The 117192-nt window shown below is 40.6% G+C and overlaps 1 protein-coding gene across 1 annotated transcript; it reads left to right on the forward strand.

The window, feature by feature from the left end:
- The first annotated feature begins 1325 nt into the window (after positions 1-1325).
- On the forward strand, positions 1326-86855 carry dock2 (dedicator of cytokinesis 2). Its single transcript, XM_029511893.1, has 51 exons — positions 1326-1545; positions 3714-3797; positions 4145-4185; positions 4359-4414; positions 4510-4606; positions 4701-4849; positions 4964-5099; positions 5950-6107; positions 7408-7489; positions 7767-7902; positions 8359-8434; positions 8629-8705; positions 10299-10549; positions 10879-10977; positions 12225-12297; positions 12930-13033; positions 14560-14761; positions 16186-16283; positions 16418-16507; positions 16762-16862; positions 19200-19334; positions 23824-23932; positions 24273-24343; positions 26080-26186; positions 39181-39323; positions 43475-43570; positions 71117-71215; positions 71390-71484; positions 72304-72382; positions 72524-72624; positions 72947-73005; positions 73658-73806; positions 74104-74189; positions 74470-74626; positions 77097-77137; positions 78805-78895; positions 79711-79821; positions 80325-80414; positions 81110-81214; positions 81658-81799; positions 82146-82227; positions 82337-82421; positions 82811-82897; positions 83043-83219; positions 83863-83946; positions 84033-84170; positions 84655-84782; positions 84887-85088; positions 85213-85318; positions 85929-86077; positions 86611-86855. Exons 1-51 carry the CDS (start codon positions 1503-1505, stop codon positions 86671-86673), a joined length of 5520 nt encoding a protein of 1839 aa, XP_029367753.1. The 5' UTR covers positions 1326-1502; the 3' UTR covers positions 86674-86855.
- The last annotated feature ends 30337 nt before the right edge of the window (positions 86856-117192 follow it).

Consider the following 117192-nt stretch of genomic DNA (forward strand, 5'->3'; position numbering starts at 1 on the left):
ACCTTTCCGCATCTGTCTGGAAATGTCAAATGCAGTAACAGTCAAACAAAATTTTTGATGAAGCTAATTCTAATCAGTGGTTTAAATAATGTTGTCACCTTTTTTCCCTGAATAATTTCCATGTTGTAAATCCATGCCAAACTAAATTTTTTTTTACACCTTCTTGGAGCAATAAGAAGAAATATTTTCCTGTGTTTGCTCCGGTCATATGTTTTCATAGACTTTTTTGCATTATGGGTAAGCTTGTAAGTGATAAGCTGTCGTTAATTAGCAGCTCATACCAAAGTGTTCTTGTGGTTATGGTCAGGGTCTCTCATCTGATTGGCTGACAATTTCCTGAGGCGTCGAGAGACTGTGACCTACCAGCCATAAAAATAGCAGGATAAAAATAATCCACCCAATCCTTCATAGAGAATGTAAATATTTCTGATTTCATGTAAACATTGAGAAAAGAAACCCTGAAGGGTTGGGCCAGGGTTAAGGAGGGCTGTGGCTGTTATATATAGTTATATATATATAGTTGCATCACAAAGTTATAGAATTCTTAACAGCTAGTTTTAAGGTACAATTTCTACATACAGGCTGGGTATTTCCCAGAAAATTAAACACTTCAATAAGCTTTGCAGTGCATGTACATAAAAATAGATATGAAATATCCCTTTTCACATGGGCTAGTGAAGCAGCCCTAAACTCCAGCAGACTTTTATAGTCTAGTGTTTCGATGCTAAATGCTGCTCTCTAATCAACACCATAAATGAAAATTGCGTTCCTGTTACTCCACTTGACCTATAGAAGGACTTTTCATAATCAAAGCCGCAAAAGTCAGTTGCACTCAAAAAGGCTCTGTTTGTTGAGGAAGATGTTCTCAGAGATGGGAGCCGATGGTTCCCTTGGCAACAACATGTGAAGGTGCAGGGACGAATATAGTTGGTGAAGGAGTATAATCTGAATGTCAAACATCAAGAGCAGCTGTGAAAAGAATTTTAGAAACAAACGAATTCAGTTTGCTGCTTGCAGGATCAGGTTCTCCAACTGACTGATAGGAATATGTAAAATAAAAATTCTGCTGCCGATGTGTGGTGTCATGGCACAGCTCTGATGACAAGACAGAATCAGAGCAAGCTGAATAAGATTTTTCTTGATTGAAGTCATTCACTGTTTCACTTTTTCATCTAATGTATATTTTGTTCTAAGAGGGGTTTACAAATGTCATAATAGAAACTTCACACAGTATGTAGGCCTGTGAGCTCCACCTTGTTGTACTTGCCCACTTCCCCTTAGCTGCCTGTCAGCAGGAAGGGAAGACACTGAAGAGGAAGAGAAGCAAAGGGGGATGGGCTTAGGGCTTTCATTTAATGTAAAAAAAAAAACAAAAAAAAAAAAACAACAAAAAACTAGAAGTGAGAAGTTTTGCAGACAGCTTCAAAATAAGACGGCAAAAAATTAGGCGAGCAGAGAGGCGAGACCCAAAATAGATAAGAGTTGAAGGACTACATGTAATCATGGCTCCTTGGACAAGGACCACAACAGAGCGGTATGGTGTAGGTAAGTCAAAATGCGGTCAGTTGTGTATATGTGTGTGTGTGCACATAAAGTACAGGCCAAAAGTTTGGACACGCTTTCCGATTGATTTGAACGAGAAGGTGTGCCCAAACTTTTGGCCTGTACTGTACATGTTGCTGTACTCTCTCTATTTTTTTGGTGTGATGGTAAACTATTTGTTTGATAAATAAGAATGATTATAAAAAAAAAAAGATGCCCATCGCTTCCTGCTTGGCAGGATGTGAGCAGGTGCTAATGGCCTCTGTAGGATGATTCAACCCTACAAAGAACTGAACTTAAGTAACTAAAATAATATCAACCATTACAATGTATCGCCATAACATATAAAACAGCAGTGAGTTGTGTGAGTGATTAACAAAATTTGTATCCATGGTGAGATGTTGGAGAAAGCAGAGCTTCTCAGTGCCGTCTGTAGATTATCTGGCATGTGGCTCAAAAAGCGCCAAGGTAATTGTGTGTTGCGGTTAGATATGCAATATAAAGAAAAAGTTTGCATCAATAAAACTTTTTGACTTCAAAACCAGATTGCAATGCTGAGGAAGCTTGCTGGTCTGTAGCAGACGGTGCACTGATTCTGCAGTTATTTCCAGAAAGGTAGACAAATAAAGTGAATTGTAGAAGATGGTTTGAGATGGATCTTTTCCAACTGAACAGCTTGGACTTTATTACAATAAATTGATAATTATAATCCATTCCGAATCAACTGATAACATGATTAGTCAGTGAAGTGCCGTTTATATAACGTAACTAAGCTTCCTGGTCTGTGTAAGAATACAACACAGGAAGTGGGGGAAGAAGGAAGTTCATATGCATTTGAACCCATTGCCTCCGGCTGAATAATCTGAAAAGAAAGAAGAAAAACTGCAAAATGCAGCTCTGTACAAATGAAAGGCTTTCATTTTGGAAACTGCACATTTACATTACAGTGCTGATGAACAAATTCAGTGGCAGCCTTTATGCACGAGACAGAGCACTTTGTCATTTCGTAGGTGTGGCATCTTTGTGTTTAGTGCACATTAGAAAGCCTGTCAGCTGCTGCAGACAGACAGCGGCAATTTCACAGCTTTTACTCACAAATTGATATGTATGCACCATTCTGATAAGATACTGTCATTGCAAAGCCATGCTTTATACACCTGCTGCTAATGCTAAAGCTAACACTGACAGCTATACTCCTTTCCGAATTTTAGATTAAATGATTGAATATTTGTTTTATGGGATGTGTGTGTATATGTAAACATGCAAATAAGATTCATTTGGTACAACTAGAAAACATTAGTCTGCTTTTTCTGAAGGCCTAGTGGATGATGGGGTGAGTGCATGGGATTAGTGCACAGTCGCAGCATGGCCACCTCCATTTTGTTTGTTCTAATTAGCCTGCAGATTCAATCAGGGAGCTGGGGACTGAGACCATCACCAGGGTGATATGACAATGCTGTGCTGTCAGGCAGCTGAGTTTTGAGCCAAATTTGCTGCAGCAGTCCAACGCAGTCAGTGATACTATGCTCGAGAGGCTCACCAATGGCAGGATTTGGGTGCAGTGGCGCAGGCTTTATAACCTTGTTTGGTTTGCCAGTTATTTGACAGGTGACAAGACCAGATGTATTCTGACACGGGCTCTTATTAGCCAAGGCCAAAAAAAAACAAAAAAACAACTGAAACAGCTTAGAGCATGGTCATATGTCTTCCTGACTCCTGGATGAGAGTCTTAAAATGATACAAGGTGTGGCAATGAGTGAATCAGTGCTGGTAGTGACTGGGCATGACTTTCAAATTAGTAATGTCCTGCCAGAGCTGGTGAGGGGTTCACTTGTTGTGCTGGGAACTCGGGGCCCAGGAGTTTCCAGCATGGCCGTCGCAACCTATTGCTCGACTTATTCTGCAATTATTTTACTCTTTTGCCCTCCGCTCGATAGCTGTCAACCGTCTGTCTGCCTGTTCATTGCAGCCTCACACCTACTCCAAGTGTTGCCAAGGTTACAAAGAACTGCCGAACTTCGCCAGTAAAGCTGACTTACTGCTATGATATATTACCTCCCATTAATGTGCCATTACAGCTCTGGGCTCTTTCAGATTTTCACTGCACTGACTTTAAAGAATGGTCCATCAAATGCGTCCCTCATTAAACTCTGACATTTTTGCTTTTGCAGTAAAGTGGAATTTTGTTGGCAAAGGAGAGAAGCAGCTTTCACTGGAGGTGGGAGATGCTGTCCACATCCAGGAAGCATGTGAAGGTAAAAAAAATACCTCAGAACCTGAAGATTTCAGCATGAATTATTTATGTAACATTACTTCTGATGAATGGTGCTCCTAAATAAATAAGTAAATACGTTGTTGGCCAGGCTAAAATGCTGTATACCAATATTGGGGAAATTGCTACAAGTTACCACTTGCTGATTGTACTTACATACGGAAAGCAAACAATTTATAGAGAATTGATTGAGATGATCAATAATTTGTGTAAAATATAAATGCAATCCATGTGTTCCCTCTAAGTCTTAGCCTTCTCACATCCAGTGTCGTAATCTTAGCATTGCACAGGAAAACCCCGGTGTGATGATAAGTTGAGTTTGTCTTTCAGGGTGGTACAGAGGCTTCCTGGCTAGGAACAAAGCCCAACATGTAAGAGCCAAGTTTCACTCCAGACCGTTTGTGGACGCATTCATTATAACAGAAGTGTGAAAATGACACAAAATTAGAATTATCATTATTATACATTTTTTGCCTTTTATTACATAACTGAAGTTCTTTTCCCCACTCATTTAACCTTTTCCCCCACATGTATCCCTCTGTAGGGAGTCTTCCCTGCCAGCTTTGTCCATCTTAAGGAGGTCATCATTGAAAAACGAGGGTAAGTGGAGTAAAACCCTAACCCTCACCCAAAAATAAGCTGTTTAAATGAATGTTTAAATGGATGTGTGTGTGTGTGTGTGTGTGTGTCAACAGAAATGAAGAAGTGGTGATCTCTGCAGAAATGCCCTTGGTGAAGGAAGTGACCACCACACTGAGGGAGTGGGGAAGCATATGGAAGCAGCTCTTTGTGGTACCAAAAAAAAAAAAGCCCCAACAACCCTACAACAAGCAGAAACAACTTGTGAACTGTGTACCTTTGTAACATCGTACATCTGCCCGTCCAGGCCAATAAAGATGAACGTGTGAAGCAGGTCCGGAAACTGATGTGGGAACTCATGGAGTGGCGTTCCCAGCTCCTGTCAGGTACTCTGCCCAGCGACGAATTCAAGGAGCTCAAGCAAAAGGTCACCTCCAAGATTGACTATGGGAACAAGTATGTCTGCTCCAGCTCCTGTTTACACTTTAATATGCCAAATGTTCATTGCCCACCGCCTACGCGCTCTTTCCCCTTCTATCTAATCCCTAACTCCTTTCCTCCCTACTCCAGGATCCTTGAGCTGGACCAGGTTGTTCGTGATGAGGATGGGAACATCTTGGAACCAGAGCGGGCTAGTGTCATCAGTTTGTTCCGGGCCCACGAGGACGCCACAACTAAGATCAATGAACGCATCAAAGAGGAGCAGGTACAGATAGAGAGCAGGCAGGATTGAATTAGGAGGGAGAAGGTCGTACAAAGAGTCTCCTGGGACAGAGAGAGGATCGCACAAGTGGATGCAATGACAGATTTTGCAATCACAACTTGTTTGTTATGGAATTTGTGGCATTGCTGTGGTTTGTGGTTTAACTGCAGCAGATTAGGGAATTTCCTGAGAAATTATCTCCCACTGGGCAGCGCGGCGGCATAGTGGTTAGCGCTGTTGCCCCAAAATAAGAAGGTCGCGGGTTCTGTTCCCAGGCCTGTGGCTTTTCTGTGCGGAGTTTGCATGTTCTCCCTGTGTCTGAGTGGGTTTCCTCCCACTGTCCAAAGACACCGTGTTTGGGTTAATTGGTGGCTGTAAGTTGTCCATAGGTATGAGCGGTTGTTGGTCTCTGTCTCGTTGGTACCTCGCAGATTACTTTGCTGCTCTAGAGAAGGCTGCAATGAAAAGTTTGTCAGTTCATATAGCTTTTCTGTTTTATGATGAGCATTTACTATTTACAATTTGTAAGAAGAAATCTCATGAAAATTTCCCGGAGAATACATTTTACTTTCCAAAAAGGTCTGTCAGCTGAGCCTAAACCAGATTTTTCCTTAAATTGGCTTCCATTCACTTCAGCTCTTCAGCATACAGTACGTTTCCTGATGTGATTTTCTTAGTCAGAGACTTTCCTCCCCGTGGTTCATCCCAGATTTAAGTAACCATCTAATATTAAAATTTTATATCAGCTGAGCAGATTTGTCAGGACCTTGTAATCAAGGTTTTCGGCTTGCATTTGATCCTGTGAAACCCTCGTCCCACATTAACCTACTAAACGTAATGTCCTCTCCTGCAGTCTAACATCCAGACAGACCACAGTGGGATCTCAGCACGGATCCAGTCCTCACCCACCCACAGCCTCTATGTCTTTGTCAGGAACTTTGTCTGCCGCATCGGAGAGGACTCCGAGCTCTTCATGTCCCTCTATGACCCCAACAAACAGACCATCATCAGGTATCACTTGCCCTTCTTTCTTAGCACGAGTTCCCCCGCCTCATACAGAGGGCATTAAAAGGCATTTTGGATGACAGAAAAGGACATGCTGGTTTTTAGGAGATATTTTAGGTATTTTTTTTCATGCTTGAGTTGAAACTTTTAATTGCCACGTTAATTTCAAAGTTTAAATGTGTCTCTTTATGTTTGTAGGGAAGCACAGAATTTTTTTAAAGATAATAAACAATGTCTGTGATTACGCTAAGCTCTTGATTAGCGTATAAATGAATGAATAAATATGATGTGATTCTGCTTAATTTTAGTCAGCGATCAGATGATGAATCAGAAAGTAAGTAAACTATGCATGGAAAGAAACAAAGCGAAATTTTGGGGTGGAAATGGATTTTGTTTCTTGCCAAGCTATATATAGTTGCCTCAGTTGTTGAACCACGCTAAATTAGAACAATGCCCTAAAAAAAAAAAAAAGAAAATTACAGTGCAGCAGATACTGACTGGCAGCGCTATGTGGTGCCTGATGTGCTGATGCTAATCCCTGTCACTCACTGTCATACTGGCTATATCTATGTGTCTGCCACTGCAGCTGGTAGCATTAAGATATATACCTGGATCAATCATCGTTTGCCATTTGTCATGATGTCTGATTCTTTTTCCATCACATCCGTGCTGCCGGTTATATCCTTTTAGTTGGTTAAATGCTCAATATTTTTCTTTCTATAACAATCATTTATGGTCCTTTTTATATATATCTCTCCAAATAGAGGTGATGGCAGATACAGTAGGAGGGTTTATGACACTTCTCTGCTGTGATTCATCCCACTGCATCCACAGATGCTTGCTTGTTTAAGTGTGTCTGTCCGTCTTTCTATTCGTCAATCTAAATTATTATTCAGGTGCACTGGGAGGATGACTGAAACATTAAAACTTAAGTCTTCCAGGAATCATGCAATGTCGTGTGCACCAGTTCAACGGCTCTTTTATTCTCTCCCAAAGTGCAGAAAAAGAGATGGGGGAGTCAAACAAAACAGTCCAGCGCTATCTGAACCAGACACTTGCTGACTCCTGGAATAGGCAGAGATAATGTTTTGTACCCATCACTTGTTGTTGGTGGAAATATTTACAAACCCAAACCAGAATTTATTTTGGCAAGTAGAGTGAATATGTAGGGTTCACTAGAAGGAAGTCAACTTTACTGCAGCTGCAATTTCTGATAGTGGCTGTTTGAATGTTGTGTACTATAACTTCACAGAACAGTAACGCCACAGACATGATGCGTTTTAACCCCTCACTGTCCCCCCTGCAGTGAGAATTACTTGGTACGCTGGGGCAGCAAAGGGTTCCCGAAGGAGATTGATATGCTCAACAATCTGAAGGTCGTTTTTACAGTAAGTGACCACAGGAGGGCACTGTCACACTGTTTCTCAGCAGTACACTACCGCACTGTGGAAGAAAGAATGGATTTATTTAATCTTAGAAAAGTATGTTGTATTGTTTTTGTTAGTTTGTTGGTTTGTGTTTTTTCTTTTTTTCTTTTTTTCTTTTTTTTTTTCATCCTCTTCTTCCCACAAACCCCACTTCCCCAACTTCAATTTTCCTTATTCACACTTCCTTTGCCCCTTTGTTTCTTTTATCTCTCCTTTTCTGCATACATTTGTCTACCAGGACTTGGGGAACAAGGACCTGAGCAGAGAGAAGATATATCTCATCTGTCAGATAGTGAGAGTGGGCAGGATGGACCTGAAAGAGATGAACAACAAGAAGTGCACTCAGGGTCTGAGGCGGCCATTTGGGGTGGCAGGTGCTTTAATAGGAACACTTTTTCTTTTTTGGTCAAAAGTGCAGCTGAAGTTCCCATTCTGTTGTTCAAAATTGTAGTTATTAGACCGCATTTCCTACTTTTAAAGCTGCATTACATCTGATTATAGAAAAATGCAAAATTTCCCCATTGACACCAAAAACATTTGTCTATACTTCAGTTGTTATTTCGCAGCTGTCTCTTATATTTGTATATGAGAGGTACCTAGTAAAACTGCAGTTTTCCTTTTTCAGTAACAAAACCAACATATTAATGGCGACCATCCACTATGTTTACTCTGTCTTGTAGACTCGTGTCTCTTCTACTGGCTCCAAAAAGTTACCATTGTCATTGTAAAGCCACAGAGGCTCTTATGACTGACTGATCCACATCTGAAACGACTGGATAACATTTTCTTTGATTTTTGACATAACAGACGCATTTGTTCTCTCTCAACAGTGATGGACATCACTGATATCATCAAAGGGAAGCTTGAATGTGACGAAGAGAAGCAATTTTTCATTCCTTTCTTCCCGTAGGTCTTATTTCTTCATCTACATCTTCATCTTGCCCCACCTCTTCTCCTGATATGAATTATGTTGATAGACCCTCTATGTAATTAAAATAGCAATAATGCAATTTTGCACATATGAAGATTTTAGCATTTACCAGGATTTGCATGATTTGTGTGTGTGTGTGTGTGTGCGCATGCGTTTGCTGTTTTTCCAGGGTGGTTGCTGAGAATGACTTTCTCCACACTTTGCTGAACAAAGTGACAGCGTCACGAGGAGACAGCGGCGGTCAAGGTACCAATCTGCGTTTACAGGCTTTGCTCCCTGTCTCTTAGCGTGTGAGCCATGTGATTGCTTTGCCAGCTTTGGTGCTCCTGCGTGCACTGAAGGTTCCCACTGGACTGCACAAGCTGCAGTCATTTGTGGTCACATTAAAAGGCCATTTCTCATCCTATCCCTGCCTCTTCTCTCTGCTCTGTGGGTGAGAATAAAGGACATTATCCTGATGGATAGCATGCGTCCTTGAGCCGATGTTTTCATATTACTTACCCTTTATTTCTCCGTCACTAACCTCCTGTCTCGCTGCCCACTACCTCAACATTTATAGCTGATGTGACAGCCCCTATGGGTGACACCATCTTGTCCCACATAGAGTAAGCCCAAATGTAGGACTGCGCTGTCACTAAGCTTTTATCTTTCTTCCCGCTCCAAAACGGCCCAGGGCATAACCTAGATATGAAAGGGGCACTGAGACAGACAGATATGGGAGAGGCACCTGAGGCCACCGGATGCCTGTTCTTCACATTACTCACCCTCAATCTCTCCCTTCTCTCCTTTTGAGATGCTTTTACTGCACCCATGCTAACACACAAACACAGTTTTCCCTGTAGGTATATGGTTAGCCTTGAAAATGTGAGTTTGTGACATAGTCTAGATTTCACCATTTCCCTGAAATACCTCAGTACTTTTTTTTTTCTATCTATTGCCTTTTTTTCCCCCTTTGTTAGCCCGCAAATTTCACATAAAAGCGTTGAGAGTGCATATTCTTTAAGAGTAAAGTTCTCTCCATTGTCATAATGAAGTTTTTATTTCTTTGTGGTATTGTCTCCCTTGTCTTTGACAAAACAGAAGACCAATTTTATGGCATTAATTACAGCCATAGTTCACATTGTACCCCGTAGATAAACACAAAGTGGGTCTCAATTTAAGTTGGTCCTACAAATGCCTTAAAATGATTCATATTCAATTTAAAAAAGAACCAGTCCTTGAAATTCCTTATTCACTCATTTGACTTAAATTTTAGTTTACTTACCTCCAAAGAAAAATGTACATTCCATTTGGGATCCATCTTTTAACACAGGCGTGGCATCTATGTTTCCGAGTAAGTGTTCCAAAGTTTATGAAGATTTAGTCCTTTTGACGTTCTGTGAGGGCATAAATTGAACTCTCGCATGTACAAATCTTGTGTTTATTCATTTGAGTTGTTCTGTGTGTCTAACTTTTTTCAGTGAAAGTAAGTATTATGCTTCTTTATTTCAAAGTATGTGCTAAGTTTTCTTAATGAGAAAGATTCAGGAATTATATAGCACAGTGAAATGTAGTTTTCTTCTTTTTTTTTTTTTTTTTTTTTTTTTTTAAACTTTTTTAGGTTACTAAGTAGTTTAAAAGTAGTCAAATGTTTTACCAGCTGAATTACAACCATCATGGTCTAAATGCTGTTTCTGTGTCTTATCAACAATCTTATTCTAAAGCAAATCAATCAGCATTGCTTTGAAATCAACAATCTCTCTGTGTTACTTTTAAAGGAAAGAAAAACAGAACAACACAAAACAAACAAAAAAAAAACAAAACAAAACTTCCCTTTTCTCAAACTCAACCTCCATCCAGGTCTGTGGGTTACCATGAAAGCGCTGGTCGGGGACATAGTTCAGATCCGGAAGGAGTACCCTCACCTAGTGGACCGTAGCACCGTGGTGGCCCGTAAGCTGGGCTTCCCAGAGATCATCATGCCAGGAGATGTTCGCAATGATATCTACCTAACCTTGCAGGGTGGCGACTTCGACAAGTACAACAAGACAACACAGAAAAATGTTGAAGTAATCATGTGGGTCTGTGACGAGGAGGGCAAGGTCATACAGGTAAGCTAGATGAAGCGAAGCGAGCTCAAAGAGAACTAAGCATGTGGGTGTATTTTAGCAGAGGGATTTGGGGTGAGGACAGATTGGTTTGTGGGCTTAGGGTCTGAGGTGGAATGTGCTGGTGTGTGTTTGTGTGTTTACTCTAGGTGTGGTGTTTAAGAGGTTGAGATGGCACAGCTCACTCACCCTCACATAGTCAAGGCCACATAGATGTGGATTTATCAGGGAAAGAAAAGGCATTTTAAGTATGGATTGACGCACACACAGACTGATGTAAAATCCTTCAGCTCAATTAGAAACATATTTTTCCTTGCCTCCCTCTTTCCAAGAACTCCATTTGTCTGGGAGCGGGGGATAAAGCAGTCAGTGAGTACAGATCTGTCATCTACTACCAAATCAAACAGCCACGCTGGATGGAGACGTTTAAGGTGTGCTTTCACTATTTTTTTTTTTTTTTTTTTTTATATCCCTGCATTCAGAGAGTACTCAGACTCCTTCACTATTTTAACATTTTATTTAGTTGCTGCTCTATAATCAAATAAATCATCTATGTTTTTCCCCTTATCCATTTACACCCTTTTTTTTTTTATTTATTCAAAAGGAAAAAACTGAAGCCCATTGACATAAGTATTCAGACCCTTGAAATTTAGCTCAGCTGCTTCTGAGTTCTCCTGATCAACTTTGAGTGTCTGCATCTTGAGTGGAGCCACTCTGCGTTGGAGTCAGTGTGGCTGAGCTGCAAAGATCTTGTGTAGAGGTGGGAGAAACTTTCAGAAGTTCAGCAATCCACTGATCAGGCTCATGAATTTGTGACCAGATGGAAGCCGTTCCTCATGAAAGACAAATGACGGCTGTTTGGAGATTGCAAAAAAAGGCACCAGTGAAGAAATCTGAGACTGAAAAAATATAATTCTCTGGTTCAATGAAACCAAGAGCGAACTGTTTGGACTTGGGCCGGAGTGTCCATCGCCTCCACAGTAGGCCTTTATCCCAATAGTGGAGCATGGTGGTGGCAGATGTACACTCTTTCATTTGCAGTCACAGGGTCAGGGTAGAGTGGAAGAAGAAATATCTGAAACCTGCTTAGGAAGTTCACCTTCTAACAGCACAATGAAACCACAAGTCCAACTCCATGAAAATCCTTGAGTGAACCCAGAACCCAGATATGGCTGTTCATCAATAACCTCCATTCAAACTAACAGACTTGAGACGCTCTGCCAAAGAGAGTGGTGCCCGATTCCAGGCGTGCAGAACTAAAGGTGCTTCAAAAAAATGTTGATCTGAACATTTACGCCAATGTGACCTTTCAGTTTTTTCCTTTTTAATAGATTTAGACACAATTCTAAAATTCAGTTTTCCATTTGTCATTATGGGGTCATAATAAGTGAAGCTGTGAGCTGAGAGGAAATGCATTTAAATCCTTTTAGTATGACGCTACAGCATAACAAAAGAGCACTTAATGTGTTGAATTTGATCTCTTTTTGTACACAACACTTCTTTCAGTTTCCTTGAGGATGTCGTTACAAAACATTTGTATACTTTTTATCTAAAATAGTATTTGCATATCTTCCTCATTTCTATCGTAACTTGAGAAAAAAAAAATGTAATTGTAACCGAATAAAAATTGAAGAGGTTCAGTGGTTTATGTTCTTTAATAACATGAGATGTCCTCCAGGTGGCAGTTCCTCTGGAAGAAATGTACCGAATTCATTTGCGCTTCATGTTCAGACACCGCTCTTCGCAGGAGTGTGAGTATTAGCCTGTCTTTTGCTCTCCGTCCGCACTCTCACCTCCCCCCCTCTGATCCCCTCAGCATTATGTGATACTGAAAGGGCTCAAAGATTAGAGCAATTTGCAAACCATTCAAGGCACCATTATGTACATTTGACGGTACTAGGGGCCTTTCATCCCAAAGTTGTGGCTCCCTGTGGCTTTGAGAAAATAATGTGAATAGATAGAGGCTATTTAATTTAGATGAATGTGATTCAGTTTAGTTTTTTTTTATGTCATAGTTATGATTCTGTAGATTTATGTGGCTTTGTAATTGAAATAATTTTTTTTATTTTTAGATTTTGTCGATCAAAATATGCAAAAAAAAAAAAAAACAACAGACAAAAGTTCCTGAGAAAAACACAATTTTAGTTCATAATTGCTCCAAACTACAGTTCTCATATACATAGCATAGCTGTAATGAAACTATCTCCATTATAACAGGCAAATCGCCCAAACAGCTCTTTTAATGCTTAAGGTTGCCGATCCCTAAACTATCCTTCTTCAAACTGTGTCTGAACTGTCATCTTTGTCTCTTCCCTATTAATTTCACCTATGTGTTTCTCCACCAACCCTTCTGTTGATAAATCCATCTCCATGCATTTTTCAGCCAAAGACAAAAGTGAGAAGAACTTTGCCATGGCCTTTGTGCGTCTGATGAAGGATGATGGGACTGTCCTACAGGATGGACTGCATGACCTTGTTGTCTTCAAGGTCAGAAACAGAATATTTGCTGGGAAGCCCCCCCAAACACACACACACACAAAAAAGAAAAGAAAACAAAACAAAACAAAAACAGACGAACCCTTCATACAGCCTGGTTTAGAGTTGTGTAGGACGAAAAATGAAAATGCATATAAAACAACTAAAGTAAAAACTAAATCAAGATCAAAGTGACTAAAATGTATTTAGTTGAGTGGATCTGAAATTTCTGTACTGTTCCCCAAATCTCATCTTTCTTCAGGCGCCTTAATAGCAGATCAACACAAAAAGTTCCCGGACTTGAATGCAAAAATGAAATGCAAAATCTCAGACAATAATAAAGTATGATAGATGTGAAATGCTTTTTTTAAAAGAAGGAGCAACTCGCCAATTCTGGTTATTAAGACAATCAGTTGTCATGGCTAGACATGAATGGATGTGAAAATTCGTTTTAACTGTACCAAAGCTCAATGCCAAATCCCAGTTATTTCTGCTATTTTCATCTATATGAGAAATGAATAATATAATGATCAATGTGTGGTATTTTGTAAAACAAAAAAATGTCAGATTGACTGGAAAAAGGTCAAACCAGGTAAGGAATTTCAAGAGATCTGTTTAGCTATCATCAAAGCAGACTTAAGCATATAGTGAGTGTGGATTGGAGATTATGGCCACAGAGACAGGTTGAGCAAAGCCAAATAGATTTCCTGCCAAATGAGCCAGAGTTAAGATTGAATCCCCTTATTGATTAAATGCCAAATGCAATGAAGATTAATTACTTCTGATTCACTCAAAGACCAAATGGCTGGTCCCCCTGTGGCCTTTCTCAATTATCTAGCCCTATCCCTGCACTCCTCTCGATCTGTGTGCCACTCATGGCTTCAATCCCTTAGTCCCAGTTTTTCCACCAACACGCTCATTACTGGCATGGCATTAAAGACGGCAGAGTTCTCATGGTTCAGTGCATCTCTCACCCGATGGTGAAAAATGTGCATATAGAAACGTGCCGGTATTAGAATATGATGACGTAAACAGAATCCGAAATATAGATGCTGAAAGGAAAAAATGTGTCAATTCTTTTTCTCAAGTATCTTTTTGTCTGCTTTCATATATTCTGACTGTTCAGCACTGTCTCCTTACAGCACTTCAAAACGGGGAAGAAAAACAGCACATCAACAATTGTTTTTGTTTCTTATTTTTCTAAATTATGGGTCTGCGAACGGAAGTCAAGTTCGGCAGCAGGAGTGGATAAGATCCAGAGGGTCATTGTAGTGGAAATGACACTTCAATTAATGTTTGCCATTTTTTCCTCCAGGCCTGACCTGATAAATTATTCTAGCATATCCCTGTGTATATCTCTTTTGTCTGCTCCCGCATTTGCACCAAGATGTTTATTCTAAACACAGGAAATCAGATTTTTGTCCTTGTGACTCTTTAATATACACCAAACATCTGTGCCATTATTCATGCAGTTGCAGCATCACTGTAATGTCAACATTATAATAACGTGGCATATAACTCTGCCATTGTCCTCTCAGGGTGACAGCAAGCGTATGGAGGATGTGAACTCCTACTTGAAGTTGTCCTCAACCCGCCACCAGCATGGTGACACCCACAAGGGGGCAGCACTGGGCCGCAGCTCCAGTAATGTGTCAGGAAGTGGAGGGGGCTTGTCAGTTAGCTCTCGAGACAGTTTCACTATCTCCACCCTGGTCTGCTCCACCAAGCTCACCCAGAATGGTATGTGTAGATATGATGTCTGATATGATCCCCTTCACCATTTTGTCGACATTAAGCTACCTTACAGACTTGGCAGGACAAACCACGTAAACAATTTCACACGTTCAGTAAAGGTTGAGGCAGAAATTATGAGGAGGAAAGGGTTGGAATTCAAACTTGACAAGTGAAAACACATGAATTAATATCTTTTTTTTTTTTTTTTCAACAAGCTAATAAGGCCAGGTCAAGACAATGAATCATCAGTTAGCTGTGAAATTGGTTGAGGACCAATGCAAGTCATGGGCTAATTGTTTTGGGAATTCACATTTCACCTCACAAAAGCACAAACTGGTTGGTGAAATACACAAAAACATTTTGAATCAGGTTGACAATAGCCTAAGAGGGAGGTAAGTGCAGGTTAGGCTAACATACTTCTGGCTACATTAACCTAATTAACACCGTTGGCTGTGTGTGCGTGTGTGTTATGGTCATAGGATGGTAGGCAAAGGATTTAGGGCTGCTGTGTCTATACATGTGTTTTATGTCGTCATTTTGTCCTACACACTCTGGCAGGCAGCCCCACACAGAAGTACACACACACACACACAGAAGTACACAAACACGCACGTATACCCCCGACAGTAAGGTGAGTCAGACACAGGTGCAGTGCAACAGCTGTTACAGAGGAAGCCAGTCCATCACTATAATGAACATTATCCTGCAGCATTAATCACCTGTACCACACACACACACACACGCACGCACACACACAAAGTCTCTCAGGCATGCACACAAACAGTGTTGTTTCAGGCAACCCACCAGATGTGCAACACGGCTTGGCGAGTCAGAAATGATTGGACATTGAAAGCAGTCAGTTTAAAGCAGGCAGCCCCGCAGGGACTCAGAAATCTGCACCATGTCAAACAGTAGCTGAATTAATGACAGAAACTGGATTTGGATGTATGGCCAATAAACCAGAGGGGCAGGCACCACCTGCATGACAAATAGTCACCTGACAAATTACTATTCACTGTTTCTTCACAGTCATAGGTTAACTTGAAAAGTCTGAAATTGACTGTAAATTTTTGATGAGCACTTTTTTTTTTATATTCATTAAAATTCATAATTCTGTGTTTTAAGCAACCAGCAAGTTATTTGCTATAAAAAAGTGCATGACACCACAATGTATGGTGACACTTTTAAATGGCTTTTTTTGGCTGAAATAATAAATAATTTTGCTACAATCAAATACAGTTTAACTGTGTTCCGCAAAACACAGAAGTTGACAAAATGTGAATAATTTACTACAATTAACTAATTATACTGCCAAGTAAGAATCCATTTTCATTACAATAGCTCTGGCCTACTCCTAAGACAAGCACCTGCACTGTTAGTAAGTTTAAGAAGAAGAGAAAATACTGTGTGTTCGTGTGTTTCCTCTCCAGTGGGGCTGCTAGGACTGTTAAAATGGAGGACTCGACCTGAACTCCTCAGGGAAAATTTGGAGAAACTCAAGATCATTGATGGGGAGGAGGTGGTCAAGGTCAGCATGTGTTTGATTGCAAGTGTGTCTTTGCATAAATGTCTTGCTGGATGTGTGTGCACAGGTGTGCGTGTGTGTGTGTGTGTGTTTGTGTGCTCTTATTGGACCTCTTGTTTGCCTTGTTGTGTGAGCAGTTCCTGCAGGACACTCTGGATGCCTTGTTTAACATCATGATGGAGCACTCTCAGACTGACGATTACGATATCCTCGTGTTTGATGCCTTGGTGAGTGTTTGGTGTGCACCTGTCTGTTTACTCAAGACATACTTGTGTGTCTTATTGTGTGCGATTTGTCAACAGAGGCAGATGATTTTTTTTTTTTTTTTGACAGGCTTGTGTATCCAGTCTGACATTTCTGTGTCTGTCTGTCGCTCTTCTTCCAAATAAATATGTCCATCAGATTGTACATAACTTCTCATCCGTGTCTCCTGCTATGTAAACATGTAATAGCATGTCTGTTTCTCCCCTCTGACTGCCAGATATACATCATTGGTCTGATCGCGGACAGAAAGTTCCAACATTTCAACACAGTGTTGGAGGCCTACATCAAGCAGCATTTCAGTGCCACATTGGCCTACAAGTATGTTTCATTCTGTATTCGAAGCTACCCCTAATCTTATTTAGTAATCTTATATCTTAGGCATCAGACCTTAAATACAGTTGATAATTTCCCTTTCCTCAAGTTTTACTTTTAAGCCTTCACTCAGTGAAAGAAGAGATGACGCAATCATAAAAAGCACTCACAGGTAGCACCACAAAATATGACTCACAGGGAAGACTGAAAATGTTGTTTTGATCATGGATGCCCTAGAAAATAAGATGTTCAGTGGAAAATCACCCTGTTCATGCAGTAATCTTGTTGCTCTCCCAAGATAGTAATGGCAGGTCTTTATTGATTTACCACAGGAGACTTTATTATCAATTAAACTCAATGAGTGTGTCCGGCTATTTATGGTTTAAAAAGTGTTGCTCTGGGCTCCATAAAATGCCAGCTGAGTCATTAATTTTTGTCTGAGTCTAGAAATGTTTGAGGACAGTATTAAATTCGATCTTAACAAACAAATACATCTGGGGATTGTTAGTCTGTCAGAAGACTTGCATTTGTCTTATTTATCTTTCATTTCAGTTCATTAAATATTTTAGTAATTAAATCTTTTAAATCTTAACGGCCAACATCAATAATGCTTTGTCATTAAGATAGGAAACAAATACGTTTGTGGTTGCCTGGAAGACAAAGAATCATTAAGTAGTGTATCAGTAATTTATACATAGCTCTTATTTGGTTTGTCCTAGTTGGAATTAAATTACTTGGAAGTAAAAAATTCGAAGGAGTTTGACCTGCTGTACTAATGTTAGGTGACTAACTGCTGCTTTGTCTCCACTGTGTGTGTGTGTGTGTGTGTGTGTGTGTGTGTGTGTGTGTGTGACGCACATTTGGAGCATTGGACTACAAAGGATTAGAGTGTGTGTCTTTGCTGAAGCTAGCCAAAGCTTTAACCCTGCATCTCTTTGGACTAACAGCTAAAGCACTCAGGCATACACCTCAAACACTTCTGGCTGCTTCCCCTCTCTGTTAATTCACTTCACTTGATTCAGTGGGCACTAGAGACAACATTTGCTTGTGTTGCCAAAGCTTTAGTCAGGAAATTAAACACATGTCTGACTCCTTCTCCTGCCTTCCCTAAATGCTTTTATTATTCCTCTTCGCTTCCATTACCCAATTCTTCCTGCAAATCTTTCTCCCAACCTTCTTCTTCTCTTCCTCCATGTCTTCCTTCCTTCCAACCTCTCTGTCTCTCTGTCATCCCTCCATCCTTTCCCCGCCAGTGTGCTGCTGTTCACCGTCTTGAAGAGGGTCACTGCCGCTTAAAGCCTGTCAGGCCTGAGGCTGTTATGTAAAACTTTCTCTCTCCCTCTTAATGCATTTGAAATTCACAATTTCTTGAGCTTAAAAAAAGGAAAGAAAAAAAAAAATCCTCCTATGGTTGTCTTTAAGCCGTGCATCAAAACAAAGCCAGGGAGCTCTGAGTTGTAATAACATTAGTCATGTTTTTAAAGCCACAGTGATGGCAGCAAGGCCAGATTAGAGTACATTTTAAGTTAAACTTTATTGTTTAAGAGGATTGGGCAGCTTCAAACCGTTAGTGGGTGATCCCTTGTTGATGGAGACAGAGCTGCTGTCTCAAAGCCAGAAGTTTTAACCCTTTGGAGGCCGAGAGTGTTGCTATATTTGTTGTGAATATTATAGCATTAAATGCCATAAAAGGCATAGAGAGAGGAACGCTGGTGGGTCATAAACTCGAAGTGAACTCTGTGCCACTCGTATTCCCGACCTGCTCTGACACAAGAATATTTATGTGTGTCTAAAGAAGCCTGTGGGGTGTTCTTGTGTTGGATAGTGACTGAATCCGAGGGCAAATAAAAATGTATGTGAACCGTCTGAAAGGTACGGGTGTGAAATATTATGTTGCCATTTTTCCAGCAATTTTTCCAGTCTACCTCTCTTTCTGTCTGTCATAGTCACTTGGTTGTACCTAGTTTTTTTTTTGGCTTTAGTCTTTTTGCTTGAAAGAAGTGAAAAATAGACTTGTTGATCTACTTTTCTAACATGTGAAACACCAGAAAAGGAATTACGAATCATAACTGAACTAATTTCTATCATTGTCAGTGGACAATGATAGAAATTAGTTCAGAACATCTCTAATCAGGCAGCATAAAACACATTAGCAGCGATTCAAATGCAATAACAAGTAAAATAAGAAAAGTAGAAAAAAATAAAAAATAAAAATTAGGATAAGAATAGAAAAGTGATTATAAAAGTCCTCACAGTACGACAGGTACCATGTGTAGACAAAGCCAGTGCAGCAATGACTTCCTTTTTTACCCGCTAATATCATCTCCGTCCATTCTCTCCCAGAAAGCTGATGTCGGTGTTGAAGAGGTACTTGGACGTGTCCAGCCGAGGGGAACAATGTGAGCCCATCCTCCGGACCCTCAAAGCCCTCGAGTATATCTTCAAGTTCATCGTCCGCTCGCGTATGCTCTACTCCCAGTGAGTGTTTCTGTATCTTTTTGTGAAGGGATTTTATTTCTCACCAAAAGCACAAACACAGACACACACACGCACGCACGCACGCACGCACGCACGCACACACACACACACACACACACACACACACACACAGTGTACAGTGCACAGTGACGCTGCAACACCAGAGCAATCGTTTTTGACAGCTTTGCCAGAATAGGCTGCTGATTGCAGCAGTAATGCTGCTAATAAGCATTGATGATGAAGTGCCGCGTCCAAATGAAAGCTAATGACAGGCCAGTGCTGCTGAACAGGCAGCCAGCGATACTCCACACAAAAGTTCCTACAAGGGAGACTTATGAGACCCACTGTGCTGCAGCGAGAGCGGCACCATATGATAAGTGTAAACACCATTAATAACTGCAGCCAAAAAGTTGACGCCGACAGATTAGAACCATGATGCACACTTATGTTATGTGCCTCGCTTGTGGGAGGTTCAAGGACTGTTGTGTTTTTGTGCGTTAGTGTGTAAGAAGCAGAAGCACACTCACTGAATCGAGCGTAGGTGCATGTAGGAATATTTGTGGTCGATGTACAGTTTCTTGTAGGTTATTTTATGTTGTATTTGTATAAGAGTTGATTTTGGATTTATATTTGTTTGTGTGTCTGTTTGTCATTCAGAGTCCACTCGTTTGTTAAAAGTGATGTTTGTTTATGAATTCGGAGTAGTGTTTCTTTATTTATTCATGGAGTGTGTGTCTGATTTCCCAAGAGGTTATGTATATTTATCAGCATTTTTTAACATGTTTGTGTACGCATACCCACACGCGTACGCACCCTTGTGTGATTGTGTTTGTGGGGATCACATTATTGTTCTTCTACTTCTGGACCCACTGAACTTCAGTGACCAGCCTCCACTCAGAAACGATAAATCCTTCACTTCCTCTGCAGCTGAAAACGCCTCCCGTGTCACATTCCCTCCCCTTCCCATCCTTCCTCCATAAAAACCCTGTCATGCTAGCTTTCTTTCATTCATTCATTCATTCATCCATCCATCTTCTACTGCTCATCTGTTTCCGGGTTGTGGGGTGTGCTGGAGCCAATCCCAGCTCACATTGGGTGAGGGCAGGTTACACCCTGGACAGGTGGCCAGTCCGTCACAGGGCCAACACACAGAGACAGACAGAGACCAACAACCACTCACACTCACACCTACGGGCAGTTTAGAGTCACCAGTTAACCTAAATATGATGTCTTTGGACAGAGGGAGGAAACCCACGCAAGCACAGGGAGAACATGCAAACTGGGCCCTGACCATCCCATGACCTTCAATAGCCCTAAACACTTTACCGCCGTGCTACCCTGTCATGCGAACACACAACCAGGTGTTCAACACCGTCACTGATGGTTCTATGAAGCTGCATCATCATCATCATCATCGTCATCGTCGTCGTCGAGCAATCATTAATATTTAGGAGGCAGCACTGCAGATTTATCGGCTTGTCAAACTTGTTTCATGTTTTCACAAAGTCTATTAGGAGCCTGAAAAGTTTACTTCTAAAATATGTAAGGCAGACTGAACTCAATCTTGCTCTTTTCTTCTCCTTCTCACTGTCTTTCACACCCTATAAATTTCAATACTTCCCTGTAGTCAGTTGTCAGCTGGATCTATTTCTATTTCTTTCCCTTTAGCTGTGTGTTATATTTGAACTGTGTGCCCTGCTATCTATCTTTCCATCCTTCTTGTCATCTTTAAATCTTGCTTTTCTTACCTTCTCTTCCTCTGTTAGTTTTATTTATTTATTTTTTTTCCCCCACACCTGCTTCCTGAGTCATTTCTCATCAGTGTGATTCATTCAGGATCATTTTAACATGAGATCACTTGTTTTCTATTAAATGTTATTTCATGATTAGATAAAATTTTCTAGTTATCACCATATCGAGGTTTTTTTAATTGATCTTAGTCTTATAAATATATCTCACATTATTGTAAGAAAATTTCTCATCATATGATGACAATATAATAATAACAATCATAGTAGAGACCTACATAATGCTACATTTATCACACACAGAGTTATGACCACACTGACACAGAGAATACTTGATTTACTCTCGCTTCCAGGAGTCGCTAACTCACGAACTTTACAGCCAAATAATGTTTTAATGCATTCCACCTTTTCACAGTCAGACTGACTGAACTAACGCATCATTTGTAGTCGAGATATTCCTCCTCAGTCTGAGGCAGAGAAAAGTTCAGTGTGGCTGTTGGCAACCCGACGAAAAAATAAATCAACTTGCCCCATTTTGAATTTATAACATTGAGGGAGAAAAGGAGCCAGATCAGAGCCTTGTGATCTGCAGGCTTTTAAATAGAATCATCACTTTTTCTCCAGTCTTCACTAATACTTCTGGCCTGAAGGAGAGCTATAAAAACAACGAAGTACTCATTTGTGTTTTCATATAGATGTTTGACTCAAATTATATTTGAATCATAAGATTTTCTGAAAGGTGTACCTCTACACTACCATATTTTTTAGCTGGAGCAATGTTTTTCAATGATTTCTGGTCGCTGCACCACTAACCTGCTTGTCCATGTGTCATGAAAAATATGTACAGTTCACATTTTGACAAATCCTGATAGAGACGTACGTCTTTCTGCCTAATTGCAGCATTGAGCGTTTTCACTGATTGGTCTGGAGGAGGATGGGGGTCAAAAATGCAAAGTGACATTTGTGACAGATTTGCTCAGAGAGGGATCTCATCCTTTATGGGGGACTAATTTCATGTTGGCCTGTTAATCTTTTTCTCTTCTGTTCTGTAGTCATGTCACCTAACACATCCTTGCTCCCCTATTTGCATTTTTGCTCTGACGTTTCATCTCGGTGTCAATCTTTTCTCTCAGTGCTGCTCATAATTTTCCCTCCATCCATTTCCCTTCTCTCCATCTGCCTCCTGTATTAGTTTGTTGAGCTGCTGCGGTGCTATCTGCTGTTGCTGCTTATGTTTAAGCTACAGTCATTTTTGGTTACACAAACATCTTTTGAGTTGGATTAAAGTGGTATACTGCATTAAGAACAACCTGGTATCCTCAGAAATTTGTTCGCACATACACATCTGTATGTATGCATATACAGTATATATATATATAAATGCGGAGAATGGGCTTGTAGATTTATCAGGACAATGCATCTCGAATCATAACTGTACTCTGCAAAGAGCCCACCGATAATACCTTGGTGTGTTACTGCTTAATCCCTCCCCCCACATGCTAAATTTGCTGTGTGCCACATGCTAATCCTTCCCTCTAGCACTCATAAGTTTTATTGTAATTAACAACTGCACAGCTCCACCGGATCATCCAGAGATGTAGTTGATGGGGGAGAGAAAGAGGATGAGGGATGGCTGAAAGAAAAAGTTTAATAGGTTGGAGGAGGTCGCACTAATGGCGTGGTAGAGTGATACATGGACGTTCATATGTGGTGTGAATAACATCAACAGCCATAACCCAGTTTTTATGTAGTAAGTGAGAGAGGGATTGCTGTAATCAGAGCCCTCAGTGTTTATCAGTGCAAATAAGGATTTTTTTGTCATTAAAATGCTTTATTGTTCATACTTTTTGTAGATTCATATATAAAATTGAATACAGATTTGAAGGATTAAGTGGAATCCAACCGAATGCTGAATTAATTTTTAATGACATCAATGAACGGACACTTTCAAAATGCAGCAAATTCAGATAATGTCCCATTTCCTTGAAAACACGTGTTTAGGTGTAATGTTGCTTATTGCTCACATTGTCAGTGCAGAGAAAACCGGCTCTGGCTCCAGGAGGATAACCTCAAAAACATTATCATTACCATAGTGAAATCAATTTAAACTGTGATGACAAACAGATACTGCTGGATAATGTGCACCTCAGTAGAGTTGGCGGTTGTTTGTGGAAATAAACATGTTTATATGCACAGGAATAAGATCTGGCAGCGGGATTAAATTGGCTTTATGGGCAGACACTCGGGTTGTCTTGTATTATCCTAGGAAATCTTCTAACAGTGTATCCAAATAATTAGAGCATAACACCTCTGATTCAGTACGTACGTTCAAACGTATGGCTGTCATTAGCACTTAACAAAATAACAACAATTTAAAACGACACATCGTTTTACGTGTATGATGATCCTTTGGGTTATGAACACATGGCAGCTAAATACAGGAATCATGCAATGACTCTGTCCTGGTGATAGTTATGGAGGCGAGCAAAGGAAGGAAAGAAAGACAAGATACAATGTGAGGGGAAAGTCGTAATGAGCTGTCCATCCGTATACAGGACGTACGTCCATGTAAGACGTGGTTTCTCTCATCTTTCAATGACTTCCTCAATCTGCCCGGCCTTCTTCATCACTTGCTACATCGCCTTTGCTGATCATGTGGCATTATTTTTTCTGGCATTCATCTCATACTTCTCATCTGATTTCTCTGTTGCATTTATACTAATTTTGTTGTGACCTTGTAGGCTCTACGAGGGCAAAGAGCAAGCGGAGTTTGAGGATTCTCTGAAGAGGCTTTTTGAGTCCATCAACAATCTCATGAGAACTGACTACACCACCACCCTGCTGCTCCGGGTATTGACAAACACTCATCTTGCAACCACACCAAAATGCACGTCACTCCACTTTCTCGCCTTTATCATCGCCTTGTTTCTGCTTTCTCCTCGGCTGCAATTCATCTTCCACCTCCTATCCCTCTGATGTGATCTCTCCACCTGAATCTGACTACATCAGTATTCAAATCTGTAACGCCATCCTCTCAGTTTCCTACAAGCAGCACTCTGGAAAATGTTTATTCTAAGTTGTCATGAGAGCGTATTGCATGGCAAAGTCACTTTCTATTTCACCGTGTTTAAAGGCATTCATTTAATAGTGTTTACTCATGGCGTGCTTGTGTGCACATTTGTGTTATCAGGTTGCAGCTCTGAAGTACCTGCCAACGGTCCTGCATGATGTGGAAAAAGTGTTTGATGCTAAGCTCCTCAGGTAAGCTTGGCCTGAAACAAACTCGCACTATTCCCCTTTCTTCGGTCTCATTCAGGGAACCTGACACTGATATATGGGAGCTCAGTGTTTCCTCTTTGGTCTGTGGCATAACCTCTACTCTTCTGTCCCCTCCGCTCTTCATCCTGGTTCAACATTACATACTTTATCAGGTGTTGAAAATCTCATCAGACTGATGAGATTGCATGACGACACACTCCAGGTGCCCCAGAGTGAACTGACAGTGAAACGACCTATTTAACCACTCCTTAACCCCGAATCAAGCTTACATTTTCCTGTTTAGTCCAGGAAGTGACCTCAGTGTACATTCTTCTGCACTTGGTAGCGTTTTTAAGCACGCTATTTGTCTTAGAACCGTCCCATCAGCAAATATAGAGCCATCGTCTTGGACTGACCTTATTATTTCTTAGAAAGAACATGTTAATTAACATTTTATAGACTTGCCAGAGTCAATTTCAAACACCTTCATCTTCATAAATTGTCTTTTGACCTTTCCGTGACCTATGTGTAGCTATGTGTGCCCATCTATGTGAATGATGCACAACTGCTTATTTCGTAATTTGAGTGGCTTTATGTGAGCGCTGTCACAAAGGTGTCACCTGTAACACCTGCCACCCAGACGCCCTCAAATAAAATTACACACGAGCGCCAGCAGAAAGGTACTGAGGGGCATTTTTAGAAATCAGTGCACATATTCTCACTTTCTGTCATTCATTTTCTGTCTCATTCACACACACTCACTCACCCTTACTGTCTCCCTGTAGCGCTTCTCAACACACAGGTATGCGTACACGGACTAGCACAAGCATAGCTGAGTCATCTGGACTTAAAAGAACCGCTTTGGGTGGAGTTTATGAAAGCAAGCTGTGTGAATGGCAATCTGTACACACAGTGCAGGAGTAAGACATCAAAGTCTTGTCTCCTTTCCTGTATGGTCACATTCCTACACTTTGTCAACTCACCTGTAGTGCGATCCGCAGTGTGGTACCAGTCCAAGTATTGCCAGCCATGGATGTGTATTATTTGCTCTCTGTGTCCTTTGTGTGTCCACGGGGTATAGAATGACATTTTGGGTTTTAATTAGATTCGGCTCAGATGATTAACAGGCCTGATAGGCCTGCAGTGAGCCTCTGTCACCCAACCCATCCTGGTGCCAGCTTATGGACATCAAAAGTCAGTTCAAACTTTTCCGTTGTGTTTGGGTTTCTGAGTAGGTGCCATCTTTCATTCGGTTATACCATTATAGAAATTGCTAGTGCAGCATATGTGGCGTAATTTAAGGAGACAAGGACAAAGTGAGAGGAAGACGAAATAAGGGAGGTGGAGAAGTCACCACGTTCAGAGCTTTCAATCTTTCTAAGTGATGTTGGGGTTTGCAAGTCGCCTGTTTAATTATTCTGCAATTTCATTTGGGGCGGGGGGTGTGTCAAACCCGTCTTCATTAAAGCATGTTTTCACTTTGGCTTCTTTATTTTATTGTGGCATTTACTGCTCTGTTAATGTGTGTACACTTTGATGCAAACATTGCTTTATGTGGTTCCATAATAATGTAGTAAACTTTATATTTCAAGCATGACCCACAAAGAGAAACCTTAAATCAGTTACACTGCGTCAGAAATAATGTGGACACACTAAAACATTACTAGAGTATTTATTGAGTACATTTTCAATAAAGTACATATATTTTAGTTCACCTGCCCTTTGCTTTCTCTCCCCAGTCAACTCCTGCATGACTTCTATTCCTGCATCCCACCTGAGAAACTGCAGAAACAGAAGGTGCTCTCCATGACTGAAATTGTCAGCAGCCAGCTCTTCCAGAGACAAGGTGTGCACATTTTTCCAGTTATAGGCCTCAGTGGTGAGAGAACTAATAGTCGACTTAACGGCTGTGTGAAAACCCATTGCAGATGTGCACATCCCTTTCTGTGTGAAATCCTGCACAGCATTAGTTTCTTTTAACTTAAAAGGTCTATGATATAGTGTGTAATTGTAGCCAAGCAACAGGACTCAGGAGACGGCTCCTCCCACTAGTATGGGTGACGTTCGCGTTGACGGTTTTATGTTGACACACCACAGTGGAAAAAGCGCTGCTTATACTGCCAGTGTAATGTACCATTCCCTGTGGGGCAATCAAGTTAAGTATTTGTGTCCGCCAAATTGTTAAAGAGCATAATGATCTTTATGCATTCTGAAATTTACCTGCACATGGAAGTCAAGTCAATGTCATTTGTATGCAATTGACTTGGCCTAACAAGTTGCGTAATGGCAATCTTTCAATTTAAAATATTAACTTGTATTATGTTTATGTTTAAATGCTTATATTTTTATGTTTGGTTCTTATGAGATTAAAAAGGTAAATATGCCCCTTGCCTTAGAAAAGGTCTGCTGCATTGGTTAGCATTCAAATGAAGAGGACATGGATATTTATGTTTTAGTATGCTGCTCTTCCTCAGGGTTTTTTTTTTTTTGTTTTGTTTTGTTTTGTTTAGATAAGAAAATAACATGAATATTTGATGGCGTTGCTGTAATATCCAATTACAAGTGCTATGTTCTTCTCCACTAACATCGCAATCAATGCTATGGACCTGAGTTAGACACTATGTTATTACAATCAGCAAATTAATCATATTGTATTGATGTGCTCCCACATCCACTGATGGAAATGATCACTTCAGCTTCACATAAACTCTCTTGAGGCAAAAATGGCATGGACCTAAACACATTTGTTAGTCATCTGATGGTTTTAATTTGCCCTTGGGTTGTTGACATTCCCCCTTCCCCCTGACTGAACATCTCCATCAACCTTAATACAAACAGAAGATTGTGTGCACTGCTCACACCTCATGAGCTATTGGTGCTGAATGTAGAAAGGATATGTTTAATCCATATTAATGTCACATGTGACACCTGTGAACTTGCGTAGCAAAAGAGAGAATGCATTGTCGCTTAATGTCGGATAAGTCGGGAAGTGTTTTCCAAACGCTGCAGCTTCACTGCCATTAATGTGTCACTTTTCACAGTATGTCTGTTCTGCTTTTAAATTATTTTCACAAGATTTGGCATAATTACTAGAAGCACATGAATTGTATCTGCAGTATGTGGTGTTGTCACAGTGCACTACACATCAATGATCACACACTCCTCACCAATCTGAGTCCATCCCCTGCTTTCAGAACTATTATAGTTGTCTGATTTACTTCTAGTGGGTTTAGAAGTGCTGGTTTCTGATGCAGAGGATCACACAGATGATGAAAATATAGTGCTCATGTTGTGCTGCTGTGTAGGCTGAGGTGGTCTATAAATGGGGGTCTGCAGTGCAGACTTAAGAAATGGAAATAGGCTTTGAAGTTTTACTTGGAGCCAAAAATTGTTCTGTGTTGGACTGAGATTGGATGCATTCTCGGCTCTGCTAGACAGATTCAGTTCACGTCGTCCGCACTGTTCATGTGTGCATGAATGCATTTTCAGACTCAACCTGCAAACACATTTGGATGTATCAGTTTCAAAGTGACTGATGATACTGTATCTGAATGTGAGTGTATTTCACCATTTCAGTGTCTGTGCTGCAGTGCATGCATTAATAGGTATGTGCACTGGCTGGAATATTGTTTTTGCGCAATGTAGCAATGGGTTCTCTCATCAGTCAGTCCCTGCCAGCCAAGTCCGTTGCCGACCCAGGATACGGTGCTTTGGTATTGATCCTGGCTCCAATGATTGATTCCCCAGGGTCTGAAACGACAGGCCCAGTCCTCTGGCTGGCTGTCAACATGCTTAGACTCACCTTCTGTCACCAGGGAGGGAGAGAGCAAGGAAAGCAATGAAGGTAGTGAAGACGAGAGGGAGAGAGAGAGACAGAGAATAATGAAGAAAACAGGTAAAAAAAAGACAAAGATATAGAGAAAAAGAAAGAAGGGGTGTTGGCATCATGCCAAAAGGCAACAAATCACCTAAGGCAGACAAGGATCTGTCATCATGAATGTTTGCCATTTTTAAGATGACAAATGTCTCAAATGATCAGTGAAAGGGAGAGTGGGGAAAGCTAGTGGCCAGTTCATGCAGTTAAAAATAAACAGGACAAGTACAGAAAATGAAAATTTGAACAATTTGCAAGAAAGAGGAGAGGGGAGGTGTGATTGGAAAAGAAAAAAATGGAATTGAGAATGTTAAAGTGAGAAAAAAGATGGATGATACAATGGTAAAAGGGGGGACAGTTGCGAAGGGGGAAGTAAATGGATGAGAAAGATGGGGTACAGCAAAAGGCTGGTTGAAAAACAGCAAACAAGCAATTAAACAAATATAAAATGAGAGAAAAGGAACAACTACGTTTGCTCGGATTGAAACCTAAGCACCTCAGGAAAAGTGGGGGGAAAAAAAATAAGCGTGTCGAGAAGATGGAGAGACTTGCCTTGTTTCCCTATTGAATATTCCTGAAGTGATTAAGGTGTAAGACCTGCTCACACCGAATCTATTAGCCAACCTGCATGCTGTTGGTCAGTGACATGTAGCCCCCCCCTCTTTCCCCAACATCCAGCACAGAGCGTATTTATTTATTCTGCCATTTACACATTTGTCCATTCCATCTCCAACCTTGCTTAACTAAATTAGGGCTGACACTTTGTGTAATTGAGATGCATTTTAGCATTGGGATGCTAATCAGGGGCGTTGCACGCTATAGTGCCATTCATCCAGGAGGCTGAAATATGCAGCAAACTAAATTCTATATTTGTAATGGCTAATGGCCTCCGGTATCACCGCAAGCCATACATATTTAACAGCCTACCTATCTGTGGCATGCCAGTCTGCTTCTCAAGGGAAAAGTGTCAGGCTGCAGACAGTGTGGGAGAGTTTGGATGACAATTGTGCATTGTGTGTGTCACTGTAACACAGTTGACCACTTCCCTGCTCATGTTTGACACATGAACATGACGAACAATCTTACAAATCATTGTATATTTTCAAAATCTGCGTTATGAAAACCATTTGAAAAAACATCTGAACTATTCTTTTCAAAGGTCAATAGTAGTATGAAAGTCTGATTGATATGGAGTTTATCTACTGTGTGTAATGCAGCAACTTTAATCAGATATTTTTAGCTAATTTTGTAAATTTGGTTGAAGCTGGATATGTTTGTCCCTCAGTCCTTTTCTTCCACGCTTAGCATAGGAGTTTATGGGATGTCCTCACTGTCAAAGGCTATGTGGTATTTCTTAGCTACTATTTATTATGTAAGGTTCTTATATACCTACATGTAATATTCTTTGATTATTCTTTATTTAATTTGTGAATTTTCTTCAACCCTGGTGTGTGTGTGTGTGTGTGTGGCACAGAGGCCCACAGGGCCCACAGTGTGCCTGTGTGCCTCTTGTCCAACATGCAAATTTTGTTGTCCATGTGCAAGGCTTTCTGATGCCTGGTTTTACCCATGGCCAATGTTTGAGGGATTGTTCTTTCCCTTATCTCAAAAATATTCCGATTTATTCTGCATACGCTCCTGGGATTAAGGGTTTTGGCAAGCACATACTGGATAAACACACACACACACACACACACTGTACATTTACAGACTTGTGGCCACACATGCAGAGATACACATGTGCATCCTGTGTTATGGGTTAATCTGGTTTAGAGACAAAATTACATTTACAAGGCGCATTATAGCTCAATTTAGGCAAATTATAATGCCATCAGGCAATCATTGTGACAGATTGAGTGCATCAAGACTGATAAAAAAAAAAAAAAGAAAGGAGCGATCAGTGAGAGCAAAGAGCAGAGGGATAGAGGGATGAGTTTGTCATTTTGTTTGCCCACTCATTTCCCAAAGCTGGTGAAAGTCCCTTATTCAATCCTCTAACCCCTTATATCTTCTCTAGCAGGCTGCCATTTTTCATCCTCCATCTGTACAGCTGGAGAATAGACCCTATTCATGTCGCCTGTCTTGTAGTACATATTACACAGATTAAGGGAAGCCCCATGTGCTCTAGGGTAATGCTGTTGTAAGATCAATTGTTACAGCTAGATTTGTCGTGCCAAAACAAACCCATGACACAGAAAATATGAAAAAATTCCTGCCTGTCCTCAGCAGCCACATTTTGGGGGGTATTTTTTTAATATTCATATCAATCCATATAAACAGCCAGAAGGTCATTACTTAGATTGCTTGCATTTAACAGCGAGGCATTATACAGTATTGTTGACATTACTCACACATACACTTCCCCTGCTGCGATGGTTTAACAGATGCATGTCAGTGCTTGATCATTATGGATGAGTGATGTATTGTACAGTTATTATCGTCAGGATTTAATCAGTCCTGAGTGATCTCGGTTTTGCGCACACTCTCTACCAATCAGCATTAGTGGCATCACTTTGGTCCCCAGTTATAATGCAAGTGAAGGTTTTCTGCAAGTGATTTCAAAGCAAAGTAATATACGACAAAGCTATCGCTATGAAGCCATAACGATTGGGTTGTTGATCTGTGTTAATATCTTACTTCAAATCAAAGTTCATTTAGACAAGAACATTTTTTTTAAAAACGTGTTGTTGCTAGTGCAAAGGCGATGTTCGATGCATGTGTGAAGGCTGCCCTGGGGATTAACAAGTGTTGCATGGAGCATAAGAGATCTCTGTTTGATGTTGTGTATCTCTTCTAGCAATTCTAAAAGCGACTGGTTGAGTATAAATTCAACACTTTCACTTTCAGTGCGGCTCAGTGTGTTCAAGTGTGTGCGTGTGAGTTTACATGTATGTGTAGCAGGCTGCTTGATGGTCCATGAAGTGTCCTTGTGCCCATATGCTTCATCCTTAGTTATATGGACATATTAAGAGGCAGGCATGTTCTTCATAAAAAACCGTAATAGCCACACAGCTGCCATGTCCCCTCAGGCTGTCTCAAAGTGCTTTTCTCTGTTGTGCTCCACTCTGATACTTGTGCAGAAAAGTATAATTCTTTATTGCGATCCTCTCCTCCTCTCCTCCTCCTACTATTTCATGAAATGCTACATCACTTTAGCTCATGTTACATTACATTAAGGATTATGTCACATTGGTTGTAAATGGAGTGAGATCATGCTCATAAACACCCAGTAAAGATCGTTGCTGTAGCTGTCAGAGAACTATGAATGTAAATCCAAGCAGTTGTGTCAGTGAGTGTGTTTGCAAGCTTCTGTGATGCTTGAAAACACATTAGCTGTCTGCCACAAATGATTTTTTTTTAACGGTTGTTCTCAACTTAAAATAGCTGTCCTGACTGTTGAATTGCTGGATGGCGGCTCCAGAAGGTTAATGAGAGAGAGCTGCTCTCATTCAGAGATTTGGTTTGGGGGGTTGTGGATAAAACAGAGGACGATAAGAGGGATGGATGATACTAATGGGACAAAGTGAACGGAGTTCCGTCATTTCGGAAAATGCCTGTGTGAGATGAGATGCCTCCGACTCATTTATATTCAGTCCATGCTTTTTTTCTGTGGGAAGATCTCATTGGAAAATGAATGCAGACAAGGACAGAGGAGGGATGTAATAGATGGCATATCAACACACTTAGCTATTAATTTGTTTGGTATAGATGTTTTAATGTTAACAAGAGACAGAAGCATTTCTGTGATGGTGTAAATCTTAATGATCTCCTTTGGGACTGTGGGTCATTATACAACAGCAATTGTAGCAGGTGAAGTGCGTGCCATTGTAAATGTTAAGACAACAACATTTGTGTTGATTACAGATGATGGAATTACAAAAGTATATACAGAGTATTTGCAGAGTATTAAATCTGGATAATTACAAAAAGGATATAAAAGCTGTGCTGAGATACAATCTTAACCACTGACAACAGCTTTGTGATGTATTATTCTCCTAATAGAGAAGAGTCTGCACATCACTCAGAGCTGAGAAATGGTTGCCCACAAGGCATTCATCTGCCATTGATTTGCCATGGTCAAATTGATCAAAACACTGTACAGACAAACTAGTACTACTGACAGACTAATTGGTCAATCAATTTAGCCTTAATATGAAAGATGGAGCGGAGGAGGAAGGCAGAGATGAGGCCTGGTAATTAGTGGGTGACTCAGAGAGTGACTAAGACAGGTGGAAAGAAAGAAAGACCATTTTCACTCTGCTTGAAAGAGGGAGAAATGAATATGTCGTGATTTAGCCTCGTCTTAAAACAGAAAACAAGCGAACAAACAAACAAGGGACAATCTGAGTATCAGTAGTTTTGAGTTTGTTGCCTTTGCAAAAACTTTTGTTTTGGTGGCTGACATATAAAACATGCCCAGTGCTATTTGCAATATCTTCTGCAAATTTAGCTTTGTTTTTGTGTGCATGTGCTATAGAAAGAAATACATGAGGAAGAGCAGTAATAGTAAAGACGGCACCCTTTGCTGTGATTGTGTTTTCTTTGCTTTTGCTGACAGCATTTGTTCTCAGGTTTTATTAGCATCATGGCAGGACTCACAGTGAAAAATGCACTTTGAAAGATCATTGCCTCTGTATATCACCATCAGCCACCAATGAAATCTATCATCTAAAACTTATTGGCCTGCACACTCGAGAGAGCACTGATACAAGCATTTTATGCATTTTGGTGTCTTTCCTTCTTTTTTTGCACAATACATATCAAATATACTTATTCAGGAGGGAGAATCAGCCATTATTAACCAAAAACAAAAATCATTCGATGGTGATCATTATGACAGATGGAGTGTAAAAATGGAGCGAGGAGGGAGGTAAGCAAATAAAGACAAATAAAAAATGGGAGGAGGGGGATGAGAGAAGACACCCACAGTGACATGGAAAAATGAAAAAACCTGCTGAGAGAGACATTTAGTCTTCAGCGAGCAGGGAGACAGTTGGCTTCGTCCCAACCTCCTCTCGGCGAAGGAGATTTAGTTGTCATTGCATCTCCAAACCTCCTCATTATCCTCCTCATCTTTTCTAACACGCTGCTTTCCCAAAAGAATTTGGCGGCAACCAAACAAAGTGAGGGATTGAGGCAAAGAGGTAGACACCATGTGATGATAGCTTTACATGTGTCTTAGAAAGTGAGATTGCATCTCATTATCATCTGCTATGTTTATTGTGCTTGGCTGTCAAAAGGGAAAAATTGGAACAGAGAAGGGATGAGCTGGCTGCTGAGCCATCGAAGCTGCTGTCTGTGTGGTGGCTTGCCAGCACTGGCAGCAATATACTCTTACAAACTTGGTAACCCAAACACACCCACACACCCGTACAGACACAAAGCGATTCCAGCTCTCATACATCAAATAGTGATGAAACACCCAAGTCAGACACAAAAAGGACCATTCACACTTCGGCACAGAGACACGCATTGGTATTAATAATCAAAGGCTGAGATTACATCCAGAATAAATACACATTTTGAATTGGAATATAGATGAGTAGCTCAAGCATTGTGTTGAATATACTGTGTGGCACGTGCAAACACCTGTGTATTTTTCAGTTGTTGTTTTTTTTTTTTTTTATTATTTATTTTATTTTATTTTTTTAACATCTCTACACATCGAAAGCTAGATGAGAAAAAGTTAAAATGCATTCTGATGTTTTGCCTTGAGACCTTGATTTCCATTTGTGTGTGAGTGCCTCTTGGTGAAGCTTTCTTCCACAGCATGACTGAATCGATTTATTGCACAGCAGGCTATAACACACAACATGCAACTAAATTGCACAGAAAACGCAAAATAGAAAAACAAGTTTGCAAAGCAAATGATGAGTTTCTGTTTATATGTTGCGCTTATCCAACAGCTTGTACGTTTTATGTTTGTTTGTTTATTTATTTATTTTTTTATATATATGTCATATTGTCCTTTGTGAACCTCTCCTCTTAGGCTGCTTTGCTACAAAGCTCCACCAAACAGACCTCTGCAAAAATGGTTTAAAGCGATGGGATTAGGGCCATGAGTGGGGTAAAACTCAGCCAATTCATTACAGAGGATGCAGCATTTGTATACAGCCCAATAAGAAGTTCTGAGTGAGATGCTCCGGCACGTACTCAACTGTTTCATATTTATTTAGACTACATTATATGTATATAACATGAGGTAACACGCAACTGTTGAATGGCTGGATCAGAAAATTGCTGATGGATCAAAATATGCAGAATATAATTGGCAGTATAATTTACCTGCTGAGGGAGGGAACAGCCAGAGTCTTTATGGTCAAAAGAAATACATGATGGAAAACTTCAGTCAAAAGATTTTAATGGAGAAAATTAACATTTCAGAAAATGAAAAAAGGGTGACCACGAAAAAAAATTTGTTTAAAAATTTGTTTAAAAATTTGTTAAAAAATTGAAAAAAATGACGGTGAATCAAAAATAAGAGGTGAAAGACAGTAAGGACTAGTAACATCTAGTAATAGTAATATCAGTTCTACGGCGTGTTTGGGTGTCATTTGTATTTTGCCTTTAAAGCGTTGCTTTTTACCCAGATGAGTTTGGATTTAGTTCTAATAAAACACTTTATACAGACGAGCTACTCAGCAAGTATGATAGTACTGAAAGTTTTTATTTTGACTCAGTCAGAAAGTGACCTTAGTTAGCTCCGACTGCAATATATGAAGGACAATATTTATTGGTCCAAGAAGGAATATTATGATGAGGCAGCATTTGTTTTTGGAAGGGAAGAGAACTGTTATTTTTGCAAAGAATGCCCCCCCCCCCCCACATATCCCTCTGTTGATACAAATACAGACATTTTCTGACTGGCATTGGGGTGTACAGTCAGCGCAGGTGCAGTGCAGAGGAACTTTAATTCACTGAATTACCTTGCCTTCTTGCATTGCCTTCTTAGAGAATGACCTAGACCTGAAAGCCACACACCACTGTAGCAGGTGTTCTTACACGACTCAAAGCCCTCAGGAGCATGTTGAAGTTCAAAGGCGAGCGAAAACTACCATTCAGGCTGAAGCTGTACAGTAGATATTAACATTCTAGATGTTATTCAAGGCCAGGCAAGGAACTGAGAAAAATCTGCAAAGTTAAAGGAACTGTTCCACATCGGTGACGGATGACTACCATTCACAGTCTGAAGACTCAATCTTGTTTGATGCTCACGTTCAGCAGCTCCAGAGAAGAGAATCTAAGTAAACCCAAAACAGAGTATGTAACAACCTGGCATATCCTGAACACGAGAAAGATGCCAGAGGATAGAAAGCTGTTCGGCTCCTCGTGTTTTCCTATATGTTTCCTGAATTATATGACAAGCAGCAGCTGCTGACTAAATTAAAGGTATTTAAACTACACACATACAAGCTGTCAAAGTAAATGGTCTCTTCGAAAACGTGTGAGACCAAGTTTTGTTTTTCCGTCGCTACTCCAATCGCTGAAAATACACTATTGCCAAAGGTATTCACTCATCTGCGTTGTCTCGCACCAAACTCTCTTATCCATGATTGTACATTATGGACCAAAAAAGTCCAATTGTCCAGAATCTCTTACTGTACATACCATACCATATACCGAATGGCATCGTGGCATACCAAGAGATTTTGGACAATTCCATGTCCCCAACTTTGTGGGAACAGTTTGGGGACGGTCCCTTCCTTTTCCAACATGACTGTGCACCAAACAAAGTCCATACAGACATGGATGAGAGAGTTTGGTGTGGGTGAACTTGACTGGAACTTGAGTCCTGTCCTCAACCCGATAGAACACCATTGGGATGAATTAGAGCCAAGCCTCCTCGTGCAACATCAGTGTGTGACCTCACAAATGCGTTTCTGTCCTCGTGCCACTTAGTGTGCAGTGAGTTGAGCGTCGGTAAATGTATTGCTCCTGCATATTCATACAGGGTCGGGACCGGCGTAGACCTTGAAACTTGCTGTTGTGGTGATGTTTTCATTATTCCTGGCTCCTGACACAGTAAAAACAAATAGTGCTCAGTGTATCACAGAACTGGAGACTCTCTCATCTCCCAAACCTGCCCTCTATTTTTGCTTTGTAACATAATGGGTTGGTTGGCTTCATTTCTTTGATCAGTTGAAATAAAGAAGTAGGTGGTTGTAGGGGGCATTTCACGAGGGCCTCTGTAGGTTTAATGGCACATTCAGCTACCGGAAGGCAGATGGATTAATTTCTGGACTTTGAGCACACAACAGTACTGCTATAAAACACAACCCATTGTTTTCTGTGAAAAGCCAGCAGATGATGAGTTTGTGCTTTGATGGATTAAACAGGTTTAGCGGGGCTTTCACTAAAATACAAAGCCATCAGCAACTAAATCATAATTTTCTACCTCTCTAAAAGCCACAGACCAGGAGGTCTTCTGTTTTATTTTAACTGTAACAAATTCTAAACTGTCACACTTTAATTTATGTTAAATAGATTTCAATTGAACGGTGAAACACAACTCCCCAGTGGCTCTGTAAAACCTTGTCTGCTTGATTTGCTTTGCTTGTGCAGAGACCCCCCCTCTCCTCCCTCCATTTTTATGAGTCATTGAGGGCATTTTGTGACTCATATGCCCACCCCACCCCCCCTTTCACTTTCTCCTTTATCCCCCTGTCCTCTCTGCATGTTTGTCTGATGGAGTGAGGGTTGTGACGAGGGCCCACTCAGCAGGCATGTAGACTTCGCTCACTTAATAATGGAACTAACGAGCATTGGCCCAAATGAGCTTTTTTTTTTTTTTTCTTTCTTTCTGTCTTTCTTTCTTTCCTCTTCCCAAATCCCAAATGAGCTTTTAATGGACCCGATCTACCTGCGGCTCCAAGAGAGGGATGGGTGAGGGGGGTTGTGAGGGGAGAAGGCTGGAGAAGGAAAATGGCAGAAAAAGGGCGAGTGGGTCAAGATAGAATCTGTGAACAAATGACAATCAGTCAATGCTGAAGTGCAAGTGTAATACATCTTGAACTTTCTGGTCATCATCTGTACACTGACAGTTAAAACTTTACATGTGCCCTTCAGTATGATCTACAGGCAATTTGGCCGGATGGTTAGTTAGCACCTGTGGAAAAAGATCTGCTGTAGTGAGATAACCTAGAGAATATTTTCAGGCAAACCCGCTGAACATAAATTATTCAGAGTGGTCATTCTGGACCAGGAGCTGCTGGAGTGTTAAATCAATGTGCTATAACCTTGGATTATACCTGTTTGCTATTTGAGCCACAACTTTACCAACTTGTAAATAATAGCAGTTGGTTCTTAATAGGAGGGCCTCAAGATATTTGAGTTTCAAATTAGAACACGTTTAATCAAATTAACAGTCTCATTATTTAATCATCAAATGATAAAAGATTACATCGTTTCTGAGGTGTAGTTATCAACAACATCTTAATCAAGTCAAAAATTCTGAAAGTTTTATTAATTATATTGAGTGTTTTCAGCCCCACAGGAAGTCTCGTCTTTCACTCGATGTTGGTTTTTCATGAAAATAAATGCTGAAAAATCTTTAAAGATTTACAACATTTGAAGTGTAATTAGACTAACTGCTGAGAGGACTGAGTATATTTAAAATTGTTCCTTGTCAGTCAATTTGGATTATTCTGGTATGGTAGAATAACACAACCATTATATATCATGTGGTAGTTTATGGTCTGCTGTGGAAGACATCCAAGAAAAATGCTCTCCAAGAGCTCAGTATTCTATTGACCTGCTGAGTCACATTCAGCTTTTATTTCTTTAATATTTCTCTCTCTAGAGAGAGAGAGAGAGAGGGAGAGAGAGAATGTTCACCAAAACACCTGTTAAATCAGAAACAGACATTTTAGTCTTCAGAACTAGGATTCACTATTATGCCATTACAAGCTATTATACGATATGATCACTATAATTAGTCACCATGTGCAGGAAACAAGCTGGTCCATCTGTTTTCTTAGCAATAATCATTTTGGCACCCTTCCAACGTTAACCTTATCACTAAATATCAAATAATACTTGAGAATTGCAAATAAGCTTTGGAAATATTCAACTTTGGAATATATTTTGTTGAGGGGTTAGATTTGGGAAAAGTGGATGTTCACTGCTATCTGATATGTCCTCACACAATCCCTTACTGTGGTGAAAGGTGGAAAGTAAAAACAGACCAATTTAAAGTCTTTCAGTGATTTTCTGTATCTGCCAGAAAGATTTTGAACAACGCCCAGGGAGACCTGCAGATATTTAACATCCATAAAAGATTTATAGATCAGATGAGTGCCGGCCGTAAATAGCATAAATTATAACTAGTGCTGTATATAGTAGGTTTATTTATGTAGCTGACTCCAGAAGTCTGAGACATTTTTACCATTGGCTTTTGGACCTAAATATATATTTCAACATTAGCTAAACTGTTTTCGCACCTCACCAAAAAAAAAAAAAGAAAAATAAAAAAGAGCAGATGAGAAAGAGAAAACATTGCGCTGCGGTGATCGATGTGTTGACTGTGAGATGGAGACATGCATGGTCAGTGTAAATAGACAGTTGATGGATATCACTCCCCTGTGCAGTCTGGGTTAGGGATGAATTTCTTCATCAGGGTGTGGTGGCATCATTATTCACGGCCACCTGAGTGCGGCTGTCTCCACAGGTGCTCCAACAATTGATGTGAAGGACCGGAATTAAGGTTTCCCAATGCGAATACACATTACAGTAAATCTCAACATCTTGCCTTTTGATGTTTGTTTTTAAATGTCCCTTGTCTACGGGCTTTCCCTCAAACAAGTAAATAAAACGTCACACCTGCATACACTGCCTCACACCATGTCATTTGCGATGCACTTGAAGGTTTTCTCTGCGCAGTCAGAAAAAAAACTCTTCCTGCTTTATTATCATGTGTTTACTTGTTCAACTAGTCATCAATGACCCTGTAATATGCTTGTTTCTGCAGAGTGCCGTGATGTGCTGCTGCCCATGATGCTGCGGGAGCTGAGCGGGGCGCTGGCCAGCATGGCTGACGGGCCTCATGATGAGAGGAGAAATAGCCTGGAGCTGCTCAACAACATCCTGGAGGTCCTCAGCAGGGATAATGTGGTGAGACACAGGATCTCTTTTTGGTGAAATGCACAGAGTCCGCCCGTCTCCCATTTAACGCTTTAATTTATTCTCTGGCATTGTTCAAATGTGGAAGGTTGCGAACTGCATGCAGCATCAAGACCGTACTGAGATCTGCCACATGTTACTTTGTAAAGTGCAGCGTGAGCATTTTTACAGGGAACGGGTTTCGACCACAGATTATTGCGAATCGCTCAACTGAATCCCACTCAGCCTCCTCCTTAAAACAAATATCGAGCTCTTCTTTATTTCGTTCTCTTTCGGTATCACTGCCTTTCTTTTATTTCTTTCCAGCTCCCTTCATTTAAAGTCTGGCTGTGTAGTTTTACCCAGTATGAAAATAGCAATCCCAATCCTTTGTAGCTGGCCATCAGTTGGTGTACGGCTGAAATGTTTGATTATTTTCCCTTTTTTTTTTTTTTTTAATTGATGGAGCAAGTTCCCCACAGATGCAATCTAATGAGGGCGTGAAAGATAATCCAATTCCAAGTAGTCACTTGTGGTGTAACTGAAGTGACTCATTCAGATGCCGGGAAAAAAAAAAACAGTAGCAAGAGCGTAGATGTGTCTATGAAAAGTGGAGAGTGGGTCTAATGAAAATGAAAACAGACACTCATGCAATAATACCTGTGAATGTTTACAGTTGTAGTCAACCTGTGTATAGAAACTGGTTACCTAAGTGTTGAAAAAGCACAATACTTCCTTCATACAAAACATCTCTTTTGGGAAAATTTTCTCGTTTTTATGTCTTTGAGGGAATTATCTTTTTCTTCCTGGCGACATAGAACACATTTGAACTACCTGTGAGCTCTGTGCCCCCGCAGTTGAACTTGTCTCCCAGAGTACAGCCAATAGCCTTGAGCAGGTTTGTCTTCAGTCACACAGTCGTGCAGGCCGCTACTATTGAGAACTGAATTGATTTTGTTTCACGCTACATGCTGAATGTTAACAGAAACATAAACAGAATCCAGTAAGCTCCGAAACAAAACATAATTAATAGGGACACACGTGCACATACAGCAAATACGCCAGTATCCAGCCAAAAGCTTTTTAATTGCATCTTCAAGTTGTCACAGCCTGCTGAGGCTTTGAAGTGGAGGTATGACTTTTTTTTTTTCCCCCCAGCTCTTTTGATTTGGAAGGCACTAATGAAGTGCGAACCAAGGCAAAGAGAGGAAGTGAAAAAAGAGGAAAAAGGAATAAGTGGAGTGAATATGGCGAAATGAGTTTGAGTCAGTGTAAAAACAAAAGCAGGAGGGTCACAGGGGTATGACAGCTACATATGCAGTTATGTACAAACCATAAAGCCAGTGACGTGCGGCTTCATACAGATTTTAAATTTAAACTGCATGAGGATTTATGTCTATCGGATGACACATATGCTTGGAGTAAAAAACCTCATACTGCTAATCGGTCTTATTCAAGTGCAGCTGAAGAAAAACAAACATTATCTCTAGTGTACAACAAACAACCTTGACTGCAGAAACACTGCATTGCTGCTGTACAGCTTTCTCTAAAACCCAGACACTCTTGTTCCCTGTTGAAAACACACACACACAAATTAGTTACCTGGCCAAAAGGAAACTATGTAGGGCGAGTTTTGAACTTGTCAGGGAAAAATAAGCCACAGGAGAGAAGGGCCAGAGAAATGAAGAATGAAGAAAAGGGTGGTTGGGGAAGCTGGGCTGAAGGTTAGAACCTGAACAGAGAGAGAGGCCAAAATGTATATTTCATGATAAATATGGTGGAGAGATTTTAAAAACAATACAGGGAGCCAGAGGGTTGACAGTGCAAAATTTTGGGTGCAACGGGGAAAGGTGGAAACTTGACAAAAAACAAAAGACGAAGGAAAAGGTGAGATGGGCTTCTCAATGCCATCAACCATTTCAATGTTGTTTTTTTTTTTTACCTATTGCTGTTTTTTTTTTCTCTGGGTGATGTCTGATTAAGTTGATGCACAGCAGATAAATTCAAGCAGGCAGAGAGAAATGGCAGAGAAGTGGATATGATAGACGGACGCCCTTGTATTTGGGAGAGTTTGTGATGAATCACAAGGAACCTTTGTGTTTATGGTGTTTTGCGACTGTGTGTGATGAAGGGAAAATGCTAACGAAGAGCGAAGAGACATAGCTTCTTCCCCAGTCCCATAATAATATTTTCTGTTTTCCTTTTTTGTATCATGATGCCAGTGGAGATAGTAAACCAAACCAGCTATAGTTTGGTAGAGCAGGAAGTGAACAGGAAGATGAGATAAGACCGGAGATGAGAATGCTTTCATTGAAGCAGCTGGCTCTGAAACTCTCCAGGAGACAACAGGACTTAGTTTTATTCAGAGTCAGCCACGACTCCATCTAACTAGTTCATTGTGTGCGTGTGTGCGTCCATTCATGTATGTGTGGTTGTCTCTGAATTTGACCATGGTGCATTTAAAACTTTGAACTTGAGTCCTTTTTACCTACTTCTGCTATTTTTGTACCGACCCTCCTCCTTTTTATGCTTTGGAGATCAGGTAATACAAGGACATGCACAAACGCACGCACACAAACAAACACATGCAGATACACTAACATATGCATGTGTGTGTTCGCTAACAGGCTGAGACACAAACACGCACATGCACGCATGCAAATGTGTCCAGCAGCACTGATGCAGCGCTCCTGTATTTGGATGAATTACTACCCCTGGGGCAAGTCTGAGTTGGCTTCCGTTGACTGGCTTCATTGCAGTTGCGTGTGTTTTTCTTGTGCACGTTTTTATGTTTCAGTCGATTTACACTTGAGGAAGACCATTGTCAGAATCCTACGTATGTCATTTTTCACAGTCCATTTATCTTAACTCGCAATCATCTTCTCATATATTTGCCATTAAAGGTCATTTTACAGTATTCATTTAAAACCTTTAAAGGTTTTGTTTTGCCTGAAGGCTTTTTCATCACCATTTGCTGCACAATGAATATTACATGAGGGCAGATATAGATTCCAGATATAGCAGTTCAAGAACAGTTTGGCAATAAATAAAAATAATATTAATATAGATTCAGCACGATCTTTTGGCTGTCATTGATAACTGTTGTCTTTTTCAGGGCTTAAGATTGCATTTCAATTAAATCAAAGCATAATCTGTGGTCATATATTGCGTTTAAAATTAATCCTAATGCACGATAGTCAGTCAAGAGTCTTATTCACATGTTCTTGGTGGAATTTTGTGAATGTTTCTGGGAGGCCTGTCAAAGACAAATTTCTCCCACTATGTGAGACAGACAATGAAACTTACATCAATGGCAGTATTATACATTTGTGTTCAGGTATTTGAGTGAAAAGATACGACATTCGAGTGTCAATTAACACTGGTGTTAATTGTTGTATAGGATTACAGATTATTTAAGGATTATTTGAAAACACTGATTTACACTATAAAATAAATTGATATGAGGATTGTTTTCTTTTATACTCCCAACTAAAATAAATTGTTAGCTATGTTTGGTTAATATTAAAATATCATCTGCTGCTAGTATTTTCCTTTTGCTTTGATTCCTTGCTCTTGAGTCAATAATAACTTCAAGAAAACCAGAGCATGCAGAGCAGGTCCATCTTAGTTTGGGTGTTAGTCTTGTTGTCTAACAGCACTTGGTCACGTTCATTACAATAATTTGATTCAGTAAAGGCTGAGTACAAAGACACTTTTGACATCTTGGACCTTTTGTTTCACTCTGGGTAGAATGAGAAACAGAAATATGGCAGTAAAGAGTCTTCAAGGGGAAATTAAACATAGGAAAGCAGATTTCCACTTTCATGTATCAGAAGTCAATTGTGATTTAAATGTCCACACTGATGATGATTAACAGCTTGCTTGGGTGAGAAGAGTGAACTAACTTTAAAGTTATATCCAGAAAACTTCAGACTTCAGAGTTCTGTAGAGAAAACGTTCAGAGACATTCCTGGAAGCAGCATCGACATTTTGCCAAGTGGATGCTGCTTCAATAGGACAGAAATGGTTTTTGCTTGTTTTGCCTCTGTGTTTGTTTTCTGTTTTATTTTTTTTTTCTTCATGTGTTTACACCTGAGGAATCTGACAGTGTTGTTTTTCTACATCCCCCTTTTCTCCCTACTTCCTGCCTCTGCTCCTCTTAGGGGGAAACATTTCAACATATCCAGGACATTGTCGTGTCTCTGCTGAGGATCATTAACCAGACTGTCATCACAATGGGCCGTGAGCATGCACTGATTGTAAGTACACGCAAGTTTACATTTGAGCCATCTGCAGCATGCAGCGAACTCCATATCCACTCCACTGAAAAGCAAATACAACAGTGCATCTTTGTTTAAAATACACACTTTTATTATGTGTATATATATATATATATATATATATATATATATACACTGTACAAGAGGAAGATCAGAAAGTGAAGGGTATTGTGGGAGCTCACACCGTTATGGGACAGTTTACAAAAATGCAGTGACAAGGTATTTTGGGTATCGGTTTGTTAATTAGTCAGTGTGGTGTCATCCATCATGCTAATTAGTGGCAACTTGTCCACCACAAGCAGCTGAAGCAGGGCCCTCACGAGAGTCGTGGTTAGACTCTAAACTGCTGTGTCATAAGCATCTTCTGTGTCTGCAAAATAATGTTGCAAATGTGTGTTTGTTCCAGGGATAGATATTTGAGTTAAAATTTTTGACAAGTGATCTTTGGCAATATATAGTTTGTTAGAAAAAACCATTTTCCACCACCGACACGGAGACATTCCTTATTGATTACAATTTCACTTTTAAGTAGGATAACACATCTTGGTCAGACAGAGTATATAGATTGGCTTTTTTTGGGGAGGGGGTGTCATGTTTTGATAAGATGTGTACACTTGAAGCTTTGGTTATCTTATTGATTTTTGTTCTTCTGTTGTAGTTTGATGAATTAGCTTTAATAGGCGGTATCGCCTGGATGCTACAGAATAAGTATGTAGCAATTGAAATTTCCTGTGGTATATTTAACGCGGAAAAAGGGGATGTTTGTTACTGAGAATTAAAAAGAAGTTTGTTCCTGTCTGTACCTGTACATACTGTGACATACCGAACAGTCCCAGATGGTTATTGCTAAATTTCACAGAAGCTGATGGCTTTGGGCTTTTCACATATTACCACGTCAGAGGAACATTCCCCTGCACAATTTATGCAATATTGATTTTTCACTGTAATTCATACAAATTTAATTGGCGCCTTATTGGTTCTTGGATTGTGTAAATATTGATACATTTATACAGCTTAGCAACACGCCAATCCTTAGCAGTGAGCTGATGGTTGGTCCACCCCTACTCTACTATATGTGCATTGTTTTTCGGCCCTTGTGTAAATACTTCATTATGTTTCTGTGAGTTTGCTGTGTGTGTGTGTGTGTGTGTGTGTGTGTGTGTGTGTAAATTGGTGCCTGCAAGTGTGTGCCTCTGTGCATGTTTGTATGCCCATGCCAGTGTAAAAACCCTTGAAACAAGATTCAGATTACAGCAAAACGCTTCTACTTTGGATGTTAATAAAGGAGAAAATCAATCACTCTGTCAGTCAACAGTGACAGAATTTTTAATTGCCTGACAAAGCCTGTCAGTCTTTGATCAGCTGCCTAACACACTGTCTCTGAATGTATTCTTCATACAATCTCCTCCATGCTTCTTAAACCTTGACATCCATCCAGTGTAATGTCTCTGTGCTTCCAGGAAGCCCGGAAGGTTGTTCTCTCTTTATTTCCTCGCTGTGCTTCTGTTATTGTCACATTCAGATTTTTGGCCATCCAGTCATCTGAAGACAGTGTTCCAAATCGTTCCAGTTCTCCGTCTTATTGCTAAAATTCAGCCAAAATTGTCGTGAAGATTCATTCCCAGCCATAGACATGAATCCATCCTGGCATTAATTATTTAATACATCATCTATCCATCTGTCTAGACAGCCAGTCAGCCAAGCTACGAACAGTACGCCTGTCTGTCATCCAACGTGCTGACACTTTGTTGTCGTTACGCAAGTGCCATGGGAAACTGTATCCTTGTCTTTTGTCAAAAATTAATCACAAAGTCTGATGCCCACAGAGAAAAGATTGGGATGATTGTTTCCTGTGACTCCCTCTCAGACAGATCTGAAAGGAACAGCTCCTTTGGCTCTTGTTTCTTTCTGTAGTGCATTCCCTCCCCTCCAAACTGATCCCTGGCGTGTTATGTCAGAACTGAGGATGGATTGCTGTGGAAAGGTGCCATTTGGTGCCACAAGAAAAATGGCCCCTCCTTACTTTAACGATATTCAAACACACTAAACAGCCACATGACCACGAGAGCAAGATCCACATGATTCCACGCGTTTATGCACCTGCTTACCACAAAGGCTGTTGCCCTTCTTCAAATTTAGAGCCACCAGAAACACTTTTTCCGGAGTTTCTTGACACGGGCCTTGGTGCCAGGGCGTCCAGGAGGGGCAGGGGCTACCGCGGGCTTGGACAGAGTGGGTACAGGCACATCGTAGTCCCCCTCCAAGGCTTCCATAACTCCCTGTAAGCGTCCCTCCTGCTGTCGAAAATCATGCTCCACACTGGGGAGGAGAGTAAAAGAAAGAGCATTGAGCATGAGTGTTTCGGAGGCACGTTGGGCATAATTCAGAGGCTGGGATAGTGTCAAATCAAGTCAAATTCATTTGTACAGCCCATTTTCCACAAAAGGAGATTAGAAGAGGGGAAGAGAGAGGCAGAAGAGCAGCAGAAAGATGCAAGGACAAGTGGAGGTCTACTGAGCAGAGACAGATTAGATGGAGAAGGGACTAAGGGAATAGAGGAGTTTTAGTGGCTTTAAAATGTTGTAACAAAATGCTTACAACACTTTCAAAGAGAGGTAGCACCTATTCTTAGCTGTAAGCTGTGTTTTTCCTTCTTTACTTAGCTGAGTTTACTTTAACATGCACACACACATACAACCTGACTATTTACACCAGCCCCAACCTAACTCATCCATAGTGCTCCATTTGTCGGAGGAGAATGGGGGGAAGAGAGGAAAGCTGAGGAGAGAAGCCTTTGAAAAATGAACGAGCTAAAAGAAGGAACAGTTGAGGAACCCTGTTTGCTCTCCTGAAGTGTCCAAAGAAGACCTCTTGGCTTTCTTTGTTTATGCTTTTCTCGTCCACCCCCTGTCTCTGTCATGGTCTTTCTCTCACCAGTTTTCTGAAGTATGGACTGCTGCGGGTCATTGTGCCACCGACTTGGAGTTTCTTGCTGCCTTTTAGTGTGTGTGTGTTCAGTTGGATTATAGGGGTAGAGCTGCATAGAGCCTGTATGACATCTGGAGTTAATGAGCCACACGACAACTACCCCCCTCCTCATATACCCAATATTCCACTCATGCACATGCTACTGTATAGAAACACGTATGCGCTCCCCTGACAGCCATTGTGTGCATTTACTACACCAAGCCCAGGGCAGAGAGAGTGGGGAAGCCAGTGTCCAGTGTCCAGGGGACAGGAGAATGGGGGGAAACTCAATCTCCCATCTCTTCTGGGAGACAGAGGGAAGTTGAGCTTTAATGAAACAGGTCACAGAGGCCACTGTAGAATAAAGGAAAGAGACAAAAAGATAGAATGAGAGGATGAGGAGGAGAGGATGACTGTCACCTAAGATGTGGAAGGAGGAGGCAGGGAGATCTCTGGTCAGAGAAAAAGAGAACAGGCATGGAGGTAAGGAGCAGATTCAGGAGGAATTAAAAGCTCTGGCAGGCGCAGAGGAGGAAGATGGAGGGAGAAGAGAGACGCCATGAATAAGTGATAAAGGAGCTGTGCTGCGACAAGGCACACACACATATTGTTCACATACAGGCACAAAGTATATCTAAAATGATAACGGGCTGTACCTGTCCCACATTCAGTCAACCCTGGGTCTGTTCTGTTTCACAATGTGTGAAATTCTATGTGGAACCACTTTGCCACGTTTTCAAGGTTTCAACCTCCCCCTCTCTGAACCCCATATGACTATCTCTCTGCCTCTCTCCACCCACATCTCCTATCTTCCGCTTCTTTTTGCAGGATTATAGCACCGTGGGAAATGTAGCCGCTCTTATTCTGCATGCTGTCGTCTTCAGCATCTTTGCAAGTGTGTGTTCTTGTTTGTTGATGTGAAGGTTAATTTGGTTCATGTAGTGGACAAGAGTGTGTGGCTCACATGTGGAGGCGTGACAGGATGAACAAATTAATTTGCTCGTATTGGGTTCCTCAGCTCTGTTGAATGCGTGAGTGGAAGAAGTGAGAGAATTCCTTTTGGTGATTATGCAGGATATGATCGCTGTGTGTGTTTACGCTGGTTAAACTCAGAGAGGACAAGCCGAACAGCTCCCCTGTCTCTCAACATATAGTACAGATTAATTAGGGCTGACAATGGCAAAATACCTTCAGGCAGCCTATCCTCATCAAAACTACTTTTTTCAACACAAATCTTTAGGACAGTTGTTTCTGTCCCATGTGTACTTGATTCTCTGTTTGTATTTCTTTCCCTTTCTGCCATCCCATACTTGCCCAAACATTTTGATAAGGCTGTTATTGGCCAGCCAAACAAATAGAGCTCTTTTATTTCTGGCTTTTGTGTGTATTTGTCAGCATGGCCACCTGAAAACTTGTTTTTCTACTTTTGTAAAACTGCTAATATATGTATAGAAACATGAATAGGAAGCATATTCTGCACGGCTGTCAAAGTCTTTCACCTAGTGTGAAATATATTCATTTCTTGGTGAATATGCACGAGTTTGTTAGAGCGAAAATGCATACAGAATGTGTTTAGATGTGTCTATTCAAAGCGGATCACCCCTTTTGTTGGATTAATTAACACACATGTATAAATTATTGTATTTTCATGTGTGCAAGAAAAACAAAGTGAAAGTTGAGCAGGATGGCAACAGAAGAATGCAGAGGGTTATAATAACCTGAGATCAGCAAAGCCTCAGACTGTCAACCTCATTCATCTCAAGGATTTTCTATATTTTTACTACTTTGAAATGTATATATGTAATGTAAGCAGTAGTATGCTATTGTCCATATCTTAGACTGCTATTCCACTGAACAGGTTGTCAGGTTAGGATTAGGGTCTTTTTTTTTTTTTTTTTTTTAAGCTTTATGTGTGTGTGTGCGCGCACATGCATATGACCGTGTGAAGCTTGTTTTGAAGGTACGTACAGATTTGGTACGTACAGATTTGTGTATGAGCACGCTACCATTCAGTAGTCCTTCCCTATGTTAATTAGCATCATGGGTAAAGAGATCTGGATGAGGGGATGGGAGTGTTGGAGTCAAAGTATCAGAAGTATAGTTGTGCAGTGCTAGTATATAGAGGGTAAAATATGGCTGCTGGGAGGTGAGTGCTTCTGGGAGAGTTGAAATTGAGGCTGCGTGAAATGTATCTTCATCCCTTGTGGCCTGCAAATGAGATCGTATATACTATTGTAAACAAGCAACATCAGCTTCAGGCATGAGGTTTGATACATGCCCATATTGATCAAAGACTATTCCGGCAGCAGGAGTTAAATAGTTCTTCCATGTTCTGTTACTTTGTTCTTCATTGAGCTGCTCTGCATGAGAAAACCACAATTTCCAGTGGGTGAGGCAGAGAGAAAGGGCAGGAGGTTGGGCAGTGGGACTGGGACACATACGGTTAAAGCTTTGGCACTTGACAGGTAGAATAAGGCACAGATGAACAGTGGAAGCCAGTTTGATTGAAGGTTACAGATGACAGAAAGGGAGGCTCAGCAGGCATGGGGTCTATAGTGGCAGTTTACATAATGAAAAAATTAAAAATAAGAAAGGAATGAAGAGGCGGAGGGAGGATGAAGCCATAATATGTGGTATCAGATTATCAGGGCGCAGTTCCGTAAATTGCAGAGCATCTAAAAAGCTAACCTAAAAATTACTTATGTAGGTCACACAAACAAGAAGCAACTGAAACAGGAAATACACTTTATTTAAGCACAGAATAATTTTTGCTTGATCAACAGAAGATTCTTTAATGTGCGAATAACTTTCCTGGGGAGAGCTTAATCATCAAATCTGTGGAAACCAGTTTGTTCTTTCCCATAAAGATGAAGGGTGTTGCTCTTTGTTTCAGATTTTCCGTTCAGCAGAGATGTATTTTATGTGTAACTATTATCAGAGAGGGAGAACAGTGGCAAAGACAGCAGGATACCGAGTTGAAAGGGTAATAAAAAATGAAACGAAAAAGCAAGGTGTGCTAAATAAAATCTAAACACATGAAAAAGAGGTGAGACACAATGCAGTATGGAGTAATTGTGGATAAGTGGAGCTTAGTTTTTTAGCACTGCAGGCGAGAATATGTAGTCACTGGTGGTTTATATAAAACAGTAAGCTCATTATCTTGATGAGTTTACCTGTAGATGATGCAGGCTGTCTTTTGGCAGGTGGGGCAGTTGTTAATATCCTGACCAGTTCGGTACGAGCTGCGGCTGCGTAGGAACAACAGATGTAAAACATTCACACAGTGGCAAAAGTTTTTTTTTTTTTTAATCGAACAGCAGTTTATATGGATGGATGCTTATCTATGAGCCGCCTTCAACCAAAGTCTTTATATAGGGAACATAACTCACTGATGTAATGGTGGAAAAATTGGCAGATATCCCAACCGTGCACAAACAACAGTTCAAGCCTTTCTTGACTGGAAAGGGTCTCACTTTCTTGACTGCCGATGCCACAACTGCTCTTTCCAACTGCACAGACTTAATTCAGAGGCAGCAGTTACACTCCCCGGGGGTTTTCAAAAGGCAGAAAATGGCTTGTGATGTTTAGTGCATGTGAGGTACCCCAGTAGTGTTGTCTGAGGAATTGTTTGAGCCATCCCACTGGGTAAAAACCGGCCTGTTTAGCATTCCAGCTGATGAACATGGTTGCTAAGCATTGTGTGCAGTGGCCATGTAGGTAGGAGCCAAAATTATATGCCATACATTTTTCAAGCAAAAGATTCAGTGAAATTCAAACAAAAAAGAGCTTTCTTAGGGATTGATGTGCATTATATAATGAATTATTATAAATACTAAATGTATTCATGTTTAAACGAGACTGCTGAGCTTAAGATAGAGTAAAAAAATAAAAATAAAAAAAAAATCATTAACAAAATAAAATCTGACAAACTCAAAGCGACTTCTGTGTAATTAAAGGCCTTCATTTTGCCAAGATGTTTTGGCTGCCCCTGTTCTGAACTGTGTAGATGAGAGAAGCTGATTTTATGTTGATTAAACAGACATTTTAATTACACAGAGAGCATGCGTGTGACTGGCATCACGTTTTTTCCCCTACCCGTCCTTATCAAAGACAACAACAGCAAGTATTTGCTTTAGGAGAGAAAAGAAAAAGAGAAGCTGAGCACAGCAACAAATCCTCAGCTGGGATTTATCACAGCGGCCCACTTTTTCATTTCTGTCCCAGCATCAGATACAGCCACTCAGACTTGCTGGTTCTCATACTTTTCTTTCTTTTTTTATGTCTTTTTTTTTTTTTTTGCTCACAATTAGGTTCTCTTTCTAACTCTCCCTTTCCCCATCAATCTGCCTTTTTACCCTCTTTATCCAAATTTTCACACATTAGAGTCATCCCAGTGCACACACGCGCGCACACTGGAGATGAATACATAATCCTATACAGTCACACATAGGGCAGGACCACGTGCACACTGAATTTCCTTATTGTGCAGCTTAAATATTAATTGCATTCCTCCAAGGTAATCTGAAGGGGATTAGTCTGCAGCAAGAGACATCTGCTAACACTGAACAGAAAGGAGCAGACGGATGGAGGGAGAAAACATACAGAAAGGGCTTACATGGAAATGTAGAAACATTGTTTCGGAGGTGATGATGTAAGAGGTTAAAGAATGGATTCTGGATTCTGGCGGGAGAAAAGGAAGTGACCGGCACATGTGAACCAAGCGGCTGGCATTCAGGGTGGGAGGGAGACGTAAGCTATAAACCACAGAGGACGAGTGAAGTGACAGCAAAGGTGACATTGTGATGAGGAGGTGAAGACCAAGGATGGAAGCAGGAGAGAATGAAGGAGACTGACAGCCAACACATGACAGCAGAGGAGATGAATACACATGAAGGCGGGGCAGAGAAAGGGGGGGAATGGTGGGAGAGCAGAGGATTTAGGAGGAAGAGAGTGGAGGTGGAGGAAAGGATGAATAGCCTGCAGCGGCTTAAAGAGCCCCAGATGAAGGTGAGAGTGTTGATTGAAATTGTGAGTTAGTATGGAAAGCCAAGTGGGATCCACAGTAAATGTAATGAGCCAGAGAACTGTGTTGTAACTGATACCACTGGGACTGCATGTCCTGCCATATATATACGGTATAAAGAAAAAGGCTGTGAGGATCAGCTTGTACTCAGCAAACACTGAGCCGGTATCACATCCCCGCAGATTTGGATCTCACACACACACACACGACTGAAATTCTCAACAGGCTTGACATTTAAAATCTATTACGTAGACTTGATTTCATGTCAGTATATTGCCATGCCATAAAGCTCAAATATGCTCTCCTTTCAATCTTGTGCACTCTCATGATACGCTGTCAATTTTTTTTTTTTCCCCTTATCTCTCCAGCTCGCTCTCTCTCTCCTCACTGCCGAAGTGAATACCTCCCATATTGTTTTCTTTTATTCCTTATCTTCATCCCTCCCCCTTTATGCTCTCTATCTTAGTATCTAACCCTTGGGCTCCCTTTTTTCCTCTTTCTTTTTTATAGACCTTTTCCTTCCCAGTGGATTTCCCTCCCTACTTCCCCTCTCTCACCCTTCGCTGAGGGCCTTGCTCTTCTCCAGGTCTTGGATGACGTTGAGAAGCACCTTGATCTTCTCCTGATTGGACAGTAGGTTTTCCTCCACACTCTGCAGCTGCCTTTCCAGCCCTCGTGGAGCATTCCCTGCATGACCACCCAGCAATCCTCCTGGAGCTCCGTTACATTGTGCTTTCACATGAGTCTTACAAGGCAGTGTGTGGTCATCAAATGATTTGCTTTTCTGTTTTGTGTAGCTCTTGAGTTTGCTCTGCTCTGAAGAAGCTTGTTTGGTGGTATTTGTAGACTCCTGGGTATTTTTGTTTTGGGCTACAGGTGTGGCCACTTTGGGAGAGATTTTTGGTGGGAGAGTTGGTGTGTTGGTAGCTTTTGAGTCACTGTTACAGGAAGAAGCTGGAGGTTTAGGAGTAATTTGGACTATTGTGTACTGGTGTGTGTGTTCATTGGATTGCTGGACTGCAGCCAACCCATGTTTGAGGGCCATCTCTGCAGATGGTGTTTGTGCGCGTGTGGTAGTTGTGCATTTGTGTATAGGTGCGTCTGTTGTTTGCGTGGCCGAGTCCTTGTAACAAGTAAAATCTGCCGAATGTGGCCTTGCCTGCTTCTTTGAATCTCTTTTGTTCTGGCTGTGTGATGCGTGATTGGGATGGGAGCTGTGTGTTTTTGGTATAGTGTGTGACAGCTGTGGTATTTGAGATGCTTTTACCGATGTGTGTGTGGAGGTGTTTGCGGTATCTGCATTTTTGCTACAAGACTGAGAGTCCAGAGCGGAGTCTTTTCTTGATTGGCCAGGGACCAAAGACGATTTCTTTGGCGGATTAGGTAAAGTCTGGCTGGCTGTTATTTGATTGACAACCCTCCTGCGACACGCTCCTGTGCACGGTGTAATCTGTGACCGTCTCCTTCCACAAGTCCCACACAGGCGAGATGGGGAAGCCATCGTCATCCGACAGGGCTGAGGTGGGGTGGTGTGCGTGGTCGTGCAAACACTCCCACTTTTTAACACTGAACGGTGACCCTCCCCGCGCAGGGATTGCACTCTCCTTCGCTCACAGGCCGGCTCCTTACCCTCTGTGGCCTCAGAGCAAACCCCTCCCACCACATCAGATGCAACTACACTTCCATTTGTATACCGAGCTGTCCTTTTACTTTTTGTTTCCTTGGGGTCTGTCCTAATGCTTTTGATCTGGCAGTAAACTCCGCTGCCTGACCCCTGTGATCCCATGTCATCCTGTGTCAGGCTGTTGATCTCGTTTTGCGATGTCTCCTTGGACACTGGCAGACTGTTGCTGTCACTGTTGATCACTCCGCCTGTCTCTGTTGTCGTCGACTTGCCTGTTGACACGGCGAGCGGGCGATGTATGTTGGTTGGCTGACTGCAGTGTCGTTTGATGGAGGGTAGAATCCGCAGTCCAGGAGATGTCTGCACCCCGACACTGCACAGCGGGCCCCATCTCCCCCCTGCCAGGGGAACCCCCAGTGCAGGCACTGTATTAGTTGGGTCAGCCACCTTCCTGCCCATAATCTTCTGCAAGCTGGCTCAGCCCCCTGAGGAGCTGAACGCAACGGATGCGAGCGATGACATCAGCCAACGTCAGCGGGGTTATATCCGATTGGGGAAAAACAGGAATGCTTTCAGCTTTTGCTTCCCCAAATGAAGGTGTGTATTTGTGCAGCAATATTAGAGAGTTTGTTTGAAGAAGATGGAAGCCGGAATTTAATATCAGGCTATATACTCTCGATATCCTTCCATTCATGACATTGTTACTAGCATGGCTAGTTCCAGAACATCAGTCTGAGACCAATGGCCTGTGAACGGCGAGTTGAGTAGATTTTCTTGGCATTGCGGGTTTCCTCTGGGGAAGGAGAGAGAGAGAGAGACACAAGAAAAAGAGAGGGAGGAAGACGCAGACATTAGGCACGTAAAGCACCATAAAGCTTCGACCTCGACTGAAGGCACACACTGACTAGATCAATAGAACTCTATCAACCTCTTATTAGACCAGCAGGTGGGCGGGAATTACAGAGGCAAAACTCTAAATCTCATCAAGCCGTTTCTCCCGGTGGAACAGAAAAGATTCAAAAAAATTCTAGATGATAAAAGCATGTGTCTGTAAAGTTGCAGGTTGCTTAATTTGCAATATCCCCCCACTGTGGGACGAATTGAACAGATTTTGGACCACAGAAGTCATTGCACACTGTCATTACGTGATCACATAGTGTGACACATTTCAAAGCATTAAGTAAACCAGTTACGCCTTGGTATCTCTAAATATCTAAGTGTTGAAGCCATCTGTTTAAAAGGCTTGGCATCATGTTAATCTCTGCACCACTGATTTTACCACCTTGCTTAACAGTACGCAAGACATTTTGCCTCAAGTCAGTGTTGATATATCTTTTACTTTTGAAAAGGGGCTTCTGAGGCAGCACACTTGGTTCTAATTCAGAGCCAATAGTAGATGTTGGATCTTTTTCAGGGATTAATATGCTTGCTTAGTCACGATTTTTGAATTGTTTGAGATGAACATTTAACAATATGAACTTAATCATTTCAGATCACTCAAAATTGACTCAGAGTGCTTCAGTGTTGCACTTTGACACTGTGATTAGCTGAAGAAATTGGGGCAAGAAAATATTGTATCCAAATTTTACGATGGGAAAATTGGGCCATTGCAGCAGCAAATATTGGCAGAGTGCACCAAAGAAAAATGGCACAGAGAGAAATGTAAATGGAGGTTATTTAGATATGCAATTTCTATAATGTTTAGGAAGATGAAGAAGTGGCCTACATTTGTCAGGTCAAAAGGGAACTCTCATTGAAGTTAATGAAATTATTTTACCAAACACATTTAGACCTTGAGACAATTAGCAGTGATGTGATTTATTTTCACTGCACAAAATACAACTATCAGTACATTTAAGAGACTCAAGTCAGAAAATTTCCTCCTCTCCACCATTTAAATCAGACTACTGGGCACACGTGAACACTCATTGTCAGAGTGGTATACTGTAGAATCCTGAACAGTAGCACTTTCCAAATGTCTGCTTGAGCAAATGACAGAGGTCTGGTCAAAAATCATAATTTTTACATGAAATCAGACTCCTCCAAAGTGGCTGACTGAGATCTTTTTTTGTAATCTCATCCTGTTGTCATTCTTTTGTGTTTTCATTGCAGTTAACGTGTGATGTTAAACCAGCTGGCATACGCACACTTACACACTGACAAACAGAAAGCACTTATTTCACGCCAGCTGGTGCAGCATCACAGCACAAATGCTCGCTGTAAAGGGTGAAGTCCAATCTTTTTCAAAATAAAGGAAATATGGCCTTATATGTCTAGTTTAACTATCCCAGAGAGAATGGTTTTCATTAGAGAACTTGTCAGAGGTAAAGTCAAACACCAGCTTTAAGGTTTCCCGAAGTTTTTGAAAGGTAATGGCTCTCTAATAGTTTAAAAACTAGGTCTGACTCTGCCGGTAATGAGCCTGGCTGCTGCTTTAATAGTTCATACGTATTCAGGAAAATGTACACGTGCACATTCACTCATACCAATGCTCTGCGTGACCTATATCAATCAGTTTTGAAGCCTGATGTTAGGATAATAAAAATGGACATTTGGCCTTTTTATGCTCCTTTTCCCTGACAGCAAGTGTAATTAATATTGTAAAAGTCTTTTGTAATTCAGTTTTCATTTAAGATCATACAATATTAAAATTGAATGAATGCACTCTGTTATGCTGGTGGGCCTGCTCATGGGCCACAATTTGGCCCATGAACAGTTTAATTTTAGATTGCTTCCAGTCAGCATTCCCTGTTTTATGGAAATTTCAGCCACTTAAGTATTTGTATTTTATGCTATTTCCACTACACTGCATTACCAACTTTTGTAACCAGTAGAGAATAAGAAGCTTTTAAAAATAGTTCAAGAAAAAAACAAAACAAAACTATGGTTTCCAATATTTCAGAATTTTGATGTCTTACAAAAGACACGATGATTTTCACCTCCAAATTCCTTATTTGGCTTCATCTTGATAAATGTTTCAATGATTCAGTATCTCACCAAAAATAAAAAGTTCAAAAACTGAAACGCGATTTGTTTATCAGAAGTCGCAACCTCTCAGACTTATCTACTGTCCCTGCAGCTACAGTAGAAGCATACTGAGCACACGCTTCATTATTAATAATCTTATGATCTCATACATAATAATTCAAAAATCTGTGAAAACAGCCCAAACAGCACATTTAATTTAATACTTTAGCTACATTTTATTTCCAATGCTTATGCACTTTAATTTCCAGAACTTTTTCATGTCATGAAGTTTTTGGGTTTTTTTTTTTTTTTTTTTTTTGTTGTTGTTGTTGTTATTATTGTTGTCGTTGTTGCTGTGGTGGTATTTGAGTAAATGATCTGAATACTTCTTCTCCTGCTGCTTTTCTGAATTGTTCTACATGTTGGCCAGTACAACAGTCAGTGTAATTGCTGATGGATCTTTTGAACTTTATGGCTTTTACATAAGGCACTGGGTAGCCAAAGATTTTTGGCAACAGTAACGTATTGCATTATTATTTCTATAAATGTCTTGACAGTGAGTTTGCTGCACTGCCTTGGGGCAAGCTGGTTGTCACATTTAATTGACAGCACAGAGCGGTTATGATCAGTTACCATGGTGAAGGTGATGACCATCGACTTGAAGTGGGCCACAGAGGTCTCAACTATCAACCCATGGTTCACACGCTCACCCTTAGTTGTACTGTATGTGTGCGCATGTTTGCGTTTGCAGAGCAGTCTGTTGAGTGGACGAGGAGCAGACTGAGGTGTGATGTTTGCACAAAGAAATGCAGATGCTGATGATATTATGGAAGTGAGAAATAAAAAGCAAGCCAATGTTTGTGTTTGCTGTGAAAAGAGGAGGCACTGCAGATGTGTGTGCATATGTTTAAGTGTGAGGATCTCTGTGTGTGTGTCTTCTCAAGCATTTGCTGAAGGATTCAGGCGACGTCAACTGGAGCTAATTTCAGTGCAGCTCAGTACAGAACATGTGTCTTTTTACTTGCAGCCACACTCAGAGTACCTGCTCCGATAAACTTTGTCTTTGTCCCCCATTTCTGTGTGTGTGTGTGTGTGTGTGTGCACGTGTACTTATCATTTCAAGTCTTACTCTTCACCTCTGACCTGTGAGCTGTCGGGCAGAAAGTGACACCATATCCTCAGACATCAGTCACTGTGATTCACACTCCTGTCTTTCTACAACCCTTTTTCCTCTCACTTGAATTCTTACTGGACACACTCTCCTCTTGTCACCCTTGTGTTTCATCATTGCTTGTGTTTGTTGTTGCACTTTTTCTCTCACCACCCCCTTTTCCATCTCTGTCACGCTGGCTTTGATTTGCTATGTGTTTCCCTTTCCCCTTCCACAGTCTCTATATTTAATCTTAGTCTCTCGCCCACATCACACCTCTGGCTGTGCAAAATGAACAGGGAGGACGGGGGGGGGGGGGTAAAACTGTTGTTGGAGGGACGAAGTAGAAGGTGACAATGGAGAAGAACCGGGAAGATGGCAAGGCTGGGAGGTGCAGAGAGGTGGTGGAGGGATAAGAGGGAGAAGGATCACGAGCAAGATGAAATTGAAGTGTGATTGTGTGCTTCTGCGGGCACGCATGTGTGTGTGTGAAAGGAAACAATGTAAAGGCCCATTTTCTGAAGTTGAAATCTTTGAAAGCGTGTAGTAGTTGAAGAATGCATAGAGAGAAGACCTAAAGAGATCTGGGAAGCTTCACACACTGCTTATCAGAAATCAGTACGCACTGCGAGTATGCTTCAGCATCTGTCTCTACACGCAGCGTTTAAATGCAGCAGGGAGTTTATGATAGGCCGCATGTTTTTATTAAAGCTGTTTAAACATGCATTGAGTTTGAAATGCCAGTTGGGAGCATATTGGCCGTTATGGAGTAGTCCACACCTATGCACAGAAGGGCTGTGTGTGTGTGTGTGTGTGTGTGTGTGTAAATGTGTGTGGCGTGTGTGGGTATGTACATACATGATTGAAGGGGTGCGCACCCTTGCCTTTGCAGTGGTGACAAAGGACTGGATGCTCCAGCGAATCAAGTTCCCCTGTCGTTTCAAGGTGAGCCTCATTTTTCAATCGCCAATTGATGGGCTGTGTGCGTGCGTGCAGGCGTGTGTGCGTGAGTCTGTGCGTGTGAGCGTGAGCGTGCGTGTGTGTGTGTTTTAGGGATCCTGAGATTCACTTTGCTGCGCTGTAATCACATTGCCTCTCTCACTCACTGAACAGAATAAATGTAGCAGTTTATTTGCCCTCTGGGACGGGGCACACACACAGAGAATACATTTTGGGTAGTGTTGTCACTTTGTTGTCCTGCAACAATGTTTTAATGCAATGGTGAACTCCATGGTTAATTTCTAATATTCCTGTGATCATTATATAAGCTTCCAAAACCGCTTCAATACAACAGTTATTTTCATCAGGGGCACTGATGTACGTAGGACACTAAAGAATATATGGCATTAAAAATTGAAAACTCTGGTTATGAAGCTGCAAAAGTAATCTGAAATCTGCAAAGAGTAAGAGACAATATGCATATTTCATGTGAATTTTCTGTAAATGTCGATCATGGAAATCATCCTATGATGTCTGCGGAGGTCTTTACGATGTGTGTTTTTGTGAAGTACAGTGCAAAGAAAGACAAGAAGTTCTTTGGGCCAGAATTTGTAGCCGGAGCAAAAGATTTTGTGTTTTGTGTTTCATTAGGTGTGTTTGGTTAATTTCTCCCTGTAAATTAATATGACATATTTCCAAATGTCCAATAATAGCTAGTTACGGATGCACAATCTGTCCAAGTATTTGCCTATGCTTGTTTTTTTTTTTTTTTTTTTTGGGGGGGGGGGCATTGTAGTGTAGCAAAGTGAGGAACTCAGTGATGAATCAGTTGATCCAGCTTCTTTTTTGTTGATGTTTTTTTGTTTTGTTCATTTTAATTGGGCACAACCATATTTTTCATGGACAGTCTGCTTTAATCAGCATTTCAACTAAAAGGCCACAGGCCACACATGCTAATGTTCGCATCACAAAAGCCAAGTATCTCAGCCAATCCAGGGCAGCTCAGGCTTGGTTCTCACTGAAGCTTTGTTTCGGGCACATGGTGTGTGCCTCACTGTTGGTAAGAGAGTCTCTTCAAAGCAACATATGCTAACAATAGAATGTGTTGCTGTCCTAAAAACTTGCAGTGTAAGAAGTTATTGTGCGTTTCTCACTGAAATGCCAAAACAAAATACTGCAAAGTAACTGTGCTTGAAGACACATTTGGTACTGCGAGTTAATGATACATTTGCATTCCAATCTTTTTCATCGTCTTTGTTATGTCATGGGAATTTGCTCCAAACATGAAACTATATATACTAATTTCCTGGAGCTCACAGTGAACTGGACAATGAGTAGTTATCCTAATTTGTGGGCCAACATTGTTTGTCATTGCCCCTGGACAAACTCTTCTGAGTCTGTGTGTATGTGTGTTTAAACGAAAAAAAAAAAAGAAAACGTGATGCATAAATTGGACTAAAGGAGAAAATTAATTTAGCTTGTAACTTAATCCTTCATTAGACACATGAGCGTGTAGAGGACTTTACACAGATAATGATGAAAATTATATGAATTTAAAATTCATCCAATGTTTTCGGTTAATTCATCTGTACTTTGTGTGCATTAACTTTGTGGAGAGTTATATTTAAAGTAATTCCTCCCGGTTTACCATTTAAGAATTAACCTTTGTTAATCATTGTTCATTTTAGAGACTTTCATGCTCATTTGCCCTTCCACACGAGTAAATTTATTCACAAGATAATGTTGAAGGCCTTTGCAGTCCCTTTCTACTTGTTTGTGATGGTAACAATATGGGACTTAACTCAAAGTAAAGGAGGAAAAAAAAGAGAATTTTGTTTAACTTTAGGGTATTAGCTTATTTACAGCTTTCAACAAAAACAAGGCTGAAATATAGACAGAGTGTTATTGACTGCTCCATTTGCCAGCCTAATTTCTTTGTTTATATATATATTTGGAGAGCACTGAAGCTGAAAAAACAATGTAAAACCGAATATTTACAAAAATATTACTCAACAAATATTTGATAATCAGAGCTAAACACGATGAAGCCGAATACGGAGGCCTGTGACCAAGGAGCAAGAAAGAACTAAGTTAAGAGGTGTTGCTGAGGCAGTTTGGGTAATAGAGCAGGATATGGCCTTGCTTTGTATTTTTGCTCAAACTACCCCTGTGTCCTTTAGCTTTTTCTTCCCATGACCTCGTCTTTTTATTCCTTCTCTTCACCTGTCCCTGTTGACTGCCTACGCCCTCCCCTCTCTATCTGTTTCTCCCCCATCTTTTTTCTCCTCTGCTCTATCACTCATCCTGTCCACACAATCTATCCAGTCTCTCAATCATTAACCCACAATCTATCTCTCTTCCTCCCGTCTCTCCAGCCATTGCCCCCACTGGCCTCTCTCCCTCTCACTCATCTGTCTCTCTTCCCTCATGTCTTTCTAGTCCTTTTCCTTCCAAAGCATCCCATCTCTTTCTCATCACTCGCTCAGTCTGTCTGGTTAGCAGAGAGGCTAAAATGCCAGTGACACACAGACGCACTCACAGACATATCAATGTCTCTGCAAGTACACACCCCGTGGTATCCTGTCACTCTCCACTGACCTTTATTTCTCTTTCGTTCTAGTATGCAAAATGATGCCGTAACCTATTGATTAAGTTTCCTTAGTCTGTATTTTGCATTATACAATTTCCAATGATTTCTCTCCATGCTGTGGTTTTCCAGTCTGTGCATTGTTACCTGTTTTAACAACTGCATTCAATTCCTGAACATTCAATTCACCTGCAGGTTGAAAACATTTCGAAACTCGAGGTGTCAATGTTTGCGTACATTTGAAAAACTCCTCCAAATTCCAAATTCCTATAAACATATTTTGAATTCCTTTTATTTGAGGATGAACAGAGAAATGCACTTATCGGGATCCTTGTGCATCTCTACTAACCACACAAACACGATAAGGTCCTCATTTGTGCGTATGTTTGCAAAGCATTATGGCATTTTTAAAAATGTAGACTAGATTAGAACTAGATTCTAGAACTAGATTCTTTTCCTCACTGTGGATCATGTGAACGTTTATGAAGTCGTAAAATGGAAAAGCAACATAGTCACAGTCTAAACACATAAAAACTGACAAATAAAGGACAGAGGTGATTTTAAGTGCCTGCCCCACTTCAGCTTTTAACTTGTTGATGTATTTGTCTGTGCCCATAAAAGAGATGTAACATGCACATACAAAGCTGTCATTTTAAATTACGTTCTCAAATGACTGATGTTATGTCATTAAGTGCACAGGTCACGCATACAGTATTCACACACTGATCCTTGCACAGACTGCGTATTCTCTCTTTCACACACACACACACACACACACACACACATACACGCACACATGCAGACATACACGCAAGTATACAAAAACCCATACACAGATGCACAGGGGCGACATTAGTGTATAAAAGAAAGGTTATTGCAATATAATCCCATATTAAAGCTCCACTAGCTGTTCTGATGATTGGTTTAGAGGCTTTTAATAGTAATCGGGCAACAGGCACTCACACAGTCTCTCTTTTTGCTTGCTCTCCCTCCCTCTCTCTCTCTCTCTCTCTCTCTCTCTCTCTCTCTCTCTCACATACAAACACACAAATAACACATAAGCATTTGGAAAGCATGTCACAAGCAAAAGTTGTAATTGATGTCTTTATCATCAAACACAGAAAATGGAGGTGACAAACATACACGTACTAAACACAACCATATCAAATCTTACTTGGATGGATAAGATTACTCATCTGCCACACACACACACACACACACCCACAAACCTAAAAAAATAATAATAAAAAAAATAATCTCTTCCCTCTCTCTGTCTATATATATATATATATATATATATATATATATATGTGTGTGTGTGTGTGTGTTTATAGTTTTGGTCTGTTTGTGTAGTCCAGAGGTTCAAACTATGGATTTTGTCCATTAGTCCATTTAGCCATCCAATGCTTGCTACCGAACAATCACTATTATTCCCTCTATCTAATTCTGGCCCATGTGTTAAATTTTTAATGAGGTATTTTGAAAAATAAAGTAGCAGCCGCAGGCTATCAGGCTGGAAACATTCCTCAGAGGGTCATAACAGAGCGCCTTCATATACAAAAAAACCCCAAAAAACACACAAAATAACATTGCAGGTGTTCATGCTGCCACTCACACACACCAACTCTGTAATCTTTTCATCTTTAATCAATTCTTCCGTCGCTCGCTCTCGTCACTTACCTTGACCAAATTCCCCTTCCCTTCTCTCTCTGTGTCTCTCTCTCGTTTCTGATTGCCCGTTAGTCCTCAGTAGCGCTCTCCTCTGACTCTTTGCCGCTTTCTATCTCTCTCTGTCTCATTCTATTGCTGCTGATCCTCACATGCTCACAGAGCCCTGTGATCCTCCCTCCTCTCTCTCTCTCTCTCTCTCTCTCTGTATCCATCTCCCCCTCTATGCCTTTCCCCGATCTATCTCTACTCCTCTGTTTCTGTACCCACTGCAATTTTCACTCACTCTTTCCTCTTTTGCACTCTCCTATATCTCACACACCATCACTCTGTTGATAATTCCTCCACCATCTCTCTCTTTTGCTCTCTATTTGCCCACGTCTGTCTCTCTTTTCGTGGATAATCCGGTGCCATGCCCAGCTTTGTGTGTGTGTGTGTGTGTATACGCCCTGCACTGACCCTGTTGTGGCAGTAGACCCAGTGAAACTTTGGCAGCACAGAAGTGACTGCTCCTGGGAGATGAGCCAAGACACAAACACACACACGCATAGAAACACACATCCCTGCTTCTATCAGTCACTTTATTTATATCTTTGCTTTTCTGTGTGAGCACAGTTTACTATTGCGTCTCTCCTCCACTCTTTCTCTTCCTCTTGCTCTCTTGCTTTGTCTCTGGCGGCCACCCTCCACTCTGCCCTCTGCGCCGCCTTGTCACTGTCCTCACTTTTTTGCCCCACTTTAGCCTCCTCACACCTCCTCCTTCTTTTCTCTTCATCCTTCAGGCTTAACTCATCTGCTCTGTCCCACCACCCACCTTGCTTCTATCTCATTCTCTTTCTCTCTCTGCTCCCATTAACAACAGCTGAGGATGACGCTGCTCACTATCTTGAGGCAAACGTGACAAAAAGGAGATAAAGTGAAAACAATTTGACATTAAATGCCACATGACATCAGGTACTAATTAGACTTAATTGTCTTAATTTTTTTTTTCTGGAATTGTGTGAAGGAAATTAATTTCCTCATTCATCATGCACCAGGAGAGATTGCTCATTTGCAATTTACTAAATGAGCAAGTTTAAAATTGTGAGTCAGATACCGGGCATAATATAATTGAATATTGGGAAATATTTGTGCCGTTGTAAAAACGGGGGTGTCACAGTTACAGTCACATCCCATTGGTCCTTATGTAACTGTATTTTGAGTCATGACTGCTTTTGAAATGGGTTTATGGACGATAAATAATTTTTTGTGTGCGCCGAGAGCGTTTCCTCCTCGCAGCGTCCCTGCGACTGTCCTTCCTCTTCCCTCCCCCCATCTTAAAATAACTGGTGATATGCGTGCCCCTGCAAAGTCGTTGACTCACCTTGCATTGTGTTTCAATTGACCTGTTGTGGGTCAAAGGGTGTGTGTATGTCTTTGGCAGTGGGAATATGTTTGTCCGTGTTACATAAGCAGTCAGGGTGCAGTACAACACGTGGCTGCTTCAAAAATAAAAGTCACGCGCACAAAACCATGCAAAGTTGTCATAGCATTAGTAAGCTGTGCTGAAGCTCCGAGGTCACAGTAATTACATTGGGAAGAAGAGAAGGGAAGCATGTCATTTTCAAGGAATGGGAGAGGGAGAACAAGTATAGTGTGTGAGGTCAAATGTCCCTTTTGCCAGGAGAATCTTTCTTTCACAAACTCTTGTCTTCTGTTTTTCCTCTCCCTCTCTTCGTCAATCTGTTGTGTCATCTTTGCGTGTATTAACTGATGCTGCATCTTTGTACTTGATTGCGAAGTGGCACTTTGAAGACACATTGATCTGCTTTCTGAACAGTGAGCAGGGAGAGATGCTCACTGTTTGAAATGCAAGAACACCTGTGTACAGACACCTATACTGTGCCTCTATGGCTTTTACTACCTTGAACAAATACACAACCACATCGTCCCGATGAACACATCAACGTCCTGCCTCTGCCCCCGGTGTTGGAAATGTGTGTGTGTGCGTGTGCGTGCGTGTGCATGAGTAATAGGGGTGGGTGGGGGTACAGAGATGAGGATGTGTTTTCTTGATTTTCTGTTTTAAAAAGTAATGAAAACCACAGCTGAGAGTAACATATAGGCATTTCACCTGGGGGAGGAATGCGAATGAGGGAGGAGGCAAGGAAAAGAAGAAAAGGTGTTGAGTAAAGCACAGGCAGGGCTCAAAGGAAGCGCTGTTAAGAGAATCAGCAGATGTGCTATGGAATTACTTGAATGGATGGTTGTTATCAGATTCCCCTGAGCTTTAGATTGACATACATACTGTTTATTCACGTGTGGGCCTGTCTTGCTCTATGAATGACTTTCCGTCAGCATGTTTCCCTGATAGTTCTCAAATTGAGCCCGAATGTCTTGGATATTGGCAATTTAATAGCCAGACAAGTATCCATGAGTTGCCTCGCTGCTGCATACTACTGAGTGACAATCAGAAACCTTTTCTGATGTTCTTGCCATAAATTAAACCCTAATGCTGTCAGTATTCAAAATTAAAATGTCGCAGTAAATGTTTTAATGCTCCGTTTTATCTTAAAATTATATTTCATTGCACCAATAGTATTTCACTGTTTATCCCAAAGGGCATCTCTAGAGGATAATGAACTGTATACAGAGAATTCAGACTTGATATTTATGCACTAAATGTAACTTTAGAGAGAAGAGGCGAAAATCTTTTCTTAAAAATGAAGAGGAAAACTCCTACACCACCAAATTGTGTATTCAGTGCATTCAGGGGGCCCCAGAGTTTGACCAGTAGCTTGCCATGGGAAAATGTGTGTAACCGTAGATATAGCCAGGTTGATGGCAGAAGTAATCATGACACAGCTGCAGCATCACGGAGTACCGCTAAAACTTTTCAATGGAAAACATATGAATGTATTATGTTTTTAACAGGTTTAGCCAAAAACATATACAAGCATTTGTGTAGGGCCTGCGGAAGATGTAGTGATTGAAAAGCCGTAGAAAAACTCTTAGAAAATTTTCAATCAAATGTAGCCCAGATTTAATATACAGCCAAAACTCTGTTTAATATCAAGTCAGCAAAGCAACATTGACTGACAAAATTCACCTGCGTTTGCTTCATGCAGTTAATGAATGTTAATCTTGCCATTTGCATCCTGAGCAGCATGCTGAAAATGAACAGACCAAAAAAATCAGTGTGTAGTTTGTCACTCGCTCGGTTGCTGCACATGCTCCCTGGTGGAATTTCCATTTTCACAATTACCTGTTTGATTATTTATTTTGTTTGTTTTATTATTTAGTTTGTTTTTGTGCTACATATATGTGGGTTTTTTATTTATTTATTTATTTTTTCTCTAATTGTGAGATGGTAGGCCGTGCCAGCTAGGTTTGATTACGACACAGAACTTTTAAATTTTGACTGTCGAGGTCAGACAAAAGCACAGATGTTAGTTTCTAGGTCAAGCATTTAGTCATTTCCATGTACTACTGTAATTTAATCTGTTGGAGGGGGCAGTTGTTCACTGTGATAAAACTCAAATATCGTTTTTTCATTGCCAGCGAAAGCGTTCAGTTTGATTCTGCCATCCTTGCTATGGCAGCATCTCACCACACATAAACTAGGCATTGAGCAACCAAGACTAATTGCCGCTGGAGGCTTCAACAGGTTGAATCCCTTTCATTTTAATGACCCTGTGATGCTCTTGTCTGTCACCCTCAGGACAAAATACTGGAAAGGTTGTACCAACAGCTGAATAGTCAGTATTTGGTTTATTGTGTTCAACACTTTTGGGCTGTGGAGTGTGATAAACTTAAGAGCTGCGGTGGTTTCTGAGCAAGGCTTCGTTTCATGGCACACAGGTGCATATTCAGGTAACTGCCAATTTTCAAAGTCTAATTTTACAGCTGTTAATACATTATTTATGTTAGTGGCCAGAGTGAGAAAATGAATATATAAGTAGAGGAAGAAGAGCAGGAGGCAGAAGGGAGAGAAATCCCAGACCTCTCTAGCATCTGCGTCCTGTTTTGTCAGTAATCTCTTCGCTGTTGCGTAAGGACTTTGGCTCAATAAGCCCTGAGCATTCTCTCTCTGCCTGTCACAACATACACAACATATACACTCTTGTAGTTTAATTAATATACACCGGCAGCGAATGTGTGACATACGGATTTTTGCACGTCAAAACATGAGGATGAGACGTGTTGATGAAGGACATTCATGTGTGACACCAGCAGATATTTGAGCATTGTGTTTTCAATGGTGTTAAAGGAGATTGGGAGCATAAATCCTCAGAGAAGACCAATTACACTGAAGTAGGCCAATGTGACACGTGACCTACACGTCAACACACACAAACACAGGTACACACAAACCCAGTGAACATGAAACCAGAAAGAACTGAACTGCTGTGTGTGTGTGTGTCTGTGTGTGAGCGAGAGAGAGAGTGTGTGCAATCTTAATCCCCTTACTGATCAACCATTGCACAGTAAGGAGGCAAAAGTGGAGGAGAGAGGGAGAAAAGGCAGAAAGAAAGATGGGGAGTCAGTGTTAATTTGTCTTCTTGTTACTGTGTGTGTGTGTGTGTGTGTGTGTGTGTGCGTCTGTGTTACTGTCTGTATGCTATGGTGCAATTACATAATGTTTTACTCAGAATGCAGGGGGTTCATTTTTGGGACTTGGGGACATTTAAAAACAATTCAAACCTTGTTTAAACCTCATTTTAGTTTGTGTCACTTTGAGTGCTTACTCCCGAACACAGTCTCACAGTTTTATGGCTGAGAATGTGACAGGAACACGATGGTGCAAACAGTGGTGGGAAAGATGGCGAGAGATTAAAGAAGAGTGCGTGCTGAAAGGATCTCAGGTATGACTGCGCTGCAAGAAGGAAGCTGGGCGGAGGACATGGGTAGTTTCATGATACAAACACAAACCCAAGAACATGCGATGTTCAACTCCAGATAGACATTTCAGTTAGAATTAAATCTTCATTGTATTAAAGACTTCCTTACTATGTATGAGCGCATGTTTGTGTCTGCCTTTCTTTATCTTTCTCTTTCAGTCACCTGAGCAGATGTCAATCATCCCTCATTTTCAATCAGCCGCCCCTCGTTTTTCATCTCTTTTTCATGTTCCCTTCTGCGCTACCAACTCTGCACTACGTGTTCAGTTTTCTCAGTTTCCGCAGATGAAGTGAAATACCTAAACATCTGCCATATTTCTGAAAAAAGTCTGTGAGCTCTGTTCTGGTGGTGTGCATCAGGGAAGGAAAAAAATCTGAAAACACCAGTACAGAAATAGAACTAAACAAATTGAACAGGAAAGAAAAAAAAAAAAACAGCACTCGGTCGTCACGGTGCCCCATCGCCTTTTGGGCTTATGTGGCTGGCTTTTATCAGCGTGAAAGTCATGGATTCTTGTTTATGGATGACTCAATAGATGAATAAATCTGGGCAGATGGAACAGAGGAAATGAATGACTGAGAAAGTGTTCCAGAGAATGTTTTTGCGTTAATTTGAACTGTTATTTCAAGCACCCATTCAAAATTCAAAAAAAATTTTTTTTTTTTTTCCTTTTTTCTTTCTTCTTCTTCATTTTGCCGTCCCTTATCTTTCATGTCTGTTAATTTCAGTCATCGTAATGCTTGCTTCTTTGCCTCTTCACTCCCTTCTTGTGTTTCTGGCCCCCCACTTTGATCTCCTATCTGTAATTCTCCCTTTTTCTCATTCCTCTTGTGTTTTTGTGTTCTCACCTTGGGCCATATTTAAAGTTAAGTGCACATAAAGAGGAGTCAATACCTCATTAAAAACTCCACCACCAAAAAGCTGCACTAAGTAGTCATTAATAGCTGTTATCAACTGGCTTGTGTTATGATTCTCTCGCATTTTCATTGTGCCATATCCCTCCATAATCCCCTTTACACTGACAGTGAAATTTGCATTAACTGAACTAGATATTAGAAGCCAGAATCACTATATCGAAAAGTAAAAATAATGATAATGGAAATAATACAAATAAAAGTGAAGGATTAAAAACCAAAGAAGCAATTAAACAAAATTAAAAATGCATTGAGCCATGTACAGTATGCACTTGCAAATAAAATAGCATTATGGTCAAGATGCATTTGTTTTCAGTTACAGACACACACAGACAAATTAACCTGGAGCCTCTGGTCCAACGGGCACTTTACTCTCTGCATAAAGCTGCTTAGATCTCTGTGGTCCATTGGAAGGTGCTATGTATGCATAAAGCATATCACATATATATCATTTCCATTTACCTTGGCACTGAGCCTCTCTCGTAAAGATTTCCTGACACTAGTGAGATATAGTAGATTTTTAATGAATCCGGTAAGATAACACTCATTTTCTCACAAAGAAGAAGCTTGTTTAACAGCCTAGATCTTATGTGCATGGTAACGTTCCTCGATGGCAGCCCTAATTGGATCTGGCATAAATCTTAATATTTTAGTAACCACTCAAGTCATATATATGGCATATTACTCTTTGTTGTCTGTAAAATCTACTACATTGTTATTCTTTGAATTTATCATTGATAAGAGGGCGGCCTGAATACATCCATTCCATCATTTCACAAAACTTTCAATATTATAGCATTAAGATCTGTTTAAGGTATTACAGAACTATGAGATAAAACCTTTGAATATGAAACAAAGTTGAACCTCTTGATTGAAACGTTGTGCTAAAAAAAAAGACTAAACACACCTGAAGATAAGCATATGTTCAAATCAAATCAAACTATAGCACCAAATCATAACAAAGTTACATCAAGGCACTTTACATATAGAGCAGGTGTAGAACAAAGTTCAGTTTTTTTTTGTTTTTTTTTTTTTGACTTCACATAAAAGCATAACAACATTATCATCAAACAAGTTTCCTTTCATTCTCATTCCTCTTAATACCAGGAAAGAAAATATACTATCGTATATTACTCATGAGTAGTGTGACAGCTGAACAGGTACCCAGATTTGTTCATATCTCACAAGATCTTCACAGAGTTTTGAATTTTGGGGTTAACTCTCATTTTTCATCGTTAGCTTCCCTCGTAATCCAAAGGGACGGCATTCCTCCAACTCAAGTGGGTCCTCTCTTCTTTTTGACAGCTGAAGTACTGTAACTCAGAAATTAATTAATTCATTCAAGGTAATGTTAGATTAATGATTTTGGTAACCATCTTTTATGCTGTCACCTCAAATGAGACTCCAGTACTTAAATGGTCTTTTCTAAAATAGGCAGGGTCCCCCTGAGGAGTCAGTGTGGACCGATCTCAGTGTCAAGTAAGATAATAGGATCTTGTTTCTGATTATGGAGTAATTTTTACATGTTGGTGACAGATTTTAAGTAAACTTGGCCTGATCTGATCAGATGTCTTAGAGAATTCTGCTTTTTACATTTGTTACACGTTTGAACAGAGGGAGAACAGGAGCTGCCTTTCTCAGGGATCTCTCTTTCGTAAGAATTAATGACTTGTGAAGAAAGTCTGCTGAAGAAAATCTTTCCCTGAATATATATATATATATATATATATATATATAAATAAATCCTGAATATTTCTGAGAACTCAAGGTGATATCTCTCTGTTCTAGGAGCGTTCCTACCCTGCATGCTTGCATATCATCTCAACATTTATTGGCTCATCTACTTTTCAAAAGGTCAAATGGTGAAAGTTTCTCCGCAAAACCCAGCAGATAGCAGGGAGAAGTTTCTTCATTATCTACTCTGACATTGTGTTTGCAATGTTTGTTTTTTTTTTTTTTTTCAAGCTTCATTTTTTAATCAGAGGATAGTCTTTAATTCATGAATACCAGCTGTCAAGCTTGAAAGCCTTTGCCCTTTGTCCCCATTTCAGACAAACGGTGTCCTGCTTTGTGCATCAGGAGCTGATTGAGTGGCTTTGAGTGGCCTCTTGAGCAAAATTGCTGGGGAATTATACTTTTCTTGTTTGTCCCTTTTCCCAGATAGCTCCCCTCAAGTAGCTCTTAAAGGCATCTCAAATCCTGATAACTTTTCAACTTAATTACCTTCGATGAAACTGACTATACTACTAAACATTTGAATTTACTCTCCTTGTATTGGTGAAATTTTAATGTCTGAGACAGATACATTTGTTTTTTTCTTTTTATTTACAAAAATGAAATCAAATTGAACATGCTAAAAAAAATTCTGTGCATCTATCACAAGTTCCTGTTACCATGAACTCTGAATGCTTTAATTCTGTTCTTGTTTGTTTGTTTTTCCTGCAGTTGCAATTAGCAATTCAGATTCTATTTCAAATACCCAGTGTCAGCAATCTACAATGAAAACAATGCAGAGTAATTTTGAAAATGCAGGAGCCCCCAATCTTTCTGGCAAAGGTTCTGTTTATTTGTACTAAGTGAATTACATCATTGTAATGTCTTATTGGTGCATAAAGCAGTTTTTATGGATCTGTCTGTTTTGCCCAAGTTCATTTAAGTTAGAGGAAGGCATTGTGCAACAATAAATTAAATGAAAATGTTGATGTATCTTTGGCTTTTCATATATAGCACATATTTAAATAGCATAGAATAGAAAATTTAATGGTGCATCCTTCTCTCTTTCTGTGTTTCTCTTTACCTCTGCAGTCCAGGGTGGTTGCCTGCATGACAGCTATCCTCAGTCAGATGGATGATCGTCACTATGCTACATACATAGAAACCTTCACAGGGACCACAGATCTTGTGGTAAGTGTGCACAGAGACACTTGCAGACCTATGTTAAACACATCAGAATGGTCAGATCCAAAAATTACAAATGCTTTCGTGAACAGTTGCTGGTGTGAAACCATAATGTTTTGTTTCAAAGTAATATTGTAAAATCTGTTGCCCCTTATTCTTCTCTTGTTCATTTCACTGCAGGACTTCTTGATGGAGTCCTTCCTGCTTTTTAAGGACCTGATTGGAAAACATGTGTATCCATCTGACTGGATGGCCATGATCATGGTACAGAACAGGTACCATACTGCAAGCACACACATCGGCCCCTTATTTGGATTGCCTGCAAACTTCATAGCTTATAGCTGCGCCAGCGTATTTAAAAGGATTCTTTACATCTGCAATAACTCCTGCATCCACACAAACCCACACAGGGATAAGCCAGAGATAGCAAAACTGGGATCAAGGCTGAAATGATGAAAACAGCTGATGTGACAAATGTGTCTGTGTGTAAGCTGATGGACTGAAGCTGTCTGTTTATTTTTCCGATGTGAGTCAGATGGGCGAATGAAGCCATGTCGGCAAACAGGCAAAAGTATGACTGAGGTAGAAGAAAAGGTGGGATGATAAGCAATCTGCAGACTGGGGTTAGAGAAGCTATGGTTAGGTACAGAGCAAACGCAAGAGTCCCACTTAAATAGAGGGAACAGCAGTTGGCTTGAGAGAATGACAGAGAGAGTTGGAGAAGATTTGCGACTTAACTGCTCAATTGTATGTTCTCACAACTGAGTGATAGACTGTTAAGCTGCCGTCATGATTTATCATTGTCAAAAGGGGGTTTGATTCAAGCAAGGTTATAGTCTGATCTAAAATAGCAGTAAGAATGTATAGGTAGGATAAAAAGCTGAAATCATTTCATTTAAAAGATAACTTGGTTGAAATGTGATTGACAGATTGTCATATTGTTATTCTTCAACTTTACCCTCTAAATTGTATCTATTTATCAATCATCAACAATCAAACTACCACATGAGTTTATATTTGCACTATTATTTCCACTTCACTTGAGAAAATGTTGTGGCATATATTGTGTGCATGTGTGTGTTTCTGTCCATTAGAGTGTTCCTAAGAGCCATCAATACCTACGCTGACACAATGAACCAAATGTTCCTCAACAATGATGACTTTGAAGTTCAGGTTAGTCCATCTGCAGTACAATTTTGGTTGTATTTCCAGTACAAGCTTTGTCTCATATTGACAGTCAATGTGTGCTTTGCCTGTGCCTCTTTTTAGCGTAACTTATAGCTTTCTCTGCTTCTTTGCTTTTCTCTTGTCTAGTTGTGGAATAACTATTTCCACTTGGCGGTAGCATTTATTACCCAGGAATCACTGCAGCTTCAGCACTTCTCTCCAACCAAGAGGAACAAGATCCTTGCCAAGTGAGAGGCAGCCGTACAATTTCCTTATTACCGCACCACACTGACTCCCCCTCCTCTAATGAAACACTCAGTGATTTGTGATCTATTTTCAGGGTCTGCATTTACTGTTTACATTCCCACTGCCTATTAAAACCAATGTCTTGCCCATGGAGATTTAATTTAGTTAATGTTGGGAGCATAGTAATGTAGCATTTCTTTCCCACTTGGCTGTTTGGTTTCTGAGGGAGAATATATCCATATAGATCAGAGCATTGTACTGAAGAGAGTACCTGGTCTCTCGTCTCATGCTTCTGTGGATTTGCATTCTGTTTCTTCTTTGCAGGTATGGCGATATGAGAAGACTTATTGGCTTTGCTATCCGTGACATTTGGTACAAACTTGGTAAGAAAATGATGTGTGATTGCGGCACCTTGTGCTAATATGTGAGCAGGTGTGAGTCTTGATATCAAGATACACTGTACCTCTGTCTATCTATTTTTGGGTGTGTGTCTGTATGTATATAGAAATACCTTTTTTTTTAATGTTTAGCTGATTGATTGATCCATTTGCTTTGGAAGGAAGGACACTTAGGTGGATAAATCAGCTGTCAGAAAAACTGCCTGGCCCGGTTTTGGGGTTTTCAAAGAAACATTTTAAACAAAGGTTAATGGCAGTCTGACTTTGGCACTGCTGGGAACCAAACTGCAAGATGTTGACAGCAATGGTGGTGAAACCAACAACTCCCATGATGCCTCTCTACTTCACCCAACTTCACCCAGCTTTAATTTTAGTTTTTATAAAAGATAAAAAATCCTATCAGCAGAATTAGAATCAGGTTTGCTGGCAAGTCACGTTCCATAAATGACCTTTGTTTGGTGCATAACAAAAGGATTTGTCAGCAGCTGTGAAAAATAGAAAGAAGCACAGCAAGCACTGCAGCTCATATAGTTTCAATAGAAATAAGATATATATATATATCTAGTATATCCAGTATATACATATATACATTTCATGTGTGTGTCTGCCTGTTTGTCTGTCCGTCTGTCTTCCTCAGGCAGTCATAAGATCTGCTTCATACCTGGCATGGTGGGACCCATCCTGGAGATGACTTTGATCCCAGAGGAAGAGTTGAGGAGGGCCACCATTCCCATCTTCTTTGACATGATCACCTGTGAACACGCACACTCTGGAAACTTCCAAAAAGTATTGACACACACGCACACACGTACAGAAACATACATAATCAGACAAAAGCAGCTCTGGACACGTACATAAAGGCAAAAAAAAAAAAAAAAAAAAAAAAAAAAGCACTTAAGCAAACACATAATCATTGCACAGAAACATTGGCACACATAGTTCTCCTCTATTGATTTCTTGTGATGCTGCACATAAAAGGAAAAGAGACACCTTAATTGTGCTTACATAATTGATTTTTTTTTTTCCTCCGTTCCTCCTCTCCCTTTTGTCTTCCTCTCTTTTCCTCTCCTCTGTCCTCTGCAGTTTGAGGATGAGATCATTCTTAAACTGGATCATGAGGTGGAAGGTGGAGGAGGCGACGAGCGTTACATGCAACTGCTGGAGACAATGTAAGATTAAAACTGAAAGTTAACCATAATTAAAGCAGTAATGCTTGACAAACATAAAAACAAGTACAAAAGCATTTCGTTGAAGTTAAACTACAAAAAAAAAAAAAAGATTGGAAATATTGTAGAAAAACAGTTAAAATCAAATATCTTGACCATGACGTTGACTCGACCAGGTTTTTCAGCAGTACATTCATGAAACCTCCAGCATTTCAGCACTGATTATCAAGGCAGAATCTTTTCTGACATCCCTGATGATTAATCTGTGGATCTTGTCTGCCAGCCTCCTGGACTGTGCTGCTGAGAAACTCACTCTGAGGCCGCAGGTGCAACACTTTGTTGCCTTGGTGAAGGGACTCCTCGTCCGTCTCCTTGACTACCGCACGGTGATGAGCGATGACAGCCGCAACAACCGCATGAGCTGCACTGTCAATCTTCTGGTAAGTCCTGCTTTCTATGGAATGCCACTCGTTAGATGGTTGAGTTGTCTTTCAAATTCCTGTGGGCTTGATCAGATTTACAGACTGCTTTACAGACAGATTTACAGACAGCAAAGACATTCAAGCAAGCTTTCTTACAGGGCAGTAAGCAGTAATGAATAACAGAGCTAGGTTGTAGAATTTTGCTGAATTGGTGTGAGAGTTTCCTCCACAAGTATTTGCTAATTTTTTGTTTACTTCATAATGCATCTCTATCAATCTGACATGTTTTACTGTGCATTTGTATTTATTGGCACGAAGCTTGTGATATTATAATGAAAATGATAATTTTATTCATGAAACACGATTAAAAACATAGTGCATGCAGTGCAGTACATATTAAATAACAGTTACATTATGATGTACATTCACAGAAGTAAGAGTATAATGGACTACAGGCCCAAATAGTAAGAGAGTAACATTGAGTTTTTAGTCAAGATTTAAACAGTTAAAGTGAGAGTATTCGTAAAGTAAGGGGGCAGCTGATTCCACAGCTTTGGAGCTATTACTACTGTAAGAAGGCTCACCCCCCCCCCCCAGGTGTTAAGCCTGCTCTTAGGGATGGCAAGAAGCAGCTGGTCAGCAGACCCTAACCACCTCCAAGCTCTCTGAAAGGAGCACACGGAAAGTGCAAGCCCATTTGAAAATTTTAAGATATTAAATCTCAAAGTGAATGAATGAAAATATTGTATTTTGGAGCCACTGTAGGGAGGCCAGAACCTGACAAATACGTCCACATTTGGGAGCTTTTGTCAAGATTCACACAGCTGTGTTTTGCACTAGCTGTAGTCATGATATAGAGGCCTGGCTGATGCCGGCATAGAGAGCATCATTATAAATTGAAACGTTGATGTCTGAAAAAGACAAGTTTGTTCCCCAAAAACCTCCTCCACAGCCAAAGAGCCTCATCGATCAAGGTGGTCATTATGAAAGACAGATTGCATACTTTGTTTTTCACATCAATGTCTTTATATCCCCTTTTTACATGTTTAATTTATGTGTCGATTGATCTAAAGATAAAGATCCCTCTCAGTTTCTGGTGTCTGTTTGCAAAAGGTTGCATCAGCTCCTGTCTATTCCACATCCTCTCTCTTTTGTGATCTCCTCATCAGATTCTGCCGCACAGTTTTCTCAGGTCCCATTTACCCACCATACAGTCGTCCCCCGAAACACTCTCGTCTTTCCCATATTTAGTAGAAAAAATATTCAGTCTTAATAGAATATAGTTTCATTTTTGAGATGCTAATGTTTAGGATCAGTTAATGAGTTAGTGGATATGAGTTTGTTTTTAATGCTGCTGACCAGCGTTGAGCGCATTAAATTAAAAAAGTGATTAGTTATAGTTACTAGTCGCTTCTCTCAAAAAGTAAGAGTTAGTAATTGAGATGCAGCATTATAAAAGTAACTAGTTACCAGGGGAGGTAACTATTGCGCTAAATTAAAAAAAATATACATTTATACCAGTATTTTAAAAAGAATTGAATTCTTTTTTCCTTTAAATGCATCTTTAAATTGGCCTGGCTTGTGTGTGAACATCCGTTCACATCCTGTTCTGCCTCTGATTGGCTTACCAGGAACATTACTCTGCCTGGCCAATCATCATCACTTATCTTGCTGTTAGCCTTTCTCGGTCATTCGTAGAGCTAACGGAGGAACCTATTCATGCCCTTCCCTAAGATGGACACACACACACACACACACACACACACCCACGTACATGCACGCTGCTTCTTCAGACAGATGGACTCTCAATAATCACGAGTACATTAGAACAAATTCGAACAACCACATGGCACAAAAACTTTTGTCTCTCCAAAAAGCTTCTCCAAAGCAAGGATGAAGATAACACTTTAACTACGGAGATATCTGTGTATTGGTACAGCTGCCACTTGATCTATTGTGATGGCGTAGTTCTACTGTAGCCTGTGCTGCTTGTTCTAACGGCGATTCAAAGGCAACTGCTGAGAGTAAAAACATCTGACCTTCATGTAAATGGGCAGCCTCCAGCGGGATGTTGGCTTTGTTAAAATGCATTGATGCAAACAATTATGTATCTGACCTTTGCAAAAATAAACAACATGCATTCATAGTAAATCTCACAGTAATTCAGCTTCTTACTGCGATTTGGTTTGTGTGTTATATCTACTGGCTCGTGCTGCTGATGAGAGGTGGGGTTGCACAAGTTCATTCCACGCCTGTAGATGCCATTAAACTTCATTAAACTGGGACTTTGTGCTGCATAACTAACAATATGCACGCACACATTCCCATATGTTGACACACATGGGCAATTAGCGTCACACACATCGAGCAAAATAAGAAACCACTGTGCAATTCTGTAAATACAGATTTACAACCTTACACTGAGCAACACAGACAGAAATAAAAACTGACTAACCCTGGCCCCCTTTTTATTTTTATTTTTTTTCAGAACTTTTACAAGGACATCAATCGAGAGGAGATGTACATCAGGTATTTATTTGACACACTATACATTTAAGGTGGTGTGTGTGTCTGTGTGTGTCTGTGTGTGTGTCTGAATTTGCATACGTGTGTGGCTCCATAATCTGACACAGGATTATATGAGTCCCACTGAATTAATGTCACAATCCACAGGATCAGCTCCTGGTCTGACTGGAGGGAGAGGAGAGAGATAGAGAGAGATAGAGAGAGATAGAGAGAGATAGAGAGAGATAGAGAGATAGAGAGAGATAGAGAGAGATAGAGAGAGATAGAGAGAGATAGAGAGAGAGAGAGATAGAGAGAGAGAGAGAGAGAGAGAGATAGAGAGAGAGAGAGAGAGAGAGAGAGAGAGACACTTTGACATGATGGGCAAGAGGAGGGGCGAGTCAGAAAGACTGCATGAGAGAGAGAGAGAGAGAGAGAGACACTTTGACATGATGGGCAAGAGGAGGGGCGAGTCAGAAAGACTGCATGAGAGAGAGAGAGAGAGAGATTTAACACAGATGAGCTCTCACGATGCATTTCTGGCATTGGTTTATGGACATAATTAGTTATGTGTATGTAGGAATGTGAGCTCATCTTGTTGATCAGCTGCTTCTGTCTGGCCTGTGGAGAATACAGTAACATTTGGATAATATTAAAGCAAACAACCATGGTTTAATTTAACACGCATCCCATCGCTGCCTCTCTGTTCTACATCATACACATACACAAAGAGTGGGCTATATTATGACACGAATAACAAAACCCTACGCTACACTACATCATTTTATGGCCCAGTGTGTGAATGATGAAACAATATATTTGTAGCTTAACTTACACTGAAAGTGTTAATTGATAGTCGACGCCAACATGACAAATTAATATGATGAAACTTTACTTGACAATTTTCAGGATCAGCTATGCAGAACTGTCTGTGATTACCACATAATTCAATAAAAGTAAACTATTAGTGCTGAGCATCTATGCACTGCATTGTTGGCTTTTGTTTCAGGAACCGGTTGCTACATACCACAGGCTAATTGAATGCTATCCTTATCTATTTTTTGCAGTTGCCATAGAACAATTTCACATAGCTCTCGTTTGACGTTAACAGGAATACCATGGGATATTAATAAAAGTGCAACTTTATCATTCCACTGCCAATTCAACCAACAAATATAATAGTTTTCCAAAACTTTAATTTGTTTTTGGTCTGCTTTTAGAATGTGCACTAAATTCCATTTTTTGCTACTTTAAGGCTCTTGAATCATGAAATGTCCAACAGCAATAAAACTGGTGATTACTTTCAGTACAGTCTGGTCAGTAGTATGGTACACCACTACCTATAACAAAACCGTGACGTGTGAACGGATGGACAGGAAACAGAAGCAATGAAAAAACGTGTTCACTTGGAAGCTAATGCATAATTTTTGGACTACAATCATCTATCAGACCAACAAAAGGACGTGTGTTGAATTGTGACTTTGCATGTAGCTATGTGTGTTTTCTTGAGCAATCTTCCTGTGTCCTGTGTATGTTCAAAGGTGTGTATAGGTTTGCGTGAACTCTGACACACTTCATGTTGCCCAACAGTGGCATCTAGGGGAGGCATGTGTACATTGCATACTGTATTAATCCTGTTTTATGTGGGTGTGTGCGTGCACGTGTGTGCTTGTGTCTGCGTATTTGCTCAGGTACCTTTACAAATTGAGGGACCTTCACCTTGAGGGTGAAAACTACACGGAGGCAGCCTATACACTGCTGCTGCACTCTCGTCTGCTCAAGGTCGGACAACCACACACATTTAATTTGATATTTTGTGCTTTAATGCTTCATTCAGCATCTTGTTCTGCCTAATCACTTGTCTGTCTGCCACAAGTGAGACAGTTTTTTATTAGCTGATAAATTTGCTGCGTGTCCAGCCTCCAAATGATGAAGCTCTGAGGGCATGGCATTGGTTTCTGCTGCTCCATCACACTCTGATGATTAATGTAGAAACTTCCTTGTGTGCACAGGAAATCCCCGGGAGTGTCTACACATCCATGTGCCTCAGTGTGTTTGACCTCCTTTGTTCTCATCATCTCGTTTATGGGGCATTTAAAGCTCACATATAGGGACTGCTGAAAAAGGGCATCGAGTGCTCCGTCCAGTATCATTACATCATGGCATGCAATCCATTCATTCTGTCAGTCCCAGTTCACCTCGTTCGAAAAGGCTTACTGAAACAGTCAACATGCTCTAATATTCTCTGACAGGACAATTTTGGAGCCCCATAGATTTTTTTGTTTAGTTTCTAAATTAATTTCTCCTTAATAAAAGATGAATAATTGTCTAATTTGTATAATGAATGGGCATTGTGATGCTGTTTTTGTTCCCACTGCGCTCAGAACTAATATTAATTTAGTACGACAAAGACACTCTGAGTTCTTTTCTCTTGTTTCAGCATAGTGATAAATGGAACAGCACAAACAGGCCTGCTCCCGACTCAAGATTATTTTAGTTCTTTTGTTAAAGCATTTTTTTTTAATCATCATCATCATCATCATCATTATTTGTCTTTGTCTTGCTCATTCATGTCTTCTTTCCTCTCTCCATGTTAGTGGTCAGATGACATGTGTAATCCCCAGTTTGAGTTTCACGGCTCACAAACCCAGCGGCAGCTCAAAGAAACGCTCTACGACACCATCATTGACTACTTTGACAAGGGCAAGGTCTGCATCGTTTTAGGTTCTGTCATGCCTCTCTTAACTGTGTGCTGCTTTGATAATTGCTCATCAGTGTTTCAAAATCAAACATCGTCACATTTTTCACTAAAGATTTTTGGCAGTTCATTGGTAAAACCCTCTGATATCCTTTATCTTGAAGGTAAAGAGGTACATTTTTTGCGAGAATTTGGAAAACCCATAAAATCAGCATATTACTGATTTGGATAATATTCTTTACCTGTATCATTCAGTGCCTTTTAAGGATGAGCCAGTCAATCAGTCTCTTTGTTGTGTGTAGGTTGAACATTCGTTTTTTATTGCTCATGAGCCTTTATTTGTGTTTTCTGAAGCGATAATAGTAATTTTCTCTCCAGAGACCTGGAAACAGAAACCTTTACTAGATGAATTCCCAGCTCTACAGCTGCTGCTGATTTATGAGCAGATGTTATAATGAAGGGCACTTCTGTTTCCTTGTGTGTGTGTGTGTGTGTTTCTGTGTCTGTGTCTAGATGTGGGAAGAAGCTATCACTTTGTGTAAGGAACTTGCGGAACAGTATGAAAATGAGATCTTCGACTACGAGTTACTCAGCAAGAGACTGGTAAGATGTAACTCAAAGCATCACATCTTCTGTGCAGTTCATCAAAATTTCACATGTTGCTTTCATATTGGCCTCTAGGTCTTAACTTTGCATTAACTGTGTTTTATCGATTTCATGGGCAAAATCTGAGGGAACGGAAGATAATTCAGATAACTGCTCACTATTGTATTCTGAGCCCTGATTCATTTTGTAAATAACAATTGCACAAATAGTTTGGTTGGTCTTTGGCTTTTTCGCAGAATGTAAATCTAAATGTATATTATCGTTAAGAGCTTTTTGTTCCCAACAGGCATCAGTTCAGCACAAACATGAATGCTTCTTTGACACCTCACCCCTTTTTTTGAAGAGCTCTTCCACTATCACCAATAAATATGTGTCATCACTTTTAACTGTCAGGAACGTCACACTTCTCCTCCAGCTTCTCACTCTGTCCTGTCCACCCTTTCTCTCTCTCTCTCTCTCTCTCTCTCTCTCAAGACTGTGGCAGTGAGTCTCTCAGCTAATGCTGAATTTATGTGGTTATATAAATGACAGACACTGCCCTTGGGTAGTGTGCCCTATTCTTTTTTTTTTTTCTGCATCTATCACCCTTAAGGGCACGGCATTCTGCTGAGGGTGGCTCTGTTAGTGACACCAGCTGATATAAGCTCTTCCCTGAGTGCATCCTCTGCCTCTCTGTTTGTCTTTCTTTGCAGGAGAAACAAGCCAAGTTCTATGAGAACATTATGAAGATCTTGAGGCCTAAACCAGACTACTTTGCAGTGGGGTACTATGGACAGGGCTACCCCCCATTCCTCAGGGTTCGTGATACTGTTTACTGAGAGTAAAAACAAAATACAGTCTTACTTTTCTTTACAGCAGAAATGCTTATTGTCACAGCATGCACTAACTATCCTCAGAGGTGACATTCACTCCCTCTTTTGTACAAAATATCAAATAACTAAATAAATTTTTTCCCCCAAATTACCTGCAGAAGCTCCTGGTAAGCTGTTTAAAATGCCGTCATTGGACAACACAGCAGCAGATAGTTAACAAAATGGGACATAAAGAACCTCAGAGGAGGCCCTTTGTATTTCAAAGCTGAACAAATGTCCACTGTTTTTAGTAGGCTTGCGATCTACTGTCATCGGAATTATGACAATCGGGTCTCAGTGGAAGTAGCAGAGCAGTGAAAATGCTGAGAGGATACATATGAATAATCACTTTGTTGTCATTGACACTAATAAATCTCTAATGGCTACAGAACAAGGTGTTTATCCACCGAGGGAAGGAGTACGAGCGCAGAGAGGATTTCCAGAACCAGCTGATGAGCCAGTTCCCCAGTGCTGTGCGCCTCAACACCACCACGATGCCGGGGGATGATATCAGGAACTCTCCGCTTCAGTGTATCCTTCAGGCCATAAACGCACTCTAATTTAGCCTACAGTATGAATGTGCGCAGCTGCAGAAACCGCAAATGCTGTAAATCCACACAAGTATAGGGATGTAACATATACTCAGTCATTTTGCGCGCTGTGTTCTTGGAATTAAGAAATATTTGTGTGACTGATGGAGTCAAGGGCTAAAAGTAAAGAGGATTACATAGAAAATATAAATCTGGCCTCACTATCAGAACGATTGGTTAATTTTTTGTTGTTCTGTGTATCAAACCACATCTGCTGGAGGTTGTGTTAGGACACATCGTTCAGCTGTCAGTCTAGATACACTTTTTTCCTCAATGGTCTGAACCAGATATCCAGTGTTTTACAGTCCAGCCAGTTCTTGAGATCCCACCTCGCCTGAAGAACAAACCTGTTCCTGACCAGATTATCAAGTCAGTGCTGTCTCACTCACCACGAACATCAAAAGTAAAATGTATCATTTGTATTTGATTTCTTTTATTGTCTTTGTTGGACTTGAACCGCTGTCACCACACAATGAAGTTTCTACAAGTCCAACTACGTGCAGCGTTTCCACTACTCCAGACCTGTGAGGAAAGGGCCTGTTGACCCAAACAATGAGTTTGCAGTGAGTTACTTTTTTCATTTTCAAAAATCAACGACCCAAGGGATTATAAAAGTACCTCAGAAGCTGCCGTGTGACTTCATTGTTTCTGTTCCTTCATCGGTCTGAAAAAGACTGATGAGCAAAAGAAAAGTTCCTGCTCTGAAGAATAACAGGATTTTTATTCAACAGCAAAATGTAGTGTAGTCATATAATAAAACATCACTGTCTGTTGTACGATTTCAGTTGAGAACAACAACAGGTTCAGGTATTTCCCAGTTGTAAAATTATAGCAGATTGTGCTAGTAAGGTTTGGCACAAGATATGAAGTTGTGATATGAATATACACAAGGGGACAGTGCTTCATATGGCTATCTTTTTATTTAGCTCTATTTTCCCTTATTTTGTTTTAGTCTATGTGGATTGAACGCACAACCTTCACCACTGTGTATAAGTTGCCAGGGATCCTGCGCTGGTTTGAGGCAACAGACCTGAAACATGTAAGTCTTTTTCAGGTCGTTTTAATTATTCCACCTTTGTTTACTGTGAGGTTTTTTTTTGATCATTTTTCTTTGTCTCTTAGATCATTCATGTGTGCCTTCCTTTCTCTGTTTTTTCTTCCGACCTCTCTGTTTCCTCCGCCAGACGACTTTGTCTCCATTGGAGAACGCCATAGAAACAATGGAGTCCACCAATGAGAAGATTCTGACCATGATCAACCAATACCAGGCTGACTGGAGCCTTCCCATCAACCCCCTCTCCATGCTGCTCAATGGTATCGTGGACCCAGCTGTTATGGGTGGCTTCGCCAAGTATGAAAAGGTAAACTGGGATCTGAAATCAAACCGAGCTTAATTGACTATCTTTCCCACCAGCCTTTCGGTGGTCGATATATGGCGTGTACTAATGAACAAAAATCTAAACAGGAATGGCAATGAATGGTCGTGCAAGCTATCGATAATAGATCAATCTTTTACAAAACCAATTAGAGATCGCAGTCGCTTCTTCAACCTTGTCTTTTTTTACACAATGACATATATTTTTTTATTTTTCCATAGTGGTCTCAATTTTTAGAAAGCGAGGACTGATTCACTGATTCAAGTTTAAGTCATTTCTTTTTTTCCTCACATTTTCACCCTTTAACAGCTTCTCTGACCTCAAGAGAGTGCTTCTTTGCACAACTCATTTCTTGTGATAAATGGACTTCAAATGATTTTGGATCAAAAATCAGTACCAACTCATAAGGCTTTAATATGAAAGGCATAATGGATTATATTGAATGCATTATACCTGGAAATTGAAATATCATTAGCATTCATCCTCACTATTCAGTGTTTTAGTATCACAGAGGGGATCAAGCGTGCTTTGAACATGCACATGTGCATGGAACGTGATTTTTAAATTTCCTGAGCAGATGAAACGTCATCATTCCTGAAATGAGTTTTTAATGTTTCCTATGTATCAGGCATTCTTTACCGATGAGTACACTCAGGAGCACTCAGAGGACAGAGATAAACTGTTGCGCCTCAAAGATCTCATCGCATGGCAGGTACATTCACGATACGTGTACACACCACATTTACCTGTGACGCTTCATTTGGATGTTATGAAGACACAAAACATTTGTATTTATAGATCCCGTTGCTGGGTGGAGGAATCTCCCTGCATGGGAAGAGGGTTACCGATGACCTGCGTCCGTTCCATGAGCGCATGGAGGAGTGTTTCAAACAGCTGAAGAAGAAAGTGGAGAAAGAGTATGGAGTGAGGGAGTTGGTAAGTCGTGAAGGGGGAAAAGATGAGGGGAAAACTAGGAGGCAGATTGGATCTTAAAAAACATGATCTTTCTCTGGAATCCAAAGCATGCTCTGGCCTCAAGACTGGACACAGGCTCGATGGGTTAGAGCTGCTCCCATTAAACTGTAAGCTGGCCCAGGTGAATTTTAAAGATTGAAGTATTTACAAAACCCTCTGAGGCAAGTCTTAGTATGGAATTTGTTCCTTTAAATTTCGTTACAAACAGAGTTTGGGTTTGGGTGGTCCAGTTGAGGCTAATACGTCCAATAACTTAATTTGTTCTGCCCTTCACGCAACATTAAACTAATCATGAGCAGGAGTGGCAATGATCTATTTTTCAAGAATAACGTGTCTGTCTTTTTTGTCATGGATTCTTTATTGATGCACTTTGATTCTCTTCCTCTCTTTCTGCCTATTAACAGTTCTGTTTATATCATACTGATGATCATTTCCATTTTTACAGCCGGACTTGGATGAGAGGAAGTCCACCCGTCCTCGCTCCATGCTGCGCTCCATTCGGCAGTCCATCATCTCAATCACCTCACTGCCCGGATCAGAATGTGGGACTCCAACCAAAGCCCATGCAGACAGGTATTCTAAACATATAGCATGTGTTGATGTATTAACTTGTCTCATGGCATTAGTGAAAAATCATTGTACCCTTAAAATTATTGTACATCCTGCCTCTGCCCCAGGGATCTTCCCCCTGAGTCTCCAATCTCCTGGAACTCCACCCTGCCTCGTTCCAGTGGCAGCGTAAGTATAGTGGAGGGGGGGGTGGTGACCGTGGGCGACGCAGAGGTCAAACTGAGAAAGAGCAAAAAGAAGAAGAAGAGGAGCAGCATGATCTTCATCACAGAGGAGAGAGAGAGGATGAACACACTCGACTGCAAAAGGGTGAGAATGAGCAGCAGTGGCCTGAGAGAAGAGAAAATGGCAAGAATGTCAGGATGTGACGGGATGGTTTAGTATCTCTGCAGATGTTGCCACTGAGTGCAGTGTGATCTCCGTCTCCTTTCAGTTGTCCAAGAAACAGGAGTTCCGCAGTGACACCAACTTGGCAGACCCCGATGAAGGAAATGTTAACCTGACCAATGCCAACTCCAGATCCCTGCCTGCCATCACAGGTTATATACTCACACATCCACCCTGTGCTGCTCAGTGTGTTGCCACTAAATAACTCTATATCTAAACGTAGAGATCCATAAAGTTAAATACATAGTCGTGAATTGAGGAGGGCTGTTGTGTTTCTCTTATCAAAGGCTGGCACACACAAGGTCATGAGAGGAAATCAGTGTGGAGAGAAAACAATTTGTCAAGATGGACGATTTGGCACTAATAGCTTGACCTAACAGCAACCCTGATGTGAGGTGGCAAATTAATTGTCATTTTTCAAAACTGGGCAGCAGTTTTATTCAGTTCATATTTCATCACCTCCGTTACATAACCCTGCCCCTCAACAATGTATCGGGCTACACTTCACTGATGTTTCACTGGCACACTCCCACGCCAGCTGAGCCAGCACTGACTGTGGTGTTAATACACAACATCTGATTAGCACAGCTGACGACAAGCTGTACTGCCTCAATGAGCATACACACAGTGCGACCGATGTTGCCAAAACAAACTGTTCATCAGTAGAGAAAATGCAAAAACAGCTTATTATTCAGAAAGAAAAAAATCCGGTTGCCTGAAGAAAGACACTAACAATAAATCCATAATTGTTCCTCTCTGAAGGTCTGTCCTTGGTGGTGGTGGGGGGCTCAGAGGAGGGGGAGAGCACCAGAGCCAGGAGGGACAGTAAGAGCGTTTCTGTCTGTGTGACCTCAGACCGAACAGCAGACAGACGTTCAAAGGGCGTCATTAATCTTCTCTTCAAGTCCAAGGTAGAGAAAGACACTAATATGTTCAATGCAAGAATCAATTCTCCACTTAAAAGAGTAGGTTAGTCAATATTTTGGAAACTACATATTCACCCCTCTGTGCCCTAAATATGGAGCTGCAATCGGCAGATCCTGAGCTCAGTATCAAGTTAAAGTGAAAAGATAAAGCTCCAGAGGAAAAAAAATGCAGCTGGCATTACCTCTAAGGCTCACTGATTACACTTTGTAACTGAGTTCGTGGAATATTGACCTTTATATAGAGCAAGACTAGCTGATAACTAAACAGCAGCAGGCTTACTATCCAAACATGGTAGTGGTCTCTTCTTCTAACTCTACTGTGTATAAGAATATTTCCCAAAATATTGAGTTGTTCCTGTAACAGGATTAGGTCTGCTGATTTATCACAAACTTTGGTCAGATCTAAATGAAAAACACAATTTTTTTCTACAATATCACAGATATTATATTTAATTAATATCTGCCTTTAAGGAAGTAAACCTTGTGTTTACATTGTATATTTATGTTTGTTTCAACAGAGCTCCAAATCAGAGGATGCAAAGCCCAGTGATCCAGCCAAAGACAGCGACAGTCATTTCTGAAATCATTCATTTTCATTTCTTATGTCTCTGACTTTTTACATGCCTTTGTAAAAACATTCACATGAACCTGCAGTCAAACCAAAAATTATGTACTCACTTAGTCAGCCTGTCAGTCTCAGTATTAATGTTACCCGACAGAATTGATTTCACCTATTAATAAAGGCTATTTTTTGTGGACTGACCTTTTTCCTGATAATTGAAATGATTCCTAGTGAAGCTAAATGCCATCTTACAGCTTTTCAATCAATTCTGCTTCTACAAGAACGAGCAAAAACAAACCACCCTGTTAGCGTGCTTGATTAAAAAGCTTCTTATTATACAGTTTTCACCATTGTTGTGACCGGCTTAAGTTAATGAGAAAATAATAATTTGATAAAGCACAAAGGTTACCGTGTCCTCCCAAAGGCCTTTAAATTCCAAGAAGCTGCCAATACGCGTTGGTACTGCACACCAAACAAGAAATCCAAACGCTTAAACTACGTATAATAAGAAAAGTGCAACACACTGTGGAGCCCACTGCACAAAATGACACAAAAGCAGCTGGTCCTTGACTACACAGCAGGCCCAATCCATCCATCCATCCCTTCTTCTAAGAGTAAGCAGCACCTGGGGTTATTCAGATGTGTCCTTCCATCCTTTCCTAAACCTCAGGTGGCCGCTTAATCGAAGAGTTCAGACATTCATGTTACCCCTTTTTCAAGACCTAGCAGGTAGCAGCCTCGCTGTCAAGGACAGACCCTCCACCAAACGCCATTGGATGCCAAGGTATGAAAAACAGCCCAAACAGATGCAGACTACGTCTCTGTAGCTGCCTGGATCTGAAGACCTTTTGTGGACCAGAGGAATAAACAAACTTCTGGGGTGGTGGGCCTATTTCCTCTTTTCTCTTGCAGCAGAAGAAAAAAGTGGATGAGGATAACCACTGCAGCCCTGCAGGCCTGTTGTAACGCTTTATTACTTTTACTCTCATTCAGCTTGCTGCGATTTCCTCAAATTCAGTCTTTACAACTCAACCCTTTAAACTCCTAATGGATAGTGAAGAAGTAAATGGCAAGAATATTAGCTTCACTCTCACTTTCTTCATTTAGCTTCAGTGACATTTTAAAAGAGAGTTTAATTTATAAGCGAGCAGACACTGCTGCATAAGATGGACATATATTGGTATTCAGTGAAGTCATATTACTGCAGAGGGTCAACATATTACTTACATTGGCAAAAGATCATTATAACAGAGCATGCGATTGTTTAAATGATTCATGGATGTAAATGAAAATCTCATATTTGCCCAGTGGTGCTTTTATTTCCTTGTGGTTCTTTTTCAGCTCTGTGCTGTGGGAGTTTGACCATTTGGAAGGTGATTAAGAATAATGGAGACATTTTGCTTTTCCTTTTTTAACGCTGTCATTATCTGGTGACACTTTGACCAGGTCCCTACACACCCAATTAAAAGTTACACACCAGCCTTTTAAAACTCATGCAAAGTCCTGTGCTGTAATATTTCAGTCTGGTGTGTGAATCTTCTGATTAAAATATTGCTCCATGACCGCTTAGAGGCTCCAGTTCATCAATCACACATCTTCCAATAGGACGGAAGGATTGAGTTGGTAACTCAGTTAAATGATGTTCTGCTGCATTGCTGGACTGATCATCTGATTCATTCCCATCTAAAACAGCAATGCTTTTCTGTAAAGTGGAAAAACCAGTGGACATACTGATCCTTAACCTCTGACGTGTGACGAGAGGAATGTGGAAGCACTGTATTTTAGAATTACCAGCCCAAGAAGGATGATCATGAAGCTATCAATCACTTATTCATTAGTATGACTCATTATTATTGGCTTACAGCTTTAATCATCACATTGATCTCAAAGTTAATGATCCCATTCTGTGGTTCTTCGCAGGTTTACCATCGGGAAAAACTCTACAACTCGTCAAAATACATAACTCCTTATTGTTACTTGTAGCCTCTGAAGACACGTGAAATCCTTGTCACTAAGCTCTCAACCTTTCTCGGACCTGTCACTGTGTTTGGTGCTATTACTTTCATGTCATACTAATTGGAGGAACTTACTGCCGTTTCGCAGGCTGTACTGTGAAGACCTGTCACAGCAGCTACAGTGCTATTCTCTCGCTTTGTTTTTGTTTTGTTTTTTCTGCCCATTCCTGGCTTTATTCAATAGGACAGCCTTAAGGGTAACAGGAAATGAGGGAGAGAAAATGGGAAATGACATGCTGCAAATAACACTCCATTGAACCAAACAAGTGTTGCTGATGAGGACCTTGTGGCCTCCTGTTAATGGGACTTTACCCAGAAATTCTCATTTGCTAGCTTGCAGGTTCAACAGATCATGGAAAGGAAGTGTCCTCTCGCAATTTATGCCGCAAGTGCAACTACATCTCAGGTCCCATTTCTATCACTGTATCAGTTTAATGACTCTATGGTAGAAAGGCATAAATGAAATTGGGGGGGATAAATAAATACTCCAGTATTATACAAGCTATGACCATCAGACTTAACCGCTTGCTAAAAGAAGTCTGTAAAACAAAGCACCTAATTCCACTTCATTAATCCTCAGCTCCAATATTTTGTCCAAATTTGGTGTCTTTAAAAAAAATAATATATATTTTAGTCACCAATTGGTCGACAACGCTGTGAGTTGCCACGTGGGTCATCAGAGCAGACCATCTTTTTCCATTGCTCCATTGTGAAGCTTTTGGAGGTGGACAAACGTCAGCATGAACACCCTGACCAGTGTGCAGCTGCACAGTCATGATAAACATGATAAACTGAGATGCAGCGTGTCAGACCTTTCTTTGAGGAACGCTAACTCTTTTGTTAGATGTGACGATTCGCTCACTCCAGGAATCATTTAGCTCTGGTTTTCCATGGCCCTGTCACTGGTTCACTGGTTCTGGTTCTGTCTTTGTAAGTACTGACCACTGCAGTCAAGGACGATCCCAGAAGAGCTTCAGTTTTGGAGACACCCTCGCTGATTTTTTAGCCCTTTAAATCCATCCAAATTAGCCCATTTTTTCTGCTTCCAACAAGTATTTCAAAACTAAACAATGTTGATGACAAACTGTCCACTTGCAGCCTTGAAAATCCCACTTATCACTTAAACTGTCAGTGGTCATATTACAATTGTCACAGTGTCCGCTGGATTCCTCTCACCTGAACTCACTGCCACTCCCACCTCACCAGGACGAGTCCCCTCACCTGCTGCTGACAGCTGGTCCCGATCACCAATCAGTCACTCATGCCTTGCCAGATTGTTCTCAGCCCTCATGTGAGACTCTCCAGCACTGTCCACTGTCCCTGACCCGTCTCCCTAGTCTTTGCTCTCAAAACCTGACCAGCCTTCTGATCCTGACCTTGCCTATTGTCTTCTCCCTGCTTGCTCTCCACCAGCCTGGTTCCTCTCCCCGGAGGGCCCAGCCAGTTCAGTAGGATGCCAGCACTTGCACCAGGTCAGTGCTGGCATCCAACTTTTGGCTCCAAACTCGGAACCCTCCCAATAATAGTTGATTGGTGGATATACAGCAGGTACTTGCATAAAACCAAACACGTGTCAGTGCAGAAAGAAATCAGCTTTTTGTCTCGTAGCTCCTCATCCAGCAAGCTAAGACAGGAGATAACATGAAAGCAGGGTTGAGCACGAAGAAGTGGTTTAATATTTAATTTTTTTGTAATTTTTTTTTTTTTGAATGGAGTAAAATGCTCAGTAAATTATAGATGCACTCGCTGCTGGCTTTTGGGTATCTATGAAAACAGAGCACAGCTGTTGTTGTCGCTGTGCTGTGTGTGAGCCTGACTGGAGGTTGGCAGACATAACTGAGCATCATGAGCAGTTGGTGGGAAACTAATAGAGGTGGTATTATTATAACAGTGCTAATAGTCAGTGGAAACAAGCTCATTAATAGCCAAGTCAAGAAAACTAGAAGATGGACGATGGGATTTCTCCAGAAGCTTTGTCATTACTGTTGAAACTGTAGCAGTGCAAACACTGCAGTATGGTAACTCATTCAGTAGCTCTCTATGGAGGCTCATGAGAGCAAAGGCATTTCAACATGAGTTGTACTTGTGATTCCGGTCCAGCAGAGGGCTGTAGAACATTAATCTAAGGATCAAAAGAAAAGAAAAAGAGGGATTGCAAAATCCACAAGCTGCAAATGTGAGCCTCCAAGAAAAAGGGTTTAAAAAAATGTATTTTTGCGTAAGGCACTTATTAACAACAACGATGTGATCAATTTTCCTTCCTGCACCTTAAAGAAAATGTGATTGAATGAAATGTGTCTCAGCCTGCTGTAAGAGTTGGGAGGGAGAAGAGGATTATGTCTCCTGTAAGGCAGTTTGAGTGTTTTCTCACATTAGATGGAAAATCAGCCCCTGGGGAACCAAAGGTGTCTGTGAATTTCAAGTTGTCACTGCTGACTTTAGCCACGAGGAAGTGTCGGCTACTATACAATATGGCACCACAGCTACAGGGCCTTTCCACCTTTCTCTCATTCCTGGGCACAATCTCTCTAATCCACACGACACATTCGGTCACAAGCTGCTACTTTGTTCATATTCACCTTGAAATGTTCTGTCCCTGGAAACCTTCACGTTTCCACATTCTGTGCCGTTTTTGAAAACAAACTTTATTTGTGCCCTTTCGCTTTACTGAACAACATTTGTAAAAGGAAAGTCTTGCCCTGCAAGGTCAAAGTTCGACAAAAGATCCGTTTTCCCTCAACAGGTCTTTGTCTTTGGTCGGCACTTCTTTATTCTGATCTCTGCTTTCCTTTTTCCAGCCAAGGTCTTGAAATTGCATCCAGCAGTCCTCAGTGAGTGTGTGTTTGCAATTTTAAGGGTAGTTTTGGATGAGCACTAAGAATATTTATGACTTCATTAAATGTGGTCATGGTGTCTTCTAGTAACACAGTGACAATAGAATAATTTCCCCCTGGCTTATGGAGAGAAAGGGTGTACATTGTCTCCGTAATGGTTCTCCCTCAGTGGTTACTACTAAAAATTGCTTAAGAGTTCCTCTGATATTTTTTAACAGGTTGAACCTAAAGCACTGACATTAAATTATTTTTTATTCTTTTATTAAACCAGATATTTCGGTTTTGCTCCCATAAAACATAGCTAATGTGCTTGAAACGTCTTGATCACAAGTTCTGCTATTATCAGCATGTTCATAATTTAATTTCCAAATCAATCTATTTCCTTTTTTTTTTTTTTGGTTTTTCATCAAACTAAAATGCTCATTCTATCCTGTAGAGGGCAGTGTTGGTGTTCTGTCAGTAACACAAGCTGTGTGAATTGTTTGCACAGCTTTGTAAATCAGCTCTGATAGACTGCTAGTTTTCTGCCATCCTTGTTCTCTTGCCACTCACTAACCGCCTTCCACTGTTTGTTCACTTTTGACCTTCTGCCTTCTCCTAACTCTTCTGGTTCTTACTACTCCATCACTTCATCCCTCATTTCGCTCCTTCTAACTGATTCTGCCATCCCTCTTGATACCAGTGATTTTCTCTTGCCGTCTCTCTGACAGGTTTTGTAACCAGCTGATAGGGGAGCACAAAGTGGAACACTGCACTGTAAACTTTAACGGGGCTCCTTGATAATCCTTAACCTGACAGCTCATCAAAGCATTCGTATGCCTCACACGTTCCCCGTCTCTGGAGTAGCATGAGTGTAATGTACCACATATAATTCATGGCTGCAGGCTTGTGAGCATAGTTATGTGTACATGTGTAATATAGCACATTTGTTGTTTAATAGACCGCAGCACATGCATCTTACTGAAATTGCAGAACTGCGAATCGCAGACTTCTGGAGTGTGTCACTGGATAAATGGGCAGGAAGAAGATGGAAGGTGTTTGGAAAGTGTTTGCAGACCTAATGACAGACTCCGACTCGCAGTTTAATCACAGAATTACTGTAATCACATTTTCCAAGACAGAACTGCACGCCTGCTTTCCTCCTGATGAAGGCAGCAAATATTGGTGCAGCTTTTATTTATGTTTATCGTGTCAGGGGAGGGACAGACTTATGTTTGGTATGTCAGCTAAAGAAGCAGCACTGGTTGAGATGATGGGCAAAAGACATTTTGCAAATATTACTTCCTGCAAAAGGTAGAGCAGAAATCCAGAACTGCAAGGACAGAGTCAGACGTGAACAACAGGGCTTTGCATGTACTCGTGAATCATTGTCGGTGCTGCCCAGCTAATGGTGTGCATGATCTGTGATTGGAGACATTAAGGGAAAATGCTAATCTATTAAAATATCTGGAACTCTGAGACTGCTTTTATTCTGTTTATCAGGCACCAGCTGCCCTACATGAGCAGAAAAGCCAATCGGGGAGAAAACCCAGCGTTTTCAAAGACACCAAACATCTAACCCAATAAAAGAGTCTAGTATAATCTGATGTTCTGCGCTGCTTGGCTACTCTTTCTACTTTCTTCCCCATGTGTAGCCATGTTTCTATCCCATCATTTATTCAGCATCATTATGATTCAGCAGCTTTTGTCAGGGAGCAGCACAACTCTTTCATTTGTGAGCAATCGGTACTGCAGCGGACTGCATGCAGTGATTCATGGAAAAGTAAAAAGTCTATTTATTAAGAATTTATTGTGAATTCTTTCAGGCCTGAGTAAGAGCTCGACATCATCCATAATCATCCATCATCCATCATCCATCCATAATAATATGGAATGTATTCATTTGGACAAATAACTAAAAGAGCTACAGCAGCAGCAGCAGCAGTAGTAGTAATAGTAGTAGTATAGCGAAAACATAACTACATGCTTCTGAAGGTTTTTGAAGATTGACCACTCAGTCCTAAATGAACCAAAATGTCCATAGGTATTCTTTTAATTTTCAAAAACTGTAAATGGCTGACTTTGCAAAAGCTATGTGTTGGTTTAATAATCTATACAAAAAAAGATCCAAAACAATGAGACTCTCACGGCAGTTTCTGTCTAATTGTTTGCTCCTCAGTATTTAATGTCAGTAAATACACACATCTGCATACCTTTAATGAAGAAGTGTATATGCCTTTCCGAGTGACAGCCCGAATCCCGCTGAATATTGCATGGCCGCTGAATTATTCGGTTTACCTATAAACAAAGACAGTAAGATGATCTGTTAAATATTAATGGTAAACTCAAAAAATCCTGAGGAAGGGCAGACAATTCTCTGTTTGCTGAAAAAGTAATGATATAATTCACCAAGTTTCTTGTGGGGAAAAATAAGGCAGTGCAAGTTGTATTGAAGAACATTTCCATGGATCTCATGGCTCCACCTGAAAGAGCTTTAACACTGCAGACAGTCAGACATTTAACATTTACCAGACAGGAAAGAGTAAGAGGAGCAGCTCCAGCTTAGGTTTGGTCTGTGGAATCAAAGATAGCAGTCCGTGAAGGGTCAGGGGTCTGTGTCAACCTGCAGCATGCTCTAAAAATGTCAGTGTGTGGTTGGGCGGACTGTTAGGTTTCACACCTTAGATCAGTCAACTATTGCTGATGCCTGCTTGTTTTTTTTTTTGTTTTTTTTTTGTAAGCTCAGCAGATCCAATGGCCTGTGCCACATGAGTTGAGTGAGTGTTTATTGTGTGCATGTTCTGCGGAGCTGAATTCACAGGTCGTTGGCCTAATGAAAGTGGAACTTGGTTGGGGTGCTATATGTTGAGCACTTTGGAATGAGATCACACTTTAATAAGAGTAATGGACAGAAAATAAATACATCTTGGGGCAGTATCCTAAAAATGGAATACATGTTCACAAAAAGTTACTTGGATCAAAATGTTTTCCCCTCGCAATCTTCTTTGTGTTCTTTTTTTTTTTTTTAGTCTGGATGCACACACCAGGTGTTGTATGCAAATAAAATTACACACATGCATGTAAAATGATTTCAAGTGATGGATGGTTGCATCCCGCATTGTGAGTCTTGTCATCTGTATCCCCAGTTATGGGACTTATTTTTTATTTTATTTTTTTTTTATGTCTGTCTCTCAATGCTGTGACCTTTTGATCTACCCTTCGTCAGGGTAGATGGTCACTGCAGCCACGATACAGCTTGTACTTAAAACAAGGGGGTGGGGACAGTTATGGCCAGGAGCTCGATTTACCAAGAGAGGCCAACTCAAGGACACAGGGTGTGCTGTTTGATGGCGTTTGGGCCCAATCAAACAGCTTAGTGTCACATCTGTGGAGAATCCTCCCTTATTCAGAAGTCTTTATGCCAGACAGTAGACAGTAAATGCTATTGAATTATTTTCTTCATGAAATTGCATCAGCTAACTGCAACCCCACCTTAACCCCCAGAGAGATAAAATCTGGGCTTGAAATAATAGTGTCTTCTATTAAGCCTTTGTTGAGGAGATGGGAGTGTGAGTCCCTGTGGATTGTAGACACTTGAGGAATGGTGGTGGTGAGTTCCACTGTGTAAAAAAAAAAAAAACAAAAAACACCCAAGTCTTTAATTTTTCAAAAACAAATGTTGATTTATACTTTCTTCTGGAAATGTTTCAGTGTTATTGGTAAGGGTTTCATAACTGATAGGTGTGGTCGAGGTAAAGGAACGTTCCAGAACAATTTGTCACACCAATCGTAGCTTTGTTTTCTGCAGTAAGAACCATGCACCCAGCTAACACACCATTTGTATATATTGGATGTGTTGCAAGGTTGGATTTAAGCTTCTCTTGAACAAAGTGTGTCTGCAGTGTTGCACTGTCACAAAGAGCTGATGTCTCTCAAGGGATAGTGTGAAAAGTCAGATTTGGTCATTAATGTAAAATAGTCCAAGTGATGCACAGGGGAAATGAGCATATATCTCTGGGGAATCATCTGGGTATCTGACTGTCCGCCCACTGATTAGACACTTTTCACCAGAGGCCTGGTTGCCAAGGTAACTGCCTTCTGCCACCTCCCCATTCTCATTTGCTTCTGGCTGGTCTTCACTCTCTGCTACGCTCTTGCTCTCTTACACGCTCCAAGCCTTTTTTCGCTTTCAAAGGGCAAGAGCTTGCAAACTTTTTATGCACGGATCTGTTTGTTATCTCCACTTACATGGCTGTCTATGGGTGTGTGCAACTGCGTGTGTGTGTGTGTCAGTCATGCAGAGTGGCCGCTGTCTCCCCTGGTGATGGACTGTGATGCCAATCTGTTGCAGCAGCTTACTTGAAGTCTTTTGCTCTGTCTTTCCAGCTCAGCACTGACAGAGTTGTTCTCAATTCACTGCTCCATTCCTCTAACTTCCTCTTTTCTTTCCTCTTCCCTCTTTCCTTCCTTGTTTATCCATTTACAGTCCATTCTTTTCCCTCTTTTCTTCCTCTCTAACCCCTCCCTTAACTCCTTCATTCTTCCCTTTACTACAATCTTCCTTCTTCCTTGATGTTTTCTACTTTCTGCTTCCTTGCCTCTCTGGTTTTCTCCTCTTTAGCTTTGCCATTAACCTTTTTTGTCATTTAATATGAATTTTCCATTTCCTCTCCTTTACATTCTTCTCTGATTCACTGAGTCTGTATCCTTCATCCTTTTTTTTCTTTACCTTAGACCTTGCCTTATATCACTCTCCCATCTCTTTACCCTCCTTACTTTTCCTTCTTCTTCCTTTTCTTTAATTCCCATTGTCATTCTTCTCAACTGTCAATGTAGGGAGCAAGGGGAACATGCAGATAGATTCCCAAAGGGAGCTGCTGAGAAATGGAGGCAATGACAGAGAAAATGTGTCGAAATAGAGACAGGATAGCCTAACTTGGGTCGGGACACAATTCATTCATTCATCCTCTGCCACTTACAGGACCCAGGGCCGGGAACCGAACCTGCGACCTTGTTCTTGTGGGACAACAGCGCTAATCACAATGCCGCCGTTCTGAGTTGTGACACCAGTCAAAGCCAAAACTGGGGCATAAATAGATAAATCGAAAAAATAGAAAATATATTTATTTACTAGGAGTGTGTACAAGACGCAGGTACAACATCCTCAGCTGCTTTGGGGAATTAGGATACTTTCAGTAAACTAAAGCTCTCGGGTTGTTATGAGATAAAGGCTGTTGTTCGTGACATCCATGGTTTCAGCTGCTTTTAAACATAACTCACACATTAGTCCCAGTCTCAGAAAAGCAATGCATGCTTCTTGGAACAGACCGATAGCTGACCTGTACATCTGTAGATTAATGTCAAATTGCATTCGAAAGGCGTGAAACCCATTTCTGTGAAAAGTGACCAGCAGAGAACCAGAAAATAGAGAGAGAGGAGAACTATGTGTCACAGCGTGAATTTAGAGTCATACCTTTTTAAAATGGCTCCAGGACATCCAGATCCAGGAGTGATGGTCCCTGAGCTTCAAAGACACCCCACCCTCACCCCCACCCCCCGCCATCTGTGTGCCCTTGACTGCCAGATGGCGGCTGAGCGCTGCCCAGCTCGAAATGGAGCAATACAGGACCAAACTCATAGCAAATCACTTGGAACTGTGCACGCTGCACTCTCTGGTCCTGCTGCTCAGCGCTCTTATTTCAGAATGCTGATTGTCCAGCTCATCACGACTTAAATGATACTTAAAAGACTTCAATAAAATTGCCTCAGAGGAAATAAAGGTTATGACCACAGTTCTATTCATTTGAAATATAAAAATGTGATGAGGAAAGTTCTTCTTAAAGTTGGACTGTTAAAAATCCAAAGTACATTATGTGTTCTGCCATCCTAGTTATTATAACCAAATGCCTGCCAATCACCCTGTCTTCCGTAATCTTAATTTTTCACTTGTTCTCTCGCTCATTGACATGTTCTTCTTGGTAATTGGTTTAAGAGTTTATGAAGGACTGGCAAGTCCCGCTGGACAGACAGTCCTCTGTATGAGTCTAATTAAACACAGCGTTCTCATTGGCGCCCGTCCTCCCTCTCTCAGCCCACTGTGATGCACACTGGGCTCATTAATTACTCTGGAGTTTACAGATCAGCATACTCCCTATCAGACTCATCCGCTGACAGAACATACAAGCACACATGTGTACAGAAACGTTGAGGTTTCTGCTCGCTTTGCTTATGTGTGCAACGTTGATGTGAAGTGCCACAAAGGTGCAGTCACCATTTCCTCATCTCAGATCGAGATGTGACCGCAGCCCTCTCTGATCTCCCATACGGATATTGGACAACCAGAAAGGTAAAAGCGTAATGATGGGGGTGAGGGGGGGCTTCCAGGTTTCAGATTTTTGCAAAGAATTAATGGCAAAATAAGGAATGATCATAATAGCGACAATTAAGAGCTCAAAAAAACAACAATGACTTTAAGATTTCATCTTGCATAAAAACATAACTACAAACTGTTCTCCTGTGAGGTAGCTTCAAAGATTTGGATTTAAGCCTGTTGAGCAGAAAATTTTATTAAAGAGGATAAATTTGCATCACTGAGCCTGTTACATCATTCAGACTGACAAAGTGGCAGTTCAAATAAGACTTTCGGAGTGGGTCAACACACATTACCACATCCTCCTTTGGGACTGAACATGACTTGATTTCCATGCAAATGTCAGTTTTAACACGGGCTGCCATCAAGGAATCTGACTGTTTGTAATTGTGTGTCACGTATTTGTTGTATCATCAAGGTGAAGATGTTCAAAACGAAAAGCCTTTTTCTTCTCAGTAGCATTTTTATCACAGATGTCTCACAACCCTATCAACTCAAGTAATGTGTGTTTCTATGTTTTTTTTTAAATTTGTTTTGCAGGTTAAGTGCAAATCCTGCAGTTAACACCACAAGGAAGAGTGTTGATGGAAGAACTGGATACGCCGCGTTCTGTATTTTCCAGTTGCACTCGAAGACAGAAAAGGGAACAATGTCTCCAGTCAACTGTTGGACAGGGGAGCGATGATGGTGGCTTTACATGGTACAGAGTATGTTATAGTTATAGCGAGAAGTGCACTCTTTAGGTACAGAGAAGTATCGCACTATTTTATATCAAATCGATTATATAAATATGACCATTATTTTTGGGGGTAACAATAATCTTTGCTTGCCAGAATCTTAACCTGCATGCTGTGTAGTCTGAAGGTCAGGGTGAGTGTGGTTTTGTTGATTTATTTATTTATTTTTTAGTTTTGTTGATGATGACCTATGATGGTCTCGACATAACAAATAAATTGAGTATTGAATATTGAATATACGCAAAAAAAAAAGCTTTTGTTTTGTTTATCAGCAAAATGCGTTTATGCTTTTGATTGTGTCCAGGACTTAATTTAAACATTTTGGTGTATATTTTATAGATGTAGTAGCTTGCATTAGAGTTAAGGTAGATATTGAAATTCCCTTCACAGTTTGAATATCTGCTCACTGTTAACATATTTTAGTCTTTGAACAAATCTCATCCTGAGAATAAATGTATTACAGGAGAGAAACTACTTTATGAAAATTGACATTAGTGCTCCAAAATAAAGCGGATGGAGGAATAAAGGCTGACTCAGGCGGCGCTTACAAAACACAGAGCCTGCAAAGAACTGAGACCTTCGCTCATTTATTTACGTTCCTTGTCAGAGGTATAGTTGTGTTGCTCTGCAGTAAAACATTTGAGAATTCCAGCTGAGTGCAGGTGGTACAGTAATACCAGGGCAGAGGGCTGTTTTTCTGTGGTTGCAATAAAAAGAAATCTAATGAAGGAGAAACATTCTTTAGCCAAAATTTTCACTGTCTCATTAACTGATAATAAATTAAATAATTTAACGGTAGAGAGATCTGTTTCATAATCATGGCCTTGCACATATGAGCTCAGTGGAATGTATTACTCATACAATTATTAGTTACAGTTATTAATTTCTCCAATTACAGCACAAAATGTTGGAGTGGAAAGGCTCCATTACATAAAGCTCCAGCATTTTCCTCCCCGGTTGCTCTGGTTTGGGGGGGGACTGGATTAAAGAGATAAAAAAAAAAAAGCTTCTGTCAAAGTCAGCAGTTTTAAAATGTGTGAAAAACAGAATGGAGAAGTAGATAAAAAGCAGATGCAAATGTGTGCCTCATGGAGAAAAGGTGGTACGAGAGAGATTAAAGAAAAATGTGGAAGTCAGAGAAGAATTTCAAAGACAGGAGGGAGAGCGAGGCTATGAACTCAACGGCAAGTTTGGAAGAATGTGTGGTCCCGGCTGAATTGGTTGACTGACACTGAAGCAGGCTTAGAATGAACGAAGCATTCGCATGTTGCAGGGAGGAGAAGAAAAGGGTAAGAGGACATCAGCCTCTTTGAAAGCAATTATCCTCGGAGCAGGTGTTGTCAGATGGATGACAAGATTTGCTGGCACTCGCCAAGATCTTTCAGGAGTCGGGATCAAATCCCTGATCTGGCAATGCACTTCAATTTCAGGCCTCAATAAATAAAATAAACCGCAAAGACCGCAAATAAATGAATACGATCACTGTCAGACACAATGACAGCAGCTAGTTGAGTGTGCTCATGTCATCCAAAAGGACGATAGGTGAGCAGAAAGCTAGACAGCGGTCAGAAAAGAAAGATGGAAAACCCACAGAGAGGAACAGACGCCACAGCAGCGATGGGAAAGTAATCTTTAAGATTTTATAACCTGTCCAAGTTGAAAAGGACACTGACCACAGCATGGTGACGTCCTCACAAACTAGCTCCTAAGATCTCCTGCATATGTCCACACAGTCTAGAGACTGATTTAGTTCATTCTATTGAGTACATTTTAAGTGGAAGAGTGGATTTAAGACATTATTCCCATAGTTTGTGTCAATGTATTTCGCTCCTTGGCTTCATTTTAATTTTATTGTTATTATTTTTAGATTTTTAAGAAAATGTTACACTTGGAAACATTTAGGTGTGTACTATATAGGCTCATCATATAGGCAGTTGCACTCAAAAGGATCTGTTCTCAGAAAAAGATGAGATCAATACTTAAAAAGTGGCCGGATCTATTAGCGTAAGATCAATAACTAATTACGTCTGGTAATGCATATCGCTGCCGTTGGATGCAAATCGTGTGAACATGACTACGGGAATGATAGAGGCAGAGAATACCGTATAATACATTTTGATTTAGTTTCCTTCACCCAGAGGACGCAAATTAGCTCAAAATTTGTCCGTGTTTACCCTTTTACGTTGAAAAGAAATGGCTAACACTGACACTGGGTTTCACCTGCAAACTCCCCGAGTTGTGACCTCCATAACAATAACCATCACCAAGCCTTTTCTCTGTCATTGTTAGAAATCCTGAGAGGAACTCAGGGAATAGTGTCAGCGCCTGTCACCGCACAGATGACTTAGATAGCAGCCACAGAACGTTGTACAGCACATCACGGGAGCCGACGTTCGTATCCACGTCGATGCAGAGCTGCTGTGTCAGTGGGAACAGATGGAGGCTGATTGCATCATTCCCTCCGCCAGCTCTTTATCTCAACAGCCGCGCTTATCTGCTCCGAGTAGTCTGATGTTATTAGAAGTCTGAGTAAGCGGTGGGAAGGGAGACAAATGGTTTGGAGATGCAAAGGGAAAACTATGAGAGCTGGATAGATAACAGCTGAGAGCCAAAGTCATCAGCTGAAAGAGAGCGATAATGCAATAAGTGAGTGTTACAATAAGCACAGCAGGTTCTGGTTATTATTACTGTGACTAGAGTTATAGTACTCAACAGGAGAAAGATTTGTGGAAGTGTCGTGATCCTATTTGTGCCCTTGTCCATGCTCCTCTTTTCTTTTCCTGGATAGTCTCAGTGGAAGTATGTTCAACTCTGAATATTTGATCCGACAGCACCGAATCGTCATCGAGTGAACCTTTAACCTTTCGCACTGAAGCTGCCCTCACAACAGAAACAGAAGCAATCGTGATGTGATCGAACATCATGGGATTATAAAGCGATGCGTTCTTGTACTCACTCAAGTCCATTTCAACGACCTAAGTTACAACTTAGGTCAGAAAAACAGCGTCTACTACAAAGAAACGGCTGTCTATTAATCACGTTTTGATAGTGAGCTCCCTCCGTCCAGATGTCCAAGTGTCCTTGGACGGGACACTGAGCTCAAAATGATTCCCGATGAGGAGGCACCTGAATGAGTCATTGTTTCAGAACGCACACAGTGCCAAGGGCATCTTTTTATTCATGAAAAAGATGAAGTAATACACCAATGAGGTGAAGTCCAAACATTATGTTTATAGTAGTGAGAGGATTTATACATATACTAGCATCGGGAATTCTTGTTGTGCCATTGAGGTGCTGGAGAATCAGGTTGTTCAGGTGATGAGGTCCAATGCTAGGAAAGTGTGCATGTGTGACTGGGGAATTCCAGTGTATAATAGATTCTTTGGTTGTGTGTGTGTGTGAATACTGTATATATTACTGTTGATGTACTGTAACCTTTCAGAGAAATATCTTCCAACTGTTGACGGTGAATTGCTTTGGAAGTGGCTGTGAAAGTTGCACACGTCTTTTGGATTTGCTCCCCAATGTCAGTCCAGCAAAGTAAAGTAAAAGGCGCGCAGTGCATCGCAGTTTCTTCTGACTTGGTCTGTATTTTTTGTGCTTGTGAGAATATGAACAGAGGAACACATCTGCGTTCTAGATGCAAATTTAATTTCTTGTGTTTCTCAAAATATAATACCAATCAAATAAAACCATATTATAACTGCACAACAGCTGCTTAGTCAAATTGCTAAGTGTGTTAAATATGCATGCACTCAGTGCCCTGGAATTGTTATATTCCTGCTAATGCCAAAGGCTTGTCATTCACGGGCCAAAAGGTACAGGGCAGATTAGTATCTTCATTTTTATTCCTGTCAGGTTGATGACAAAGTGGGGAGGGTTGTGAAAGTGGAGGTTTCATCAATTACACATCGACATTGCCCACTTTACAGGATCTTATGTATCGCAGCTAAACAGTCCTCTCAGATTCGTGAGTTCACTTTGACAAAATGATCAAATTCTGATTTCAATTCAAATTTCAGATTGGGAAATGTTTTGCACTGTTTGCATTTATTCAAAGTTCGGATGAAGCAGCAAGGATTAGAGAGGTGTGATTCCACTCTCAGTGGGTCGGAATCGAACTTGCAAGCCTCATAATATTTATTCAAAAAACTGCAGCTGACACACTTCCTATTCCACACTATTATACTGTAGCACATTCATCTATGTATACTTGTATCAGACTGGTATCAGAAAGCGTGTGTGTTTGTGCGTGTTGTCTACCTGACAGCGAGAATGGATGTCATTAATTACCAGCAGGTCTTCACAGGGTCTGATTGATGGTTAATCAGCTGTTGTATTCTTCCCCAGGGGATTTATGAGCACTGGCAAATTATTATTACACTTAAGTGTGTGTGTGTCTATTTGTGTCCTCGTGCATGTGTATCCACATGAACAGAGCTTTTTATAATTCACGCTGATGACTGAAATATGCGGTGAAGTGCGAATTACCTCTTAACATTTGTTCCGTACCACCGTCTTTGCAGGTTCACTTCTGTAATGCTTGCCATGTTGCCGTAATCACTTCCTGTTTATATTTCCTCAGATTTTACTGCCTTCATTCCATTTTTCTACAAGTAAACAATGAGCTCATCAGCACAATCACTCGACTACACAGGCAGGCTGTTTTGGCGTTCTTTATTTATTAAAAGTCATTTGGTGCACATTTTCAGGATTATATGACATAAGGTGAGAAAAGCTCTTGGACACATCGTTCTGTCAGTAGATGTCAATATTCAGTATTTTGTAATGTCATTTAACATCAGCTCTCAATATCAAACGAGTAATGTCATCAAGTTCTCTCTGTCCTGCTGTTGACAGGTGACGTGGCCGATCAGACATGTGCCACCGATGTAAGTCCCCCCCTGACATGGACACAGCGTCCCCTGATGGCAGTGGCCTCTTTCATCAGGGTAATCCACCCAGTGCTTTAGGAATGTCTGGGGAACACAACAATGAGCTCAAAGTGTTGATTTGGCCTCTAAATAACATTGACCTCAATCCCACTCAGCATCTGTGGGACGTGCGAGACAAAGAAGTGGAATTCATGAGGTCCCAACCTCGCAATTTACAGGACATAAAGATGCATGCGCAGTTTAGTGTTTCATGTGTGAGTTTACGGTTCAGGTTTTACATACGTTATATACAATATGCACACTGTGAGTTCAAATATTGAAACAGGCTTTATTTGTCTACAGTAAAATAATGAGCGGTCTTCTTAGCAGCAGCCGAGGCACCCTAACTACAGAGCTGAGCTGTCGTTTAGTTGTCTGTGCCGTCCAAGCAAGTTGCTGGTTTACCCTTTCATGTTCCTTTCCTGAAGAACAACAAATCATGATCATAGCTTGTAGCTTTTCTGATAAATGCTACATTGTTATAGATGGCAGCCACTTAATACACACAAAATTATATGAGCTAAGACACAATTATATAAAAAAGGTCATATGTCTCTGTGTATAAAGATATAATCTATAAGAAAAATAAATAGTCTGACTCAATACACATAACACAATAATGTGTGCCTTCATGCACACAGACGCACGTACACAGCCTAGAGATTCATCTTCATTATCATGCTGTGATTAGGAAATGAGACCTGGGGGTGTTATTGCTAAAGCTGATGCTGCTCGCTGATGTTTGTCACTCTGACTCTTTCGAATGTGGTGAGTTTCCCCTTTCATATTCTCTGCAAAAACAGATCCTTGTGTCTCATCCCTAAGCAATATTTAAATCATATGAAATGGCGCCTAGACGAGACCGTACAGGCTACAGTTCTGAGCTCCACTGAGAGAGTTTTGTCATTCGTCTTAAGAAAACACTCCCCATTGCATTTTATGCTGCTTTTGAGGCATTGCAGCAAATGTGGTTGTAGTCAGGGGGATCAGGAGAAATGTACAGAATGTTGTTTTGGTACAATTTTTTGACATCATTTTTTGCTAATGGCTTGCTGCGAACTGCTCAGACTGGAGCGGTGGAAAATGTTAAAGCTGGTTCTTCCTTAATAATCTGCCAAAGAAAATCTGCCTCACCGCACATTTAAAGATTGCTAATTAGCATGGGCTACCTCAGGCGTAAGAAAGAGTCACAATTTAGTTTGATCTTCTTCACTGGTTCCCTGTCAACAGCAAAAAGACAAGACATTAAATAATGAAAATAATAATAAGAATGGTGATGATGATTTTGTTTGGTTTTTTTGGTCTTTTTCGTAACAGCAGTTAGCAACATATTTTGTGACTTTTTTGGACTGATCGAAAGTCTTTCTCTGTGAAAAATGCTGCCAGCTGCTGTGACAGCAGTGCTTCTCAGATACCTGCAGATTGTTTAGAAAATGAATTGGGGTCCCTTTAGGGAGGTTTTCTGCTAATATGTCATGCAGCGCACTGTGTCCCATTGGCTGCTTTAAGGGGGACACTCTTGACATTGCCGTGATCCCGGAAGAGTTTCCTGCCTTATCTTTGTCTGTTTCTGTATAGGACATGTTTCTTCGTCTTACAAAGTATCCATAGAGATTTTGGCAACAGATTTCTATCATTTTATTCATGCAAGCGTGTGTTTTTAATGGTGTAGCAAGCACATGCTGTCTGTTATCGAGTTAAGGACAATCCCACGCTCACAGAAACACACATGCACTGATAAGACCTATAAACTCACACAGAGTCACTATGGCCACCGCTTTTCCTGAACTCACTGATTTGCCCTGTTGTCAATCTCTCCCTCCAGGCTGCCTTGTCTTTTAATTTGAGCACACTCTGGTTTTGTTTGCAAAGCTTGCCCAATATCCTATTCACATTTGATGAATCTTCATGCTTATAATATGTATGGCCGCTGTTTCTGCCAGTTTTGTTTTGGCTCCAGCTCAACATGATAAGTGGAGCTGCCAGCTGCAATCAGAAGAGTGACGTAAAAGCATATTGCATCCAGTTATATTGCATCTACATTCATCCATACTTCTGATGTGACGTGGCAGTCCAACTGAGGTATCATGCTAAACACTTTTAATCAAGTACATTCCCTGATCAACGATTATCTTTCTGTGTCATTACAATAAACTATATTACTGATACAAAATTAAGTAATCTACCGCCACTGCAATAACGTAAATACATTTAGGTTGTATTCCAAGTCGTTACCTAATGAGCTCTGTGCTCGTCAAAGTTGTTGCTCATAGCGCCCTTCCCAGATCTCAGTCTTTCAAGTAATGTGTGATCATAGTTGTACTACTGAAGGTACTTGTTGTTGTTGTTGTGCCCTAAACTGACTTACATCACCATTTACCTAAAATCCACTGTGTCTATGAGCAGCATGTATATACATCAGATAGTACGGTTCTATCTGTAATGTTGCAAAAGTTAAGTTTACTAATTACAACAAACTTTTCATTTGTGTTCCTCAAAGTCAGTGAAAAGATTAAACGCTGACGAAAAAGAAAAAAAAAAAGAAGATCCAAGCCAGAACACAGTTACACTAATAAATAGAAGAAAGGCAATATGACAAAAATGTAATATATTCAAAATCCAATGAAATAAAAGTGACACAAATAAATAATACAAATATCCTTGGCTGTTGGGATCATTTACGCTTGTATGATTATATAATATTACCGTGGTTGTTGTACAGTTTTCCAGTCTATAAGGAGGTTCTCAGTGAGAGGAAAAAAAGTTTGGTTGATCCTTTTCTTTTCAGGGCAACTGTGTATCTGCCATTAGATAAGCAACTTATTCCAACAGAGGGCTGAGGTGCAAAAGTTCGATGCTGACAAATTTGGCGAACCAACTCTATTACTGCAAAAATGTATAGCATCCTTTATCACTGTCTAACGCTATGATTGGATTTCTTACTCTGATGTGGTTCTTGACACTTGTTCAAATGGTTTTCCCTTCCAGAGAGATTATATTCACACCACAGCTACATGTCTTTTGTCCATTCTCACTTAATATGTTCTTGAGTGTGCAAACTCCCGCACAACTGAGGCATCTCTTTCCTAAGAGACTGTTTGTGCTTTTTCCCCCTCATAAGTTTGTACTGAAGTTTGAAGGAAGAAGGTTGGGGGGGTGTGTCTCCATGTTTCTGTGTTGAAACTGAATTTTAGCTGAAAAGAGGAATGGACAGCTTGTGAGCAGATATACAAGTCTGTGATGAGCAGTAATGAAAATTCTTCCCACGTTCTTCTCTTTTCTCCTCTCAGTCACTTCCTCCCATAATCACAGAAAGTCCTTTCTTGTTTAAGGCCAGAACCAGATAACAGGGAAAGCAGAGGCAAGCTAGAATTGAGGGATTCCTAATATCTCAGAATGTGTTATTATATTTATCAGGTCTGGAGACCAAGCTTGTCAAATTTAATTAGCTGTGCAGAGCAAAGCATTAATACACTGAATATTACTTTACTGTGTTTACAGAGAGGAGCTCCTCTGCCTTTTCTCCGGTTCAATTTTTCACATTGGTTCCACAATGAAACGGCTGCATTGTTGTAATGGGATAGTAATAATTCACCATGTCAAAGTGTTATACACTAATGACTCCTGTTGTGGGTGTAAGCGAGTAGCGCGACTTTACAAACGGAAGCAGCAACAATCTCGCCACATGCTAATAGCGACCTTAATTATGACATTTACATACTGGATAGTACAGCCTAATGTCAGACTCAGAGCTCTTACAGGAGAACGATAGTGAGATGTGATATTATTTCTTATACTAAAAAAAAAAAAAAAGCCACTTTCTTACACATACTCAACCTATTGATATGACATGATCGATTTTGTTGTCAGTGCTGTTGGTAAGTGGACAATGTGATTACATACATTAATGTTCCAGCTGTTTGTGCATTTCTTGATCCATGACAGCCTGTTATTTTTATTTATTTATTTTTTTAATATGATGTCAGAGAATGTCAGAGAAACTACTAAGTGCATACTGTGTCCCCACAGACGGGATCTTCATGGCAAGATAATGAGATGATGCGTCTAGATGTGATGTTGAAGTCTACATCAAATGCTTACTTATGATGACGCAATCAGTGAGCGGCGATATCTGTTACTGAGACACCCTAAGCTCATGTGATAACAGGTAAGTAAATATACCTATGCTGGCACAAATAATGCGACAACAGATCATGCATGTTTGTGTCCCCAGTATGTACAGGAGATTCTGAAGTGGAGCTCCCATTGTGCAATCGAACAGGCATGAGATACAATTCACAATGAAACTGGGAGAAATATGATGTATACATTTCACCAAGATTTGACTTAAGAGGAAGTGGTTGGAAGAAAAGTTGCACTTTTGAACTTTTAATGTTCAGCTCAGTGGGGCCGGTCTGTGTTAATTAAACTTGGCATCTTGTTTAACACTCTTTAAATAATCTATTAAATAATCTAGTGGAGAAAGGAAGGAGGAAGGCTGATGGGGAGAGCATCTTTTCATTAGTAAGTGGATGATACTTTTGAACTCTCATATAGCCATTGGGTGGTTTCTGGCTTTTGGAAGTGAACAGATTTAATGGGAGCTCACTAATTTAGTTTGGTACTTGTATTTCATATGCAGAAGAATTGTCACATATAAGGTGGCATGGTGCATGTTGGGTCATTGGTCTCAATATTCTTCGTATTAAACTGAAAGATGGCTTCATGATGCATAGAAAGTGGCATAAGTTTAGTTAGATAGATTCAAAGGTTATTTTACGGGCCAGTCAAGAGAATCAGTGCCTTGTTTTTTGATCTGGTTGATGTTGTTTTTCATGTGTTTTACAGAATAATCGACCTTGTAATTAATGTGAGCTCTTGCAGTGGTCTTCATCATATTTTGGATACAGTGCAATTTAGTGCGGGTCTGTTTATAAATGTGCGCGTCGCTATGAGGGATGATATCTTTTTCGAATGGCAACCCTTTTTTCTCAAAATGTGCTTGACTCCTTCGTGATGCTGACTAACATGATGAAAATAATTACTTCTTAGCACCAATGGTTCACAGACACACAAACCAAATGCTCACCAATTACACCTTTCTTTCTTCCATCCTTTGTTGTTCAGATTGCAAGTGAAGTGACGTGTCACTGAGAGACTGTGATAAAGAGACAGAGGGACGCATAAAGTAGAGAATGGACACAGATGCGCAGAGACATGGAGAAAAGTGGGGGGAGCGAGGGAAAGAAAGAATGTGGCTCTGAAAAGTGGCTGCTCTGTCCAATAATAGATAAGCCAGGCAATCCTGAGGCAGCTCCTCATATCGCCTGTTACGGTTGATTGTGAGGACAGAAAGAACGTTTCATGGACACCCAACCGGCCTACCCTTATTTTTGGCCTCCAATTTAGGGTTGAATATTGATTCTTTCTTTCTTTTTTTTTCTCCGTGTGCCAGAGAGGTGTCTGCTCTTTGATGCTATTCCCCATCAATTTTTCCCCGTCTATTCAACTCACTGCAAATGTGCTAAACCAGCTCACTAATAGTGTGTGAAGGCGTCTTATTGCCAGGTGCTAATGCAGCTGTGAGAGTAAGATGGTGGTGAAGAGAGTGGAGTGGCTGAGAGACAGACAACAGAAACGAGAAGATGGGTTTTCGTAATTCATTATCACGTCATTTCCAATCACGTTTAAATGGGTGCAATTCGCTCCTCCTCGAGGAAAATATGACCGACCAGAGGGAAGAGATGAGCCGAGAGAAGTTCACTGGATATGAATCCGTCTGGGAAAGCCTCCTTTCTGACTTTACCTTAGGATTAAATGTACAGAAATGTGTAGAGATTAACAATGATGAGCATAGTCAGGTGATGAATTCCGAAGGCGTCAGAGCGTCAGAACCTTCATCGAGCAATCTCATTTATAATTTACACGGTACCCTGCCTTTGTCCATCATCGTCTTGAGCTTTCGACGTTCATCCTGGGGGTACACTGAGGAGAAAGACGCTCAGAAAGCAGATGCCGTCTGCTCTGTGAGTGTCATGGGCAGAATAGGGCAATACTTTGGTCGCTGAGGTAAGAGGTGGTAGGAGAGATGAAATATGGATGCTTGTGTGTTTAGAGGGCCATATCCTGCTCCAGTCTACGGGTGTGCACCTGAGACCAGCTATATGTCACAGTATTTGCTGGTGGTCTGCAAGGGCAAACACATTCATACATACAGTACATCACTTTCTTTCCATCCCAGGGAAGACGAACAAACATGAAAACTGGTTTCACTTTACTCTGTTCAACGGGCACTTCCCAAAGCAAATACATGCATTTGAATGTTAGGAATGAACTGAATCTTTTCATTCAAACATTTTGCTTTCCCATATGTTGCAGTTTTACAAAAACATTCAGTAGACAAAATGGGCCCTTGGACCTTTAAGTCTCAACTCCATAATGTTTGTTTGTGAAAAAGAGAAGAAAACTTTGACTGTTTAATTCCTTGCACTTCAAATAAAGGAATTACTGTCAATACTGTATATGTACATTGCCAGCTTGTTTATTTATCATTTCTTCTACAAACTAATTAAACCAAAGAATTACGGACTGCAAATTTTAGTTTCTTTGAACCAACCAAATCTGTACAGGCTTTGACAAGTAATATTTATTTAAATAATGCCCAACTGCTAATATTTAATTTTTCATCTTTTATGTTTTCACAGCCCAACTAAGCACATTTCAGAAAACTCAACATGAACTAAGGTTACCGAGTGCAGAACAAAGTTTGTATCTGCCAGCAGCAGTTAGAATTTCGGTCAGGGGTTGAGGTCGGTCAGCTCCTGCCTCTTGCTGCACTTGCAAACGTTACTCATTACGCACACATCGGCAGGGGCCTCAACCCCGCAGCAAAATTGGCAGGAAACACAATGTCGGTGTTTTGTTGTTTGTTTTTTCTTTTACTCGGGGATTGTTCACTTTGGTATTGCATATTGAACACAGTCCTCATCAGTAACTCACACACTAAGACTAGATTGCACAGTATAAGCTGGTGTCTTGTCTTACCCTTTCACTCACACTATAATTTCAAATACATTGCAGTAGACCACCTTAATCACCTTCATTAAAAACTAAATGAATGCAATACAACATGCTATCCAGTCAGAGGACTACAGCAGCAGCTCCCTGCCTTGAATTACCACAGCTACAGTGCTGTCCTCTATGGAGCGCCGGAATGAGGCAGAGTAATAGCGTCAGCTGATTGGTATCAGCTGCCTCATTCATGTTTCACCATTACTGATTCATACATCAGCTTTGATTAATCAGATTCTTTGAGAGCTCCTTCAAAGCCTTTCACAACTCAACTTAAATGTAAAACCATTTGCTATACATAGTCAATTTTTCAACATAAATGTCTCTGAAGTGAGCTGGTTGGTTTTGTATTTACTTCTTTTAATATAATTATTATACTATTTTATTTTGGTCAGATATAAAAAAAAAAAATATGCAAAAACATCAGTTATATCTGTGAATGCTGAGCTATTTGCAGAAAAATATTTCCAAAACTTGAGGAAGATTGTAAAATATGATGATTTAATCAGCCAACATTAAGTCTCAGGATACATTCGCTAAAGAAGTCTGCAGTCTGCCTTTATCTTTAATGAGTGAACATTTACATCCTTAAGATGAAATCAAAACTGACTGACTCGATGTGTGTGTGAAATGTGTGATTTTTATTTAACTCCCCATTAACGCCACAGAGAAATGAGCACAGCCGTCAGGACACGGGAAGAAAAAAAGCCTGGAAGCAGGTAAAGCATGGGTCTCTTATGGTGTTGTCAATCTTTGAAGTAAAATTTTAAAGATTTTTAGGGCCACCTTTCATCATCATCATTTAAAATGTAAGTACTTCCCTACTTTTCCCCTTTAATCAGGTGATGATGAGCCACAGTCTGCTGATGCCAGCCGAGTAAAATGTTGATGATGGTTATTTGGAGGTTGTGTGATGTTTGATAAGATGGTCAAATCTGTGGCAGTTAGAGAGCGATGTGGCTGAATTTGCTTTTCCTTTGTTCTTCTCATATTTCCCCCGCTGAGTGGAGATTCAAGATGGTGACCTGCGGCTACTATTTAAGAATTCTTTCTCTTTCAAGTTAGCGAAGCACATTCACGTGCACGTGAAACCATAACCGAAGCTTGACATCCATCAGCTCGTCAGCAAGCTCTGCTGAGGTCTGATAAGGAGCCACTCATTTGAATCAGGTGTGTTGGCGCAGTAACATCTAAAACATGCAGGACAGTGGCCCTCCGGGACCGGAGTTGGTGACCCCTGCTTTAGAGAATGAGATGGCACGAGTTTATTTGATTGTGTATCAGAGAGTGACTTCACAGTTGATGCCTTCAATGAATAATTGACTTGCATGACCGAGAACTGTGATGACAGACTGAACCTGCTTAATAAGATAGACTAATGCTCATCGAAGTTGCAGCATTAGCAGCGGTCCCAGGCTGAACGCTTCAGCTCAATACTGCAGCATTTTTGAACTTTTCTCATGCTCATAACGAATGTTAATAAGATAGATAAGCACGGTGGCTTAGTGGTTAACATTGCTGCCCCACGACAAGGAGGTTGTGGGTTCAGTGGTAGAAGATGGATAAAGGAATGAGCTTTCCTATTCCAAAGTTAGAGACAAGTCTGAATGTATAGCCCATCTCCTGTAGACGGTAAACCTACTCAGACCGGCATTATTTTGTTCATATCAACAACAAATTCCACTGTTGCCTCAAACCTATTTAACATTTTAAATAATTAATCTGTTGAACTTGGATTACATTTTTTTTTTTTTTAACTAAGATCAACATTTCATATTTCGTATCTACCAGATCAATTCATGGAGTTGCAAGTTGGCTGTCCTGGAAATGAGTTCTCACTTTTCACAACTACAACCTTGTGTCATTTTCACTTCTTTGTACAGCAGTGTGAAAAAAATAAATCAATCCAGTCGCTTCATTCTCTAAGGAACTTTGTCAGTTTATTGTATGGATTTCCCATAGCTGTGAAGGCAGAGTGAGACTGAGAAGAAGGGCTTTGGCAAAGAAGGCTGAGGTACAACAAGCCACTAGTAAGGCTAGAGGCAGAATCCATCTGCCTTGTTATTGTTACTGAGTTCAGCGAGAAAGCCACATTCTCTCTTAGTGAGATTGTGTTGGACACAGACTCTTGTTGAGTTTTTGTTTGTTTGTTTGTTTTGTTTTTATCATGATTATTTTTTTATTTTAATGCCACTTACATTTCAGAAAGTGGAGAGAGGACATTTAATGTTTCTCTTGTCTGGAAATGATATTTTTAGCCCATATTTTGATCGTTTTCTGTCATAAAATGCATTTGCATTGTCTTGAACATTTAAATTAACAGAGCAGTTCTGCATGTCTTAATCCAGGTAGGCATCAGCGCACGTTTAAGTTCAACCTATTTGGTTTAGTCTTAGTGGGGAGCTTCTCAGTCAACAACTCTCAAACTCCAACAAACTTTTCTCACACGCTGATACACAGTGGGGAATTCTCGAGCTGTTTAAATTGAGGAGCTACTTCAGTACCACAGGAAATGTTGATCCTGCTAGCATAGGCCAATGGTGAGGATAATTGATGGCAGGTATTACTCCAGTGATCTGCTCTGCATGGAGGGTTAAAATTGCATTCCCAACATCAATTGGAAGGCTACTTGGGGTTTGTTACAACTCCCACTCCTGGAATGAAAGCACTCTCATTGTCAGCAAATAATACATTAATGCAATTACTTAGAAGACCAAACTGTCACTTTGGTAAATCACGTGGCATTTGTTCATAGATGTATCTTGGAGATTCCATTAGAGCCGTTGCTGAACTGGAAACGCTTGCCATCATTTTCCATTCTGGCTTAGTCATCTGTCCAGGTAGGAATGTTTCGAATGTTGAGGCAAGAAAAGAGGGGGAGGAGGGATTTAATTTTGTATATACATGCAAGATAAAATTAGTAATGCCAATTGGGTTTTTGATGAATTTGTATTTTACAGTAGATGTACTGCGTTCTGATATTATATTCCTGCACTCAATATGTATATTTTATGGGCACCCATAATTATGAGTGTGTACTCACGTGTAAATGATAAATGGTAATGATTCTGCACTGTATTGGTCGAACTGGTAATTCAAACCATGCAAAATGTTTTTGGGCATCAGCTGTGGCTGTGAAAGTATTTAATAACGGAGTAAGTAAGGATGGAGACAAAACAGAATTGTTCTTAGGGCATTTATTTATTAGCATGAACTTCTGTGTGTGTCTGTGTTAGTGTTAGGTGCATAAAACCATCCACACATCATGCCTGACATCTTTAATAAAGGCCAGTTAGCCAAATACTTAATTAAATTCTCCATCATAACACATTCATCAAACCCCGACGAGCAGATATAATAAAAGTTTCAAACACTTCAGTGGCTCTCCCACTGCCCTGAACCAATAAAATAGAGTGTGTATTGACAGGCAATAATTGTCTGTAATGACAGTCTTACCAAAGGAGTTGCAAAGGATCTCAGTGGTTAGAACTAGTGGAGAGAGCTGAGTAAATATTCAGAGTGAATTAGAAAACAGAATCATTAGGGACCCATCACCATCATTTGCTCTGTTCTGGGAGTGCGGCACACAGCGAGGACGTCACGTATCATTGATCAAGTGACTAATAAAATTGATGCGAGGTTGATGGAGGGTGTGAGTGATTGTTTTTCATGCCCTTCCTTGTCTGACACATTAACACGGATTGGCCTTTTGAAGTCAATAGTAGCTAAAGCAAAGTTGATGTGTTGCCTTGGTTGTATGTGATGGACAGCATCATTGTTGTACAGCTCTTCTGAGCAGCAGGTCTGATTGGGGCCAACAATTCTTCATCAGAGGTACAAAAGCCATTTTCAAAAATGGTGTCCTCCCTTCAAGATTTGGTTTAATATTGAGTTTGAAAGCAATGGAAGGACAGAAGTCAGACAGTGGGCTGCCAAAAAGGATCGGCCAATGATGGCGATCAGGAATATGGTGTCTTCTGTGGCTAGATTCAGTGGTGCAAACATGCCTTAATGAGAGGATGGTAATGAGGAATGTATCAGTCCACTGGGGCAGCAGCGTTCTGCCAACAGCTCTGGGCTGCTTGGACTGTTAGCTCTTTCTGATGGACTGTTTTTTCTGGATACCATACTCTGAGGCGAGCATCTGTGAAATGTGGAGCCAGGACTGTGAGGGAAATCTATTCGCTTGCTCATTGTTTTCTCAGGTGTAAGGGATGGTTGGAAGCACCAGGCTGGCCCATCTGCCACTTAATATATTGGCCTGACTCCTCCAGTAGCTATCAGCTGCCATGGGCTGTTGTTAAATAAGGCGTTATACTTTATACAAGGTCTTTTGAATGAACGGCATTGTTTCCAGGGTATGGTAGGAGATTAGGGCAAATTTCTGTGCAGCAGCTCATCTGTTCTGCAGGGGAGAAGGCAAAGGAAATTAGAGATCTTCTCTTCAGAGTGTGTATGTATTTCTCAGTCAGGTATTCCACAAAGTGATTTATGATGGTACCTTAAACTTAACCCTAAGAACATGTTTTAATACCTACCATGAGATAGGCGCGTTTGGGCTCCTAAAGGGATTTGAGTGTGTTTAATGTTAACCTGCTTGGCCTTTGTTCCAAGATGTAATTCAATCAAGCATCTCTGTCTGCCTGCCTTTCATCTTCTATCTGTCTCTTTTAAACATTCAAGGAATAATGGCTCGTACCTCAGGCTGAAGAGAAACTCATATTGCAAATATTTGTGTCACATATTTCTACGGAAATGTTCCAAATTCCAGAAAAATTGGTAATATTTGCATTTTGATTTCACTGAAAGAAATATGATGGCATCATGATGTTTGTTTGGGCTTGTTGCCAACAATAACTACCATCACCGTATTATAATTCCAGAGGTGTGATTTGTAGGTGTTTCTGTAGCACCACAGTGTTGGGACACATTATAGCTTGATCACAAGTCGCAGAGTCGTCAAATTGTGTATTGCCTGGGCATGTTAGAATAAACTTTATTTCATCCACAACTGAGTTACCCTTTTGAATAATCAACAAGTAATCACATAGAAATCAATGCATTTACACTGTGGCATCTAAATCTACTTTGGCTTTTTTCAGTGAGGTTGGTAGACTAAGATTATCACCTTAGACAACTAGTGTACTGCAAAATTGGAGCAGTTACTCACTAAGTTGCTGTTGTTCTTGAATATTTCCTAAAGTGACACTTAAATTACAATATGAGCTTCCCTGGCAGTCAAAACAAAGTATTTGGGGCCTATTCAGTCTTAAAACAACCCCTTTTTTGCCGAATCAATATGACACAAGACACAACCACCCTGTGCCTTTTGACATTCACTAAGGACACGACGTACACCGGTATAGAATCTCTCCATTTTCCACTAATCTCTGCGCTATCTGACTGTAAATGGATTTACGAAGAACTTCTACAAATATAATACACGTAGCATAACATCCTTCTATTGAAGGTCACCATTGCCATTGCATGAAAGCCCAAACCTGTATTTTGGTAGCGTCCTGAAGGTGAACCGTTAATCTTGAGAAGTGGCTTATAAGAGCGACTTGTAGCAGTCCTACACTTAAATATTCTTTTTCATACATGTAATTGTTCCTGCAGGGCTGCTTCACCAGTTTGTCATCTGAATTCTATTATGCTGATGTGGGATGGATATAACAAATCTTACATAAAAAAAAAATATTTCATGGGTCCCCGACTTTCCAGATTTCCTGGAAGAGCAATTATGTGTGCATTTTATTTCTTAAAATATTCCTGGAAATCGCTGCCTTTTTAAATGAGTACCTTCCAGATATTGAATTGAGCCAACTGAGCAGGGAAACCATGAAAAATGCAAAGTATTAGGTGGTCAACCGAAGAACAAACTTTTTCTTCCTGTATTAAACCATAAACCAGTTTTAATTCATTCATGTTTAATGCACGCCATCTAACCAGTATACAAGACAAGCAAGTTGAATATACATTTTTTGTCAGTGTTATTTTGATGCCACAACTATTCAACATAAAGCACAGTCGGTTTTTCGAACTGTTTCCTGCAGAAATATAAACTCCAACAAAAACTGTTTGCCATGTGATGTGTATTAATTAGATCTATGCTGGCTGCATAAATGCAGGGACAGATCAAAGAGCCGGCTTAGGACTGGTTACTGTCTGTATGGGGGTGCAGGAAGTCTCCGTCGTGACTAATGGGTCTCTGCCTTTAATTACAAGAACAAACGTGCGCACTCACAACGATGCACACGAACACTCGATTTCCTTTTCTCATCGTATCTAAAGACAGGATCTCTTCAAAGGTTTCATGTTCAGGTTTGTGTGAAATTACACTAAGAAAGTATTGCATGTGCACTGTGCTCTCAGATGAACTCGCCACTTAGACGAGATGTTGGTTGTTGAAAATATTAAATGTTTGTCCTCTGACGTATTAACAAGATTATGCCAGTACCGGTAATTGGCGAACAACAGGTGGACATGTTAACCCCTTCACTTCTCAGTCCATCCTCCAGCTCTGTCATTGTGATTCTCTTCTGTCCCACCGTTTTAGTTTCATAGTTTGTTCACTTGGTGAATCTTATTTTTTTTT

This window comes from Echeneis naucrates, chromosome 10 (assembly GCF_900963305.1).
Source record: "Echeneis naucrates chromosome 10, fEcheNa1.1, whole genome shotgun sequence".
Lineage (NCBI taxonomy): Eukaryota > Metazoa > Chordata > Actinopteri > Carangiformes > Echeneidae > Echeneis > Echeneis naucrates.

Excerpts from the sequence above, each read along its gene's own strand:
- dock2 (XM_029511893.1), top strand. The coding sequence starts at position 1,503 with ATGGCTCCTTGGACAAGGACCACAACAGAGCGGTATGGTGTAG. Across the intron at positions 4,850-4,963 it reads AAGATTGACTATGGGAACAA|GATCCTTGAGCTGGACCAGG; the intron begins GTATGTCTGCTC and ends TCCCTACTCCAG. Across the intron at positions 72,383-72,523 it reads ATGATGACTTTGAAGTTCAG|TTGTGGAATAACTATTTCCA; the intron begins GTTAGTCCATCT and ends TCTCTTGTCTAG.